We start from the raw sequence: 121,896 nt of genomic DNA on the forward strand, positions 1-121,896 counted from the left end.
TTATAAAAATGATTACATTTCCAAATTAGTCTAGGATATTATTGAGGATTAATATATGATTATCTGTCTATCTGTCTGTCTGTCCATTCATCTTTATATCCATCCATCCATCTTGAATGAGCTCCCATGTATGCTGGACACTTTTTGCTGTTTATTCATTTTCTGGTCCAACTCTTCACTAAAAAAATAAACAAATAGCCTAAATATATTGAAATGTTCGCTTTTTAAAGGAATTCATAAATAGGCACACATATTTACATATGTGTATACACACAGGTTTGTAAGAATATAAGAAACATAAATCCAGTCAACTGCGTCCCAACTGGAATATTATATTATATTATACATATTATATTATATTGATTATATTAAAACAATAAAAAATCACATTTGACAGAAAACAATTAAATTGTATGCGAATCCTAACTGTGTTCAGGCATGTCAGAGGCATAAAGTTTTCCCCACGAAAACTTGTGCTCTTCATCTTCCACGGATCCCAGTGCCAGAATTCCGCCTACTCGTCTACCATTGATTACTCAAGTAACAGTTGATCCAGTATGACGTCAAGTAGGCCGGGCGACCGGTGTTTTCATAAACTCTGCTCTTGCTACAGGTCCGCTCAATTCGGTTTGGATTTGTATGCACGCATGAAGAAGCGCGGTCTCGGTCGGAGACTTCAGAAGAGATTGTACGAAGCTCTCGGACATTCGTATTCTTGTCTTTTCGCACATATCCCTACTGTTGCCAAAAACATGACGGGGTCTGAGATCTCCCAAATCCTGAAAGAAGGCGAGCTGGAGAAAAGGAGCGAAAATCTTCTCCAGTTCTGGAAGAGAAAGACCTGCGTTCTCACCACAGACAGCTTGAACATCTACGCCGACACCCAGAAGAAAACCAAGAGCAAAGAGTTCAAGCTGCAGTCTATTAAGAAGGTCGATTGTGTCGAACGCACCGGCAAGTTCGTCTACTTCACCATTGTAACGACAGACAATAAGGAGATTGACTTTCGCTGCTCGGGCGAGGAGAACTGCTGGAATGCCGTGATCACAATGGCTCTGATTGACTTTCAGAACAGAAAAGCCATTCAGGACTTTAAAACGCGACAAGAAACAGAGAACACGTCTCTGGGACAGCAAGAAAGATGCCAGGCCAGAGCACCATAAGATGTTGATCCAAGCCATATATGGTAAGAAATTCCTTAAAACGTGCAAACATGTGAATTATGTCGGTTATATAGGCTACATCTATACTAAATGAAACATAACCTATATGTGATATGGTGATTAACATATGTTATGTATGACATAATTAACCAACATCTTGTTAGACATGATCACCTACTGTTTGACAAATATTTGATTTAAAAACACACTATCAATGGCATAGAGGCTACATACAGATGAATAATGTTATATTATGGTGGTATACTGTAGGAAAACCCAAATCACTTATTCAGTTTTTTTGTTTGACTTGCTTAGAGATATACAGGAGTGAATCCTGATGCTTGGACCAAAGTGAAGACAATGTCGGCATGTCTGAAAGGAGCCCATGTGCTCGGGTAAAGGAGGATCCTTGAGCTGGTCCATGAAGGTCTTTGGAAACCTGAAATGATTTCAACTGGCCAAACCCAACAAGACTGAATTCTTGAACTTTCTTAACTGCCTCGATGTTGTTCGATGAGGTGTTGGATATGTACTACGTGTAAATGTATCTATTTATTTTTTCCAAAGGAATGCTGCAAATACCAATGTTGTATTAAGTTATTTCATTATGTATTTATTTAAATAAATTTTCACAAAGCTCAGTTTTTATCTGACTGGATGTCTTCATTTGAAATATTTGACAATGTCTTCATAAAAAAGTACTTCGTAAGTAGTTTGAGAAGCAGCACTAGTGCAATATTGCTTTTGCAGTGGTCATACAATCATAATAGCTATACATTTCGGATATACTCTGTAGTCTGAAGGAAAGCCAGACATTACTTCAGGGAGTGGAAAGTCCCCTCTTGTGGAAGTGACTCCTTCATTCAAATATGTGGTGGCATTGTTTGTTAGATAAATAGCTCAATAGACCTGTTATATGGGATTGCAATACACTTGTATTATGAGAATGCCACACCCACTTCCTGAAACATGTTTAAAGAAGTTCATTATACTGCAACATTTCAATCTACACTCACTGAGCATTTTATTAGGTACATCTGTACATCTACTTATTCATGCAATTATCTAATCAGCCAGTCGTGTGACAGCAGTGCAATGCATAAAATCATGCAAATATGGGTCAGGAGCTTCAGTTAATGTTCACATCAACCATCAGAATGGGGAAAAATGTGATTTCAGTGATTTTTACCGTGGCATGATTGTTGGTGCCAGAGGGGCTGGTTTGAGTATTTCTGGAACTGCTATCTCCTTGGATTTTCACACACAATAGTGTCAAACAAAAAACATCCAGTGAGCGGCAGTTCTGCGGACAGAAATGCCTTGTTGATGAGAGAGGTCAACGGAGAATGGCCAGACTGGTACGAGTTGACAGAAAGGCTACGGTAACTCAGATAACCACTCTGTACAATTGTAGTGAGCAGAATAGCATCTCAGAATGAACATGTCGAACCTTGAGGTGGATTGGCTACAACAGTAGAAGACCATGAAGACCACACCATAGTGTTCCTAATAAAGTGCTCAGTGAGTGTATAATGTATTAAATGATAAAACGAGAACAGATTTTATTTTCCTTCGGGTCCTTTTGATTGGTTTTATTGAGACTGTAATCTACAGTTTTGCCCTTGTGAACAGGCGTAGGCGAAAAGGAGATAATTAAATTTGTGATTCATCCTAAGTACAATAAACGCCGCCACCTTATCACCTGATGACAGATGATTACAGGAAGGCAATCATCATTGCATACAATCAAGCTTTTGTCATCTGTTACAACATCATTCAAATTCAGAGTTTATCACCACTGAACAGTTTCAAAATGTGATCAAATTGCCAATAGCTGAAATTATTTTACATTGTTTTGTGCTAAAAAAAGAAAAGAAAAAGTGAAACATTGTCTTAAATGACTCAAATTAGAACTATAGGGGCTTAAGATATGTTGTTTGGAGTACATATGTGGTCAGTTGCCTTGTAAGTCAAAGCAAAGTGCATAATGTTGATTTAGTAGAAGCTAGAAAACTAAACCTCTCTCTGGTAATGCACAGCTTTACAAATGACCTTTGAAGTAGTATCTAGCTACAATGCAGATCAAAGCGACACACTGATCTAAGGAGCAGTACCAATACCCTTCCAGTCAAGACATATGTCTCACTAATTTACCCCCTCAGCTATGGGATCATGACAGACTTGGTGGCTCGGTTTCAGTTTGTATTCTCTAAAGGGCCCTGGAGATCTGGATGTATCTGGATTTGAGGATGTCTCCATAAATGTAGTGAAATTTATAACCAGCACATTTCATAGCTATTTACAGTGCCCTATCCTCTTTTTGAGGTTTATTGTTTTGAGTTATTTATGGAAAATAATGGTGAAAACAGGATTACTGATGTAACATGGACAATGAAGATCTATTCTTACAAATTATATATCTACAGTACCGGATGTGATTGAATTTATGTTTCTCACAATCTTAAAAAGCTTTTGATATAAAGGCCTAATTATTGCCCCTAGATTCTCCTTGTGCTCCCCAGAAACTTCTGACACCCCCTACCTGAATAAAGAGATAACCACTTGCCCACCCTAAAGATCATAATGCTCCCCCAAAGATCACATCTTGGTACTGACTCTGCTTTGAAATAGCTAAAATAGTTTTAATTTCTTCTTTTAATTTTTGGACCCTTCATAATATTTTCCATACTTCTGTTTGTGTTATATCACAGTTTTGATGATTTTACTATTATAAATTCAAAAGAGTGAGAAGTTTTGTTCAAACCTTTAATTAGTAGCCTAAAGTCAATACAGTAGCCCAGGGGCAGACTGGAACTAAAAAATGGCACTGGACTTTCTGGCCCAGAACGGCACACCAAACCCGGCCCACAACACACCACACCGGCTCATTGATTTCACCAGTGCAAAAATTGTCATAACTTTAAAACATATAAAACCACTAAATGTGATGAATGGATTTTTTTAGAGAAACCACTAAAAATAAGCACTTTATAATTCAGACAAAGAATTTTTTTTTATCCAACATACAGATTAAACTGTACGTGAAAGTACAAGGGAAAGTGTGTATTTTAGGTGCTGTGACAAGTTCTTCCAAAATTTGTAAAGATCTTAATCAACTTTTTACCAGAAGTGCAAATAAACTATTGTCTTAGTTAATATGAGGTTGTGGAAACAAGTATAATAACACAATATTATATATGTATATATACTGTAGCTATACAAGATAGATGAAGAAAGTGTCACAATGCAGGACACTGATGACAATGCTTAACATTTCATGTCCCACATAACTATATGTAAATGTTTATTTACAAAAAAATCAATGAAAACAAAGTTGGCCAGAATATGTACATATATAAATATAAACAAATATAGATATTTTTCAGATTAATTGCTCATATGTTCACTCTAAATGAGTTTGTTGCATCTTTATATCTGCAGTGTTTTAATTCTTTCCCCAGATTATTCCTGAGAAAAAGTGAAAAGCCCTATACTTTGACAAGCGCATTTTCTGCTATCCTTTAAACAAAGTAAGCCTCAAAGACTCAAATAGCCACAAAGTAAAATTTTTCATAACTTATTTTCTGCATTTATCAGGCATGAACATTATTCAGCAAGCTGCACTTCAGCTCCCAGTAATGCTTTGAATAAAGCCCAGTATGAATAAATTATACAAATGACTATGTACTCCTCATAGCTTTAGTGTTTGCCAATTTTATTTATTCTGCTATTATTGTATTTGTTATAACTTGCAGTTATTTGTCATTTTGTGATTACTCAGAGCTCATCTTATACTTAATATGTTGTTTTTGATTGTCACCATTATTGTGATTTGTATGTCAAATAATTAAGTCCATGTGAGTTACAGAGTAAACAGGTGCATACAGAGACTGCACCACTGTGTAAGCGATTTCAAAATATAAGCCATTACATGATTTAAAAAAAAAAGCCATTGTGTTGTTTTGACCTTACTATGCTTATTGAATTCTTGCTTTGTTATGGCTTCCTGCATGGCCAATATTGCCTGTAGGACAGGCCGGTACTTACGCAGCAGCAGGCCAGCCCAAATTACCCAGCAGCCCACCGGGAAAATGCCCTGTGCTCCCGATGACCGGTCCGCCCCTGCAGTAGCCCCATATACAATCTCTCTCTCAAAAAAGTAAATACATATTTTTTAAGGCATATGCATTTTATTTCATAACAAATTTCCATCATATTAAATTTAATTATCTTTAATAAAATAAAATAATGAAATATTTTAAGTTTTATTTATTTAATTTCGTTAAACAGTACACAATTCAATTTGATGGAATTTTATTGATTGCTTTTCTTTTAAATTTTATGAAACTGAAATGCGCAAATCTTGAGTGTATACTGTACAGTTTATACAGCATCTGAAAAAATAGAGTTTTGACATAGTAGCAACAATTTCAAGATGATTAAAAATAATTTTTGTCTATGCAAATTAATTTGTCAACTAAGGGCCCTATTTTAAGAGTGTTAGTGTTAAGCGCAGCGCTATGCCATAAATCATAAGTGCAAAGTCAATGAGGATGGCCATGAAGTTTTTAGCATTTTCTGCAAGCATGCGCTAAGTCTAGGTGCAAGTGGGTTTGGTGAAATTGCACGTGCAAGGGGCTAATGGTCTGGGTCAAGTGCAATTTAATTAGGTAGTTCTTCTCCAATTATTTCAGCGTCTACGTCCTATTATATAGTCCATTCCCTCAAGCACCAGCGATCTAAACAAAGGGAGCATATTCATAAAAAGTTGGTAGTGTAAATGGACTGTATGCAATAAATTAGAGGAATAGAAACATGGACTTACATTATTTTGTGCATTAACTGTGTCCTTGTTAAATGGGACACGCTCCTATATACGGATGGAAAATGTGGTTCAGGATACGGCTGTAGGCTCCTTTAAATTATTGAGAATGTAAGTATTATCAATAATTTTCATATACAGACAAACAAATCATGGCTAGTGTTAACAGTGATTGAATTGGCGCACACTTCACTTCGTTTCAGAATATTTAAATTCATTTATTGAAACGTGAAAAACTTAAACCAAGAATATTTCTAAATTCAAATTACACTTCAAATGAAACAAAATTATATTCAAAATAATGAAGTGGTCAAAAAAAATCATGCCAAACTTGCGCTTGCACTTTGCCCACTTCCGCTTTGCCCTGGCATGAAAATTTCACTTAGAAATAGCTCTTTCACAAAACTTGGATAAGATACTGTGCATAGCTCTGTGCTTTGCCCGCTTATGAAAATAGATCCCTAAATCTTGCCAACATCATCAGCATGGATATCACCTGATTTGAAATATACTGTACATTGTATGCTTCTTTTATAAAAATATGTATTCATTGATAACAGATGAGGCTAGTGAACTTCTATAAAAAATGTAAGCACACTATTAAACTTTATGTAATTTCTTAATCTTCATCAATTATTTGTGTTTTTGTAAAGGATGGAACGCAAATTTCAGAATGCCATTACACTAACATGTGAACCTTAGACAATAAAAACAGAGACACAATGGAATCGAGTGTTTACTTTCTGTTCCTGACTTTTACAAATTTAGTATGAGAACTTAAAGCTTCATAGGCATTTATGTAGGTGTAACTGGAGGGTGTATATACTTAGGGTTGGGTTCAGAGCGGAAATGTCTCTTATCTGAAAGATAAACCTCACCCACTAGGTAACTTGTTTGATCCTGGGAGTCACAATTTTACATGCCCTAATTAATCATCTTTGCCTTGTGATAGTTCAATGTCAAAGAAATATAATTGTGTAATCCAAAGCATTTAAAATGACAGTCTTTCTATCCCTAACAAAATCCTGTCCCACAACATCCTCAGAATATCAGTCATCAAAGCATATACAACCCCTTAACGGAATCTAAGCTTAAGTATATCTCACGTTTCATTTAAAAAAAACGTTTCTTAATTTAGCTAAGCAGAACTAATCAAGTGGATCTGGTTTTCTTGAAATGTTCAAATGCTCATTTACCACCTGTGTGACATCAGTAATCACAAGTCAAATACTCTTCACTTTTTCTGGTTATGAAACAACTAGCAACTGACTAAGCCAATACAGTCTTACACTGAACTCGTAAAAATGTGAAATAATAAAAAACAAATTCTCCAGTTTTTCTCTATTGGGGTAAACGCATACTTTTTTGTACCAGCCCACTCGTATTCAAATTATTCAAACTCAGATTAGTACAACGTAGATGTGCGTTGATGTACACAAACAAACGTTTGGATCACTGTATCATGATTGTCATTTTCCTGTAGCGATGATTTATGCTGATGCTATGCAAAGCGGTTTATGCTTCCTTTCATCAATGCTTATTGTGTCTTTTATACATTTACGGTTAAAGTGTAAGTTTGGAATCTGCCCACACAGTCAGGTTAGCCCACACCTGAGTCATACCTCACATTCTTGTCTTGTGACCACACAAAGTAAAAAAAGAGCCAATCAGAGACCTGGTGAAAGAATGTGACTTTTGATGTGACATTCAAATGTGATGGTCGAACAAATGGAAAATGGAGTCTGTCATCTATTGATGACATGATGAAAAGTTTGTGTGTACATAGTTATTGAAAGTCTTTTAGTTCTAATGCTTTTCCATTTTTGAAACACCTCTCTGGTTATTTATGGGTCTACATGCCTGCGTGTATGAATATAAATAACCTGAATGTTTGGCTATAGGCATCTGAAGGCATTCTGAGAATTAAATTTGGTTTGTCAAAGACTTGACAAGTTCCTTCCTGTGTGATCACATTTAAAAAAAAAAAAAGAAAATGGGTATAGCCACACGTTTTGTGCTATTGATTATTTTATGTTTCTAAGTTCAGTTTTACCACTCAGGCATTTAACAACTTTGAATATTTTATTTATTTATTTATTGGTCATAAAAGACATTCTGCAGATATCACGGATCACAGATTATTCAGACTACATCTTTTGTACACAGCACATATTGTTCACACTGCATACAATTCCAATTTGTTTTTCAAATCCGATCTTTAGGATGATTGTTCACACTTGAGTTTTGCGATGAAATCTGATCCATTTGTTCAACAAGTGTAGTCAGTGTTCACTTCATCTACATTGTAGGTTTCAACACAATGCCAAAAGACTTTCTTATGGTCTACAAAAACTAAGTGTAGATGTAATTGTGGAAAGAGAGGACGCAAAACTAGATTTTGCCTCTGCTCATGTTGATTATGGGGCTGAACTTAGAGGCGGCGCATGATTAGACAACATACTGTAAACGAGTCATAACTGTATTTTACATATTCAGATATGTATTTTACTGTGTCCAAAATAACTATTGATTTACTTATTCACTATTTACTATATTCACTATATGTAGAAACAACACAGCTATAGACAGTATTGCTATGTACATTGTGTATAACGTCACCTACTGTACATTTCGTGTCTTGAATGACAAAAAAAAAAAAATGTCTCGATTTCCGATCTGGCCATTGAGACTGAAACGCACTTCCAAAATTCTGAATGTGAATGTATAATTTTGACTCGTCCCTCAATTAAAAAAAAAAAAAAAGCAAAATATTGAGGTCACAGTGAGGCACTTACAATGGAAGTGAATGGGGCCAATTTTTGGAGGGTTTAAAGGCAGAAATGTGAAGCTTATAATTTAATAACTGCACTGACATTAATTATTTTGTTAAAACTTTCGTAGGCCTGTTATTTGAGCTGTAAAGTTGTTTAAATCGTTTACTGGGATTACAGGGTTTATGATGTTATGACGTCATAGCAACCAACCAGTTGTAAAATTGGATATTACTTTAAACAGAAAAGGTTAGTAAGCGATTTTATTACATTAAAATCCTGTAAATACGCATATTGTTTGTCTTGTGGCTACAAGTCGAAGTTAATTTTTGTAGTAATCAACATTATGCCACAAATGCTGTCAATTAAAGCTTGTATTACTTGTATTAAACCTGGAATATTTGGGTAAGATAGGTCAAAAAATAATTTTTGTTACCTGTCTGAACAAAGCCATTGTGTGCACAACACACACTATTTGATAGCAATATTTGACCCTGTATAATCTACATAAAATAGCCCAGAAAATATCTGGATGCTTGCAGGAACAAAGAAAAAGCTGGCACCCAATGTCCATAGAAACAATCTTCCAGGATATTTATTAAGAGGCCAAAAAAGTGCAGGAACAAAACGTTTTCGATTTACATCGTAATCTTTGTCCACATAAAAGCAGCACATAATTCCATGTATAGATCAGAGTAAAGCATTTACTATAACTCTTCTAGATGATATACTAAAGTAAACATGTTAAAAAAAAATTGTCATAGACATGTTGTACTTTTATATATTATATACTGGCATACACACATATCAAGAGAATACATATTTGCATATAGTATGCATACATATCAAGAGATGTATCGTAATTAATTAAAGAGAGGATTCACAATTAATTAAACTCAAAAAGCACAAAAAGCAGATTTCCCATTAAATATATTATATCAAAATACCAATGCATCTATATGAAATAATTATAGTCCATCAAAACATTATAGTATGCATATAAACCGGCCAAGAATACATTATACACTCACTGAGCACTTTATTAGGAACACTATGGTCTTAATAATTTTCCGGACGTGGTCTTTTGCTGTTGTAGACTGTCCGCCTCAAGGTTTGACGTTTTGCACATTCTGAGATGCTATTCTGCTCACTACAATTGTACAGAGTGGTTATCTGAGTTACCATAGCCAGTGGTGCTTTAAGGTACCTCTGGGCCCATGAGCTCGCTTCTTCCTCTGAAAGTGTTTAAACACGCTCCTCCCGCTGGGCCCCATGGGAGTTGTAGGCTCCTGGGCTTCAGCCCATATAAGCCCCTGTGTTAATGCACCCCTGACCATAGCCTTTCTGTCAGCTTGAACCAGTCTGGACAATCTCTGTTGACCTCCCTCATTAACAATGCGTTTCCATCTGCAGAACTTCTGCTCAATCATGCCATGGTCCAAATCACTGAGATCACATTTTGTCCCCATTCTGATGGTTGATGTGAACATTAACTGAAGCTCCTGACCCGTACCTGCATGATTGTATGCATTGCACTGCTGCCACACGATTGGCTGAGTAGATAAGTAGGTGTACAGGTGTTCCTAATAAAGTGCTCAATGAGTGTATTTAATTTACACATAGCTGGCTCTTAAAAACATATTATGTAGTCAAGGGAAAACATACATTTATACATAGTTCTGTTTGTAAAAATACCATGAGTAGAGAAACCAGTAAACTCAAAAAAAGAATAATAATCATCACAGTAAAAGAAAATGTAAAGCAGATATAGAATGACCAGCTTCCAAAACATTTTTGTTTTGAGCCTAAGCACCAAAGCAACGTGGATATATATAAGCTTTTCCATGTTTGGGGTGGACATTTCAACTGTTTGTTTTTTTTTGGACATTTGCAGTAAGCACACTCTATGCAATACATACTGAAACAAAAAATCAAAGCAAATGGCATTTATTTTAAAGAAAAATGGCACTAGCACACGTTTAGAGCAAAACATTTCACAAAAATAAGTTTTAGATATACTTTTCAACATTAAGACACAAAGTATTTGGACACTTTCTGTTTGTCAAACGTTAGTGGAACATAGATAATGATGAACTACACCTGTGGATAGTCTGCTAGAACGCCTGTGTGAACTTGAGGGGAACTGACTTCATACATCCACTAAAAATCACAATAGGATCTGCTAGTTAAAGCAAGTGAAAAATGGCTCAGAAAAAAGAAGTTTGTTCTGAGAAAAGTTCTAGTTATTAACTGCAAAGACATTCATACATTTTAAGTGTGCCTTAAGTGTCCAAATATTTCTTGGGGCCACTATATACTCTGTCTGAAAATGTGGGAATTATTCCATCTGTTAGAAACTACAGCATAAATGTATCATATTCTGCAGCTGTCTATAAAAGCCACAGAGAGAGAATGAGAGCAAGAGAAAGTAAAACAAATCTTTAGGGGCCCGAGGGCCAACTCTCTATGGTAAGATTACATACTTTAGCACTTTCATAGCCTGGCTCAAGTTTTGTGAGAAACACATTAGAGCTGCAGGTGGAAAGTCCCTGGCACAAAGTTTTTTCAATATGTTTGACCTCTTATTACTTACTCATATATTCAGCAGTGGTTAAGTGTTGGAATCCCACTTTCTGTGAATTAAGTTAATACCCAGGAGATGGTTGGGGATGTCTGTGGAAGTTACCTGACCCAATCATGGAAAACCCCTTACTAATTGCTTGTAACTCTAGCCAAGTTCATATAACCTGACTGACTGCACTGTGAATTCGGCAACAATAGGTCGAAAGTTCCTTAGCTGAAATCGGTCTGTGTTCAGATTGATCTCACAGTGAATTCGGAAACAGTAGATTGATTTTTTTTTTAGCTAAACACTGTGCTTACCGAAATTTGAAGCACTGCCCCCAGTGGCTGACGCGGGAAGTGTTTTTGAACATCAGGGCACCTGTGAGCTCCAGTTTCCAGGTGAAATGTCAACGGAGTGGCGCAAAAAGGAAGTATTTTTAGTTCTTTATGATGAAATACAGTCAACAGGAATGCAGATTTTATTAACTCTATCCTCTAACCTAAACCCCAACCCTAAACCTAACCATCAGTGGAGTAAAAATATAAGTTTAGAGTGAAAATGCAACCTCCAAATTGCGCTCACGATTGTTTATGTGAATGCTATTACTTCCTGGTTTGAATGGGACCAGAACCCATTTCTCTAATGCTGCTCATGCATTGTGCTATCAGTAGTGCTAGAGGGAAAGGAGATCACACTTGAACTGGTGCAAAAATGGCTGTTGGAGGATGGCACTTGTCACTAATTTGGCAGAATGGACCAATTTCAGGTAACAAGAACATTCAGAAACAACATGTCGATTTCCAGTGTGATCATGCTGGGGAAGCACAACGAAAGAAAATAAAAGCAAGTCACTATGAAGCTAGCGTATTGTGGGCAGTTGCCAATACATTGTTAAGGAGTTCTGTGTGGTTTTTAGCATGTCGATATGTGGTTGCTTGTGAGTTAATGGCTGAAAAGATTATCTCAAGTATCTATCATATTTTGGTCTCTAAATGTGACACAGCTCCCTCCTTCAAAGCAAGTATATGGGATTTTTTGTTCCTTTATTGTTGGCCATGCGAAAATCATAAGTGTGATACTTAGGGGTCAAATCACTGTTCAGATGATTGTTCAGTCATAGTAATGCTTGACTGTTAATGAATTTCTCTGGGCTCTAATCATCTATTTTGCACACATACAGGTGTGGACGTACCCACACAATCGGATTGAAAGCCGCTACATCATTTCCTCTTCTGACACTTTGTCCTGTTGTGTGGATGGGAATTCCGTGCACCTGTGCTAGGAGCAGCTGTTCCTTTTCTTATGAATCCATGATTTATGTTGCCACTGTTTAACATGGGCTCGGCTGGGCTATTAAAGTGAAAGCGTATGAGGAATTAGCACTTCAGGGCTCCAGCCGCAGAGGAAGTGCTCTTTTGTATCCTTGATACAATGGCCTGTCTATATATCTCTATTCTTTGGCTCGATGAATCCAATATGAATGGAGGTCTGGGACTGTTGTTGAACTGAAATGGAAAAAGTGATCCTGGATTGTTTCTCTGACTGTAAATGGATAGGTATGATCTAAGTATCTATAAATCACAGTTCATATGGAAGTATAAGGTCATACAAGTATAGATATCACTTTTCCATATGACTGACTGTCTTTAAAACTCCCTAAAGTGCCTGTAACGGGATGTTTGGCGCTGTTCTATTGTTAAAATCTTTAAAATGTTAAAAAGTGTTATGCACACAATACACTTCCTCCTTTGGGAGAGTTTTCAAGAGCAGACTGTTATTTGGTATAAGTGTTTCATGGGAAATAGAAAAGGTATCCTCCCTAGACACAATAGAAAAATTGTAAAGCTTGGAAAATCTTCCATTTTAAAGTTCATATACCCCCTGATTAAATCGAATTCAGCACATAATCCAACTCAATAAAACACACATTTGGAAGGTGCAATGAAAGGAATGAAAGCTCATGGAAAAGCACTTGAGGATGGACTCAACAGGATTATGTTTAAAAGTCCGAAAATTATATTGCCACATTTAAAAAGTCTCTTGGGGTTGCTTTTGACACATTTACTATAATATTAGGAAGAACGGGATCAGGACATAACCAACATGAGCACATGTGTGGTTCCCACTTGGGTACAAGTCACCAAATGGTGGGATGGGGCCGTGTGGTGTCCCCTTGGGTAACGATCGCCCACCAGGCCCGGTCTGGAAACTTCTTGCCTGGACCTTCCTTTAAGCACTAAGCTACATCACTCCACAGTCAACAAGGAACATTTAGATCTTGAAAGATTCTTTGAGGTTTAGGTATTGTGTAAGAATAATATCAAGGCACACTGCCATCTTCACTTTTGTTGACAACCAATGTAAGTTGATGCATCTACTCCATCTGGAGCATATGTTAATTATTTCACCACATGGCATGCATGATTCTTGGGTGGACATCTACTTGGTAGCACGTTAACTCAAGCTGATCAAGTCAAATCCACAACCTCATTTAATAGACAGTGTTAATGAGCCAGAAGAAGCTCGAAGAGGCTCCAGGAGGTTGTTTGGGATCAGCTTCAACAGGCCAGGCAATGTCAGGGTCAGTCTTGGCTTTCTAACACCTCTCTGTTGCCGTCCGCTCATGTCTCAAGTCTTGGAAAAAGTGGAAGATTATGTTACATACACATACAAACTCAGTCCCCAATCCCCACCCCCGGCACATACATGTTTGAACATACTACACCCCCCACAGCTGTGCTTGATGCAGCTGGGTCTTGTTTACGGTGCCCAGTGCAGCTGTCCATCACGACAACTGCAAGCTGAGGACAAAACAGAAGAAATGAAAAGGAAGAGGAAATGTGATTGTAGCAAGATGAAAGAGGGAAAGTAGGGTTGGAAAATAGAAGTTTTAATACTTCGTTCTCACTGATGGAGGAAAACAGTCATTCTTTTTCTCGACAGCATTCCCAAAATTTAGATCACAACAATTGCTAAAAGGAAGTTCTGAGTTGGTGGACAAAGGACAGAGGTGTGAACCTATTGCAGGGCCAGATAGAGTGCTTTACAAATTTCGATGTAGCAATGCTATAGCACTAGTTAAAATAATAGCATTAGTTATAACCATAATCTTTTGTAACCTTCAATGAAAACCACTTTTGGCTAGTGTTTTTCTTGTGGTAGATTCTAGAAATATGAACATTATTAAATTACCTGCAGACGCTTCGATATCCCCCTAGGGTTCTTTCAACGTCACTTGTTTGAAGACTCTATGGCATGTCCTTGCACTGATCTTTGTAGAATGCCAACGAGAGTAGCAACAGTATTGAATTTCATCCATTTGCAAATCATACTTACTGTCGACTTATGAAGCATCAAGTGTTAAGAAACCCTTTCAAGTCTTCCACACCTTCTTCTGAGGTCCTCTTGACATCTCTTTTATATTATGCACCTGAATAAACATCTGTTGTGAAAAGCAGGAAATTAAATTGCACGATGTTTAAATATGACCTGAACTGATTGGAACACCTGACTGACATTATTGCATTTTCAAAAGTCAGAACTTAGATGTTCAACTTAGGTGTGTCTTGATTCCCTTCCTTTATTCAGAAGAACATTTCTAAGGCTGTACCATTGTCAAAATCATTCCACTGAACTGAAAGGTTTGCTCCCTATAAATCCCCTGCATACACCATAAAAACTAGTGAGCATCAGCTGCTCAATATATTCACTTATGAGAACTGTTTTCATCTCTTCTTAGGTTTTTCGAGTCAATAAAAAATAGAGGACGAGCATATACTGTATGTCATAATGGCGTTGTAGTTTTTAATTGCTACAACGAAGATGCACTGCATGTGTGTTCACCATTTATACAGTAGATCCCAATTCCCACTTCCCATTTTACTGGGAACTAGGAAATGGAATGAGACACAACCATATTTATCCATCTGTGGAAATCATTGAACCACATTCATTTTCACAATAAACTTAGTTCAAAGCAGCTTTATAGAAAATCATATTGTATTCTTAATTATCTAAAAATAACCTTTACGGAAATCGAGAGTTCATGGCAAATTTGTCTCAAACTTGCTGCAAACTCGGCAATGATAATTTTCACATGCAAATGAGCTTTGCGCCAACTTGCGTCAAATTGTCCACTGTTTGCCGGAGGTTCACCACTGCCTCCGAAGAGCTGCAAACTTCTGGCAAACATTTGTGGCAGATCAAAAGCTCATTTGTATGTGCAAATAAAGAGTTGCAAATTTGCGGCAAGTTTACGGCTAGTTTAGATTTTTTAGTCCTCAGTTTTCAGTTTGAAAGACATGAAAATTTAAAATCCTGCCTTAATGTTTTTGTCTTTGAACCTTTAAAGCATTGTAAAATATTGTGTTGTTTGTTAAACAGTAGTGTTGTTCGGTTGTGTTTACAAAAGAACTTGCATTGTTTTTTAGCGCTAAACAATGCAAGTTCTCACGTGAACATGCAAGCTACTGTGAACAATCAAGATTTTCACTGAAAGATTACTTACATTTCAGTTTGTTTCTCACCAAATCCTATTGTATGCTTTCAGAAGGCTTGGAGTATGACGCAAGAGTCACATGGACTAATTTTATGATACATTTTGGTCCTTAAAGTGATCCTTAAATACTTTGATCTTTAAATTTAGGCCCTTACTTTAGTATATGCAAAAATTTATATAATTATAGAGGCCTCACAAACATTTTCACAAAACTTCATATAATGAATTTGTCAAAATGTAATTCATGTGTACATTTTATCTGTTTCAAGTACTTGGTCACAGCAATGATGCATTGTACTGTCCTGGGTGTGCTAGCATGACTGCGTATATTAGCACAAGTGTGTATTTTTCCTTGCAGGCATTGCAACAAGAGTGTTCGAGGGTGTGTGTTCTACAACAAGACCCAACAAGCACAATTCAGCCACAGTCATGACCCACTCTTCTAAAGAAGACTCAATATTTCCTCAGAGACAGATCACAGTTCATTGTCGGAAGCAGACAGACCGGGCGTCATGGCCGAGGAGCACAAATGGCTCAGTTTATCATGACTGCTGTATCTCATCTTGTGCTCCTTTGAAATATGGGCAGCTGACAGATTGGAATCCAACTCATTGCAGGGAGTTTGTGTTTAGAAGAAATGGGTCCTGTTTTGAGACGTTTGTGCTAGCATGTGTGCTATGCTAGGCCACCTAGATCCTTGTTAAAAAAAATATTACCAAACTGCCTGAAATACACATGCTATAAATACAAGAGCACTGCCACACCTGCAAACAGAGGAGTTCAAACTCTCAGCTGCTAATGATTCATTTCCTTTCTGTCTCACGGGTAATTTTATGTGATTAATACAGCACTGCTTCATAAGAAGCGTTTTTAACCATAAATCATTTATCAAAGTTACTAGAGAATATCCAGAAATAAAAATGTCAATCACACAGATTAAAGTGCAACCTTTTTTGGTAAATGACTCTCAAGTCAAGATTTTGGGAGAGAGCAGCGAGGCATCTCAGCTGTAAAACCGTATAAACTAGATAAATGCTGGCCTGTGTAAAAGTCACTGCCATTATGCTAAAGTGTTGTGGGTGTTTGCCAGGGCGTTGCTATGTGTTTGCTTAGTTGTTCTGATTTGTTTTAGTATGTTGTTATGCAGTTGCTATGGTGTTTTGGCTAGTTGCTAGGGTGTTCTGTGTGGTTGCTTACTAGCCCAAGTCAAAATAGATATATCTAGATATGCTCAGGTTCCTTCTTTAATATAAGTCTATAAGATTTTTCCGCCCATTTGTTGTCTTCCATGCAAAAACTGCAAGTCCAGTCACTTAGAAAAGTAATAGCGCACCTATCCTTAAAAGGATAGTTCACCCAAAAATGAAAATTCTCTCATCATTTACTCACCCTCATGCCATCCCAGGTGTGTATGACTTTCTTTCTTCATCAGAAAAATAGAAAAATATCTTAGCTCAGTAGGTTCTTAAAAGGCAAGTGGATTGTGATCAAACCTTTGAAGCTCCAAAAAGAAAATACAGTCAGCATAAATGTTATAAAAATTAAAAAGTACTTAAATATTGATCTTTTTGACACCAAAAGCAATCTTTTCGCTTTAGAAGACTTTAACCAATGAAGTCATTTCGATGACGTTTATGCTGACTGTCTATTCTTTTTGGAGGTCTAATCACCATCCACTTGCATTTTAAGCACCTACTGAGCTAAGACATTTTTATATATTTCTCTGCTGAAGAAAGAAAGTCACACACAACTGGGATGGCATGAGGGTAAGTAAATGTTTGGGTGAACTATCCCTTTAACAAGCACATGATTTGAGGTATCATTCATGTCTGTTGCACTTAAAAGGTCGAGTTTGCACCAAAGTTGAGTTCGCACCAAAGTTTAATATTTAGTGTTTTGTTCACTTTACTAAATCTAAGTATGAGCCATTGTTATAGTGATGCTTGCTTGACGCACCATTAATCATATTGTACAAAAATATTGCTGGTTGAGCCCTGTGGTTAAAATTGCACAATAAATGTGTACACACTCGAAATGCATTCTGCTTTCTACTGCTTGAGTAGACATACTGAAAAGATAATGAATGTGTCTGAAATTGTGATTCATAATGGAGCTGAGTATGCAGCTGTGAGTGCATGTATGCACTCATTCCTTGCTCTGACCTAGTGAACATGTCAGGACATGCCTTTTTCATGCCTTCCTGTGCTCTGCAATCTGAGAAGGCTCAAGGGAAGCTCTGGAGTGGTAATTACTAAGAAAACATCCGCAAGAATAACCCAAAGTAGTCAACACCTCATCTGCCCTACACACCTTGTCTACCATTAGTGGCCTGCCCCCTTTCACCTTCCTCTCAGTTCTCTTAAATGTCAGTTGATTTGTTTTTCCCTTTTGCAAGGGTAATGCAACATAAATAACATATCTACACTTTAAAGGGGTGTTCACTTTGACACTTTGACTTTGTTATTTTCAACAATAACGAGACCTGAAGTCATTAATTTTTAATTAATCGCATAATTTTTTGTAGTTAATCGCAATTAATCGCAGATTTTGAAAGTGCTGAAATTTGACACTATATATACTTATTTTCTTATCAAAATGCATTTATTTCCATCTTAGGAAAGAAAACAAAATAATATGTAACAATATAATGCTTTATTAACATTTTTTCAAACAAAGCCTTCCACAAGAAATGAACTAAAATAGTACCAATTCGAGTAACATTAAACGTTTCCCAAATCTAAGTGGGAGGTTGACTAATGGAAAGAACTGGTTTCCCCATAGGTTGCATATTCATTGCAATGGGCATTAAATCTCTTAAACTCTCATCCTCCACAATATCAATCTGCCAGTAAACTGTGGCTATCCGCTTTGCTACAGCAATCGTGAAGCTGCGTTCATGATTCGCGTCAGGCCATCAGCGCTGCTTTGAACTCACCATGAAAATCTCTTCCAGACAAAAACGTCTCATTCTGCATTTTGGTGATAGTTAAGACTTGACTTGCTTCTGTGGTAATTAAAATGCACCTTGCAAGTCCCATCTGGGCTTGTTTTGTATATTAAATAGTGCTATGAGCTCCTTTCTCCATCATTTTATCACTGACAGAGAAGCGCTGTCAGAGATTCTTTTATTTACTGAAATAACACCTCTATCATAGGAGAGTATTACGACAGTACAGCCCATAGAACGTCAATGGGACCGCCGTGTTTTGCTATTTTATGCTAAGCTTGTAGGCCCATCATAGTAGAAGGGCTCTGGTGCTGTGTCTGTCTGTGAAGTGTGCGTCAGTCAGTGTAATGACTTTGGGTGGACACATTACAAAGGTTCCGCCTTTCACACAATTGTTTATGCCATATTAACAGTAAATGCGTTAATCGTGATTAAGAAAAATTAACACGTTAAACTTTTTTAATTGAGCGCATGCGTTAACGCGTTAATTCTGACAGCACAAATTTTTAGTAAGTATTGGTGACTTCCGGTGACATGAGCGACAGCAACCATTGTCGATATGAAAAAGTAGAGCTTTATTCGAATGAGCTAAGACTTTTCTTAGTGGGTTTTGCAATTCAGTTTCTCAGCCAGTGTACAGCATTATAAGCAAGTAAGGATTCATTTATTAGAAAAAAAATTTTTAATCCACTTTTTCTTAAAACGATGCAATGGCAAGAAGAGGAGAGAATTGAATGGACCCTTTGCACAGCATTTGATGATGCATTGTTGCTTAATTAGCAGCATAAATCTAGCATACATTTTTATTATTTAGTGTAATTTTATAACATTATTTTTTGTGTCATATTACCCTGGCATTAATTCTGCATCTTTTTGACTGCTGTAATCCACCACAATCCTGTAAATATAGCACATATGATCTTCAACAGAATGTAGCATAACCGCTAGGCCACAACTCCGACATTACAGCTTCAGCCCTACTGGAATAACCTGGGCTTAGGTGTCTTGCTGAAGGGCACCATTATGAGAGCTTATGGTCCTTTGCGGGACTAGAATCAGCAACCTTTTGGTTACCAGACTTGAGGGTTAGCCACTATGCCACACCATCCTTTCCTGGTGAATCTAGAACTCTATGAAACTCGTGAGATTTGCATTTGCTGCTACAAGGGTTAGGGGTTGGGATAGGGTCGTCATATAAACACAACATATGTTGTCCGAAGACGTTTCTCAGAACAAGCTTCACCATCTAGACAAGATCCCCTTTCCCCTTTGCCATTATATAAGCTTTCACCACAATTATACAGCACTACACTACACTTCTCTTACTGACTGTCCTGAGAAGATCCATTCACTAACATTGAATGGGACACTGTATACATAAAGTCTGCATGCATAGCAATTAGAAGGAGACAACACAGACCACCTTATGGAGAGTCATTCCAAAGATTTCCAAACATACTGTAGTGCACTGGTGATTGAATTGAACAAAAGCTCTTTGCAGGACTCGACACTGGAGCCATTCCAGGATCATCCAGAAACTGCTAAGAAAGAAAGGTGTAACAGTAAAAACCCCAAGAGAACCTGAACCACTATTCCTCAGAGTGTCTTGACTTACAAAGGGAAGCCTTTTACCGTCTTCTGTCAGTAATGTACGAGTTTGCTTCCACATAAAAGAAGGAGCCCACTAAGCTTCTTCATCAGACAGAAACATTATCCTCTGACAGAAACAATTATGTTCACATATACTTGTCCCAATAAGCACATTACACAGCTGTAGGAGGAAGGAATTCTTTTGTGCAGTGTCCAGCATACATGTGACCTAATTAGGCCCTGCGTTTTCGTGGCATTTCCGTCAGCCCCCGCATATATCCAAGCACAAAGATCCACTGTGTGTGCCCACTATCGGATATGGAGCCTGTAGGCCTGGGTGCTGTTGTGACTAGCGTACTCCCCTCTGAATTTGTCAACCAGTGTCAACACATGGCTTCATGTACCCAAACAGAGGGCATTATGCAAGCCGTCACTTGAACTGAGGTAATTCAGGATCTCCATGAATACAATAAACGATAAACAGTGACCAAGTAAGTCACCATCAGCTGGGCTAAAAGCTAGAAAATACTGGAAAAACATTGGAACAGACTGATCACATTGCAAATTCAACAACAGCAGGTCGAATGTTTTGCTGCGGAAATTGTGTTTAATTACCACTCCTGTCTGTGCTTACTGTAATTCGAATCACTGCACCCAGTGGCCGAAGCTGGAAGTGTTGTTAAACGTATGGGCATGTGTGAGCTCCAGTTTCAGGGAGAAATGTCCACAGACCAAAAGCAAGGTGTGTTTTTAGCTGTAAATGATGTAATACAGTCAACAGGAATGCATATTTTATTAACCCTACTCCCTAACCGAAACCCAAACCTAAACCTAACCGTCAATGAAGTGTAACCTCCAAATCGTGATTTTTTTTGTTTATGTGACTGTGATTATTTTCTGGTATTCTCACAAGACAAGAACCTGCATCTCGGAAGTTACTCAGTCATCCTTTTGAATTTATACAAAAATGTCTGATTGGGGGATGGAATTTGTCAGTAATTTGGCATAATGGGTTGTTTTCAGGGTACATGAATTTTCGGAAGCAACATGTTGATTTCCTGTGTTATCATGTTGGCACCAATGAGCTACCGATCATACGTTTCAGTGAATTATATCTTCGGCCTGTTCCTCATAATGTTTTGTATGGCTTTAGAATACTTTAAATATATTGTGCACAAGTCGCATTGACAAATTTTGTAGTACTTTTATGCTGACTGTCTGCCTTGGTCCCAATGCCAACTCGTGAGTGGTCAACACATGGCTCAAAGAACTGAACAGAGAGCATTATGCAAGCCATTAATTGAATTCAAGGAATTCATGATCACCATAAAAACAATAAACAAACAGTCACCAAGCAAATCAAGTGGGCTAAATGCTAGAAAATAATGCCTCATTTGTATGTATTTCTGAATTGGCGAACATAGGGACCGCATCCATTACATTCCACTTGAAAACATGATGTTGTTACCTAACATCCCGAAACCAAGGCAGCATGAGATGTTGAACTAAAATAGAATGTCTATCCTAACCTCAGTCTTTGACGTTGCTTGCCTTGAAGTAGATCGCTGAGTCATACGTTTGCAAAAACCACACCCAACCTCTGCCTGGGGTCTTTTTATGCACTTGTAGTTTCTATGAAAATATTATTTATATCCCCACAGGTGGGCTGAGGCATGTTGTCTCTTATTCCCTTTTCCTTTGACCAGATCACACGGCAGACCACAAATATTGAACTACATTTACTAACAAAGTGGAGGAAGAAAGGAGATTTTCAGTAAGTACACACTTTGTACCATGTCCCAACAAGCCCTGAGACTACCTGCTGTGGCAAAAAAAGAAAACTCCAACTGTGAGGGCCCTTTGAAGTGTAAAAATGAACTTGAAGTGAACTTTTTGCACACCTTTTATTCTGTGTTAAAACTATATAGTGGCCTAATCATCAACGTATTCACAATTCCTAACATACGGCTTACTGCATACTGCACAGTATACACTGAATATAGCATACTATTTTGTAAAAAATAGTATGTGAAACAGTAAGCACATTATTGTGTTAAACATATTTCTAAAATAATATAATTTTTGCACTGTACAATATATTTAAAATATGAATTTATCTGTACATCTGTTTGCAATTCTGTGACAGCTCATGGGTGTGACAATGAACAAGGAGGAAATATATATATATATATATATATATATATATATATATATATATATATATATATATATATATATTATTCATTGAGTGGAAAACCAAACGTTTGTGAAAAGTGATTTTGAAGGTAGCTTAGAAGTAAAATAATTAGTAATGTGATTACTTTTTTAATTAATTATTTAGTGAAGTAATTTGATTAAAATTTTATAGGAGTAATTAGTAATTTGTAGTGGATTACTTTTTTTGAATAATTTACCCAAAAATGGTTGTCACACCTCATTATGTGCATGTTTAATACCACATGTTGTATCCAGTTATAAATACAATTATTTCCAGATGTAAATACAGTTATTTCACTTTTTAAGTCAGTAGTTTTGAAATATGCTTTTCAAAACAGCCACAGTCTTTGTAAAACTGAGATAATATGTTACTTATGTTATACTGCAGTGTTTCAATGATGACAGAGCAACAAGTCGAAATGTAGAACTTTACTGTGGTGCTGTAGTTTGCAACAATCATTCACAAACAGTGAGCCATTGACATCTCATTAGTTTCAGTTGTCAGTCAAGAGAACATTGTACTGAGTGCGCTGTAAAAAAAGGAAAAAAGGAAATGAAAAATGAAACATACCAGTTTCTTGGTTTTAACTATGGCTCAAGAGCGCAAGCATCGTTCAAGCACAAATTTCCTATATGAATCCTGAATTGGAATTATTGTACTCTGCACTTTTAGTTGTGCCCTTGTTAGGGGTCACTCAAAATACCATAAAGCACAAACCTTAGGAAGGAAAAGCTATTTGATGCTCGCCCGTACTTGCTCCCAGAAAACCTGAATGAACAAAGTATTATTAAAAACAGTATGGTTATATACAGTATATATATATAAAACTGAAATAATCAAATAAATACATTCTCAATTTCATATTAAACACGTTTCAAACAAATATAAACACTTCGATTCCTTCATTATTGAACGTATCACACTTTTTCCTACAGAGCGACTTCAATAATGTGGAACTTTCCAGAAGGTCCCACATGTTCCTATGAAGACTGACCTATCCAGTGCCTATCAAACACTACTAAATATGAATATCTCTTATGGCTGATTGTTCATTCTGTTATCATAGTACTAAGGACAGTGGATGTTTAGTTAAAGGAGTAGTTCACCCAAAAATAAACATATTTTTCCAGACCTATACAACTGACTTTCTTCTGTGGAACACAAACTGAGAAATTTAGCAGAATGTCCTGGCTTCTCTTTTCCATACAAAGAAAGGTAATGGGGACTGGTCCTGTCAATCTCCAAAAATGACAAAAAACACCAAAAAAGGACCATAATAGTAGTCCATATGACTTGTACGCAATTTTCCAAGTCTTCTGAAGCCATAAAATAGTTTTGTGTGAGGAACAGACCAAAATTTAGGAATAGACCGAAATTTGCCCAACACAGTGGTTTTTGTAAGTGTCATAACTAATGACGATGTACAAAGTTTTAATGTATACGAAACGCAAACAGTATTTAAGAGTTATGACGGAGGGTTTTTTTAGTGAAAAAAACTTTGTGTTCCTCACAAAAACTATCTGATGGATTCAGAAGACTTGGAATATAGTGCAGGAGTTGTTTGGATGACCTTTATGGTGCTTTTATGCCATTTTTGAAGCTCAACAGCCTAAGTCCCAATACCAAAAAAGATGGAAAGTATGGAAAAGAACAACATTTACGTTCTGCTAAACTTCTAATTTTGTGTTCCACAGAAGTAAGAAAGTCCTACAGGTTTGGAACAACAGAATTTTCATTTTTGAAATATTCCTTTACTGTCATCTAAATCTACACAACTCATTTTATGTCAAAGTATTTTTTTCCTTTGTAATGTACAATCAAGTTTGTAAACATTTACTCTTCTTTGTATTGTACTATGCAGAAACACTGTTTTGGTAAAGTAATAATGAATATATGTTTTATGTGGACAAATGCATACGTTAAAAGCATAAAGAATTGCACTGGCAGACGTTCACTGACTTCTCTGTTCTGTTTTCCCCTTTTGGCATCAGTATTAAGGCCCGGTGTCTTAATGGAAGAGGTTTCTTAATGGTTTGAGGGTAACACGCACACATACACACAAAAATCCATTCAAATGTTGCCCATAGGGCCTAAATATGCCTGAAATAGATGACCAATATTGCAGAGGAAGGAAGGTATTTTGGAAAGAGGGTACACATCAATTCACAAGAGTGGCAATGCAGCATTTTACAACCACTTTGAAATGATAATCTGTTTTCATATTAATTAAAACAAAGAGTCTCTTTCTCTCTAATTGAAGTGCTTAGTGCTTGATGGTGCAGCTACGGTTGGTAGCAACATCACGGTGGGCATTCAAGGGACTTTGTGATGGTGATGGTTTGGCTGTGGTTATTGCTAGGCGATGGTTGCTGGGTAACAGCATCTCAAGTGAAAACGTAGTTGATGAGTAGCTGGAAGAGCAACAGCATGCAGAGGATGAGACAGTGGCGACTGCCCAACGAGTTGCTTTCCACTGCCGTCTTGTGTCGCGCAATCTGACGTCCCAATGCACTAAGGTTTCTAAAAAGACATAAACATACAAAGATCAGATGATAAATCAAGTTTACATTTAACAAAAACAGTTTACTTCATCCAAAATTGATGGTGACTAGTAGCATAAATACTTACCTCTGTATGTCTTGCTGTGTTTTCTGTATAGCTGCTACTGAGGCCTCTATGAGGACGATATCCTTCACTTCTTTAGTGCATCTGGTACATTGGTTCATATAGCCTGATAAATTCAAAATAAGACAAAGTAATCTAAAGTGTTGTTTACCTATAGACATAAAACTCACACTAAATACATTTACTGTATATTGCTATTAACATGCAGTTTTGGGTAAGTTACTCCAAAAGGTAATTCACTACACATTACTAATTACTTCTCTAAAATTGTTTTCTCATTACTTCACGGGAAGAGAAATCAAATTATGAATTATTTTACTTTTAAGTTATTTTCTAAAACACTTTTTGTTTTCACTCAACAATTGTAAAATAATGTCTATATTTACTCCTTGTTCATTGTCACACGCAAGGCATACTCTCAGAACCTCACTTATTAGGAGGCACACATCCTTCAGCTTTTACAGAATTGCAAACAGACATATATATGAAAATAAATCATGTTTTTAATGTATTCTACATAAATATTATTTTAGAAATGTAATGACTAAAAGTCAGTTACTGTAATGTGATTACAAGAAACGTAATGTAAAATGTAAACAATGTAATGTATTACACTACTTTTTGACTAAAAATTAATTAGATTACTAGTTAGAAACAAATTACTTTGTAATCAGTTTACACCCAACACTGTTGATATGAGGTAAAATAGGATGAGTCTAATTTTCACAACCCAAGTTTTCTCAAGTTTTTTGTCACTGAAAATATGTGAAAGAACATATTATTGATGTTTCCTTGGCTGAATGACTGACACACACCGACATATTTAACCGGACTGTACTTCTATCCTTTTCAGCCTCGTTTTCCTTAAGAAAACTGTCGCCCACTCTCATTAATGAATATGGATTACAAAATCCAAAAATGGTGTGTAATTTGTGTGCGTTTAATGGGTTAATGGCTTGCCTTCGTTGTCAGATGACTCATGATTGGGTTCTGGTGTGGTACTGCTGCTCTCTGTGTTCTGACTGCAGCTGGACGGCTGGCTACTCGACTTCCTGTGTTTCCCATTCACCCGCACCTGAGAAACACCTGCTCATTAGTCCATCAACTAAACACAAGCCCTAAAGGGCCATCTTGTCACCTTAATAAGCTTTAGAAGAATCCTTCATTAGAAACAACGATAATTGTTGCTCAAAAGAAAATTCTGTACACAATCTGACTCACTTTCTGCTGTACAGCCCAGTTTTGGCTGTAGGAGAAACTATTGAGTTGGCTTTGTGACTTCTCTTTTGTCTGGATGACGCCATCCTTCTCGAACTGGACCAGACAGCGGTCCGTATCCCAGGGCTTGGTGCTGAGAAAGTAAATGGGGTGATTTGAAATCATTAGTGATAGTGGAGAGTAATTTTCATAAACTAAAACAAGGCTGCGAGGGATGCAAGTACACAAAAGTAATTTTTTTTTTTTAAGAATCATTACTCGCAAATGCAGACTAGGCGCGCGTTTCATTGGAGGTCAAAATTATCCCTGAAAGGTTTAGAACAACATGAGGCAGTGTAAACAATTACATAATTGTAAATGTTTTTGTAAGCTATTACTTAGACAGCACAACATATTGAACAGACTGTTCTTGTGTCCCAAACAGTCTAATTTTTTTTCTTTTGTGTTTAATTAAATATGGCCTCTACCCTGAGTAAAGTCTATTGAAACAAAATTGGTAACCCACAATTTTGGTCACATACACCCATACAGTTCAAAATAAGTTATTTTTGCTTTAAGCCAAAATAATCTTTTATTTTTTCTCTTCCTGAGCTGCTTTTATTTAGACTAATGTAGCTTGTGGTAAATAATATTTCAGCTAGTGTCTCATTAAAGATATTGTGCACATACTCTGCATATTTGTAGTGCCACTCATTGGTGTCAGTGTCTAGAGTGAAAAGGCGAGGGTTCCAGGGTCGGTCACCCCTCTCTCTGGCTTCCTGCCTCTGAGCCTCTTCCAACACAAATTTCTCCTGGGTGGCACTGTTCTGGTCTTTATCATTAATCGCTCTGGTCACATGGCGCCATAGCCTGTAGGAAAACCACAACACTTTTTACAAACTCTTTGATGTGCTATAATATAAACCACAAAGTTGAGACCATTTTAAACGATGCTTTGAAATTAAAAAGTTTAATTTAGAGGTTTAAGATTAAAAAAAATAAGAAGAAAAATATGTAGTTTGCATGCTTGATTTTATATTTTAACTTGACCAAACACGATGTTATAAACAATAGTACACTCTCTCAAATATGAAATATGTTAGTCTAAAGTCATAACCCACAAATTTAAATAAATACAATTTTAAAATGAAAAATTAAATAAATTACAAATTAAATATATAAATTAAATACAATGACATAAAACATATTTAGAAATAAAAAAAAATATAAAATTACTAATATATAAGCATAAAAATTACAAAATGCCTTATACAAGGTAGATCACAAATAAAAATAAATAAATAAAAATAATAGTAAATAAATAAATAAATAAAAAGTAAATACTAAAAATATTTAGAAATAAAAATGAGAAATAAATAAAACAATAATTAAATAAATCAATAAGAAAAAACAGATTAAAAAATAAATGCAAAATTGTTCAAGGTAAATCACAAATCACAACCTCAGCCATGGGGGCAGCAGTATATTATCTATTCATTAGAGCATATGAAACATGATGCAGGATTGGGTACAACACTGATATATTCATTGTGGTCTTTAGTCTTATTGGTTATGAAGTCATGTCTTTGAACCTCTCAGACTCGAACGCCTCCTGCTGGTCCATCTGTACCACCTGTCTCTTCAGTCTCTGTCTCCGCACATCTGCACTGGGGTTCCACAGCACCTCCTGGTGGCCCGTCTTCTTCTCAATCAGGTGCACTTTCCTATCCTGAAGTAAGTTTTGGATTTTAAACACATCTGGGACAGAATTTATTGTCAACCACTGTGATCAGAAATCAGCCAGAGCTTGTAGGCTGTGTGCTTAAATTTTGCCTCAGCTTCCCCTTAAGGGATCAATCAAGTTCTTCTGTCTAATCTTCCGTTATCTTTAACAGACACTAAAACTGGCCATATCATTCTGTATGCTACTGATGCAACAAGCAGAAAATGTATGTAAAACAACTTCAGGAAGTTTGTCTTCTTATGTAAGATTAGCATAGGCTCTCACCCAGTGCCCATCTACTGTAGCCAGAACATCTTCTCCCATCTGAATCTTTCCAGAAATCTGGTTAACATTGCAAGAGCTGCCAAGAAAAGGCTGTGACAGAGATGGAGAGAAAAAATAACAGTTGTAAGATTTAAAAAAACAACCTAAAAAAAAAATAAAAAAATGAGACAAATTAAGTCACGTAATAGCTGAAGTGTGTAATTTCCGTTTCACTAATGTAAAAAAGGGAATTGCAAAAATAATGACACTATAAAAAAGACTCCTCCATCTGTCATTGGTCAACCAAACAAATAGCCTTGCCTCAAACTAATGCCATTGGTTGAGTCAATGTTGCTGTGTCTGAATATTCAAATAAACAGAGCAAAGTTTTTTTTATATAGAAAATCAACCAACTAATGTCTTACTTATAGATGTCTCTGCATAATGTATTAAGCTGGATAGGAGAAAAACTTATTTTAAAGGTGCACTGTTGTCTTTGTAACTTTTGTCTTTGTGTCATCTTGGACTTACACTGACAACTAGCGGCTTTGACGCAGCATCATTTAAAATCAATAGTTTTCAGTTTCAGATGCCATTGTTGAAATTAAGTATTCACAGTCAGCCATGATTACTTTAATCAATGAGTGAAAGTGTCAAATAACAGGACGGTTACTGAGATTAAGTGAGTAGTATTCGGCTAGTCATGTGATTCTAAAATGGCAGCCCCCATGAGGAGACCCTCTCCATGTAGAATAAAACAGCTTTTATAAGGTTACTGATATGACTTGAGTTTTTATTTTAATGTGAGTGGTCATGATTTCCCACACATATTGCAAATTATAAATTTACATGTCTTTTTTTGAATTATGTTGAAGCGGCTAACATTGGCTTACACTGACACCTAGTGGCCTGGATGCTGTATCATTAAAAAACACAGTCGTTTTTAGTTACCAATGACATTGTAGAAATTTACTGTGCACAGCAAACCAGGATTCATTTAATCCGTGAGTGAAAGTGTCCAATAACTTGGCAGTTACTGAGATTAAGCGAGTAGTATTCAGCTGGTCATGTGATGCTAATGTAATGGGAGCCAGCTGGTAGGTAGCTGTGCAGTATGTAAACCTCACTCCCCTGGCCTCAAGAGTCACACTAGCGACTGACGCTAGAGGCTATAGCCTTTAGTCTCCTTTTAAGCGCACCCACCTCCCACGCTGGAGACGCTGGTTCGAGTCCCGGTCGATTAGGACCGGTTACACTAACATGGCTGCTCCCATGTGGTGCCCCTGCCCCATGTACAATAAAAGAGCTTTTATAATGTTACTGATATGACTGAACTCTTAATCTCACACGAGAGGTCATAATTTTACACATATGTTTCAAAATTACTATTCATTTCTTTAGAAGTTAAACTTACTGAGTTAACCTTTAACATCTAAAAAGATTACACACTTCAGCTTTAAGTATGGAACCCTGAAAGTACCTTCAGTTTAAATTCAAGTTCTGTAAAACATTGTGTTTTTTCACACTCAATTGTGATTTTCCCACCAAGCTCCAATGTCATTGTACCATACAGAATTCCTGTTGGAGAGACAGTTTATTTATTATTGTTTCACTACAACATTAAGACACAATTATCATATAACACATTTAAGCAGATACTTTAATTGCTAAATTTAGTTTTGGAGTTAAGTTTTTCACCTTTACAGTGAGCGTACGGCATTGTAATAACGTATTCTTCATCTCGACTTAGAAACAAAAGTCTGGCCTTTCCATCCAGTATGGCAGACAGTGAGTTCCCTGTAGGAGGTTACACTTCAATTATTATCAAAACCATACAGATATCATACCAAAATTGCTTAGTAACTGTATGTCTACTGTACATGCTAAAACGGTGATTTACCATAAAATTTTGATTTGGCCAGAATGCTTCCACTAATGCAGAATCCATCCTTCTTATTGCTAATATAAAAGGCTGAAACAGGTGGGTGATGAGAAACCTGAAAGTACAAAGTTAACTGCTAATTAACACAGAGCAGTTTTTCCATACGTTACTGAAAAAAGCAATGGTCATATTTGAAATGCATGAACAGTAAATGCCTTGCCATGTTAAGTGTACTGGTATGAGAAGATAAATCAAAATAGTAGTAAGACCAGATTAGAACAGGTTTATGCAATTACATCAGAGATAAACGAGTGTGGTACTAGAGGCTCACCTGTTCTGCTATGTAAAATGTGCAACTGTCTGTTTGTGGATGTAGCCAGCAGCATCGGAATATCTCTCCAAGAATGGGGTTATATGGTTTCTTAAGACCCTAAAACAAACACACAACACACAATTAGTGTCGTTATAAGCCCTATGTCAAAGTTTCTTTAATGTATAATTATTTTGTGGTTTACCAGTTTGATCACCTGTATTTCTTGTAAATAATTAACTTTTAAGATAAGACCCTGTCTTATCCAAGAATGATCTTAAATTCTGCATATTTAAATAAACAACTGAGGGAATGTTATTTAGCTGGCTAACATACAGTAGATTAGGTTTTGTCAAAATCACAAAAATGATTTGTGATATTCTTCAGGGGTCCCACTCTTTTTGGATGATTATTTCCATGACTTTTTTCATGACCTTTCCAGTCTTTTGTGTTAAACCTTATGTAGTGTTGGGATCAAAAGTGACCCCTTTTAAACTTTGCATCTTTAAAAAACATGGTTTCCTTCAACTCAGTGGCATGAAGTTTGGTGAGTTTTCCTACATTTGCTATCTAATAAACAAAACAATTGGGCTGGATTCTGATGGTGTGACAAAACTCACACTCATAGTGTTCGGGGTAAAATTGGACCCCATATAGGAAATGAATGGGTGAGATGATAAAACCGACATCACAACATTACAGTTTTTAAATGAGTGAAGTTAGTGTTATTACATTTGTTTAAAAAAATTACGATTATGGTACAAAATTACACGGTTTTGTTTGGGGTCAAATTTGACCCCACACATTATGAGGGTTAACTGAATAAGGATTTTTTAAAATTATTTTGATTCAGACTGATCCACTAATAAATTATTTGTCTCATGAGCAAGTTTCACTCTATACAAGAGCGATATATAGCAGATTAATTATTTTAGAGCAGAGCTAACCACAAAAATGTATATTTACTATAGAAATTTCCATTACTTTCTTCAGGTCTGGAAAACACAATTTTTCTGATATTTTCATGACCGTGGGAACCCTGATTTGAGGAAGCATCAGTTAGAATTTGTTGATAATTAATAACAAATCACTGTCACAGCCACTGTTTTCCAGCAAAAGTGCACTTATGAATTAATAGCTGTCACTGAGTTACATTAGCAGTATAATTTTGGCATCATTTATAAATATTCTGCATAATTTCAAACTTTTATTCAGTTATTTAATAATACACACACACACACACACACACACACACATATATATATATATATATATGTGTGTGTGTGTGTGTGTGTGTGTGTGTGTGTGTGTGAGTGTATGTATGTATGTATTATTAAATAACTGTATAAAAGTTTGAAATTATGCAGAATATTTATAAATGATGCCAAAATTAAATTTGAAACTGAAATACCGTAGTTCTGATATAATAACCACAATATCGCTTATCACTGCTATGCTGATGACTCCCTGTTTTACCTTCCAGTTAGACCAGACACTAACTGCCCGTTTGAGAATCTGCTGAAGTGCCCTTTAAGACCTTTAAAAGTTAGATGGCTAATAATTTTTTGCAGTTAAATGAAGGTAAAACTGAAGTGCTGATTTTAGGCTGTCCCATGTCTTCCTCTACTGCCTTGGAAGCCCAGTTAGGTCCACTTTCTTCCAATGTACAAAAGAAAGTTAAGAATCCTGGAATCATTTTTGACCACTTCTTTTTTATAAAAAGATTAGTGCTGTTATTAAGGGAAGCTTCTTTCATCTCAGATCTATTGCAAAGCTAAAACATTTCCTTTCTAGTGAAGATCTGGAAATTGTGATCCATGTTCTTATTACATCGCGGTTGGACTATTGTAATTCAGTGTACATTGGCCTTTCTCAATCTGCTTTATCTCGCTTACAAATTGTTCAAAATGTGGGAGCCAGGTTTTTAACAGGGTCAAAAAAGAGGGATCATATTTCCCCCATATTGGCATCTCTTCACTGACTTCCTGTTAAGTTCAGGGTTGATTTTAAAATTGTACTGTTTGTTTATAAAGCATTCTTTGGTCTTGCACCAAACTACATTTGTGGCCTTCTCCACCCTTACTCTCCAACCAGAGCGCTCAGATCTTCCAATCAATTATTTTTGTCTATCCAAATTGTCAATGTAAATCCAATGGTGATCGGGCCTTTTCTGTGACCGAGCCCAAACTTTGGAATAGTCTCCCCTATCACGTGAGGTCTGCTTCATCGTTAGCTATTTTTAAATCTTCCCTTAAATCATATTTTTATTCTTTAGCTTTTGAAAAATGTTTAAATGATGGATGTTTATTGATTGTGATTTTTATGTATATGCTGTTTTATTGTTTTTTTCTTGATATTTTTCCTCTTTAATATTGTGTTTAATTTTCTCTATTGTACACCACTTTGGAACAACGTATGTTGTGTTTAAACATGCTTTATAAATAAATGTTGATTAATTGATTGATTGATTGATTGATGGATTGATGGTGTTACTACAGTAACATGTTGTTAATAGTGGTTAATAGTAACCATGTTTAATTTTGTGGTTACTATGCCATGGTGATACTATGGTTACTGTAGTAAAACCATGGTTAATTTTTGTAAGGTAGAGTTAGGGGTAGGGGTTAGTGTAGGGTGTCTGTGGGACTCCAAATAAACACAATAAAAATGCTGCAGTTATGCCACTATACTCTATGTTAGTATTTAAATAGGTGTGTGAGAGTATCTGCCACTATTTGCACTAGAGTGAAAATAGCATCTAACGCTATTTACACTTAGTGCAAATAGCCTCTGCCATATATACACTGGCGGCCAAAAGTTTGGAATAATGTAAAGATTTTGCTGTTTCAGAAGGAAATTGGTACTTTAATTCACCAAAGTGGCATTCAACTGATCACAAAGTATAGTCAGGACATTACTGATGTAAAAAACAGCACCATCACTATTTGAAAAAAGTCATTTTTGATCAAATCTAGAGAGGCCCCATTTCCAGCAGCCATCACTCCAACACCTTATCCTTGAGTAATCATGATAAATTGCTAATTTGGTACTAGAAAATCACTTGCCATTATATCAAACACAGTTGAAAGATATTTGGTTGGTTAAATGAAGCTTAACATTGTCTTTGTGTTTGTTTTTGAGTTGCCACAGTATGCAATAGACTGGCATGTCTTAAGGTCAATATTAGGTCAAAAATGGCAAAAAAGAAACAGCTTTCTCTAGAAACTCATCAGTCAATCATTGTTTTGAGGAATCAAGGCTGTACAATGTTTGAAATTGTTGGCTCTAACAAGGACAGAAAGAGATGCTGAAGGCCAGATGTACAACTAAACAAGAGGATAAGTACATCAGAGTCTCTAGTTTGAGAAATAGACGCCTCACATGTCCTCAGCTGACAGCTTCATTGAATTCTACCCGCTCAACACCAGTTTCATGTACAACAGTAAAGAGAAGACTCAGGGGTGCAGGCCTTATGGGAAGAATTGCAAAGAAAGAGCCACTTTTGAAACAGAAAAACAAAAAGAAAAGGTTAGAATGGGCAAAGAAACACAGACATTGGACACCAGACAATAGGAAAAGAGTGTTATGGATCTTAACCCCATTGAGCTTTTGTGGGATCAGCTAGACTGTAAGGTGCGTGAGAAGTGCCCGACAAGACAGCCACATCTATGGCAAGTGCTACAGGAAGTGTGGGGTGAAATGTCACCAGAGTATCTGGACAAACTGACAGCTAGAATGCCAAGGATCTGCAAAGCTGTCATTGCTGCACATAGAAGATTTTTTGATGAGAACTCTTTGAAGTAGTTTAAGAAGTTCTGAACATTTTTTTCAAATTATAATAGTAATTTTCACATTATTAATGTCCTGACTATACATTGTGATCAGTTGAATGCCACTTTGGTAAATAAAAGTACCAATTTATTTCCATAAGAGCAAAATCTGTTCATTAATCCAAACTTTTGGCCGCCAGTGTATATATGAAACAATTAATATTGTTTTCCACAGTTTGTAGTATTTATGTGGTATGTCAAAAAGGAATGCTAATTTGTGATCAGCTTCCTGTCAGGCAAGAAAATGAGACACAATTGGTCCACAGACATCAACACTGAACTGCTATGATTCTCTTTAAATTCAATCCAAATACTTCATAAAGCTTGCCTTTGGTTTCTTGTAGAAGCCTGACAGATACCAGCGCAAGACCTGCTTCATCCTACAGTATGGGTTCTCTTCTGTCACAGCCCTGAAATCGAACAATTATAATTAAGTGTACTTCAATAAACCCAATGAAACCTAAACATGCTGATCTTGGTGGCTGTTTCCAGTAGTGATGCAAATGAGGCACTTACTGTGATAGCAGGTCAGCATGGTAGTAGTAATCTGACAGCTTGTCCAGAAAGGAACGTGGCTCCAGGATAAAAGTTGGAAGGACCACTTTGGACAGGTCCATCCCAGGCCTCAGCTGCTTCAGTAGAGTCCAGATTAACCCTTTGTTCTCTTCTGAAACGGTCTCAACCTGGGACACCTCACCAGCCTGGGATAACAGCAATAAAACAGAACCATTGTTATTCTTAAAGACTTTATGCATTCTTTTACATAGAAATTTGTTGTGGTGTGTTCAAATTAAAGGTAAACTACATGTACGTCTATGTCTAATATTTTTGTTTATGTTGGGCTGTTCACTGCCACAGTGGTCTTGGACTCTATACTGATACCTATTGCTGTGGATGCTGCATAACACATGCATCATTAAATCAAATACTATTTAAATAACCCTATTTACTTTCTTAGTACTGTACTAAGTACTGTAAAAGTGTTATGGCTCTATTGTGGTATAAAGCTGTGCGCAAAAGTTTGCATACCCTTGGAGAATTGGTAATATATGTACCATTTTTAAAGAAAACATGAGTGAGCAGGCAAAACACATTTCTTTTATTTCTTATGGGATTCATATTCAGGTTATAACAGAATGGCACAATCATAAAACAAAACATGGCAACAAAGAAAAAAAAATGAAATGACCCCTGTTCAAAAGTCTTCATACCCTTAGTTCTTAATACTGTGTATTGCCCCCTTTAGCATCAATGACAGCATGCAGTCTTTTGTAATAGTTGTCTATGAGGCCCCAAATTCTTGTAGGTGGTATAGCTGCCCATTCGTCTTGGCAAAATGCCTCCAGGTCATGCAAAGTCTTTGGTCGTCTTGCATGAACCGCACGTTTGAGATCTCCCCAAAGTGGCTCGATGATATTAAGGTCAGGAGACTGTGATGGCCACTCCAGAACCTTCACCTTTTTCTGCTGTAACCACTGAAGGGTCAACTTGGCCTTGTGCTTAGGGTCACTGTCGTGCTGGAAAGTCCAAGGGTGTTCCATGTGCAGCTTTCGTGCAGAAGAATGCAAATTGTCTGCCAGTATTTTCTGATAACATGCTGCATTCATCTTGCCATCAATTTTCACAAGATTTCCCGTGCCTTTAGAGCTCACACACCCCCAAAACATCAGTGAGCCACCACCATGCTTCACAGTGGGGATGGTATTCTTTTCACTATAGGCCATGTTGACCCCTCTCCAAACATAGCACTTGTGGTTGTGACCATAAAGCTCTATTTTGGTCTCATCACTCCAAATTACAGTGTGCCAGAAGCTGTGAGGCATGTCAAGGTGTTGTCGGGCATATTGTAACCGGGCTTTTTTGTGGCATTGGTGCAGTAAAGGCTTCTTCCTGGCAATTCGACCATGCAGCTCATTTTTGTTCAAGTATCGTCGTATTGTGCTCCTTGAAACAACCACACCATCTTTTTCCAGAGCAGCTTGTATTTCTGCTGAGGTTACCTGTGGGTTTTTCTTTGTATCCCGAACAATTCTTCTGGCAGTTGTGGCTGAAATCTTTCTTGGTCTACCTGACCTTGGCTTGGTATCAAGAGATCCCTGAATTTTCCACTTCTTAATAAGTGATTGAACAGTACTGATTGGTATTTTCAAGGCTTTGGATATATTTTTATATCCTTTTCCATCTTTATAAAGTACCATTACCTTGTTACGCAGGTCTTTTCTGCTCCCCATGGCTCAGTATCTAGCCTGCTCAGTGCATCCACGTGAGAGCAAACAAACTCATTGACCATTTATTCACAGACACTAATTGCAATTTAAAAAGCCACAGGCGTGGGAAATTAACCTTTAATTGCCATTTAAACCTGTGTGTGTCACCTTGTGTGTCTATAACAAGGCCAAACATTCAAGGGTATGTAAACTTTTGATCAGGGCCATTTGGGTGATTTCTGTTATCAGTATGATTTTAAAAAGGAGCCAAACAACTATGTGATAATAAATGGCTTCATATGATCACTATCCTTAAATAAAAGACAGTTGTTTTTTTTGCATGATCAGTCATATTTTCAAAATCAATGCCAAATTGTCACAATTCCTGCCAGGGTATGCAAACTTTTGAGCACAACTGTAACTCTCACTTTCTATAATCCATTTAATTCCCATTGGATAAAATCCCTCACTGGATATCTTGTTTCACTCAGAAATAAGTCTGAATATGGAAGTTATTTCATGTTGACTTATTTGGTAAAGTAATATTAATTTCTTTAAGTGGAACATTTACTTAGGAATTGGCTTGTTAAAGGATGGCTTTATAAACAATTAGTTTTGCCTTTGTTTTAAAAACCTGTCATCACTGTCATACAGTAGACTGTGTGCAATGTGTCATACAGCACTGCAAAAGTGAAATAAAATATTTAGGAAAAAGATTTATTAACTGTGTTCAAATAAGACAATGCAGTTCATTCAGACCTTCAGAGACTGTGATAAAGTGCTATTAAATCTATCACCTCTCCCATCTCCTCATGGGCTTCTTCAACAAACGCTGTTGCCTGAAGGCACACATCATCTGATTGGTCCATATCACTCTCCTCTGTCAGTCTGCTTCCGTTCTCATTGGCCGCATTGTCTGAATCTTCATGCGCCTCCCGCTCTGATTTGTTGGAATTTGCATCATTCTCCATATGGTTGTTTTCCAACATGGAGTTATTCAATCTTTGATAACACAAAGAAAACATTAACCATATAGTTGAGTTTTTTTTTTTTTGAGAGCTCAAAAATCTTACAAAATCAAATTTGTGTATTAATTTTTACAACAAAAATGTATTTTCTTAAAGGAATAGTTCCCCCCAAAAATGAAAATTCTGTCATAATTGAATCACCATATTCTTTCTTATGCAGAACACAAAAGTACTCCATGCGTCTTTTATGTAAGATTCCAATTCATACGGGTTTGGAACGACATGAGGGTAAGTTTTAATAGATTGTTTTTTCTTTTTGAGGGAATCTATTCCTTTCAGAAAATTACTTTTTATAGTAAAAAATAACATAAATATTGATCTGTTTCTCACCCACACTTATCATATTGCTTCAGAAGACATGGATTAAACCACTGGAGTTGTATGAATTATTTTTATGCTGCCCTTTATGTGCTTTTTGGAGCATAACATTTCTGGACCCTGTTGGCTTACACTGTATTGACCTACAGAGCTGAGATGTTCTTCTAAAAATATTTGTTTGTGTTCAGCTGAGGAAAGAAAGTCACACATCTGGGATGGCATGAGAGAGTAAATGATTTTAATTTTTGGGTGAACTATCCCTTTAAGGATTTTTAGATATTTTTATCGGAAAACAAAACAAAATACTGACTTAGAAACTGATTTTCTGTTTATTTGTGTATTGTATAAGTTCTTTTAATTCCCCTCACTTTTGAAATATTTATTTCACACAAACCTTGTTTCTCTGCCTCAAAGAGATTTGTTATTATGTTCACATTCAAACCCTGCTGAGATCAGTTGCCAAAGCAACTAAACGCATGGTTTACTCATCTTCTCGAGTAATTTGAATGACATGGCCATCACCATGGACACAAGGCAGTCATTATTTTTAATAATTTCCTGCTATGTCTGTAAATAGTCGCATATTTGATGCTTTAGGCAATGAATTTCTAAAGAAAAATATTAAACATCTGACGACATAAAGGCAGTCTCACACTGATAATCTGACCTTTAGCAATAATCATAAAGCATAATCAGTTCTTTGTGTCCTTGGCCACAGGAAACAGCAGGATCAGAGATTTATATCCTGAAATGTCTGCTTCATACCACACACAGATATCACAGCAAATCATGATGCTCTCAGTAAAATATGTCCTTTGACACTGGATGTCAACTAAAATACTCAAGCAACCCCAGCAAAATGTATCCTTACCTTGCCAGGAAATTATATTCCTGAAACTCCAATGATTGGCAAAGTCAATAACAAAACAATGAAAACAAGATGTTTGTATACTGTTGAAACACAGCTTGTGCTCTTCCCTTATGGTTCCAGGCTGGATTGTTCTTTTTTTTTTTTTTTTACAGGAAAGCTCTGAGGTAACCTGTTTTTCAAAGCTGTTTTTCCTGTTCAGCAGCCTTTCAAACGGTGCATACGCATTTACGAGTCTGTTTGTGTGCTGATGGTGGTGTTGGGTTCACATTCTCATCTCTTCCTGCTCCTCCGCCTGTCACGTAAACCATTTGGGCAGAGCTGATTGGCTGGGAGCGTCAGAGTGGCTGAATTATTCAAGGTCATTTGTGAAGGGGTGGTAAAGGGGCATGACTTCAGCAAGAAATTATTGCCAACTGAAGGAGACCACTGGCAAATAATCTCTCAAATACATAAACATGTCATCTTTTACTGTATGAATCTGATTTGATTCTACTGTGGAGAAGGTAAACAAATTAATTATTAATGTATGATGATTCATCAAAATATCATGTCATGGTTATATATGTGTTTGGGATATTGATTTTGAGTGATGGCATTGTAGGTCACAATATTAACAATACATTATTTCTAATTTACTGAATGGAATCTCTAAACTATTAATTAAATCACAAGTTTAAATGGTAAAGTATATATAAAATAGTAGAGGTAGACTGATATATCAGTTTTATCGGTGCCGACAGTTGCATTTTGGGACTATCAGTTATGGCAAAAATCTATGTTGATATATAAAAAAACAAATAAAATATTATTCCTCCGTGTTCCTCTGTGGCCGGCGCTGGTTGATTCTACAGTTGAAAAGGCTTGGTATAACAGTATAACAGCAACATCTAAAGGTGAAATAAAAACAACCATCATTGACAATATTCATCCATATTTTCGACCTATAATATACACTGATATATACGTAGAACTGGATTGTTGACACAACAGTAAACTGCCTGTAGGAGGTGAAGCCACTGGAAGTGTTAGTATGCCCAAACTGTTATAGAGCATCAATGTTTGACTGGCGAAAACACCCCCGTTTCACCATCTCCGACCTCCGGATATGATAGTTGCATTTTACACTCTAGTGACAATCATGTTTAATATTTAATTTTGTTTGTTCTGCATAATATTCGTTAAGAGGGAGAAGATATACGTGGATCATGATGTCAGAGCATTCACCTGTTCAGTATATCAGTGCAGCACAACGATCAACAAAAGAAGCGGCAAAACTGTCCATAAGTTGAAATGGAAGCATGAAAAGCTGCAATATCTGCTTGTTTAGGGTGACAATAAATCTTTACACCCGAAAGGGACTTTAAAATAGTCAGACTGGGATTTCTAAATCACCTTAAATGCCCGGGATTTGCCCGTTTTTATAGTGATGTGCTCTCTGACAATCATGTTTAAAAACCACGTTGATCGGGAGGCCATGGATGCGGAAGACTTGATTAATGACCACTACCGCTGTCTCCCTCACTGAGGGTAATTTGGGGAGGGGAATGAAATGAGTCACCTTCGAGAACTGGTCCACTACAGTCAAAACGACTGTGTTGCCATGGGAGGGGGGAGACCAGTTACAAAGTCCATGGCTATTTGTGACCAGGGTCTCGAAGGGACTGACAGCGTTTGGAGGAGCCCTGCCAGGGGGTTACAGGGGGTCTTATTAGTCGCACAAACTGGACAAGTGGCAACGAACTGGCGAATGTCCCGTGCAAGCGATGGCCACCAGAAACGCTGTCTAATGAGCGTCTGGGTACGAGTAGCCTCCGGGTGGCAGACGACGGTAGATGAGTGACCCCACTGAAGGATGTGCGTTAGAACTGATCGTGGAACAAACAGCTTGCACACTGTACATGTGGCGGGGGGCGCGGTGTTACGTAGCGCAGTGTAGATTTTAGCCTCCACCTCCCAGGATACCATGCCCACCACTCAAGGGGTGGAGAGGATGGAATCCACTGGGGTGGTGGAGGTCTCGATTTCGAAACATCGAGATAAGGAATCTGGCTTGATGTTTTTGGAGCCCAGGTATTATGACAGCATGAAATCAGAACATGTGAAATACAACGCCCAACGAGCCTGCTTAGAGTTAAGATGTTTAGCGCTACGGATGTACTCTAGGTTCTTGTGATCAGTCCAAACCATGAAAGGTATCCCCGAACCCTCTAACCAATGTCCATACACACTCCCTTGGAGGAAACAATGAGTCCCAAGAACGGAACGATTGTGCATGAAAAGCACACTTCTCCGCCTTGACAAACAGCCGATTCTCCAACAGCCACTGAAGCACCTGCCTGACCTGCCACACATAGTCCTGCATATTCTGGGAGAAGATCAGAATATTGTCAAGATAAACAAAAACAAAATGATCGACCATGTCTTTTACACGTCATTCACGAGCCCCTGAAAGACAGCAGGGGCATTGACCAATCCGAAAGGCATGACCAAATATTCAAAGTGCCCCCTATGAGTGTTAAATGCCATCTTCCACTAATCCCCCTTCCTGATACGGACCAGGTGATAAGCGTGCGTAGGTCCAACTTCGTTAAGACAGACACCCCCTGCAAGAGTTCGAAGGCTGAGGACATCAACGGCAAAGGATAACGGTTCTTCACTGTGATGTCAATCAGCCCCCGATAATCTATGCAGGGTCTAAGCGAGCCATCCTTCTTCTCCACGAAGAGTAACCCCACCCCTGCGGGCAAAGAGGAAGGGCAGATGAGAATGGCTGCTAAAGAATCATTTATATATCTGTTCATGGCCTCCCTCTCGGGAGCCGAGGATGAGGAGGGAGGGTGACGACGCGGGACTGGCTGAACACCGCCCCAAGTCATGGTATGCCAACAGTACTCCGGACAAATCCACCGGCTCATCCTGCAATGAAACACAAGACTGGACAGGGGAGACAGCAATGTGAAGAACAAAAAGAGCTCCAAGCAAGGACTGTGTTGGTTGCCCAGTCTATGTGTGGGTTGTGCATTACCAACCAGGGATGTCCCAGCACAACTGGGGTCAATGGGGATCGGATGAGATAGAAGGACAACTGTTCAGTGTGGTTACCGGACACAAAGGTGATTGGTTTCATGGAATGGGTGACGACTGTGTCTGTGTCAATGAAATTCCCTTCGGCACCGGAATCCACCAAAGCCGAAATTGTATGACTGTCCGTTCCAGTCTGCAGCCGGGCCGGGAGAGGTGTGCGATGTCCGGTGGCTTTGTCCAAGGGTGTCGTGCTCGCCAGTAACCCCCATACTACTGATGAGCATTGTCTTTTAACAGTCATGTTGCAGAGACGTGGCCCGATTGGCCACAAGAAAAACATAACCCCTTAAGAAGCCACAGCGGCCTTTCCTGATGTGACACCGGAAGTCTACCACCTACAGGGGCTCAGAGTCGAGACAAGAGTCAGGTGATCTGGTAGGAGTAGCGGGTCGTGGGTGAAGATTAGCTGCCCGAGAGGGTGAAGAGCGGCGTCGACAATGATCACAACGCTGAGTCAGCTGTTGATCGACTTGGATGGCCAGGTCCACCAAATCGCCGAATCGAGGGGGAGGATCCAAAGGATAAATCTCGTCCTGGATAGCATCAGAAAGTCCTCGCAAGTACAGGTCACACATAGCGTGATCGTTCCAATCGCTGAAGGCGGCTAGGGTGGGACAGTCCTGATAAAATCCTCCCAGTCTCCTGAACTTGAGCTGCATGGTCAAACACTCGGTGAAGTTCACAGGATAAAGCTTCATAGGTGGAGCAGCACAGATGTCGGTTATCCCACATTGCCATTCTCTATTCTCTAGCCCTTCCGGAGAGGAGCATGATTACACACGCAATTTTCATCATGTCTGAGGAAAACATGGAGGGCTGCAAGGAGAAGAACAGTGAGCATCGCAAGAGAAAAGCTCTAACAGATCCCTCACCTGAGAACGGAGGTGGAGGAAGGATGCATGCCTCTGGGCGCCATGGGCCGTGGGAAGCTGCCAAAGGAGATGGGGGTGTGTCCTATGCGGGACTGGGATCGAGAGGAGGGCGGAGCTGCTGGACCACCACGGTGAGTTCCGCAAGCTGCGAAACCATCATATCCAGAGCGCAGTTAGAAGCAGAGATTTGATCTTGGTGTCATCCAAGCAGAGCTCCTTGTTGTGAAAGGGCGTAGTGAAGAGTAGTCTCCTTCGCTGGGTCCATGGTGGCCAATTTATTCTGTCAGAGGGTGAGGGGAGACAAAGGGACCCAAAAATGAGTTTATTAACAGTGTTTGTAATCAAGGGCAGGTGCACCCGGCACCGGCTGCAGTGATGAGCAGAGTCAAAAGCTATAGCTGCTCAGAAGTCTAAGGAATGAGTGTGTTAGTATGATGAGTGCATGCGCTGTGGAAGTCAAGAGCAATCTGAAGAGAGTCCGTTGAAGCTGGCATGGTGCGAAGCAAAGCCCAGGCGAGTTTCTCCCTCGACACGTGGGCAGAGACTGAGGAATCCTCCTCCAAGGGAACTGTGCGACAATACAGGCAACCAACAGACACACGAGCAATCTCCAACTAAACAAGAAAGCACAGTTAATACTTGACAGTGAAAAATAAACTGGCAAAGAAAGAGGGAATACACAAGGAATAAGTAGGGAATCAGTGAGAAGCAGGTAGCACAGGCGAGTAAATCATTGCCATGATCAGCGCCTCCCCGGGAACGATCAGCGTTCCCATGGAAACACTGATCACGCGTGTCAGCTCCAGCTGTGAGACACGAGGGAGAGAGAAAAAAAAAACAACAGTATGAACAGGCACAAATGCCGGAACCGTGACAAAAGGAGGACTGCATATGTTTTATACAAACCATTTCTGGATGTAAATTTCACAACAATTTGGTGAATGACAAGTAACCCAATAACCAAGGATACAAAAATGGTTAAAATGCTGTTTATGTATAGAAGCTTTAGAGCATTTAACAGACTGTGGGGGCTGTTGTTTTATATGTAGGCATTGGATTGAAGTGTGGATTGAAGTGGAACCTCGTGCGAGCCAGCGTCCACATGCTTGGATGTTGTTTCCTTTGCTATATGCAACGCATAATTTAAATGAATTTTTTCTGACTGAACACTGTTCACAACACTCTAGAATGTAATTTAAACGTTAAAATTCTGAGGCACTGAGTCATGTGACACAACAACATGACGTTAATTTCTGTGAAGCGCTTCTACGGGTGCAGAGCAAACAAAAGTGCCTCTGGTAAGAAATCTCTTAAAGTTTTTTCATTGAAACCTGTTTGGGTTTAAAGAGTAGCGTCTCTAGTTTCGTTTGATATGCCACTTTAAAAAATTCCTTAATTGTTTGCGCGTCAATGCGCTGATAAACATGATGTCCACATATGTGGATTTTAGGACATTATTCCCTCAAAAGTTGAAAAAACATGTTAGGTTTTTTTTATTAACCTTCAACATTAACACATCTGTGGGTCACTTAGCTTCATTTTAAAATACATTTTGTTATATTTTATTTTGTTATCACTGTACAATACAGTTCTATTCATTAACATTAGTAAATGCATTCCTATATTTACTGTGCATTTTCACATTGAGAATCGATGGGTTCATCCAAAAGTTCTCTATGCAAGTGCATTCACTCCTAAAATTTGACCAAATGTTCAGTTTCAGGCTGCAGATGATATTTGGACCTCTCAATATGTTTGGCAGACATGGGACAATGGTAATCAGTACATAGATTCAGAATTTATAATGTATGATTTTATTTTAACATGGTTGGCAGTGATTGGATGATGCTGGCCATTACTTTGAATCAGAATTATGCTAATTTCTCATGTAATGTTTGTAACGTCTCAAAAACAGGAATAACCAACACTCCTGGAAACATAATAAACAATTTGATGAAAAAAATTCTATAGCTTGGTAATATTTAAAAATTTCACAACTTAGTCCCGCTATCCACATATGTGGACATCATTTTTTAGGAAAATGATTTGCTCTAGAAAAAAAAGTCTTCTTTATTAGGTGCTACTAGTAACAAATCATAAAGGGAAATGAAAAATGCAAGCCCTTAACTATACGGGTGTCAGGTGTATTTTGTTGATTCATGTCTTTTATTTTGAAATTCTAGTTCCTGTTTCATGTCATGTTTTCCTGTTTCCCTTGTCATGTGACTTCTGTTTTCCCTCCATGTTCATGTGTCATGTTTTCATTGGTTTATTGTTTAATTAACTTGTTATGAGTTCTGTTTGTTCATTGGTTTATGTTCTCCCATGTCTTGTATTTAAGCCCTCATGTTTTCATTGTCTAGTTGTCAAGTATTGGATGTGAATGTTGTTTTGTTGTCAAGTCAAGTCAAGCCAAGCCATAGTCAAGTCTAGTTTATGTCAAGTTCATGTTTTTGTTAAATCACGTTTATAGTTAGGGTTTTGGATTCACTTTTGTAAATAAACTGCACTTGGGTTCTCATCTTCATCATCGTCTTCGTCTTCATCATTGCCGCAGCCAACAATGTTACAGAATACTTGACCACCCATGAACCCAGCAGTTTTACTTCTGCGCCTTCGTCAGGGCAATCGTCCCCTGGAGGACTATGTCGAGGACTTCTGCGGTCTAGCCTGCCAGGTGGACTTTAATGAGGTTGCCCTCAAAGACTGTTTCAGATTTGGATTGAATGAGTCCATTTCTTTTTTGATGCCTGGCAGTCGCAGTTCCCTCAGCCTGGTTCAATATATCGACCTCGCCCTACGGATCATTGGTTCCATGTTTACTGTGGGGGAGGTGGATGCTGAGCCAGAGTTCCACGACATGGCCACCGCCGAGCCAGAGTTCCACGACATGGCCGCCGCCGAGCCAGAGGTCCACGTCATGGCCGCCGCCGAGCCAGAGTTCCACGTCATGGCCACCGCCGAGCCAGAGCTCCACGTCATGGCCACCGCCGCGCCAGAGTTCCACGTCATGGCCGCCGCCGAGCCAGAGTTCCACGTCACGGCCGCCACCGAGCCAGAGTTCCACGTCACGGCCGCCGCCAAGCCAGAGTTCCACGTCACAGCAACGCCTCAGCCTGCTCCATGCCACGTCACAGCAACGCCTCAGCCTGCTCCATGCCATGTCACCGCAACACCTCAGCCTGCTCCATGCTATGTCACCGCAACGCCTCAGCCTGCTCCATGCCACGTCACAGCCACACCTGAGCAGTGGGACCTGGAGATGGTTCCCACCCTTATACCCACCCTTAGTTCTCCTGAGCAGGCAAGGGGAACTGTCGGCCCTCCGATCCCACCTGGACCCTTTGAGCCCTGGACTTCGCCTTGGCCTGTCTGTCCCTTGACATTGCCTCAGCTCGGCGTTCCCTCGGCTCCACTACGGTCCTTCAGCCTGTCGGCTGTGCCGGGGTCCCTCGTCCCTCCGGCTCCTCCTTGGTCTGTCGGTCACCTGGCTCCGCTTTGGCTCTCCGATCCTCTGGCTGCGCCTCGTCCCTCCGATCTGTCAGCTTCACCGGGGACCTCCTTCCCTACGGATCCCTACTTCACCTTGGTCCTCAGTCCCACCGGCTCCACCTCAGTCTTCCGATCCCTCAGCTCTGCCTTGCTCCTCCGAGCCTCCAGCACCACCCTGGCCCTTCGAGTCTTTGGCTACTCTCCGGGCACCATGTTCCATGGCTCCGCCCCTCGAGCCTCTCACGGCTCCGCCTTCCATGGCTCCGCCCCTTGAGCCTCTCATGGCTCCACCCCCCACGGACTTTGCCTTGGTCCCATGCCCCTCGCCCTTTCTCGCCATGCCACGCCCCACACCTCAAGACACCCCCCCCCAGCTCCCTACAGAACTTTGAATTTATGTCATGTTTTACGTGTTTTGTTTATGTGTTGGGGTGTCAGGAGCCACCCCTTAGTGGAGGGGATATGTCAGGTGTATTTTGTTGATTCATGTCTTTTATTTTGAAATTCTAGTTCCTGTTTCATGTCATGTGTTCCTGTTTCCCTTGTCATGTGATTTCTGTTTTCCCTCCATGTTCATGTGTCATGTTTTCATTGGTTTATTGTTTAATTAGCTTGTTTTGAGTTCTGTTTGTTCATTGGTTTATGTTCTCCCATGTCTTGTATTTAAGCCCTCATGTTTTCATTGTCTAGTTGTCAAGTATTGGATGTGAATGTTGTTTTGTTGTCAAGTCAAGTCAAGCCAAGCCATAGTCAAGTCTAGTTTATGTCAAGTTCATGTTTTTGTTAAATCATGTTTATAGTTAGGGTTTTGGATTCACTTTTGTAAATAAACTGCACTTGGGTTCTCATCTTCATCATCATCTTCATCATTGCCGAAGCCAACAACGTTACAATGGGCTTTTGGTAATTTTTTGATGGTGGCAGACTATACATTGGTTTGGAAATATACAATAGCCAAGCTGTTTTTGTGGGCTGGTTAAAAATATTAAAGACTACAGGGAGTCTTAGGGTCAATTCAAACTAAGTCCAGCACGAAAAGCATGTATGACAAAATCTTTAAACAATGAACTTCACAGACAAAATATCCCAAAAGTCTGAAAATTTCCAAATTTTTTGACCAATGAATTTTTCAAGACTTTTCCATGACCTTTCCAGACATTTCTGATTACTGGAAATTGATTTTTCCACAATCATTTAATTCAGACCTATTGGCTAATGAATCATTTAGACCGATTCGTGAACCATTTCAACTAATTAATTGAAAAAAAGTTCAGACTCAAAAGAAAAATTCACTCACAAATCGAACATTTCTACAGTATGTCTTGCGAGAAAGTTTTACTCTACAAAAGCTCTAAACTGGAGCAATATCTTACATCATTACATATTTTAGAGAAGAGTAAAACTAGAAAAAATTATATTCACTATAGAAATTTATTTTTTAAATACATTTTCATGACTTTTCCGGCCTGGAAAACAAAATCTAAAAATTATCTGATATTTCCAAATTTTCCATGACCGTGAGAACCAAGAAATATTTTGTGAAAATATTTTGTCTATTTTTACTAAAAAAATACAGCATTGGTGTGAATTGTTTTGGTTTAAAACACTGCTTGCAAATGTTTCATGTCATTAAAGGAACAGTTTACCCCAAAATTAAAATGTATTTATTATTTACTCACCCAATGTCACTCTAAACCCATATGAATTTGTTATGTGTAACATAAAAGGAAAAACTGGAAAAAGTTTATTTATGTATTTTTTTGCCATATAATGTAAGTGAATAGTGACTCCGGGCTGCAAAGCTCCAAAAAACACTGCACAAGTCGTATCGTCTACTTTCATTCTGGTTTTAAGGTTTTTTTTTTTTTTCGTCCTTTTTAGAGCTTGACAGCCAAAAGTCAATATTCACTTTCATTATATGGCAAAAAAACGTCATGGTTACTGGTGTAACCTCCGTTCCCTGATGGAGGGAACGAGATGTTGTGTCGATGTAGTGACACTAGGGGTCACTCTTGGGAGCCCGAGACACCTCTGGTCTTTGATAAAAGGCCAATGAAAATTGGTGAGTGGTATTTGCATGCTACTTCCCCAGACATACGGGTATAAAAGGAGCTGGTATGCAACCATTCATTCAGGTTTTATGCTGAGGAGCCGATATAAGGTCCGGCCATTTCAGCGGGTAGTTCAGCACTGTGGCAGGAGGGACACAACGTCTCCTTCGCTCCATCAGGGAATGGAGGTTATACCAGTAACCATGACGTTCCCTATCTGTCACTCATTCGACGTTGTGTCGATGTAGTGACACTAGGGGTCGCTATACGAAACGCCACAACTGGCTGAACTGTGTTACGTGAACTGGCGGTGTGTGGTGGGCAGACTACTGTGTGCCTCATAGCCAGCACACCAGGTCAAAACATAACCTCCCCCAACATAGTTATGAGTGTCGAACGGCCTTTTTTTGGGGACAAGTTGACTACCCAAAGATAGAGACAGGCTTAACCCAGTCGTGGCCTCTTTTCCCCTTCTCTTTTTCCACTCCCTAAAAAGAAGGGGGATTATCTGACTGGGCCGCCAGGTCTAGTCGGGGGGTGTACCTCCCAAGGGGAAGACACCGCGGAGACCACACCTCACCCAAAGAGAGGGGGGGATATTTAATTGGAAGAATACGTCACATGGTCTTTCCAACCATGTGGAGAGCCTTCAAGGTAGATCCTGCCCAATGGGGGAGGAGTTACTACAAACATGGAGACTGGGGCAGAGGGGCTCTGCCCAAGGAAGATGCAGTTTGCCAGCAGGGAAATGAACTAGCGGAAGATATATATCGCATGGGGTTAGCCTTACAGGGAACCACCATATGCGGAGCACCTACCCCAGAACAGGGCTCTTAGTTAGCGCGTGTACTGGGCCGGCAGCGAGTCTCTCCGAAAACTCGACTGTCACAGGGCTCGGAGGAAGTCAACCAGGGAACAAAGTTTGTGAACACTACTGGGAATTAATGGCGCACGTCTTCAGCTCCAAGGGAGGTGGAAGGCGCTATGTGCAAGCGATACACCAGGCCGGCTATCCCGGGCTTATCCGCTTGTGTTGCATGCCACTACCTGGGACGAAACCGGTTCCACCCGGAGGTTGTAGAACCTTGCAAAGGTGTTGGGTGTTGCCCAGCCCGCTGCTCTGCAAATGTCTGTTAGAGAGGCACCTCTGGCCAGGGCCCAGGAAGCCGCTACATCTTGGGCAGAATGGGCTCGTAGCCCTACCGGGGGCGGCATGTTCTGGGCGAGATATGCCATAGTTATGGCATCAATGAGCCAGTGGGCGATCCTCTGCTTGGAGACAGCGCTTCCTTTCCGCTGTGCACCAAAGCAGACAAAGAGCTGCTCAGAGATTCTAAAGCTCTGCGTGCAATCCAAATAGATGCGTAAAGCGTGCACCGGACACAGCAATGACAGAGCTGGGTCTGCCTCCTCCTGGGGCAGTGCTTGCTGGTTCATCACCTGGTCCCTAAAAGGGGTGGTGGGAACCTTGGGCACATAGCCCGGTCGGGGTCTCAGGATCACGTGAGAGTAACCCGGACCGAACTCCAGGCACGTTTCGCTGACAGAGAACGTTTGCAGGTCACCTACCCTCTTGATGGAAGTGAGCGCAGTCAGGAGGGCAGTCTTCAAGGAGAGTGCCTTTAGCTCGGCTGACTGCAAAGGCACAAAGGGGGCTCTCTGTAGACCCTGAAGAACTACGGAGAGATCCCATGAGGGAACGAGGTGCGGTCTGGAGGGATTCAGCCTCCTGGCACCTCTTAGGAACCTGATGATCAGGTCGTGCTTCCCTAAGGACTTACCGTCGACTGCGTCGTGGTGTGTTGCTATGGCGGCAACGTACACCTTCAAGGTGGAAGGGGACAGCCACCCTTCCAACCTCTCCTGCAGGAAGGAAAGCACTGATCCGACTGCGCATCTCTAGGGGTCTTCACGTCGGGAAGAACACCACTTAGCGAATAGACGCCACTTAAAGGCATACAGGTGCCTCGTAGAGGGGGCCCTAGCCTGAGTGATCATGTCTACCACCACGGGTGGTAGACTGCTTAGGTCTTCCGCGTCCTGTCCAGGGACCAGACATGGAGATTCCAGAGGTCTGGGCGTGGGTGCCAGAGGGTGCCCCGTCCCTGAGAAAGAAGGTCCTTCCTCAGGGGAATTCGCCAGGGGGGAGCTGTCGCGAGGAGCATGAGGTCTGAGAACCACGTCTGGGTGGGCCAATAGGGTGCTACCAGGACGACCTGCTCCTCGTCCTCCCTGACCTTGCACAGGGTCTGTGCAAGCAGGCTCACTGGGGGAAACGCATATTTGCGTAGGCCAGGGGGCCAGCTGTGTGCCAGCGCATCTATGCCGAGGGGAGCCTCGGTGAGGGCGTACCAGAGCGGGCAGTGGGAGGATTCTTGGGAGACGAACAGGTCTACCTGTGCCCGTCCGAATCGACTCCAAATCAGCTGGACCACCTGAGGGTGGAGTCTCCACTCTCCCCTGAGGGAAACTTCCCATGGTGCCATGCCCATCTCGGGACTCGAGTCTGGAGCCAGTGCTGAAGCAGCCTCATATGCATCAACCCGAGCGGGGTGGCCACCGCCGAGGATGCCATATGCCCCAGGAGCCTCTGAAAAAGTTTCAGTGGAACCGCTGTTCCCTGTTTGAACGCCTTCAAATAGGCCAGCACCAACTGGGTGCGCTCGTTCGTAAGGCGCGCCGTCAAGGAGACTGAGTCCAACTCCAAACCGAGAAAAGAGATGCTCTGAACCGGGAGGAGCTTCCTCTTTTCCCAGTTTACCCGAAGCCCTAGTCGGCTGAGGTGTGAGAGCACCAGGTCCCTGTGTGCACACAACACGTCTTGAGAGTGAGCTAGGATTAGCCAGTCATCGAGATAGTTGAGAATGCGAATGCCCACCTCCCTTAGCGGGGCAAGGGCAGCCTCTGCGATCTTCGTAAAGATGCGAGGAGACAGGGACAGGCCGAAAGGGAGGACTTTGTACTGATACGCCTGACCCTCGAACGCAAACCACAGGAAGGGTCTGTGTCGAGGAAGGATTGAGAAGTGGAAGTACGCATCCTTCAGGTCTATCGCCGCGAACCAATCTTGATGCGAGACACTCGCCAGAATGCGTCTTTGCGTCAGCATCTTGAATGGGAGTCTGTGTAAAGCCCGGTTCAGTACTCGCAGGTCCAAGATTGGCTGCAACCCAACGGCTTTTTTCGGTACGATGAAGTAGGGGCTGTAAAACCCTTTCTTCATCTCGGCTGGAGGGACAGGTTCTATCGCGTCCTTCCGTAGGAGGGTAGCGATCTCTGCGCGCAGGGTGGTGGCGTTTTCGCCCTTGACCAAGGTGAAGTGAATACCGCTGAACCTGGGCGGGTGCATGGCGAACTGAATCGCGTAGCCGAGTCGGACGGTCCAGATCAGCCACCGCGACAGATTGGAAAGCGCGAGCCACGCGTCCAAATTCCGCGCAAGGGGGACCAAGGGGACAACGTTGTCGGACGTACCGGCAGGTGGGGCCTCGTGGAGGGGTGGAGCGCGAGGTGCCACAGCACGTTGTGGCCGTGCTGAGTCTAGGGACATCGAAGCACTTACCTGGCTCCTTGTGACCACCCCCGGAACAGCCTGGGATGGGGGAGGAAGAGGCCTGCCCTCGTAACCCGTGGAGGCTGCCACATCGGGGGCGGCTGTGTGCCACAGCTGGGCGCTCAGGGGCGGAAAGGGCACCGCTGGAGCGCCAATCCTGCAAGAAAAAGCCCGTGGATGGTAGTCGTGGTGACAACCGTACGCACCGGGTACGTGACCCAGGGAGGAAGGAAGCCGCTCTTTTGCTGAACTGTTGGGTACCGCAGCCACTTGGGCATGCGGCGAAATCAAACAAAAATGCAACAAAAGATTTTCCACCCGGCCCTCCACTGGGGGATGGAGTGGTCTACCAGCTCCAAATGAGTGGGTTCCCTCGTCCCTGGGTTGCCCATCTCAGGGGCACTTCGAGGACCTCCGTGGGTTCTTCGGCGCCGGCTATGAGACGGGTGGCGTCGGCTTCCTGCGGTGGGCTCCATGCCGGGGCCGGACCATAGGGGTGGGCTGTGGTGAAGCCGGTGCAGTCACCACAGGGGGACGCCCTTGGCGACGAGCAGAAAGGGTGCGGGATCTCACCGTTGAGAACTGCTGGGCAAAGTCCTCGACGGTGTCGCCGAATAGGCCCGCCTGGGAAATGGGGCAGCAAGGAACCGTGTCTTGTCAGCCTCGCCCATCTTGACCAGGTTGAGCCAAAGGTGGCGCTCCTGGACCACTAGTGTGGCCATTGTCTGCCCGAGAGACCGCGCTGTGACCTTCGTCGCCCAGAGGGCGAGGTCGGTTGCCAAGCGCAGTTCCTGCATCAAATCTAGGGCAGAACTACCCTCGTGCAGTTCTTTCAGCGCCTTGACTTGGTGGACCTGCAGGAGAGCCATGGCGTGCAGGGCAGAGGTGGCTTGTCCAGCAGCACTGTAGGCTTTAGCCGTCAGGGACAATGTGAGCTTACAGGGCTTGGATGGGAGCTTAGGGCGTCCACGCCAGGTGGCGGCCCTCTGCAGGCATAGGTGCACCGCGAGCGCCTTATCCACCGGGGGAATCGCCATATAGCCTTGGCCGTCCCGCCATCGAGGGTAGTGAGAGCGGGGGAACTGCGGAGTCGGGGCCGGGCAGTGAAAGGTGCCTCCCACGACTTCGTCAGCTCCTCATGCACTTCTGGGAAGAATGGCACTGGAGCAGGGCGCGGCTGCTTTGAGCGGCACCGCGAGCCCAGAAACCAATCATCAAGCCGTGAGGGTTCAGGGGAGAGCGGAGGGTTCCACTCTAACCCGGCGCTCGCGGCCACCCGAGAAAGCATGTCCGTCATTTCGGCATCGGCCTGTGACTGGGCGAACGTCCCCGAAGGGGGAAGCCCAGCTGAGGCTTCTGCGTCCGACTGGACAAATGCCCGCTCTCCGATGCTGCGCTCGAGAGCTCATCATATTCTCGAGCTCCGAACAAGAAGCCAGACTTGCCGTGAGATGAGCCGGCGAACACATCCGGAAGCCCGATTGGGGCAGACGAGCGTGCTGGGGAATGGGAGGTCCGCGGGGGGATACCCGGCGGAGACGATCCCATTGGGGTCCCCAAATCGCCCCCAGTGCTAGCAGCGCTTGCCTCATACCCGTAGGTAGAAGGACCGAGGCGGGGAGCTGCTGGGATGGCTTGCTTTCTTACGAAAGCAAGCTGCGACCGCAACATTGCCATGGTCATGTTCTCGCAGTGAGAACATGAACCATTCACAAACGCTGCTTCCATGTGGGTCGCGCCCAGACACGAAAGACAGCGATCATGACCATCCGAAGTTGAGAGATAACGACCGCAACCAGGAATAACACACAATCGGAAAGGCATCTCTGAAAAGACACGTCTTTAAAAAGACGTTCAGTGTGTGCGCTCTTTTAGAGAAATATATACTCTTTTAGAGGGGAAAAATGCTCTTTCAGGAAATATACTCTCTAGTTTTTCTGCCGAAGCGCCCAGGGGCGTTCTCTGCAGTGCACCAGTGCAGAGGAGGGAGAAGCCGCTGAAATGCACCATCAGATCCAGCAGAGGTGAATGAACAGTGATATTCAGCTCAATGAGCATGACCGTTCGGCTCCGAAGAGAAAATCTGAATGAGTGGTTGCATACCAGCTCCTTTTATACCCGTATGTCCGGGGGAGTGGCATGCAAATACCACTCGCCCATTTTCATTGGCCTTTTATCAAAGACCAGAGGTGTCTCGGGCTCCCAAGAGTGACCCCTGGTGTCACTACATCGACACAACGTCGAGTGAGTGACAGATAGGGAACATGTCATTTTTTTTAAAATGTTTCCTTTTGTGTTCCATGGAAGCAAAAAAAAGTCATATGGTTTCGGAGTGACATTAGGTTATATCCAATATTACAACATTTTTGTCATGACAACAAAACCCTGTAATCCCAGTACTGAATATAATTTTACATAGATAAGGTTAGTCAGTGATTGTATCACACTTAACTCATGTTAACATGTTAACATATATATAATAATATAATGTCTTGTGGCTATACTTTAAAATTATTTTAGCATTAATAGACTGTAGAGAGATCAGAGAGATGTATATTATAAATACTCACTGTAACAGGTCCGGATCCATGAGAGCAGCAGACTGCAGTAGCTGCAGTATGTGTGAGGACTCTGAAGAGCTGCTCAGATCTCCATCCCTGCAGCTCTTTGCCGTCACCTTGGACAGACTGGAGCAGCTGAGGGCCAGTTCCAGAGCATCCATCCAACAGCGGCCTGGAGCAGCCGGAAAGATATTTCACAATCAGCTACATTAGGTTGCAGTCAGGTTCATACAAAATCTCAATTTAAATGCAAAATTCTTCTTTTGACTGAGGAACACTGTCAACAAAATATTTCTGCATGCATTAAATCTGATATTTTTCCTACTATATGACCAATGTAATTCACAAATGCTTAGAAAAAAACAACAGACAGAAAAATAAATGGACGAGCACACTTGCTCACCATCAGATTCAGATGCTGCCCTGAAGATCAGGTAATTACTAGGCAAAGGTTGTGTAATGGAGCCCACCGTTTCTCCTTTAGGACCCTGAAAATATAAAGCAAAAGTACCAATCAATCTACTCATATAAGTGCAACCAAAGAGCACAAAGTGTTTATGAGACACTGAAGTCTAACCTTCATGCCCCATATAGACTTGTCCAGTGGATGGTAGACTTTGAAGCAGAAACCATCTTTCTTCGAGGGTCTTTCAATGAGTTTGCAGGTGCTGAGAAGTATCGTCCCCACCCAGTGCTCTGAATCAGGGGTCTTATATATCACAAGAATGCCAGGCCTCAGGACGCACCACAATTTCGTCCAACTCTTCAGTGTCCCTCGAATCTGATAAAAAAAAGTCCCAGAAACCCATCTTAATGGTTGCCAGCTATTGGGAAATGACTGATTATGGTTACAGTGAAAACCAATGAGGTTTGCCAATGGTGTTTATGATACCTTAAGCCAGTTGGACATTATAACCACACTTGGATCCTTAAGGGCACTGAAGAGCTCTTTCGCAACCCTCTTCTTTTCCTGTCGATAATTCATTTTCTGAACCTGGGATATACATCAAGCATTATTGCATTACTATATGTGTATTTTTAAAGGGATAGTTCACCCAAAAATGGTACCATACCCTGATGCCATCCCAGATGTATATGACTTTTTTTTTTCTGCAGATTACAAACAGAGATTTTTAGAAGAATATCTCAGCTCTGTCCATCAATACAATGCAAGTCAACAGGGTCCAAAACTTTGAACCTCAAAAAAGCACAAAAAGGTAGCATAACAGCAATCCATATGACTCCAGTGGTAAAATTAATGTCTTCAGAAGCGATATGATAAGTGTGGGTGCGAAACAGATCAATATTTAAGTCTTTATTGCAATAAATTCTCCTCCCTGCCCAATAAGTGGTGATATGCACGTAGAATGCATAAATGATGAGAATTTTCATTTTTGGTTGAACTATCCCTTTAAAACATTAGCTAGGGGGCATATAGTGGGGCACTGAAATATTGTAATATTGAATCTGAAATATTTATTGTCCATAAATTTGTCAAAATCTTATTACTTTTATTATCAGGTTAAGCTCTGAAACTTCTGCATCCCACTGTAGATTTGCAAGACTTGCAAAATGTCAAAATAAATGCCTTGCTAACCAGCAGAGGGCACTATACACAATATCAAAGAGCCACAAAACAACAACAATTTTTTTAAGTGCCCATATACACATGTTCTGTGCCATCCACCTGCTGGCTTGACATTGTTGTCCACAACCAAGAATAAGCATCTGTTTTGCAAAACTGGGTCAGGAACTCTGCCTGTAGTGGGAAGTACATCATACCTTAAGCGATTCTTTTCTTGCCAGCTTCTCCGTGGGCGAGGAAGACTCTTTCTCCACACCAGTAAACATCCTGGATTCCGACTGAAGGAGAAAAATGTAAACGATGATAAAAGTTTGTTTTAAAAAACAAGATATCTTATCCTTGCTTAACCTTGTTTAAGTAGACTTCATGCAAAATCAACATGACCTTGTTTACTTTTTAAATACACATTCCTGATGTTATTGAGAATGATTCAATGATGCAACCATTTGTCTTTTTAATCTTTTGCCAAAATATAATAACTTGCTTTTCCTCTGAAACGACTATTCTTTTCGTATGTAGTCCCCAAGCCCTCTTATTTTTCAACCCTCTCATCCAACCACATTAAATTTTTCACGATCCAATCAATTCCTGATGGAATTGGACAAATTCAAGTCCCGCTCTGCATTTTTTTCTCAGATTTCCTGTTTTATCCAGATATGTGTTGCGTTACAGAAGTAAAATGGGTTGCAAAGGCCGTTTCATTTTGACTTTCAAAAGTCCCAGCATAATAAAAACACTACACTGCAAATAGAGCTCTGTCCAACAACACCTCTTTCACACTAACTGCAAAAGGCACCAGACTAAATGTAGTAGGTATGTTTGGTCAGCTGTGGGTGTCAGTTGAAGATGAGACCAGAGAATGGAGAAGACAGACATCCTCTCAGACCCAAATTAGCCTCCAACATACAAAAAAAAAAAAAAGAGAGACCAGAAAAATGCTACTGTTATGCTAAAACCTTTATTGTGGAATTGACGACATTCATAAATATTGCTTTAGATCCAGGGATAGTATAGTTTCATATCTCCTATGTGCGAATGAATAATAGGCTTAAAGACCATTTCAAGGACTGTTCGTTGGTGACGTCAAGTGATGTCATTGTTCCATGAACATTTGCTTGAGACTATTTAGAAGAGATGGACCACTTTTATTAAAATGTATGGGAGAAATTGGAATGCCCAACGGCAGCCTACGTTCAACCTGCCTTACAGGTAAAATAGCCAATCACCTTTTAGATACAGAAATCGCCTGTCAATCAACTCGAGAACACGCATGCGCATTAGCTACACAAGACAGTATATTTGCGTTTTTAGCATAATCTGAGGTAAAGAAACACAATTTATTATACTAGTTGTGACGGAACGACACGCCCTTCCCGTGGATCATTGTCACCCCGACTCGTGTTATGGGGCTCACGTGATCCCAGTGAAGTGCCTCATCTCCGCTACCTTTAAACACCGAATGCACCAGTTTTCTTTACCTGCTGGCATCTTTACAGGCCAGGAACGGAGCAGGGAGGGTCCGGTGCGTTAGATGTGTCATGGGACCCACACCCCCAGCGCAAGTTGGAGCACACGTCGCGGTTGATGGGCCAGGATGCCAGGCCACTATTCCGCTCAAGTGCTGAGGCCCAGGGAAGCCAGACCGCTTGAGTGAAGCCGCACAGTGTTGTTAGATTTTACTGCTTGTTTGAAATTTGAACTTTTATCGTAATCTTGACCAACCATTTTGGAGATTTCAATCTTTCCCCATTCAAGTAGATAGGAGCTGTAATTTCATGATGCTTGTTTACATAGAAAAATAGCTGCCAAAACTGCCCAAGAATGTTCCAAAGACGGCCACCGAGTTGACTGACTTACCTTGAAAAAGAGACTTTGTCGAAAAGATCCGCAAATACATCTGGACCGTTCTAATTACTTTGTGTTTGTTTACATTCTTGAAATGGTCTATATACTCGCTCATTACAAACACATGATATGGGCAGTAGGGCTGTGCAAAATAACATATTTTCAAAAATAACTAGTTGATTGTTTGCCGAAAAGACTAGTCGTCTAATCTGTCTTAAAGAAGCCTTGTTACAGCTGATTTCACTTTGCTATGCAGTTGCTAAGGTATTCTGAGTGGTTGTTAGCATATTGCTATTCAGTTGTAACCATTAAAGACACCCGTCTGTATATGTACTGTACATAGGGCAACAGTTAAAAAAAGCAGACTGGATCCAAAAACACAGCTGATACCTAATTAGATCCCTGTATATTTTAGTTTTATGTCTCATATGAGCGAATGAATGACAGGCTTTTACTGTATATTCGCTTATTAAAAACACATAATATGAGCAGCTGCATTTAAAAGGGCCTGAGACATGAAGTCTTATTTACTAAAAGCTTTCAGTGCATCAAAGACTGTTTTGACAGCAAAACGGATAAGAGAGACTGTGATTGGATGAACCTTGACATGTGTTAATTGCATTTCATTTCACTTCCTCTACATTTGCAAAGGTCTAGTAATAGGTTCTTTAATCTTTGATTTAGCAGCTTAGTATTCAGAAAAAAAAATCCTAGTGAAAGGGTAACTAGGCTGAAACAACAGATGTGTAATTAAAATGTAATTCAACAAGCAAGTACAGGGTATTTTCCTTTCCATCTACATTATTATGCATCATCTTTCATGCAAGCAGTCAACCAGCAGATTAACGCACCACGCTGCTGGGAGACCGGGCCGGGCTGACCTCGTCTCTCAGTAAGGGCAAACCGTTCCGCTCTGTTTCATTACCTGCAGAACACACACACGAACATGCATGCGCACACACACCCACACGAGAACACAAATGACTCATTAATATCAAGGAGAATACACTTAATGATTTTAACTACAAAAGGGAAAATGGATACATTTAACGCTATATAAAACAACACTTTTGCTGATTGTGAAAAATGTCATTAGTACATCAGAAAACATCAATACATAGTCAAAGACAACACAAAATCAAAACTGACCCTATTTACTTTCTGAAGAAAAATATGTGGTTCTTGCCTGTGTGTTGTGGGTGGTTGCCAGGGTGTTGCTATGCGGCTGCTAAGGTGTTCTGAGTAATTATTAGCATGTTGCTAAGCGAATGTGAATTGAGTGGTTGTTAGTACATTGCTATGCTATGCTATCTATGTTGCTCAGCTGTTCCAAGTGGTTGTTAGCATGTTGCTCTGTGGCTGCTAAGGTGTTCCAAGTGGTTGTTCTGCCGAGTTCCAGATGAAGTCGGAGATAGGAATACCAGAGTTGAAAATTCCCACTTCCAACCTCAATCCATCTAGTCAATCACGTCATGTCACATGTACACATGTATAATGCACAGTCCTACAGATGCTAGCAAGCTATTAGCTATTTAACAAGAATAACAGTTGAAAACAATTTTTCTTCTGCATGTTCATACATTTCATGCAGTGAAAATACTCTGGCTACAAAACCTGGCTTCAAATTGAGGTCATTGGTTGCCACCATCTTGGAAATTACATCAAATCATGTTTCTTGCTGCAGGTCAGGGTTGATCGATCTACTCGATTGCTTGGACCGAACCAGAGTTTGTTTCCTCCCCCTCCTGCTGCCCGCGCTGGTCTATGTTCACATCATTTTATATGGGCCCATGAGTACAAGCGGCAGCTGTTTACCACTCTAATTAGGTGGCAACTGAAGAAGACGTCACTGTGTTAAATGAAGCATTTAAGTTTGTCTCTTTGGACTTACCATGAAAACTTGCCATGCACAGAACAACAGTTATGTTTGTCTCCCACAGATGCATTGAATGTGCAATGATGTGATGAATATTAGCATTTGTCTGCCGCGAGCCCTTGGGTGTATTGCAAGAGATGTGAAGAATGTAAGTTGCTCTCTGAAGGCGGTGTATTTGGACACAAGCAGGTAGGAGAAATGCATTATATCATAATAATTGTGATCATGAGCCTGCAAAGATGCGAATTATACGTCATCACAAGCAGTTCACTTCTGCAATTTGGTACAATTGCGTTCATATCAGCAGCGAACCGTACCAGAGTTCACATGAGCCGTATCTCAGACCACCTTTTCAAGTGGACTCAAATATGGTTCCCGACTGCGCACTCGAGTTAGAACAACAGCGTTCACATTATCCAAACGAACCAAACTTTGACGTCATTTGACCCTGGGTGTGCACCAAAAGTGCTAGTGTGAAAGCACCCTTATCTGACTTCACAAGTCAGATGTCCAACTTCGAGCGCTGTTCCAGTCATTATTTTCAAGAAGGAGGTGGGAAAAACCAGATTTGTCTGGAAAGCCCCACTAACATGTTGCTATGCAACTGCTAAGTTGTACTGAGTGATTGTTAGCATGTTGGTAAGCGGCTGCTAAGGAGTATTGAATGGCTGTTAACATGCTGGTATGAGGTTGCTAACCCTTACAAAAACCGAGAGTTCTGTGTTGCAAGCTTGCCACAAACTTGCTGCAAATTTGCCACTTATTATTTTCACATGCAAATGACCTTTGCGGCAAACTTTTCATTGACACCAAAGGTTTACTGCAGGTTCATTACTACCAGTAAAGAGCTGCAAACTTCTGACAAACATTTGCGGCAAATCGCAAGCTCATTTTCATGTGAAAAATAATGAATGGGAAATTTGTGGCAAGTTTTTCATAACTCTAGATTTTCGGTGTTCTGATTGATTGTTAGCATGTTACTATGCAGTTGTTAATGTGTACTGATTGGTTGTTAGCATATAGCTATGTGACTGCTAAGGAGGGATGCACCGATACCACTTTTTCTCTTCGTATTTCCCAGCCTGCTAGTGTGTTTTTGGATTTATTGCCTGTTTACTGGATTACCCCTCTGCCTCTCGGATTTACTTGGTTTGCCTTTCTGGACTGTCTGCCTGTGTACTGAACCCTTGCCTGCCTTTTGTTTTCCCTTTATTTTGGTTCTATGTTTTACTATTTATACTGTTATTAAACTGCACATGGATCTTAACACAACTGCCCCGTCGTCTTTGCTACAGAAGACTTCACCCAACATAGATCCAGCAGCTCTCAAACAGTTACACGAGCTTGTTTCAGCGCAAGCAGCAATGCTTACCAGTCACCATCAGCAGCTGTGTAAGCTCACCTCAATCACGGAAGAACTCTTTAAATCCGTGCAGCCAAACCCGCAGGTATCTCCGAAGGGGGTTTCCACAAACAACTCAGCCTGCAGCACAACGCACTCTACAGCCGTTGTTAATCCTCGACTCTCACTTCCAGAGAAGTTTGACAGATCACCCAGTAAGTGTCGAGGATTTCTTTTACAATGTGAGCTTTTTCTGTTTCAACTACCTCTAATGTATCCCAATGATGAAGCTCGTGTTTCCTTCATTGTATCACTGCTGTCAGGAAAAGCACTAGACTGGGCTACAGCAGTTTGGAGTCGTGAGAACATTTTAAAGTGTTCCTTGTCTCACTTCCTAGCTTGTTTACAGGAAGTTTTTGAGCATTCTGAGGGTGGTAAGGACACGGGAGAACTTCTATTGATTTTAAAACAGGGGAAGAAGTCTGCTGCTGAGTTCGCCTTATCCTTCCGCACGCTAGCAGTGCAAACTGTATGGGTGGAGGACATATTAAAGCTGTTGTTCTGTCAGGGGTTAAATCCTGAACTTCCAACTGAACTAGTGTGTCGTGATGAGGGGAGATCTCTTGATGAATGCATCAAACTCGCCATTTGCTGGACAACCTGATCAAAGTCCATGGTCCATTCAATTCTCTACAGTCACTTCACTTTGACATCATTGCAACCAGTCATCACTGGAGTCCATGCAAGTGGGTCATTCCTCTCTCTCCTCCAAGGAACGATGACGCCGTCTCCGAGAGAGATTATGTATCTACTGCGGACAGTCAGGACATTTACTGGCTGCCTGCCCAACTCATCCCCCTAGGAAGGGGGACGCGGCAGTGAGTTTAGAACTTTCAAACTTAATTCGTATTGAACAGTTTGAACTTTCTGTCACATTGCATGTTCTAAATAGTGAACATCAATTGTCTGCCATTGTAGATTCAGGGGCTGCAGGTAACTTTATTGACCTGGCTCTCGCCACGAATCTAAAACTGACTTTTGTCCCTTGTGTCCCTCCTTTACACGTCTCAGTGCTAGACGGACGACCCCTGGACTCTGGCAAGATTCAACAGATCACTCAAACCATTCGTCTTCAAGTTGGACTCTTTCATCATGAAGAAATTCAGTTCCTAGTCACTCACTCTCCTAAGAACCCGATTGTTCTTGGCCTGCCATGGCTGAGACTTCACAACCCTGAGATCTCCTGGAGAGATGGACAAATCACTCGTTGGAGTACTTCCAGTTTCCAGTCTTGCCTCAACCTTCCTGAACCCATCTCTCTCCCTCCTGTAAGCACCACAACGATCCTCCCTAAAAAGGAGATTTCGATCCTACCACAATGTTATTCAGATCTCCAGGAGGCATTCAGCAAATCAAAGGCTACACAACTTCCTCCTCACTGTTCCTGTGACTGTGCCATTGACTTTCTGCCAGGCTCCTCTCCTCCACACGGAGGGATATACCCCTTATCTGAGCCTGAGACTAAAGTTATGGAGGAGTACATTTCGGAATCCATGGAAAAAGGATTCATTCGACCATCCACTTCTCCTGCTTTCTTCTTCGTAGGAAATAAGGACGGGGGTCTTCTTCCATGCATTGACTACCAAGGCCTGAACTCATTCACCATCAAGTATTGCTATTCCCTCCCTCTGGTACCAGCAGTGTTAGAGCAGTTACGATGCGCCAAGATCTACACCAAACTGGATCTCCGTAACGCCTACAATTTAATCCGAATCCAGGAGGGGGATGAATGGAAGACAGCCTTTTCTACACACACTGGCCACTATGAATACCAGGTAATGCCTTTTGGACTTTCCAACAGTCCATCTGTCTTCCAAGCCTTTGTGAATGACATATTTTGCAATATCATTGGCAAATGGGTTATAATCTATATTGATGACATTCTGATATACTCTTCTTCCCTTGATGAGCACGTTCAACACGTCAGAGAACTGCTCAACCACCTCATCCAACATCAACTGTATGCCAAGATGGAGAAATGTGAGTTTCAACAGTCTACCATCTCTTTCCTGGGGTATGTCATCTCCCCCGAGGGGGTCACCATGGACTCTTCCAAGGTACAAGCCGTGCTGCAGTGGCCACTACTTGTGTCAGTCAAAGAACTACAGCGCTTGCTTGGTTTTGCCTACTTCTACAGACGATTCATCCGAGGTTTCAGCTCGGTGGCTGACCCGCTCACCTCATTGCTCCGTGGTAAAGCCCAGAAACTAAACTGGACACCTCCTGCTCGTCAAGCCTTCGATGACCTTAAACGACGCTTCACTACAGCCCCCATTCTCCATCATCCGGACCCCACTCGACCCTTCGTGCTGGAAGTAGATGCCTCAGATTCAGGAGTTGGTGCGGTACTCTCCCAACGACAAGGATCTCCTGCTAAACTCCTTCTACTCACGCAAGTTATCTGCTGCTGAGAGAAACTACGATGTTGGCAACCGAGAACTCTTAGCCATGAATGTGGCTTTCGAGGAGTGGAGACATTGGCTAGAGGGAGCTCGTCATCCTTTTCTGATAATCATGGATCATCGCAACCTGGAATACATTCAGTCTGCTAAACGCTTAAATCCTCGTCAGGCTTGATGGTCCCTCTTCTTCTCCAGGTTCGATTTCACCATCATCTTTCGACCTGGCTCCAAGAACACCAAAGCTGACGCCCTGTCCTGCATTTATGGGTCCACTACTGGCAACAACTCTGTGACTTCCATTATCCCACCTACTCTCATTGTCACTCCCGTACAATGGGACATAATGGCAGACATCACCTAAGCTCAGAACCAAGAACCCATTCCCGCTGACTGCCCTCCAGATAAGGTCTTTGTTCCTAGCTCCTTACGCAACAGAGTTCTTCAGTGGGTTCATGACTCGGCCTGCTTGGGACATCCAGGCGCTCAAGCTATTTGCAGGTTAGTGCAAAACTGGTTTTGGTGGGAGAACCTAGTGACTGAGGTCGCTGATTATGTAAAGAACTGCAATGTGTGCGCCACCTTTAAATCTATTCGACAGCTCACGTCTGGTCTCCTTCAGCCTCTACCTGCCCCTCAACATCCTTGGTATCATATCGCAGTGGATTTCATCATGGATATACCAACTCTCAGGGTTTCACTACCATCTTAACTGTGGTGGACCACTTCTCTAAGGCCTGTAGATTCATCCCTCTGCCCAAGCTCCCTTCAGCTATGGAATGTGCTGAGAACCTGTTCCAGTACTTCTTCCACTTTTATGGACTACCTGAAGGCATTGTCTCTGACCGTGGCCCCCAATTCACCTCCCGAGTCTGGTCTGCATTCTTCAAACTGCTCAACGTCAATGCGAGTCTAACCTCTGGTTACCACCCTCAATCCAATGGTCAAGCTGAACATCTAAATCAGGACCTTGGTAAATTCCTCTGGGCCTGCTGTCAAGTCAACCAGCACAACTGGAGCCATTTCATTCCCTGAGCAGAATATGCTCAAAACTCACTGTTCAATCCAGCCACTGGAACCACACCTTTCAAGTGCATCCTAGGTTTTCAACCCCCACTCTTTCCCTGGTCCGGGGAGCCATCCGATGTACCTGCAGTCGACGACTGGATGCAGCGCAGCGAGGCTATCTGGGATCAAGCTCACCTCCACTTACAGCATACCATTCACCGACAGAGAGAACAGGCCAGTCTCCAACAGCGCCCTGGCCCCAACTATGCTCCAGGACAATGGGTTTGGCTATCTACCCAAGATCTTTGTCTGCGACTCCTGTGCAAGAAACTAAGTCCCAGGTATGTTGGCCCTTTCAAGATTCTTTGTCAAATCAAATCCTGTATCTTTCAAACTTCAGCTCCCTGCTAATTACCGTGTTTCCCTCACCTTTCATGTTTCCCTGCTCAAACCCACGGCGCCTCCGAGAGAGGAGGGCCCTCAAAATTCCCAGAGACCCCTTCAATTCCTCATTGATGGAGAGGAAGCCTTTCGGGTACACAAGCTCCTGGACTCTCGATGCCGGGGTCGGACGCTTCAATACTTGGTTGACTGGGAGGGCTACGGCCCTGAGGAGTGTTCCTGGATGAACTCTGAGGACATTCTAGACCCTGTTCTCATTGCTGAATTCCACCACAATAAACATTATTATTATTGACTTTTAAAATTTTAAATACAACAGTTATATATTTCAATTGTGCACCTTTAACTTTAAAACCCTCTGGCTTTTATTTTGACATTCTAAACTCTCCAGGAAGTCCTGTATGTGTCTGTTTGTTAGCAAGTTCACAGTAGTTTAATTTACTTCTTATTCAAATTCTGGTAAAATGCACCTCCGGCGCCGTTCTAAATGCATATTATAAGTGAACCGAACTATTGAGCATCTACATCTGAGATGTTGTTTGTGAGTAGCGCTCAAATGTTGCGCAACGCATGAAGGCTAAAAATAGCTGCGAGTGTGTGTGTGTAAACAGAGCAGCGCCATTCAATAACGCGCTGGCGCTGCATGTGCATATTATATATTTACTTATTAAACACAGCCTTTTGTGATTCACAGAGCTATCGCATGTCTTCAAGTGGCTTTGAATAAAATGCATGAGTCATAAGAACTACTTCAGTGGTGTTTTTATGGTTCTTTTATGTCATTTTTGGAGTTGACAGGAACGAACATGACTAACACACAGTATCGGATTTGGATCGGGCTCGTCGGACCGATTCCCGATCCATCTAAAAATGTCAGTATCGGAGCCAATACTGATCCTACTGCTAAGCTGTTCCAAATGGCTGTTAGCATGTTGCTATGTGGTTGCTAAAGTGTACTGAGTTGTTGTAAGCAAGTTGCTGTGTGGTTGCTAAAGTGTTCTGATTGGTTGTTAGCATGTTGCAATGTGGTAGCTAAGGTGTATTGAGTGGTTGTTAGCTAGTTGCTGTATGGATGCTACGGCGTTCCGTCCTTTATGAAAATTGAGAGTTCATGTCAAATTTGCCGCAAATTCGCCACTGATAATTTTCTAATGCAAATGAGCTTTGCGACAAATTGTCCATTGTTGCTAAAGGTTTGCTGGAGGTTCACCACCACTGGCAAAGAGCTGCAAACTTCTGGCAAACATATGCAACGAATCAAAAGCTCATTTGCATGTGAAAATAACAAGCGGCAAATTTGCTGAAAATTTGCTGCAAGTTTGCAGCTAGTTTAGATTTATTGTAAGCAAGGGTGTTCTAGATGGCTGCCGGAGCATTTCTATTCGGTTTCTAAGAAGTTCTGAGTGGTTGTTAGCATGTAGCTATGTGGCTGCCAAGGTGTATTGAGTCATTGTTAGCACATTGCTTTGTGGTTGCTAAGGTGTTCTGATTGGTTGTTTGCATGTTGCAATGTGGTAGCTAAGGTGTATTGAGTGGTTTTTAACATGTTGTTATGTGGTTGCTAAGGTGTTCTGATTGGTTGTTTGCATGTTGCAATACGGTAGCTAAGGTGTACTGAGTGGTTGTTAGCAAGTTGCTGTGTGGATGCTATGGCGTTCCACACTTACGAATTTGCCACAAACTTGCCATAAATTCACCACTGATAATTTTCACATACAAATGAGCTTTGCGGCAAATTGTCCATTGTTGCCAAAGGTGGCGAATCAAAAGCTCATTTGCATGTAAAAAATAACGAGCGGCAAATTTGCGGCTAGTTTGGATTTTTTTCAAGGGATGGCATTACTACCATGTTCTAGGTAGCTGCCGGAGCATTGCTATTTGGTTTCTAAGGAGTTCTAAGTGGTTGTTAGCGTGTTGCTATGTGGTTGCTAAGGTGTCCTAAATAGTTTCTTGGTGTTGGTAGGGTGTTGTGGTTGGCTACTAGGTGGTTGCTGTGACTTTTTTGCCTATTTTGTATGCCTTAAACACCTCTAATGATCCCATTGTCTAACATGTTTCACAAGAATAAATCATAATGGATAAAATGAACTTTTAAATAAATAATTTCCTTTTGAATAATCTGTTTCATTAAAAAATACTTCTGACTGATTATTTTTACCTGGCGGACAATACAATGGCAAAAAAACTCTTAGACTTACATAGACCTTTGACTTGGCAAGCAAACACCTAGCAACCAATCCATAACACCATAAAAATCACAGAGAACAACCTAACAATTTAATAGCAGCAAGCTAAAAACATTAAGAACACCTTAGTAACCGCATATTGATGCCCTGACATTGTGTTGACGAGTTTTGCATTGGCAAGCGTAACTTATGAATTTTCTGCTGTAATGATCTAGTGGGTTTGGCAGATCTCAGAATAGAATGGATACCTGGGCTAAGTGGGTACAGTTCATTGTCTCCTCCATAGGACAGGTTGCGGGTCAACACACGTGGGTCGATCTTTGGAGGAGAGGTGGCTGTGGGACAGAGAGAGAACCGCCTGCGGTACAAGTTCTCTTCTTTCATTGCGTCAGCCAGTCTATAACCCTGGAAGAGAAAAGAGGAATTTTAATATGGTAGCCTATGTAGCAGCATAAAAGCAAACACTTTTGCATTTTTTGAATAATAATTTAAGAAAAACATTATATGCTGTATTTATTAATCATTTTTCAGTTAAGGACATGGGATATGTTCTAAAAAGGGAGGTTTTGACAGCTTTAGCTCACTTTTGGGGATAATTTTGTTTTCAAATGGGCAAGTACACATACATACACACACACACACATGAATGGAAAACCCATTAATGCAGCAGTGTTATGCAGCTCTTGTCCTTAACAGAGGTAACATATAACCAGCAAGGGAAAGTGTATCCATGCCCACTTTGATGCAAACTGTTCCAGATTGCTTATGCAACATAAAAATTGATGCACTGGAAAAAGCAGCTGACAGAACAATCAAAGCAATAGGAGTGCAACAGGAGAACTGCATGCATTCTTTAATGAACTATTTGCATTCTTTATGCTAAAGTTTTAAATGTACAGTTTTAAAATTAAAGGTAACACTAATCAAATCAGGAAATCTAAGCAACATGGGTTTTAATGTGCAGAGCAAATGAATCAAGTTTCCAGCATCATTCCCTCTTATGAAACAGAGCTAAAAATAGTCTTTCTGCTGCAGTGAAGGGTTGATGGGGGTGTGGGAGTCACTGTCAATAAGGTGCACTGTTACAAAAAACCACTCTGCCTCCCCTTCTCTCACTAGAGTGCTGCAGGATACAGAAATCCCACCCTGCATGGACCAATCAGAGCCAGAGGCACGGCTGGAAGGCAGGAAATGAGGGATTCAATTGGCCAAGCATCTGCCTGCTGCTTGGTTTGCTCTGTTTACATGCACAGTCTTCCACCGATTATTGTTAATAAGCCAACATTTAAAAAAAAATATATTGAAGGTCATAAATGGTTTCAGAAAAAAAATGATCGGCACACAGATTTTTGACCATTACCCCGATTTCACATCGCTTGTAAACAACTATACTGGTGCTCTTACAAGCTTATACAATGTGTGCAAGTGTTGTGTGAATGACTGTTTACGTTTTGATATCAAATGCAGAGAATAACCCAATGATTTTAAATCTCATGTAAACACAATTTTGTTTACATGAGTTGTCGAATTTTCTGAATATGCTCAGTTTTGGTAGTTATCAACATAGTGGTGTGTATGGAAACACATTCAATGAGTGTTTGGGAAATAGTCATTATTTTTGCATTGACGTTTGGTGACTCTAATGGCACAGAAAATACACACTTCTCAATTGTTTCTCCTAGATAGCAATGAAATTTGTCGTAAAGCAAATGGAGACTTTTGTTTGAGTCTCTTGCTTTTAAGATTTTTTTCTTGTCATGTTCCTCAAATCATTCCCGAACAATGTGTGCAGTGAGGGAGGGCGCATTATCCCACTGAAAGAGGCCACTGCCATCATGGAATACCATTGCCATGAAGGGGAGTACCTGGCCTGCAATGATGTTTAGGTAGGTGGCATATGTCAAATTGACATCCACATGAATAACTGGACCCAGGGTTTCCAGCAGAACATTGCCCAGAGCATCACACTCCCTCCACTGGCTTGTCATCTTCCCACAGTGCATCCTGGTGCCATCACTTCCTCAGGTAAACGACACATGCGTACATGGCCGTCCACATTATGTAAAAGAATAAGGGACTCATAGGACCAGGTGACCTTCTTCCACTGCTCCAAGGTCCAATTCTGATGCTTGCGTGCCCACTGTAGGCACTTACGACAGTAGACAGGGTCATCATGGGCACTCTGAGCAGTCTGTGGCTATGCAGCCCCATACACAGCAGATGTAGGTGTATACACAGTGTGTTGTGACACATTCCTCCCGTAACCATCATTAAAATTTTCTTTTAAAGTGTTTCTGTGTTGTTATGATGGTAGCATCTTAATCCGGAAAAGCTGGTCACTACGGGACTCAAAGTGATAATTAAACGGAAAAAGGCTGCTATTTAATTAAATGAATATGTAGTCTGTATTTGTCTTGGGCTACAAATTGAATTAGCGCTTTGCTCACTTCCATCTGCTACAAACAATGTGTGCAAATCTCATGATGGTGTTTTCCGTGCAAGAGTCAAGGATCTCTAAAAGGTATGAGCACCGGCTTCACATATTCAGAAACACTCACATTTGAATACAAACTATATATTTATCTCATTAAATCACAGCTTTTGCGGTTAAATAATCTCACTAGGACAAAACGTGATTTTAATTTGTGCGCTAAATTTTTGTGAAATGACATTCGTACATCAGATGGTATTGGTTTTTGGTATCTGAGAATTTTTACAAGCACGAGTACAAGTACAAGAGTGTGGTATTGGAGCAGATTCTGATACCAGTATTGGTATCGGGACATACCTAGTTTGTAATTGTACTTTTTTCGTCATTTTTGGAGCTAAAACACCCCATCCCCATTCACTTTCAGGGAATAGAAAAGAACATTCAGGACATTAATTATAAAATATCTTAATTTCTGTTTCACAGAATTTTCTAGTAAACTATTCATTTAAATGAAAAATAACACTAAAGTCACCTGAGCTATGAAACATTAACCTTTGTGCAATTACATCTTCCTCTGCATAGCTCTAACATTAAGTAAAATCTTTCCCTGTGAACCTCTTTGTGTGTGGGATAAAGGCCTGACTGATGGACCATGGAGTGTTTCATGATCTCATAAAGCATTTCAAAATTTCATTTATTGGCACGACACTTTCTATATACCAAAATAGGCACGTCCAATAATGAGTATAATTTTAAATTTAACGAAATGCCACACTCAATTTTAGATTGAGATGTGCAGCCCATTAGTTGGAGCTAGAGTTCGAGAGATTCAGTAGTTTGATTTCTAATGAAAGTGCCAGGAAAATAATATACTGCTATAATTCATATAATAGCCTGCTCTTTCTCAGACAAGCAGTTCATTTCTTGTAATACTCTTGTAACCCTTGGTTCTAGCCAGACCAAGACTGAAGAGGCTAGTTTTATGTATACCTGATGCATGCAAACAGCATACAACAATTGTTTAGATGTTTCCAATCATAACTGGCAGCCATCGTGATGTTGATGAGAGTTTTTTGACCCTGCATGCCTCCTGCACTATGACCCACTCCAGTAATCTTTAAACAGAGTTGAGTAAATGAATAGTAGAAACACTAAACAGAAGAGCTGTAAGAGCGATGCCAAGCCACCACTGGGCAGAACTCCCTGGTGTCCTCCAGTAACCCGGCAAACTCTGATTTAAGCTCTGGCACCACACAGCAGTTTCAAAACACTCCCCACTGATCCCTACTATTTTACAAGAAAATAGCTCTTTATCCTGGCAGCTGACATCTTTAAATGCTTCTTAACAAAGCAAGCACAGAGACTAAATACCGAGAGGGGTTGACGCAGTTAGAACGGCTATGACAGCTGAATGGATCTCGGTTGAAAAGTACCAGGATGAAGTTATAGGGAGATCCTGAGAGTCATCTCACTACTGTAATTTTTAGTTTTGTTCTTTTTGGCATCATAAGTTTGTAGGTATATTGTTATTGGGACATATTAAATGGTTTATGAAAATCTTTCATGATTTTACAATAGTAGCACTAACTGTACAGTTGGAAACCGAAACTGAACTGTGGATGTGGCCTTTGACATCTGTTAACCAAGTGGGCATGGTTATGGGCAGGCCAAAGCCAATAATCAAAAGATGATCAAATATTGTATGATTAATCGGGCAAAAATATTGGTCTATCACAAGTTATAACTATATCCATGTATTTTTATGCGAATTTTGGGACTGCTACTGTAGCTGCCTCTTTTGTAGCCTTAAAGGTGCTATATGTAAGATTGACAACAAGAGTTTGAAATGGGTACTGCAGTCCAAATTCAAAATATTGGAGAGTTGTCTGCCCCGCCCCAGACTCGAAGCTCATGCGGGTTGCCAGAATGTTGACACGCAAATTAGCCAACTCAGCATCCGTTTTAAAGGATTTCTGGGCTTTAAGCTGTCTCCATCTTCCAAAGGCATCTCCAATATTTATCTTTGTTTTACTATGCCTCTGGTCAGATGGATTTTTAGATGGATGGCGAGGCTTTTTAGGTCGGGTGGAATCTGTTATCTCTGATCCAGTTCGTTTGCTGGCTTCCATGGCTGCAGCACGCAGTGTTGTTTGCCTGCAAACTTGTTCAAATCTGGCAACCCGGCAGTGTCGAAATACTATTGGTGAGTGGGCAGTGGGCGGGATCACACAGGCCAAAACATAAACAGAAATTCCGGCCCGGAATGGAAACTTCAAAGTAGAATACACTGGCTGTAGCATTGTTATCAGAGAAGCCAGTATTTCAACTTAGCATGTTTCCTAATTCTCTAATGACATATGGCAATTTTATGATTTAGTACAGTAAAAAATATTACATATAGCACCTTTAGCAAACTAATTTTAACCCCATATTGACACCAATCCAATATCCATTTGCTATGTGACATGATGCTCTTTGACAACCACCCAGTGTTTGGACGAACCTCACACCCACTGGCTCCAGCTAATCTCCACCCTTACTGGGGTTTTAATCCAACTTCTAGTACTAGATTTAAGGCCTGGCCAGATGACCTATTTACTAATGTTGGCACTACAGCAGCAGACAGAGGCATGGCCAATCTCACGAGACAAGGTCTTTTACATGCATCGCATGGTGACCTCATTTTCATCAGTCATACAAGGCTTTAGCTGCATGAGGTGCAACCAAAGCTTCCACTCAAGCAGAAAGAAACACACAGGACTGTGTAGATTTAGAGCGAAACATAAATAAAGGATGAAGACTTTGAGATGAACAAACAGGTTTAGTGGTTAGTTAAATGGTGACCAAGCCCCTGCTTCAACATTAAAGTCAACATGAAATCAAAATTAAAGGAATAGTTAATCCAAAAATGACAAATATTTTACTATTTATCACCAATGTAATTGTAAAACTGAATGGTGTTCCTTTGTCTGTGGAACAGAATGACAGAATTTTAATTTTTAGGTGAACTATTCCATTAATGTATGTTCCTGGACTTATTTGGCATGACTCATTGGTGCATATTATTCCAAGTAAAAAAAAATGCATGTCTTCATAATATGTTATCAAAATAATATCTTGGTCTGCCTCTGAAAATAATCTTTCGGCTACAAAACCTTACTTTTTCAACCCCTCGCCTCCAACGACCTGGCTCCATTCTGGAATTTAGCGCTCAGGTTTCCTGATCCAATCAATTCCAGATTGATAATATCAAGGCCTACCTTACATTTTTTTTTTTTCTTGCTGAATATCCTGTTTCACTCAAATACCGGAAGTAAAACAGTTTGCAAATGGCGTTTAAAGTTGACTTTAGCTTTAGCAAAAATAACACTGGCTTTTCTGTTGGATAAGCATGGGCGGAAACTACTGAAAACAACAGTCCAAGTTGTTGGGTAAAGATTCTAACCCATCATGATTTTTTAAATGGTTAAACTGGTTTCGGACATAACACCTGACACTGCTCCAGTAAAACCTTCATATTAGTTGTGCAAGCAAGGGATTGCAACAAATTAAAAGGAATAAATCACCCAATAATGACAATTATTTACTTTCCCTAATGTCAATCCAAACCCCTACTTTCTTCAATATAATAATAATTATAAAAAAACAATTTAAAGTTTAATTTTCACAGTTAAAAAAAAAAAAAAAAAGACTTTGCTTCAGAAGACTTTGCATCTATAACTATTACTGAGGTTTAATCATATTTTTGTCCTTTTTCTTTTTTGTCCTTAAAGTGACTAAATAATGAATTTTCATTTTTGGGCAAACTGTACCTTTAAGTTTGAGTAGCTGAGTCAAGGTTCTAAAGCCTTTTTAATGTCACCTAATGGAGACCAGGTTGGTATTTTCAGAGTCTCACATGGGAAAAGTCTAAAAACACTTGCTTCCCACTGAACAGTGTCTTTAAATAGATTGACAGCATGGCCCCTGTGCTTTCAGCTCCACTAACGATGTGTTCTGACTTGTGGGCGTCCATAACCAACAACAAGGTCAGTCAGGGTTAGCTTATACCCTCATCTACAAGCTGACAGTGCTCAGTCCTACTTTCTTGTTGGAGAAGCAGCAATTACGGTTCCTCGAGAGCCTTGATTGGGTGTTATTCAGGGACACAAGCACTAAAGGGACCAAGCAAATGTTGTTCTTGGAGGCCAGTGTAACCCTAATCGGCTGTGGCCACCCTGCCAAAGGGTGTAAAAAAATATATACCTTTAAGAAGCCTGGAAACAAAATCAGGTTTAAAAACTAATAATATACTGTATATTAAACCAAACCAAAAAGCACAAGCTCAAGGTGGGCAGTAACAAAGAAGTCCTGCCGAAATACCTGCTCATACATCTACCGTAATAAAATATTATAGCATAACATCTATTGGTTAACACATTTCTACATTATACTGTAGAGTGCAACATAAAAGGCAATGCGCAACACAAAAGGCAATATAACACCCAGCCCTACTCTGAAACCAAGATTTGTGAAACCAGGCAGCATTTTGAAACTAGGACTATTGTGGCCATAGGTGAGGCAGGGTGTAACGATGCTGGCTGCTGTTGGCAATGGCGAAGAGAACCCAAGTGCAGTTTATTTTCAAAGTGATAATCCAAAAAACCCTAACTACAAACGTGAAAGAAAACATGGACTTGACTATGGCTTGACTACAAAGTTACATTCAACATTTGACAATGGCAAACATGAGAGCTTAAATACTAGACATGGGAAACATCAACCAATGAATAAACAGAACTCTAACAAGATAATTAAACAATTAACCAATGAAAAGACAAGACTAATAACAAAGTAATCAAACACTGAACCAATGAAAACATGACACATGAACATGGAGGGAAAACATGAAATCACATGACAAGGGAACAGGAACTAAACATTTCAAAATAAAAGACATAAATCAACAAAATACACATGACACAGGGCTTTTAGCTTATGTGTTTTATTTGTTCATTGGTGTGTGCTGCATAAGGTCCCAGCTAATGGTGGTGTGCCTGTATCTCGCTGCTATTTTGAGCAGATTACTATGGTTGTGTCTTTCCAACATAAACCTACATCACATCACACACTCCATTTTACACAGACTTTAATGTGCCTTATGTAGGTCAAGACAAACAAATGGGAATTTAAGGACTTCCGTAAAAGGTCCCCCACCCTAGCCTAATTTCTGAAGGGCTAAAATTTTCTTATGTGCTTTGTTTTTCTCTCCGAAATTATAGCTGATTTCGTATCCTTCCTGTTAGCATTCCTGTCAGCGTTCACTGCAATCAAGGGCAACACTAAACATCCCCAATGTCTGGGTACAAATGTCTAGGTAATAAAGCCAAATACCATTAAATTTACAGTAATGCCTGGACATTGTTGTATATGAATTTCCCATTCAACTATGTCAACTTCGCCAACTTTTACTGTGGCTATCAAGATGCTGATCCTTCCACACAATGCAATCAGTGCATTCCAACATTTTACTGATAATACACAAAATAACAAAAGAAACTGATATACAATTTCTACTAAAACTTGTGGTGATTTTTTTAGACCTTCGTTGACTTAAAGAAAAATTTTACATTTCAGTATTTCTGTTATTTTTCTATTAGGCTCTATGGTACATTATTGGAGAATATAGGCCACAATGTGTTAAACATTTTTTTAAATAGCCTGAAGATTAAAGACAGTGTGAACCAAGGTGCATCATCCGCTAAGGATGGGCAATATATTGAATATTTACAATGTAATCTCTATTATTTTGTTGGTAATACAAAATGAATATCACATTTCATTGCACTTTTTCTTTGGCCATTAAGTTTCCTAATGACCAAGCCAATAGGCCAGTTATGTGAGTATGAGAGTGCTAAAACAGAACAATTTTGTTTGCAACTCAACTTATTTTAAACCTCAATAGTAAAAATACTGATATTGGGAAGTTAGATACATTTTCAACAATCAGTTCTTACAAAAAGCTGTCTTTTTCAATTAATCAGTTCAATTATTAGTCTGTGACATCAAAGAGAAAAATATATAGGTAATTTTTATTTTATATAAATTTTTTGCTATGTATTGTTATATAGGTTCTGCATATTAATAAAAACAATTAAATATCATTCTTCTGTTCTTTTAGAGAAAAACATGTGGGTTGCCTTGATTATTTTTAACTAGATTTCTACTGTATTTTACTTATTGCATTAAGCTTTTGAATCTACTTTGCAATAATAGTTGTTGGATCGAAATTATAAAAATGTTCCTCAGATTTAAAAAAAAAAAAAAAGAGTCAGTCTTTAAAGCCATTTTACAGCAAAATACATAAATACTGTATACTGTATATTGGGTATCGTTGAAAGGTTGAACAATCTTGAGATAGAATTGTTATGAAATGCCCAGCCCTACCTTTTGCTGATAACAATGCAAAACAGTTATTTCCAGACCTTTTCCAGGCACGATGTTCATATAATGTATGGCATTCCAGATGAAAGTTTCCTAACGGCATCTGTTTCAGAAATGTTTGGTGACACTAATAGGCCCACTAAGGCACATGAATGTACAAAACAGACAAATAAAATGTTCTGTTCTTTTAATGGTGCCAGATATTCCTTGAGAAAAAAAGAACAATCTTTGGGAGTTTTTGCAGCATCTGCAAGTGCTGATAAAATAATCCTGCAAATACCAGCCAGACTGCAGAGAGGTTGGATTACCCAAAATGTGATGGTTTATAATCTGGCTTTAAAGAGCACAAATGTTAATGTAGGTGATTACTGATTATTATCAGCTGGGAGAGGGATAAGGTGGAGCCGGAGCTGCAGATCGAGAGAGAGAGAGAGAGACACACAAAGCCTGTCTGTGCGTGTGTCTTTATGTTTATACATAGCTGGCTGAAAAGCAGTGTGTGCTTTTGTTTTGTTATACACTGAAATGTGTTTATTAAATGTCTGACGTGTATTGTTCACCCGGTCCCCACTTCCTCCTTTCCACATTGAGAAACTGATTTGCCACATTGGTGCTGAAACCCAGGACTGGTGGAAGACGTGCCGTCAAGGAGTCCTTGCCGCTGACTGAGGATCGCGACGCCAAGGGAGTGCTCGATCCGGTGGCGCTGGAGCACTGCATCAACCGGCAACCGAAAGGGACGGCTGAGGGGTCCAGTGCCATTGCCCGATGTCGCAAATGGAAGCAGTACAGTGGGCTGAGGACCGTCTGGCAGCGTGTACGGGGACCGGCAAGTTTTTTTCCCCCTTCTCTCTCTTTCCTCTCTCTCTCGTTCTCTCTCTCCCCTCTCATCCCCCTCATCCTGTTCCTATTCCCAGGAGGTGGGGAAAACCATCCGTCAGCGGGACAGGCCGGTGCGGGGGGGGGGAGCGATGAGGGACAGTTGGGGGAGAATGATCATAATCAGCCGGGAGAGGGATAAGGTGGAGCCGGAGCTGCAGTTCAAGGGAGAGACACATGAAGCCTGTCTGTGTGTGTTTGTTTGTGTGTGTGTGTGTGTGTGTGTGTGTCTTTATGTTTATACGTAGCTGGCTGAAAAGCAGTGTGTGTTTTTGTTTTGTTATACACTGAAATGTGTATGTGTGTATGTATGTGTGTCTGTACGTATGTGTGTAATTATATTGTATTTTTTATTTTTTATTATTATCTATGTCTTGCTGCTGTTGTAAGCATACTTGGCAATAAAGCTCATTCTGATTCTGATTCTGATTCTGAAGTGTTTATTAAATGTCTGATGTGGATTGTTCACCCAGTCCCTGCTTCCTCCTTTCCACATTGAGAACCTGATTTGCCACAACTTCATTAAAATAGAAGTGGACGCAGAACTATGAGCTTTAAACATCTCCCACCTTTGTGAATGGCAAAAACCATTACCATTTGAAACTGTTTGAACCCAGTCTTCCAATGGAAGTCCATATGAAGTGATCACTACAAATAACGATAGCTGTTGTTAAAAGGAGTTCAACCAGGGGTGCGTTTCCCAAAAGCATCGTCGCAAGTTACATCATTACCAATATATTTCAACAATTTGGTGTTTCCTGAAACCGTAGTTCCAACGAACATTCACAAACAGCATCGCAAAATTGTGTGGTTGGAACTACAGCACTTTACCTGTGATTAGAAGCATAGTTAATTGTTAGTTTGCAGTGTTGACGTCATTTGACTTAGCTGAGGCTTCTATATCTTTTATTCCATATATATCTTTCGTAAAGACTTTGACCCTGTATGCATGCACTTCAGAAAACTGCTTATTCCGGGGTTTTACAGAAAGCAGCTTTCAAACGTCATGTAGATGGGAATGCAGCCGTTTAAGGGATTAAATGCTGTTTAGAGAAAGCACTTTAACACACTTGACTTCTGTCGGAGAACACGGCTTATGTGTCCATGTTAACGCATGATTGAAGTTCTAATACGTTTTTGAAGAGTGAGCATGTGCATACTGTATGTGCTCAAGTGCATCGGGGGAACCCCAGAGTCTGATGTAAAGGGAAACCCCACTATTGCAGCCAATGTATCTGTCACATTTACATAGTGCACGCAGCTTTCATGTCTTCAGCAGCTTTTAACAGCTTTCTGGAGTACGTGTAAATGAGCTATTCTAATGTTATATCTGCAGATATTATTACTCCACCCCCTATGTAACATCACTAACAACAGCTTTATATTGTTGAACCAACAAGGTTCGAACAATGGATGTGCGACATAGCTACTATGGTCGTGACTAGCTAGTTAATTTCTCAATCGATGCAGTGTCCTGTGGTGGTTAAGCAGTGAGTTACATTATACGAGAAATGCACCCCTGCGCATCTTAAGAGCAACAATGCTGATATTGACAATGCTTTCCCCATTTCCTATTATAAATAACATCATCAAGTCACTATCATTAAAGCGTTACAAAGTTATAGTTTGCCCAAATAACAGCTTTATATAGCTCACCAGAGTGCTATCATTAACCCAGCCAGCCGCCCCTATAGAGAGAATAAAGCCTTTTTCTGAACAGCTTATAGTTGATATCATTTTAAATTCAACAATGATATAGCAATATTGGTTTGGAAATCTAGGCCATAAAGACAGGTTTAAATAATAAAACTTCTGATCATGCAGTCTATCACACAGTCTGTCAATGTCAGGTCCATTCAACCTTGACCGGATACTATAAAATGTTGTAAACATTACACAATTCACGTTTTCTTGGTCAATGATTAGATGCCCCATTTGCACACCTAAAACAAACCAAAACACATGGTTAACAGTAAAACCTGAAAAGGTTGGACATCCATGGAAACTAGACTCAGAATTTTTTTTTTTTTTAAATCAATTAAACTTTCTCTCACACTTAAATTAAGCATTTTCAATAAGGAATTATTTGTCTGAAAGTTATCTTATTGTACAACTTTATATGAGGTGTCTTCAACTACTCTCTACTAATATTAAAATGCATACAATACAATGTATTTATTATGTAACTACATGTTGTTCTGAAAACAAAAAAACAAAAAAACATTATGACCTAATATGCTGTTGCCCTACCTAAACATAGTTGCAGACCAGGTACACCCCTTCATGGCAATGGTATTCACTGATGGCAGTGGCCTCTTTCAGCAGGATAATGCACCCTGCCACACATTGTTCAGGAATGGTTTGAGGAACATGATGAAGAGTTCAAAGTGTTGCCCTGGTCTCTAAATTCCCCAGATCTCAATCCGATCAGTGGGACGTAATGGACCAAAAATCCGATCCACGGCAGCTCCACCTCACAACTTATAGGGCTTTTGAAGGATTTTTGGTGCCAGATACAACAGGACACCTTCAGGGGTCTTGTAGAATCCATGCATCCCACAAGCCTTGCCATTTTAGAGATGCATTGACCCAGTCGTCTGGCCATAACAATTTGTCCCTTGTCAAAGTCACTCAGGTCTTTACTCCTGCCCATTTCACCTGCATTCAACACATAGATTACGAGAACTGATTGTTCACTTACCATCTAATCTACCCAGATTTTGACATGTGGCCTTGTTAGGAGATGATCGACGTTATTCGCTTCACCTGTGAGTTGGGCTGAGCGATATGGCAAAAAAATAAAATCTTTATCAAAATTTTTTGAAAAAAACTTCTGGACGATTCACAATTCAAATTTTTTCAACTTGTACTCAACTTGTAATTATGTACTCAACATGATTCAAATTGTATGTTCTTTATTAGAATGCAAGGCAACCTGGTTAGAGAAATCCAAGTTCTTTTCATTATAGGAAAAAAGGTATGCAAGAAAAATGCACAAACAAAATGCACCACAGGGGTAAGTTGTCAACATAGTGTAAATGTAAAATAAATTAAAATCGAATAAACCCAGCTATTCAGAAATAATAGAATAAAAAAAAATAAAAAAAATGCAAAATACTTCTTAGCCTGTGTAGGTACTCAATTTATCTAAAACAAATCTATCTAAAAAGTTATCTAGACATCAATATCTATAAATTAACAAGTTTAACTAGAAACTACTCACTGTATATCAAACAATTGTGTGTATATTCATAAACCCCTGCAAATAGAGACGCGCCCTCAAGTGGTTCACGTTGAGCAGCACAGCAATATGAAATAATTTACCATTGCAATTCAACTAGCAAAGTTTGTCAAAATTATCGCTATGGATTAAGTACATTTCCTATTTACTGTAGAAACCTAAATTGATTAATTTTTTTATGTAATGAAATATTCACAATTAATTGTGTTCCAATTAACTCAACTGTATGAGCAACAAAAATCTATTTGCTTTCTAGTGCAGTTTGCAAGCATTTAAACTGTATTCAAAGTATGCAATTCATGCTGGAATTCAGCTTACATATTGTTCCTACCATTGTTTCCCTTCAGAATTCTTGAAGAAATGTATTCATAAAGCAAACAAAAGCATTTTTTAAACACACCTAGATAAAATAAGCTGCAGAGAAAGTCAGAAACATTTCTCCATTTTAAGACCAATATGCAAAAAATGTATTATTCCTCTGATAGGCTGAGTGGAGCTGCTGATATTTTCTCATTCAGTGAGCTCAACAGCAGAACTGTGCTCATGTTTCTCCACAACAGCTCCCTACTGCACAAATGCAAGCATAAAACTCGAGTGCATCTGACTTGAATAATAGAATTAAAAGTTATTCTCTTGGGGGAGGGGGTTGTTCTTCGCTGCTCTCTGTTTTAAACTGGTTGAGAGTTTGCATTAATGCCATTATGACTACTGGTTATTTCACCATTTACTCTTAAAATAAAGGTTCCAGTTAGATGTATAGAGGAAGAGCAAACAACCTAAAAAAATCTGTCTTCCAAATGTAAAACACACACATAAAATAGATGTCTGGGTGATGTACGAGTGCTATTACGGTGCTAAACAATGTTGTATAAAGTAAGGTATTGTTTTCAGTACAAAATCAGTTATAGTACAGCTATAACTGATGGAAGGGAAACTAGCCTGAAATAAAGGTTTGTGGGAAAGTACATCTCTCTTCATCAACTCCCTGTGGGACGTTACGATACTCTACCCCACCTGCCCACACACACAGTCCGCCAACGCCGCAGAGGTGTGCTCCTGGAGTGTTTGTTTACAATCTTTGCTTGTTGCCAAGGCAAACATGAGCAATGAGGGCTGGTAAGCAGCAGTGCCACTAGCATAGGGAGTGTGTGAAATCAGTCTTGCACCCATTTCATAAGTTCAATGATAAATGAGATAAGTTTATGGAGTACTGTTATATCAATGAGAAGCCTTTGATTTTAGGCAATTTTTCAAAGCTTAAATGAACAGTTCACCCACTGTATGTCATATACTTACCCATATGACATTTTTTCTATGAACATTAAGAACATTGAGTAGATAGACCTACAGTAATAGTCCTATTTTATCAAAAGCTTGGCAGAATGTAGTTTCTTGCAGATAGCCTGAATTAATGTTGAAAATACAGAAAATACCAAAATATTGAAAATCTCAAATAATTAAGCTACAAGGTTCCTGGAAATGTTTTTTAATTATTATTATTTTTTGGCAAATGTGCAAGCACAGCTTTTTTTTTTTTTTTATGTCTTTATATTGTCAACGCTGTCATTTGATTAGGAAGAGCCCAAATGTATCTAATGTAAAAGCAAACAAACCAATGTGTTTGAATATAGCAAAAAATACAGAAGGCAATCAAATATGTCTTTATTAAAGGAAAGTGTGTTAAAGAGGTGGGTCAAATGACTGAAGAAGAACCCACAGTATCACTTTTTAGTTAGCATGTAATTGTAGCTTTATTAACATAAATGTATTAAACTCCAAAAACTGTGTTGATATGTTTCTTAAATGGTTTGTGAAGTACTTTTGATCTAACCATTTGACCATGAGACAAACAACAGCGTTTTGGTATAAAAAGTCTTGTTCGCAACTCTAGCTAGCTGCATCACTGTCTGGTTTCCTCATCAGCTACCTTCTAAGGCAGCATGCTATGCTAACCTAAATAGTAGCTCATAAATGACTGGTTTGGAATGCAACTTCAGTTACGTGCACAGCACAAATAGCACTACCAGTATTTCCCAGAGGATTTTGTGAGACTGTGGTAGGTGGACCTCGGCCCCTCTAGGGGGGTCCAGGGGCATGCTCCCCAGTAAGAAAATGTTGTACATTTTAAAGTCAAATGTGTCAATCTGGTGCACTTTGAGAGCAAAATTAAGAGGCTAGATCTATGAAGAACTTTGCGCTCTTGTAAACAATTTTGTGCTCTAGTAGTATTTAATCATAAATGGTGATGACATGGCAAAAAAGTCACATCCACAAAGCATGGTCAGTGTTTCCCATGAATTACCTAGACTGTGGTGACCCGCCACAGTTTCATAATGAACCGAAAATATTTTTACACTTCTCATTATATATAATAACAATGTTGTGTTTTGCGCCGTTGTGGCAAAGCATCGGTCAGCCCCCCCCCCCACACAACCAAATATCTAACGTTAACGTTATTACCAGCGGCTCTGACAATGAACTATTTTCAGCATCTGTGGAGCAAGATCAATACAGGTAACCACTTTTGCTTCATTTCTTTGATGGCAAATGTATGCTCTAGTTGATTTTGTGTTTTGACCATTTGTGAATTGTGTTAAACTCACCATTTATGATTAAATACTACTAGAGCACAAAATTGTTTACAAGAGCACAAAGTTCTTCATAGATCTAGCCTCTTAATTTTGCTTTCAAAGTGCACCAGATTGATGCGTTTAACTTTAAAATGTACAACATTTTATTATGGAGGAGCATGCCCCTGGACCCCTCTAGAGGGTCCGAGGTCCACTCACCACAGCCTCACAAAGTCCTGTGGGAAACACTGATGGTAAACGAGATGGAGTTTAACGCAGTTCACAAATGGTCAAAACACAAAATCGACTAGAGCATACATTTGAGCCAGGGATTGACGTTAAGCATTGTCATGTGCTTGTCCTCTGGACAAGTGAATTGGTCATTCACTTGTCCGAGTAAAAAGGTTAATTGTCCGGAGAGAAAAAAGGACATTTAAGTTACATGCTCAAGTAACATGTCAAAGTTTATGTTGTATATTTTTCAAAAATTATGACTGATGCCCAACCTAATACCAATGCAATCAACTCAATTATCTGCAACAGAAATGAAAACCGCACTGGATTGGGGAGGAGGCTATTGTCATATGGTATTTATTTTATGTTACGTATGGTAGTCAAATAAAGGAAAGCCTCCATCACCATCATTTACAGCAGGGATGCTCATAGTTCTATGGAATGAGATCTACATTTTCATCATGTTATTGCAGCAAGATCTACCATGTACAATATAGGCTATACATTATCACAATACCAAATTTTCAGTAGAAGGTAGTGAAATTTGACGATTTTCAATACCACCTTCAAAATCAAAACCACAACAAATAATACTACTAACTAATATGTTAATTATGGAAGAATGGTTTCAAGTTCTTAAGTAATTATTCGAGACTAGTAAACAGTCCGTAATAAAATAACAATAAAAACAGTAAAATAATAGAACAAAAAATACAAATTAAGAAAATTCTGTGTTTTTTAACAGCTTTAAAAGTTTTTAACAACAGTTTCAAGTATTTAAGTAAACATTCAGAATGAAATGCAACATAAAACTACTACTGGTCTTCACTGTACGATTATAATACATTAATACTTTTTAAAGCTACTAAAGTTACCCAGTCAAGAGCAGTGAGTGTTTTCTTGTTCTGGTTGTTTGATTATTATAATGACACACTAGACGGAAGCAGGTCTATTAGCTTACATTTATACTTACAAGTCCGACATATTAATAAAAATTGGCTTTTTTTTCCCGCTGTTTACATTCACTTTAGCCATCACTCTCTGTGTTTACATGAATACCTCACCAAGAATTTTGGCGGAATTTTGAACCGTTCATGCGTGCATCAAACAGGGCACAGCTGTTACTAGATTGCTTGCGAATTATAAAATTACACGCTCTGGATTACTTTCAACAGTAGAAAAAGAATAAGAACTTTCTAATAAGTGACACAGGCGAAGGTATCACAAATATAGCCAGTTATTTTTTTGTTATTGACGTTTTAATCAAGTCTGCTTGTCCGGTCAGGCAAGTAATATTCTCTTTCACTTGCCTCTTCAAAAATCCACTTGTCCCGGACAAGCATTAACGTCCAGCCCTGTGAGCAATCAAAGAAATTAAGCAAAAGTGGTTACCTGTGTTGAACATGCTCCTCAGATGCTGAAAATAGTTACTTTGCGTGTGTGTGAACATGTGCGCGTTCAGCAGGGGGGAGCGGGGAGGGGGCTGACTGACTGGGATTGATGCTTTCCGAAGCAACGGAATGGGCCGCCACAGTCTAGGTAATTAATGGGAAACACTGGCTACTCACGTGAAGCGGACAAGAGACTTGTCTCGATTTCAATAGAGTTTTGACGTTAGCATGTCGCTAAGCTAACAACAAGATACCAAGGCAAGTCTCAATGCAAATCAGTCCACTCGAAGGCCATCTTTGGAACACTCCCGAGCAGCTATTTTCTATTAATACAAGTGGCATAAAAGTACAGCTCCTATCTACTTGAATGAGGAAAGATTGAAATCTCCAAAACGGCTGGTCAAGTTTACAATCAAAGAACATATTTCAAATCAGCAGTAAAATCTAACAGCAATGGCCCTGTCCCAAATGGCACCTTCCGCCCTTGCAGTCTTCCTCTGAGTGCAGACTTTGGCGTTGTAAGCGAGTGCAGACCGCTAGTCAGCAAGTCCATGAGGGGGCAAAAGTGTGCATTTGGGACAGACTTCAAGACCAATCATATGATGCATTTTTTATACTATGTTTATATACATGCAGTTTTACAAATTATTATTTGAAAAAGTTATGGCATTGATAGATAGGGTAAAGGAACACACTTTAAACTCACTATTGAATATTTGTTTTAATTAAATAATTTCAAGCAAAACTGATAATAAAGCATTAGATAATTTAATCAACAACCTCTAAAAAACAATGTACACATGTAAATACAGCAACAAAACGTTTACATTTTTTATTTTTATTTTTAGAGAGCAAATAAACATGATCCAGACACATGGATGGTTACAGGCAGGTGCTTAGAACACTGTAAAATGTATAGAAAGAACATACCATCATATATTTGCAAAAAAAGTTCTAAAATACACACAGCCACAATAATAATAATAATAATAATAATAATAATAATAAGTTCTGCAGGTATACATATCACTGTTAGACTGAATGTTGCTATATCAGTAAATATAAGCAATCTTACAAGCTACAGCCATGTGCATTAAAATATTCTCTCATGTCTTCATATTTTAGAGACTCGTAATAATTCTAAAATCCTCTGTGAAACAAAAATAGCAAAGGTTTAATGTTAGGTTACTTACTTTTATGAACGTAAAACTTCCCCAAGAAAAACTATTCAATAAACTGAACAGGAGTAATTCCATATCTCTGGAAAATTAAACAAAACAAAGTTCTGAACCAGTTCAACACATCAGACTTAAAAGTGATACTATATACACATGATATGCAAGAGATCCGCCACTAGCAATCAGTAAAAACAATTAATAAATACATTTTTAATCCGTGATTGATATCACCTCGTCCGCTATGTTTTTTCCTCCGGCACAGAAACTCCAGTTCGCTGTGATTGGTCAAGAGGATCAGTAGCGGTGACTGTTGGGTAATAGTCCGCTGTGGAATTCGCACTGATGCGGGCTCAGCCGAAGGGTGCATTGAGGGTACAAAGGGGGAACTCGCGAGCACCCCTCGGAGTGCTAAAATGTCAAATGGGAAACTCTACGGTCTTGTGGACTTCGCGGGAATCAAATGAAGGCCACGAGACCGCAGGTCCACATCAAGTGTGCCATTTGGGACAGGGCCAATGGTATCATAAATTGTGCTTCTTTAGCTCAGATCATGCAAAGAAATTCTAGTTTTCAGGCTGGTCCCGCTAATGCGCATGTGCGTTCTCAAGTTGACTGACAGGGGATGTCTGTATCTAAAAAGGTGATAGCCTCTTTTACTGGTAAGGGACTTCCTGTTCTACATCTCCCATTTTAGGTGTTCCAATTTCTCCCATTAATTATAAAGGTGAATTTTTTCCTCATTAAAAAAGTTTAACTCCTAAAAACGTGAATTGTAATTTTGCAATATACAGTATATAGGAAATCATGACCACTCACATTAAAATTAATACTCCAGTCATATCAGTAACCTTATAAAAGCTGTTTTATTCTACATGGAGAGGGTCCGCACATGGGGGCTGCCATGTTAGAATCACATGACCAGCTGAATACTACTCGCTTAATCTCAGTAACCATCACACTTTCACTCTGACTGTGAATACTACAATTCTACAATGGCATCTGAAACTGAAAACTATTGATTTTAAATGATGCTGCATCTCAGCCGCTTGTTGTCAGTGTAAGTCCAAGATGGCACAAAGACAAAAGTTACTGAGTGCACTTTTAATATAAGTGGTCCATCTTGGGCTAAACTAACTAACTCTCACAAGCACAATAACAGCACACACAAATATTGGGTGGCATAGTCCATTTTTAATTAGATGGAACTGTTTTTTTGAGTACTGAATGAAATATACAGTGAATTTCTTCTCATAGCACAGTGTCCTCAACACACATGACGCAATAAAGTAACACGTTAATCCGAGTTTTCATCCTAACTGACTGGACATTCGCAGATTGCTCAGTTTTTATTTTTTCTACATCACGCCGGTTAGCCCCGCCCCCTGAAAATTCACTACGTCACTGGAATCTTACGTCACGTATGGTTAGGACATGGTGTAACAATCCACCTCTGGTACATAAAGTCTTTCCTATCAAGTCCTTATGACTGTTTACTTAAGAGATGCAGAGACAGCCATATTATATACAGTATTTATTTTTCCCTTAGCTTTCACAAGCATACATGAGGAGGGAAGTGCAGACTTGTTTACACTTCATGAAACAAAAGCGTACAGACTTGATTGTAGTGTTTATGAACCTCAGAATATCTAGTGGGGCCAATTACAGCTCAGGACAACCTATTCTCTGAGGAAGCTTTCTCCTCCATTGCAGTTTCCAGATGGCACAACATGAAGGGAACAGTGTGATCCTTTTGTTTCTCAGAATCTGTGACTGATTTTGGATTGTGCTTAAGTGCTCAATTTCACTTGCTCAATTACACCATGAAAATCATTATGACTTGGTTGAACAGGCAGATGCAGAGTCTAAAAAGAACCAGCTAGTCTGAAACGCACATAAAAACACCTCCTTTCACAACCCTTCCATTAATATGAACTGTTGAGCTCAATACAGGTTTACCTGCATCATCACTTAAATATATGTGTTTATATCAACCTGGACTCATAGAATCACATTACAATACCTACATTTTTGCAAAATTATTTTTACGTAGCTCATTTTACGTATCGGCAGGAAACGACACTAATACAACAACAACAAAAAAATCACTTTCACACATATCACCAGTAAAAGGGCAGATTATCAGTTCATAAACGCGTACTTTTTACCATGTTCCTAACACAATGCTATCTTATGACATAAAAACACTTTTACTACAGCACATGACTTGTAAGGCAATACATTTTCACATCTGCATTACATAACCAACTACATTTACAAGCTTGTTCGATCACTATCAAATTGTGCGGTAGCTCAACTGATAAGAGCATTGCATTTGTGATGCAAAGGACCAAGGTACAAGTCCTGAAGAGCACATTAGTCAACACATGAGCCGAAAGTTTCACTGAAGCAACACAAAATAACGTGGTTGGTTTGGCAATTGCGTTTTTCATCTCATATTTGCTTTTTATGACACTATCGTTTAGGTATAGGTTTAAGGTTTAGGGTAGGGAAGTAGGTGTTGTTGATTTAAAACTCAATAGAGCATTAACTTTCAAAACCTTCAACTTTTCAAAGTGAGGCAGAGTGAAAAGAACCAGAATTACATGTTTACAAAGTTAGGACAAATAATAATAATAATAATAATAATAATAATAATAAAAACATTATTCTGGTTATCATAAGATTATAAACACATACAATATTATTTATGAATAATTTGAGTTTTTTTTATTAATTTTTTATTTGGGCGGTTCTCTGAAAAATTAGACAACTTTTTTGCAATTAGTCCACAGTATGTGTGAATGGTAAGGTTTTAAATTTGAGTGTGAAAAATCGTTTTTTGAAAAACCAAAAATGCACCAGAGTTTAAGGGGTTAAGGAGAAAATTTAATTATCTTTGTAGCGCCACTAAGTGGACATATCACCTCAGAACTGCCGCAATACATGTCAAGAGCCACTTAATATTATTTTGCAAAAAAGTCGACAGTCGACATAATTTTCATGACACTAAGCTTGTTTATATCTAGACACAGGAATCATAAGGTATTTAACGATTCTGGTTCTGATTTCTGTTTAACATTATGATTCTGGTTTGGTAACAATTCCATTAATGATTTTTTTTTTTTTGTACTTTTTTCATTTGTCCTACAAATACACTAAAAAAATGAGAAAAACAGTATTGTTTTTGTTAAGTACCATTATGACAACATAACTGTTTCAAATGTGTCTCTGTAATTGTGAGAATTACAGTTTCACAAGCCTTAATGTACACATAAAGTTAAAGGTCTCAGTTTCTTTAGAATTGGACATAACAAAAGTAATGATTTGCTGGCCAGTTAGTAGGTCAAAAACAACTCTGATCAATTCAATGAGTCACTAGACAGATTCAAACCATTAACTACATTCTAGTTTTGATCGATTTATTTTAAAAGAACTGGCAAGTGTCATTCGTTTGTTGACAACACTGGTCATGCTGTATGCTTGTTGTTGTGTGCAACCAGTGAAGACAACACAATACAAAGATGTGTTATTTATTGTCGTTGTATTATTTCGCCATACAAAATCTCTCTCATCGTATCCAATTTATACTACTTTCTTTGCCGTTAGAATTTTCGTACAGTGTTCAATCTGCATTGTCCGAAGAATGTAGACATTCGAGAACCGTTAACGAAACTGAACGGCATGAAAATAATTTGGTCCCAGTTTTTTTTTTTTTTATTATTTAACTGTGTCTGAATAAGAAGTTATACGTGTCTACACTACGCACATCATAAAATATCTATATATCGATTTTTGATCAGGAAGTTATTTTATCAATATTTCCCCATCTGTCACTCACTCGAAACTGTGTCGATGTAGTGACACTAGTGGTCACTCTTGGGAGCCCGAGACACCTCTGGTCTTTGATAAAAGGCCAATGAAAATTGGCGAGTGGTATTTGCATACCACTCCCCCGGACATACGGGTATAAAAGGAACTGGTATGCAACCACTCATTCAGATTTTCTCTTCGAAGCCGAACGGTCGATGTTTACTGAGCTGACTGTTCATTCACCTCTGCTGGATCTGACGGCACATTTCAGCGGCTTCTCCCTCCTCTGCACTGGTGCACTGCAGAGAATGCCCCTGGGCACTATGTGCCCAAGGATCCCACGACCCCTTTTAGGGACCAGGTGGTGAACCTGCAAGCGTTGCCCTAGGAGGAGGCAGACTCAGCCCTGACGTTGCTGTGTCCGGTGCGCGCTTTACGCATCTATTTGGATCGCACGCAGAGCTTTAGAGTCTCTGAGCAGCTCTTTGTCTGCTTTGGTGGACAGCGGAAAGGAAGCGCTGTCTCCAAGCAGAGGATCGCCCACTGGCTCATTGACGCCATTACAATGGCATATCAAGCCCAGGACGTGCCGCCCCCGGCAGGGCTACGAGCCCATTCTACCAGGGGTGTAGCGGCCTCCTGGGCCTTGACCAGTGGTGCCTCTCTAACAGACATTTGCAGAGCAGCGGGCTGGGCAACACCCAATACCTTTGCGAGGTTCTACAATCTCCGGGTGGAACCGATTTCGTCCCGTGTAGTGGCAGGCATAAGCAGGTAAGTCCGGGACAGCTGGCCGGGTGTATCGCTTGTGCATAGTGCCTTTCACCTCCACTGAGCTGAAGACGTGCGCTGTTAATTCCCAGTAGTGTTCACAAACTGTGTTCCCTGGATGATTTCCTCCGAGCCCTGTGGCAGACGAGTTTGCGGAGAAACACGCTGCTGGCTCAGTACACCTGCTAACTAAGCCCTGTACTGGGGTAGGTGCTCCGCATGTGGTGGTTCCCCGTAGGTAACCCCATGCAATGTATATCTTCTGCTAATTCGTTTCCCTATTGGTAAACTGCGTCTTCCTTGGGCAGAGGCCCCTCTTCCCCAGTCACCATGTTTGTAGAAATTCCTCCCCCATAGGGTAGGACCTACCATGGGACTTCTCCACATGACATACTTCCGACAAAGCTCGGCAAGACCATGTGACGTATTTCCATCCAAGTGGATGTGACACCCCCCCCCCCCCCCCCCCCCCGACTAGACCTGGTGGCCCCAGTCGGTTAATTCCTTTTTTTGGGGGGAGAGGAAAAAAAAGAGGATAAGAGGCCACGACTGGGCTAGCCTGTCTCTATCTTTTGAGCAGTCGACTTGTCCCCAAAGGGCCGTTCGACACTCATAACAGCGTTGGGGGAGGTTACGTGTCGGCCTGGTGTGCTGGCTAGGAGGCACACAGTGGTCTGCCCATCACACACCGCCAGTTCACGTAACACAGTTCAGCCAGTTGCGGCATTTTGTATAGGACCCCTAGTGTCACTACATCGACACAACTTCGAGTAAGTGACAGATAGGGAACGTCCTGGTTACTTGCGTAAACTCTGTTCCCTGATGGAGGGAACGAGACGTTGTGTCCCTCCTGCCACAACGCTGAACTACCCGCTGAAATGGCCGGGACCTTGTCTCGGCTCCTCAGCACAAAACCTGAATGAGTGGTTGCATACCAGCTCCTTTTATACCCATATGTCCGGGGGAGTGGTATGCAAATACCACTCGCCAATTTTCATTGGCCTTTTATCAAAGACCAGAGGCGTCTCGGGCTCCCAAGAGTGACCCCTAGTGTCACTACATCGACACAACGTCTCGTTCCCTCCATCAGGGAATGGAGGTTATGCAAGTAACCAGGACGATTTTTGAGGCATCGATATATTAACATTAGCCGACATTTGAAATAGAAGCTCACTTTGTGTGCTTTCTAATTCACTCAGCTGGTCTTCTGTTTACTGGTGTAATATGGTTTGGAGAACACAAGGGGTGATATAACATTTACTGAAGCAGGTTGCAAGGTACAGGTATAACAACACAGGACGGGTATTTTAGAGCTCATTATTATTCAGTTTCACTGTATGTATCTTTGAAGAGGTTTCATTCAAGGTGTCAAACCACAAAAAGACATGCTTGTAACTGAAAATACATTGAGTAGGCTATATGCAAAATGCATAATATATCACATAATATATACACAATATATCATCCACTGATGGCTAGAGTAAATAAACTTTGTCCTATGATAATTATTTGGGTCAAATTTAATGGAAATGGAGTTATGCTCCGTGCTCCACTGAAAACATTTGAGCAGTCCTGAGAGAGTGTATGCACCTTCATAGAATTTTTTTTTCTAATTTTAGAATGCACCATGACCTCTGCCAGAATCGTCCGGTGTGCGGCCCCCTTTAATTTACCCTGCCGCTCACAATTTACCAAAGTTGTGATGAGAAATATGTTTGAAAACACAAACACTATGGTGCAACGGTTAGCCCTGTTTATATCTGAAAAAATAAATAAATAAATAAATACTGATACAGTATATATTGATAATCATCGAGAAAATATTCTGATTATTGATGCATGAAAAAGGCAACGATCCCAAACCTCTACATCGTGGTCTAGTGGTTAGAGCACAGCTGTGGCGCACATTTAGTCAACACAAAACTGAATCCAGTTTGTGTCCTTTCCCAAACTTTTACCCATCTTTTCCTGTCCTCTTTCCATCTATCTGTAAATCCGTCCTATAAATGTCCCCCTCTTTCTCTATACTATGCTCTGTCACTCTGTACCAAGAGTCCCCTGTGAGTGTGTGCAGAACAGCACACACTCTGTTAACATCCCATAGTCACACTGCAGAGGAATGAAAGTAGGGCAGGACATCTTCCACTGCTTAAAACGTGGTGCATCAAGTATAGGAGGGCTTGAACAGCAGTCTGGAGTGACTGATGACATACAGACTTCAGGAGTAACCTAGAATCTTCCATGTAAATAATAGACTGCAGCAATCATGGCTTTTTAAATACAGTCAAATGAAAAAAAGGTATAAATAATCAAGAGATTAGGAAATTATATATAGGCAAGTAAAAAAAACCACACAAAAAAACAACCTTGCCAAACCATGAACTGGAACATTTATTGGCAACATCTAGCTATACTATTACATAAAAATTAAAAAGAATGTGGTGGTACCCAGATGATAATACCATAATACTTTGATATACAGTGGAGATCAAAAGCCTGAGTTCAATAATGAAGATTTTTCTATTCTTAATGAATTAATACAACATTGTTTTTTATTACAAATTATATCATCATAACAATATGATTGAAAAGCTGAATCATTTTGTTGTTTTGATAATCCATGTTATTCAGAAAGATTTTAAAATGATTCTAAAAAAACAAAAAGATGTACATCACCCAGAAGTCTATTTAATCTGAAAGACCTGCTCATCTGCAATGCGTCTATAAGACGTAAGTCAATAATTATGTCTTGGATGTCAATAAGACATTCATCAGATGTCTCTGAGATGTTTATGATTTAGAATGTTTGTAAATCTTATCTTTTTAAGATGTTTATCAGATGTAAATTAGACTGTGATGCTGTCCAGATGAAAAGACCAAAAACAGACATCTCGGTGATGTACATGTGCTGTCTTGGAAGCTGCTCCAAGGTACTATGAAGAATACCATGGTACATGTATATAAAACAAGGTATTTACAAGGTATATGCCAAATATGATGGCATTGCCATGGTACCATGTCCAAGAAAAAAAAAAGCATGGTTGTACCATGGTACTTTTTAGTACTTTTTGATAGTGTAGAAACTAATAAAAGCAACAAATCTACAAATAAAATAAAACATAACAAAAATGAGATAGCATGTACAGTTGAAGTCAGAAGTTTACATACACTTAGGTTGAAGTCATTAAAACGAATTTTTTAACCACTCCACAGATTTCATATTAGCAAACTATAGTTTTGGCAAATCATTTAGGACATCTACTTTGTGCATGACACGAGTAATTTTTCCAACAGTTGTATACAGACAGATTGTTTCACTTTTAATTGACTATATCACAATTCCAGTGGGTCAGAAGTTTACATACACTAAGTTAACTTTGCCTTTAAGCAGCTTGGAAAATTCCAGAAAATGCCTTTAGGCAATTAGCCAATCAGCTTCTTATATACTAATTGTTAATTGGAGTCAATTGGAGGTATACCTGTGGATGTATTTAAGGTCTACCTTCAAACTCAGTGCATCTTTACTTGACATCATGGGAAAATCAAAGAAATCAGCCAATTTTGGACAAAAAAAATTGTGGACCTCCATAAGTCTGGTTCATCCTTGGGAGCAATTTCCAAATGCCTGAAGGTACCACGTTCATCTGTACAAACAATAGTACGCAAGTATAAACACCATGGGAACACGCAGCCATCATACCACTCAGGAAGGAGACGCATTCTGTCTCCTAGAGATGAATGTAGTTTGGTGCAAAGAGTGCAAATCAATCCCAGAACAACAGCAAAGAACCTTGTGAAGATGCTGGAGGAAACAGGTAGACAAGTATCTATATCTACAGTAAAACAAGTCCTATATCGACATAACCTGAAAGGCTGCTCAGCAAGGAAGAAGCCACAGCTCCAAAACCACCATAAAAAAGCCAGACTACATTTTGCAAGTGCACATGGGAACAAAGATCTTACTTTTTGGAGAAAAAAATTTAACTGTTTGGCCATAATGACCATCGTTATGCTTGGAGGAAAAAGGGTGAAGCTTGCAAGCCGAAGAACACCATCCCAACAGTGAAGCATGACGGTGGCAGCATCATGTTGTGGGGGTGCTTTGCTGCACTTCATAAAATAGATGGCATCATGAGGAAGGAAAATTATGTGGATATATTAAAGCAATATCTCAAGACATCAGCCAGGAAGTTAAAGCTCAGTCACAAATGGGTCTTCCAAATGGACAATGACCGCAAGCATACCTCCAAATTTGTGGTAAAATAACTTGAGGACAACAAAGTCAAGGTATTGGAGTGGCCATCACGAAGCCCTGACCTCAATCCGATTAAAAAAAATGTGTGGGCAGAACTGAAAAAGCGTGTGCGAGCAAGGAGACCTAAACAACTGATTCAGTTACACCAGTTCTGTCTGCAGGAATGGGCCAAAATTCCAGCAACTTATTGTGAGAGGCTTGTGGAAGTCTACCTAAAATGTTTGATCCAAGTTAAACAATTTAAAGGCAATGCTACCAATTACTAACAAAGTGTATGTAAACTTCTGACCCACTGGGAATAAAAGCTGAAATAAATCATTCTCTCTGCTATTATTCTGACATTTCACATTCTTAAAATAAAGTAGTGATCCTAACTGACTAGTGTTGTCACGGTACCAAAATTTCAGTAGTCGGTACCGATACCAGTGAAATTTCACGGTTCTCAATAACAATTTTTGATAACACAGCAAAAATATGCTAATATGATCATGTGCTATTGAACACACCAATTTAGTTCTTTTCAATTATTTAATAATTAGTTTAATAATTATTATAACATGTTTTAGTTTAATTTAATTTAATCATCAAAATGGTGTCTAATCAATTCATTCTTAAAGCTTTTAATAAGTGAGAACATTTTAACGTCATTGCATTTTTTATTTTTTATTTTTTTGCCAAACTTTTATTCAACAGCTGTCTTGCTTGTGATAAGTTGATTAATTATTATTATTATGGAGAATATTACATTTTAATATAGAGTTGTAATATATTTTTATTTTATTTCTTCAATTTCAAGCATCTATCTTTTATTTTGAATCGTGCTTTTATTTTGACATGGGTTCTTTGCTAGAAGCTTCACTTTTCCAGATAAACAGTTTGTGTCACGTCCCAGTGTGATCATTGCTTTTATGACACAATTTGTTAGTTTTAGGTGTCCGGTTTAGGTTAGTAATGTTTAGGGTAGGTACGTCGATCTTGTTCATTTCAAAATGTAAAATTAATAAAAAATTTAAAATTCATGTCTGAAATCTCCTCTCTTTACACTGGCCTTTGAGTCTGACAAATGAAATGTAGGACACCGTTTTGGAGTGTCTGTATTTTAGATTACTGGTGTTTGTGTATGTGGTAATTCTGAAATGTTATGTTTTAAATTTTATTACTGTGAAGCACTTTGGTCAACTCTGTTGTTTTAAATGCGATATAAATAAAGTTGAGTTGAGATTAAAGTGCAAATGTTGTGATTTAATTATATAAATATATAGTTTACATGTTCTGCGTGGTTCACAGTGGATTAGTGCTCTGCTTTGTCATCTCAAACAACGTGAATGATTCTCAGTGTCTGTGGAGTTTCCAGTGTAGGAGCGGTCGGATTTATACATTCATTTAAAGTATGCAGCTCATCCACACTAAGATTGTAGCCTTCAGCGGTTTAATAAATGTCACTAGGATTAATTGTTCATTTCAGTGTAAAAGGAGTAACAGAGCACGCGTTCAAAATAAGCCTGTGAGCATTTTAAAGCGGTCGTGTGTCAGTTATACTGCGTGCTGGTACCGGACAGAGTCGGTGCTCAGTACTACCGGTACTGTGGAAAAAAATTATTTTAGTACCAACTTGGTATCGAAGTACCGGTACTTTTGACAACACTATAACTGACCTAAGACAGGGAATGTTTTCTACGATTAAATGTCAGGAATTGTGAAAAACTGAGTTTAAATGTATTTGGCTAAGGTGTATGTAAACTTCTGACTTCAGCTGTATATAATAAAGGATGGCAGAAAGAGAAAAATGGAAAATTGGTTGTGCGCACATACATTTGACTGTACACACACACACTCACATACACCATGAGCTATCTTTTTCAATTCAAAACAAATACAGCGTGACTGATAAAACTCCTAAAGCCAGAGATTAGTACACTTTGTAAGCTCATATCTTACATCTGTTTATTCTGTTACTTTGCTCTTCTGTGCAAAATGAATTCCAAAAAGCATACATATAATACATAAAAATACAAAACTCAGCCTACTGCACAGAGACAGATACAAACTAAACTTGAACTTCAATATATCACGCTGGTATAATGAGCTTTTCTACAGAGAAAACTGAAACAGTGCCATCTCTACAGTTAAATTTGTTTTCCACAGTAAGAGATGAATGAAAAATGAGAAAAGCAGAAAACGATTTGTCTTTGAAGATTGAATTCTAAAGGTGGGAGGGAAACTGACATCTGCCAACCTAAGTAGCACTGCAGGGTGCCTTTAAGGCATCTTTACAACTTCAACACAATCTAGAGTTACACAATATAGCCGGTTCTATTTAAAAAAATAATATTTAAAAAAAACACCAAAATCAGAAGATTTTCATAACTTTCAGTTGTGTTAACGGTTCTCGAACATGTATTCTTCTGCCAATGCAGACAGGAATGTGCTAAAGTACTCTGAGAGTGTTTGCAGCGCTACCATTCAGCGGCAATGCAACACTGCTACTAATCAGTAGGGTGAAACATACAGCGCAACCAGTGAAGCCCAATTCACGAATGAATGACTCTTATGAGCAGGTTCTTTTGAATCTACATCGCAAACTATACAGCTGACTAGTCGCCAACTGAAAACATCAATGGAGACAGGCTTGAGTTGTGTAATGTGGACTAAGATTTATTTAAATGAAAACATTTTCCATCCTCCATTTCCATGCATTAAATATCCTGAATTTGTAAGATCTTGACATATTGGATAAGCTGCAAAGGCACCTAAGAAGACCAGGATGTCTTAAATGTGGTATGGCTGGCAGCTCCACAACAAACATCTTGGCACCTCAGTAGTTCAGACACTAATCTGATATTGTCAAACACCAGCACAGAAAACATAACGCATTTTGTTATGCCCCAAACCAAAACATCTGCCAAAAACAGGATCTGGTGAAAAATAACCTAAATTTAATTGTTTTGTTTTTTTTGGTGAAAATATTGAGGTTTGTTGTATGTTCATGCGCGCTATGAGAGAAGCAATGCTCTGATTAGCGCTAAACCGAAATATTACTTATATTTCGGGTTGTTTGTTTCTCACCTAAACCTAACGTATGCCTTCAGAAGACGTGATGCACAGGTCTCTTGGACTACTTTTATGATACTCTTGGGTCCTTTTTTAAACTTTAATGTGAGTCACTATGAACTGCCATTGTAATGTAAAGATGGACATTCATTAACACATCTCCTTTTGTGTTCCGCATAAGAAAGAAAGTCGTACAGGTTTGGAACGACATGGAGCGATGAGCGGTGAGGCCAGGTTTCAAAAGAAATAAAGTTATCCATCATTCATATTGTACATTACAATGTTCTGATGCATAAATTTAACTATACCATGTAAAACATAATGTAAATATTTATTTGTTTATTTATTTATTTATTTATTTATTTATTAAAGACAGCATTTTTTTTATATTGTTCAACGTAATGGTTGTCAGCCATAACAGAAATAATTATTTTGTTATTGATATCAGCCAGAATTTTTGCAAAGATTTTAAACATACTGAACAATGTCCCTTTAATTAAATGAAAAAATAACAATAGAAAAAGCAAGCCCACTCTCATATTAATCTACTGCTATAGAAACAACCTAGCCATATTTCAGGCTTTCAAGCATGAGCCAAGCATGAGTAATCAGCAGTTCCTTTTGGAGCATGGTACTTGTGGATGAGAGGCTAAAAATGAAGTGCTTGGCATTTTGACTGCTGGAATGTAGCAAATCCAAGCAAATTAACATAAAGCTGAGAGCTCTGCTAAAAGCCTTGCTATAATGCTACCTTACCAAGATATAACATGGAAGTTTCACTGGGGAAATCAGGTTAATTCAACAGCACAAAAAAATTAAACTTGTACATATTACATACTAGATTACATTCAAAATTAGTAAAACAACAACTCAGACTCAAGCAAGATCTATCACAATTTTCCTTTTGTATTGCTGGGTATTGGAAACCAAAAGAGCTATCAGCAAGAAAACCAAGACAGTGGGAACAGAAGAGTTTGAAAAAATTAAAAGAACAAACACTGGGCTGTTTGAGCAGCTTGATTCTTGGTTTAATCTTCATAAAATGTCACTTGGCTCTTCTATTCAAGCAATATGGTACAGATCTAAACGTGAACATATTAGGGCTGTCAGTTCAATAAATTTGTCAATTGATTAAAATGTAATAAAATTTTTTTGATATTCTGATTAATCGAATTAGTCGCAATTAATCGCATATCAATATTTACCGAAATAGGCCCCAAAATAAAGATAATTGAATATATAATTAATCTAAATAATTAAAAACATTATTTATATTAAAAATAAAAATTCAGATAATTCAAAGACGAGTAAAGCATTTATTAGAGAACTTAATTTATTGACTTGATTTATTTTCATATCATCGAACATAAGTGTATTGAAACTTTAAAAAACCAGCTTGATCTCATAAAAATTACATGACTGTGGCAAAGAATTTTTGCAAAATGATATTACGTGGTTCATTATATGAATTGCTGCAGTTTTAAGGTGAAATGTCCACTGAGGGGCACTATAAGCGAGTTTAATTTTCTCCCAAAAAGATGAGGTTTTTACGGTTAAGACTCTCTGGAGTTTTAAATGAATAAAACCTACTTCCCTATTCTAGACCTTTAACATAAACTTGACCAATAGTGTAATAAAAAGCAAATGTAAGATAATTAATTTTACATTTTGAAATGAACAAAATCGACATCCCTACCCTAAACATCACTAACCTAAACCCGACACCTAAAACTAACAAATTGTGTCATAAAAGCAAATGTGAGATGAAAAATGCAATAGCTGAAACAGCCATGTCATTTCGAGTCGCTTCTATGACACTTTGGGCTCACTTGTGGACTTAGGTTTGCTCATCTTGAACCTCACTGTTCCGGGATTGAAAGTTGACCATGCAAGTTAGTTACACTTGAGTGACCTTGTATATGTAGTTGTTTATGTAATGCAAGCGTTAAAATATATCGTCTTTCAAATCATGCTGTGGGTATGGGGGAGATGCTGTGGGTATGGGGGCGTGGTCATGTATATGTCTGCGGGAGAGGGAGAGTGGTAAGGCTTGTCACCTGGGCTGTCATTATTACTAGCACCTGTGTCTTGTTATAGTGATGGCGGAGGGAGACCTGAAAAGGCGGAGAGACGCATCAGTTGGCAGAAAGAGACAGCAGAGAGAGTTGGCAGCGTATGTCCGCTACAATCAAAGTGAACTCTCATTGACTTGTTTATGTGTACATTTGGCCACTAAGAGCCCTTTTGTTTATGTTTTATCCGACACTGAAGATGTAATAAAAATACTCACATTGAATGTTCCACTGCCTCCTGACTCCTCCATTTGCCAAGATACTAACATTGTTACACATGCGTTATAGTAAAAGTGTTTTGATATAATAAGATAGTACTGTGTGGGGAACAAAGCAAAAAATAAGTGTTTATGAACTGTTAATCTGCTGTTTTACTAGTGATTTGTCTGAAAGTGAATAAAACTCATTGCTGTTGTACCACCTCTAGTGTTTATCCAGAAAACTGCAGCAATATGTAAAATGAGGCACACAAAAGTGATTTTGCAAAAATGTAGTTATAGTCAGTGACAGCGAAGCTATTAGCTTAACTAAATTTCTCAGGTGGTAGCTTCGCTAGTTTTTAAATCAAGTATCTTTTCAGTAGTAAAGCAATCGTTATTTTTGACAAAAGCTACACTGCTACATCACACATCACAACGGTGTTTACTATCACCAGTGTTAAATCAGAACTAAAGATGTCCGGCTCACAACTGAATTGCTCATCTGAGTCGGTTCTTTCCAATTAATTGGTCACATGCTATAGCAAAGTGGTGAATCATTTGGTATACGCTCTCACTTGCCAACATGCTCACTGAATATTTAAAATAAGGAAACGTCATGGTTACTTGCGTAACCTCCATTCCCTGATGGAGGGAACGAGACGTTGTGTCGATGTAGTGACACTAGGGGTCACTCTTGGGAGCCCGAGACACCTCTGGTCTTTGATAAAAGGCCAATGAAAATTGGTGAGTGGTATTTGCATACTACTCTCCCGGACATACGGGTATAAAAGGAGCTGGCGTGCAACCACTCATTCGGGTTTTATGCTGAGGAGCCGAGACAAGGTCCGGCCATTTCAGCGGGTAGTTCAGCGTTGTGGCAGGAGGGACACAAAATCTTGTTCCCTCCATCAGGGAGCGGAGGTTACGCAAGTAAGCATGATGTTCCCTATCTGTCACTCACTTGACGTTGTGTCGATGTAGTGACACTCGGGGTCCCTATACAAAACACTGCAACTGGCTGAACTGTGTTACGTGAACTGGCGGTGTGTGATGGGCAGACAACTGTGTGCCTCTTAGCCAGCGCACCAGGCCGACACATAACCTCCCCCAACATAGTTATGAGTGTCGAACGGTCCTTTGGGGACAAGTCGACTACCCAAAAGATAGAGACAGGCTAGCCCAGTCGTGGCCTCTTTTCCCCTTCTTTTTTTTCCACTCCCTAAAAAAAGGGCCGACCAGGTCTAGTCGGGGGGTGTCCCTCCCAAGGGGAGGACACCGTGAAGACCACACCTCACCCAGAGAGAGGGGGGGATATTTAAGTGGAAAATATGTCACAGGTCTTGCCAACCATGTGGAGAAGTCTCATGGTAGATCCTACCCAACAGGGGAGGAGTTACTACAAACATGGAGACTGTGGCAGAGGGGGCTCTGTCCAAGGAAGACGCAGTTTGCCAACAGGGAAACGAATTAGCGGAAGATATACATCGCATGGGGTTACCTTACAGGGAACCACCACATGCGGAGCACCTACCCCAGAACAGGGCTCTTAGTTAGCACATGTACTGGGCCGGCAGCGAGTCTCTCCGAAAACTCGACTGCCACAGGGCTCAGAGGAAGTCAGTTTGTGAACACTTCTGGGAATTAATGGCACACATCTTCAGCTCAGAGGAGGTGAAAGGCGCTATGTGCAAGTGATACACCCGGCCGGCTATCCCGGGCTTATCCGCTTGCATTGAGTGCCACTACCCGGGACGAAAGTCAGGAGGGCAGTCTTCAAGGAGAGTGCCTTAAGCTCAGCTGACTGCAAAGGCTCAAAGGGGGCTCTCTGTAGACCCTGAAGAACTACACAGAGGTCCCATGCGGGAATGTGGCGTGGTCTGGAGGGGTCCAGCCTACTTGCTTCCCTAAGGACTTACCGTCCACTGTGTCGTGGTGTGCTGCTATAGCAGCAACATACACCTTCAAGGTGGAAGGGGACAGCCACCCTTCCAACCTCTCCTGCAGGAAGGAACACACCGATCCGACTGCACATCTCTGGGGGTCTTCCTGTCGGGAAGAATACCTCTTAGCGAACAGACGCCACTTAAAGGCATACAGGTGCCTCGTAGAGGGGGCCCTAGCCTGAGTGATCGTGTCTACCACTGCGGGTGGTAGACCACTTAGGTCTTCCGCATCCCGTCAAGGGGCCAGACATGGAGATTCCAGAGATCTGGTCACGGGTGCCAGATGGTGCCCCATCCCTGAGAAAGAAGGTCCTTCCTCAGGGGAATTCGCCGGGGGGGGCTGTCGTGAGGAGCGTGAGGTCCGAGAACCACGTCTGGGTGGGCCAGTAGGATGCTACCAGGACGACCTGCTCCTCCCTGACCTTGCACAGAGTCTGTGCAAGTAGGCTCACTGGGGGAACCGCATATTTGCACAGTCTATGCCAAGAGGTGCCTTGGTCAGGGCGTACCAGAGTCAGCTCAGTAGACATCGACCGTTCGGCTCCGAAGAGAAAATCTGAATGAGTGGTTGCACGTCAGCTCTTTTTATACCCGTATGTCCGGGGGAGTGGCATGCAAATACCACTCGCCAATTTTCATTGGCCTTTTATCAAAGACCAGAGGTGTCTCGGGCTCCCAAGAGTGACCCCTAGTGTCACTATATCGACAAAACTTCGAGTGAGTGACAGATAGGGAAATAAAGATAACAATGGTTGCAGTGGATCTACAGTCAATGGAAACCAAACCTGCAAATGTGTCCTATCGTTTGCCAGTGATGAAGAAAGTCATTATTAACATGTGTACAGCTTGAATGGTGCTGCAGGTAAAGATTTTACCACAAAAAGAGTATCAAAAGACTTAGTAGCCTACACAAAAACGCATCAGAAAGTAGCATGGCATTACCATGTTTTTTAGACAATTACCATTACCTGGGAGCGCCATGTTAATACAATGGTATACAAATAAGGTAGTCATATAAAGAAGTGCCATAGTTGTACCATGGTATTCTTTGAATTACCTTGAAGCACCATGTGCATTCAATTGAATATGAATGTGGTAATCATATATCAAATTACCATGGTAGTACCATGGTATTCTTTGAAATACTTTAAAGCACCATATAAATACAGAATAGTACATATATACGGTAATTGTATCTCAAAGTACCATGGTATTACCATCAGATATCACATTGTTACTGCCCAGATGTGCACACACACACACACACACTAGTGGTCGACCGACATGGGTTTTTTAATGGCCGATGCCGATATCCAGAAAGCAGGGTGGCCGATAGGCCGATTCAATGCCAAAATACGTATTGAATACAGTAAATAACAAAAACATAAAATTGCACAAAATATATATATATATATATATATATATATATATATATATATATATATATAAACTCTTATTTAGCACTTTATTTACTTAATTTCACACAAAACTTTAACTTTGTAAAAATAAAAAAATAATATTGTATTTTAAATAGTAGATAGCAGCTTTTACTTTGAAGTTGCACTCACGCACTCATGCGGATCCAGCACGAGCAGCAATCTCCTGACAGTTTAAACGGACTGGATCGCTTGCTTAAATTGTCACGGACTGACTGTCATGATTCGTGAATCAGAGAAAGTTTTGATCCTGATCCTGAAGTTTTGATTCTGGCTGATATAATACGTGCTTCAGAGGAAGATATTAGATGAGTGCTAGATGAGGAAAAAACACTGGATTTTCGTGAGGTTCATGAATTACATCTGTTTAAACGAGATATCTGCATATTTGCAAACGGTAAATAATATAAGTTTTATTGGTATTTGCCTTTTATCATTAGAAAAGAAAGTTAAAAGTTACAGGGAACTGCTGAGGAGAGGCTGATAGAATACATGCTTAAGAGGTAAATAAATGAGTGCTCCACAGGATGCTGGATCTGCTCACGTTTTGTGAGGTTTGTTTATTACATCTGTATAAATGAGATTTTATCATAAGATAAGACAGTTAAAAGTTACAGGGAACTGTTGAGAAGAGAGAAGGAGAATGAAACAGCCAAGCACTTTGACATTATGAGCTCAAACACGTCTGCGGCTCTGATATGTGGACCGTTTAAATGAGACTGTGTTGCACACCGGTCTATTATTGTAGTAACACAATGGCACAAAATAACAAAACGAACTGTGACTATTCGTTTACATGTCTCAGTCGCTTCACATGCAAGCAGCCGATTTTCGGCGCCCTCAAGAAACAAATATGCCAAACGGGAAAAATGTATCGGCCTCGGCGATATATCAGTCAACCACTAACACACACACAATATAATTGCTTATAATACATACTGAAATACAACAGTAAGACACTGGAATGTGCAAAAGAAATTATGTTCAAATGGATATATGTTTGTAGAGGTAGTAGAATAAATATGAAAAATAAAATGTAAAAATAGTGATTTCTAATTTTAAACACATGGGTTTGTATAGGTAGCATGCATAAATATGAATTTACATGTTTTTTTTATATGCATATTTTATTGCACCATACTGCATACTTGTATACTGTATTGTACTATACTGTACCATGGCTTTGATAAACATTATGCAAATAAGTTTTTTTAGAAGCTTTGTCTATGACAGTTTTCTTTGTGCATCTGGTTGAAAAAAATATGAAGTAGCTTAAATGTAGCAAGCTACTTTTGGTGTGTAGCTTGTAGTGTAACTTTCTACTTCTGAAGTGTAACTTTTAGCTTAGCTTAACTATTTTTTCCTGTTCAGTAGTTGGTAGCTTAGCTTGCTACATTTCTGAGTAGCTTGCCCAACACTGGTTATAGTAAAAAATTTACTATGAGACCAGGTTGTAAAAAACTAGACCCTTGCACTGTGCTCATTCCAAACACAGCTGTTGGTTTGCTGCCCATACAGCTGGAGTTGCACTGACTGCCCCCTGCAGACTGTGAGTCGCAAAAACTTAAAGGTTATACTTCAAGCTTAAATTGCTCCATTGGAAGTAAATTTCCTTTGGTCAGTGGGCATGATTAGCTGTGTTCATTTTTTAACATGTTATTTTTAAATAACTAATCACACTGAATTAACATGTTAAATTCACAGCCTTAGAACTGAAATAAATGTATTGCAATTTATTGCCCTGTAATTTATTAATTTTATAATGTTATGGATTTAATGCAATAATATGATACATTTTTATAAATGTATAATTTATTAATTCACTGATATAAAAAAAATACCTGTGTTGATGGGTTTAGGTTGAATAAAAGAATTGTATCTCTAAGAGCAAACAGATTTGCCTTAATGGTGTCGTATCATACTTTTTTGTTCCCTTAGGTTCAAACTTGTAATGTTTTTGCAAAACAAATTTTATTTTATTTTTTTATGACCACTTTCTAACCTCTCTCTGACCCTTAGAATTCAATGGACCATTATTATTCGAATGGATAAGCAAAGCAGCAGGCGCTACACCATCACTTTCACTATATAGAAAATAAGATGCAATGAAAGTGAATGCCTTACATCTCTTTATATGGTACATGAAAAAGAGAAAGTCATATGGGTTTGAAACAACATTAGGCTGTGTAAATGATGACACAATTTTCAGTTTTAGGTGAACTATCCCAAACTTTAACTATTAGTAGCCAAACATGTGGAATTTACTACATCCTATCATCTCTCTCATTATTGCGTTTAGTATAACAAAAAGTGACCCACAGGACAAACTCATGGTATGCTAACACACTGTACACACCCTACAGCTGCTGGGAATAATATAATTATTATTATTATATTCATAAAAAATAATTATTCTATTAATCATACGATTATAATACAATAATTATCATTACAAAATAATAGTAATTATATTTTATATTGAGTTTTTATATTCAATATTTTATTTTATTATGTTTTATTTCCTATTATAATATAATATAATATAATATAATATAATATAATAATATTGAATGTCTGACAGTGACAGCTGCATTTCTTTTGGCTAATAGCATTGCATATGACATGATCTGGATGAGAGAAGAGAAAGACAGTAGAGGACACAATATGAAATGTAATGCATATGTGTAAGCCAGTTCACATCAGCTGCGAAAATGAAACATAAAGCAAAATAATGCAGTACTGTAAACACGACAGATGACGTTAAATGTATTCATAATGGCTAAGGATGCCGGAGAGGAAACTGAATGATCACACACCCAAACGCAATTTGATCAATGATGCTCGTTACGTTGCCGATATTACACAAATAAGAAGAGTTTCCTTTTATATGGGTCACAATGTCGCATAATATTCCATATTTCACTCACCTCTATGTTGCAGTAGCAACTTCGCCCCTCGAAGACAGACAGAAACGTGGCAGCGATCTAGATATATCCGAACGACTTCATCTCAATTCACGCTGATGATGCGACGTTGAAAAGACTGATCTTTTTGAGTTCGATTTTATTCGGATCACCTTAGCAACCGTCAATCGTTTAGAAAAAACAAACAAACAAACAAACAAACAAACAAACAAAAAAAACAATGGTATGGAACTCTGTGACCCTCGCGTTCGTCCTGAAACAAAGTAACGTTCGCTTCTTATGACGTCTCAATATCTCCCATACTGATATTAGTAAAGACCGCTCGAAACACTGTTTTCCAAACGCAATAGAGCAAGAAGTTTAAAGTTATCCGTGCACGCTTGCATTTTTAGGAAATGGAAGATGATGGAGCAGGAGAGCTAAAATAGCGGTCCAAAGCGTGCCATAACCGCTGCCGTACATCTGTTTATTATGGGAGTCTGGACGGCAGGAAATGCCTTTGGAGCTGATAGGAGGCGCTTAACCAGTATGGAAACGCTGGTGCTGGATTTAACCCTCATGTTGCAATCATAGATCTTGACGTCATAATGAACAAACGAACTTTTAATCTTCTGTTTGGTCTTATTACTTATTACTACAGAAAATTCAAGTAACTGTTAATTGGTGCAACTGTCCTATAGAGTGTTAAACATACACCGATCAGCCACAACATTAAAACCACCTGCCTAATATTGTGTAGATCCCACTCGTGCCGCCAAAACAGCGCCAACCTGCATCTCAGAATAGCATTCTGAGATGATATTCTTCTCACCATAATTGTACAGAGCGGTTATCTGAGTTACTGTAGAGTTTGTCCGTTCAAACCAGTCTGGCAATTCTCTGTTGACCTCTCTCATAAACAAGGCATTTCCGTCCACAGAACTGCCACTCACTGGATGTTTTTTTGTTTCTGGCACCATTCTGAGTAAATTCTAGAGATTATTGTGTGTGAAAATCCTAGGAGATCAGCAGTTACAGAAATACTCAAACCAGCCCGTCTGGCACCAACAATCATGCCACGGTCCAAATCACTGAGATCACATTTTCACCATTCTGATGGTTGATATGAACATTAACTGAAGCTCCTGACCTGTATCTGCATGATTTTATGCACTGCACTGCTGCCACACGATTGGCTGATTAGATAATCGCATGGATGATTGTTGGTTCCAGATGGGCTGGTTTGAGTATTTCTGTAACTGCTGATCTCCTGGGATTTTCACACACAGGTCTCTAGAATTTACTCAGAATGGTGCCAAAAACAAAAAACATCCAGTGAGTGGCAGTTCTGTGGACGGAAATGCCTTGTTGATGAGAGAGGTCAACAGAGAATGGCCAGACTGGTTCGATCTGACAAAGTCTACGGTAACTCAGATAACCGCTCTGTACAATGGTGGTGAGAAGAACATCATCTCAGAATGCTATTCTGAGATGCAGGTTGGCGCTGTTTTGGCAGCTCAAGGTTGGACTTACACAATATAAGCAGGTGGTTTTAATGTTGTGGCTGATCAGTGTATGTTTAACACTCTATAGGACAGTTGCACCAATTAACAGTTACTTGAATTTTTTTGGTTTTAATGTTGTGGCTGAGTACTGCTCTCAGTGCTGCTCTTACTTAAAATGTATACAAACATAAACTATCATGACATTAACAAAACTCAGTAAGGGTAAAAAAATTTAAATAAATAGGGGTATGAAAATTACATTAAATATTATTTAATTTTGTTGTACAAAACTAAACAATAAGGATGGGATTTATTACTCAGTGAGAGTTCAATTCATGTTATCCAACATTAAAAACAAATTCTTCTAGTTTTAAAGAAAAAGTAATTTTCTCCATTACAAAATTTAGTTTCATGAATAAATTAAAATTTTAAAAATAATTAATATATTATTACAACCATTTCCTTCAATATGCATCCAAAATCATTCTGAAAATTTATATATATATATATATATATATATATATATATATATATATATATATATATATATATATATATTTAAAATCCCTTTTTAATAGCTCAAACAACATTCTTAATAATGAAGAATCAGGTTGATTGTATATGACTTTTCCTAATTTAATGATCATAAACTGATATAACTATAAACAATATGAATGATAAAAATATGAATGTTACATTCCTTCTCAGAGGGTCTAAGAGATGGCAGATATAAAGCATCAATTTTCACATACTAATATATTATAAGAACCCAGAGTCATCATTACATTACCACAAAAACAACCTGGAAATGCATAGTTCATATTTACATTTTATTGCATTTTATTGCATTTTATTGCATTTTATTTTTTTATTTTTTTGGATATGTACTGTCATCATCTGACAAAAAAACACTCAAGGGGAATGGAGACATGCCCTTTATATAACTATCTGTCTGTCTCTCAGTCAGTCAGTCAGTCTGTCCGTCTATATATATTATAAGTATTACATGTATTACAAAAATATGTACAGGCCAGTTGTTACCATTGAGCTTGGAGTGCCCTCTAGTGGCAAGGTGATAAAAAAGAAAAATGTTCACTTTTTTTCTGTCCTACATTTTTATAAAATATATACATGAAAAGCACATTGTTCAAGGTCCAACTAATCCATTTCATATTATGGATCATCATAACCAGAAAAATAAAAGGATTTCTCTTAGTGGGCTTTTGACTCAAAACTTATTGTTACTGGATACAGTACCTTTGACAACTTGCCCCAATTTTCTATATTTACATGTCCCTGTGAGTCCCACTGTTTTGCTCAGGCATGCAGAAACAAATTTAAGGCCTTATGGGGTTTTCCCCTATGCAAGTAGCAGACACAAGATTAGTATTTTTGTGTCTTAAGGAACTTGTCTATATGTATTTACAGTCATGATACATATTTACTCTAATAGATAGGTATTCAGCATACATCAGTCTTTACAAACAGTGAATACAATGTATGTTGATAAAAAAGAGGCGTGTAAAGGCTTTCTAAGTGTAAATAGCTGGCCTACTATAAAGAGGTCTATTGTCCATAAACGTAATAATGTTCAAACAAATAACACATGCTGTGTCACAAATCTCATTTGGGTGGCTGTAACTAAAATACTACTACTACTACTATTATTACTACTATTACTACTAATAATACAAATAAAAAAAAAAAATCAAGAAGGACTTGAATATTTCATCATCATAAGAATTTTATCCTATCTTATGGCACAATTAAAAATTTAAATGTAGAAGAGTGTAACGATGGCTGCTGGTGCTGGAAATGATAAAGATGATGACGATGAAGTGAAGAACCCAAGTGCAATTTAATCCAAACGTGAAATCCAAAACAGTAAATCCAAACGTAAATAAAACATAAACATGAACTTGACTTGACTATGACATAAACTTGACTTGACTTAACATGGCACGACTAGACTATAAACCAACATTACATCAACAAAATACACATGACAAGGAGTTTAATATGTAATGTGAATAAAAAATAAAAGGGTCAGGGTTCAGTAAAATTTGGAATTTAAATATTAAGGTTACAATTACTTATACATACTTTATTAATATGAAAATGTTACTAATCAAAAGTTGTTGAGTATTGTAAAAAAAATAATTACATGCTTATGTGAGAAAAATTTTGTCTGTAAGATGTGTATTTTATTATTTGAAATGAGAAATATGAAATAAGTTCTAATCTTAAATTTCTTTTAATGCCTTAAGGTGCACATCTTATCACGTGGCTTGTTGAGCTGCAGAGACATAGCGCATGTGAAGGCTTCGCTCTATTCTCTGTGGCATCCACGCACAACTCACCACACACACCACAGAGAGTAAGAACCACATTATAGCAACCACGAGGAGGTTACCCCATGTTACTCTACCCTCCCTAGCAACCGGGTCAATTTGGTTGCTTAGGAGACCTGGCTGGAGTCACTCAGCATGCCCTGGATTTGAACTCGCAACTCCAGGGGTGGTAGTCGGCATCTTTACTCGCTGAGCTATCTAGGCCCCTAGTCAAGCTACTCTTTTAAAAAAGTAGTTTCAAAAATAGCTACATTGAAAAAAGTCCTGGTTACTTTAGTAACCTCTGTTCCCTGATGGAGGGAACGAGATGTTGTGTCGATGTAGTGACACTAGGGGTCACACTTGGGAGCCCCAAACACCTCTGCTTTTTGAAAAACGCCTATGGGAATTGGCGAGTGGAATTTGCATGCCACTCCCCCAGATATACGGGTATAAAAGGAGCTGGTATGCAACCACTCATTCAGGTTTTGTGCTGAGGAACCGAGACAAGGTCCCAGCCATTTCAGCGGGTAGTTCAGTGTTGTGGCAAGAGGGACACAATGTCTCGTTCCCTGCATCAGGGAACAGAGGTTACGAAAGTAACCTGGACATTCCCTATCTGTCACTCACTCGACGTCGTGTCAATGTAGTGACACTAGGGGTCCCTATACAAAACGCCACAACTAGCTGAACTGTGTTACGTTGACTGGTGGTGCGAGATGGGCAGACCACTGTGTGCCTCGTAGCCAGCGCACCAGGCCATCACGTAACCTCCCCCAACGCTCTTATGAGCGTCGAACGGTCCTTCGGGAACAAGTCGACTGCTCAACAAATAGGGACAGGCTAGACCAGCTGTGGTCTCTTTTCCTCTTTTTTCTTCCCAAAAAGAGTGAAATTTGTTAACAGACTGGGGGCCATAAATGTCTACGTAGGGGGGGTGTCACTCCCAAGGGGACGACACTGCAGAGACAACACCCCGCCCAGAGAAGTGGGGGGTATTTTGAGTGGAAATACATCACATGGTCTTACCGAGTCTTGTCGGAAGTATGTCATATGGAGAAGTAGCATGGTAGGTCCTACCTGAGGGGGGAGGAGTTTCTACAAACATGATGACTGGGGGCAGAGGGGCCTCTGCTGCCCAAGGCAGTTTACCGACAGGGAAATGATTTAGCGGAAGATATCACATGGGGTCACCTACGGGGAACCAGCACATGTGGAGCACCTACACCAGTACAGGGCCTAATCAGCACGTTTCTCCGCAAACTCGTCTGCAAAAGGGCTAAGGAGGAAAGTCATCCAGGGATCACAGCTTGTGAACATGACTGGGAGTCAGAAGCGCACGTCTTCACTTCAAGGGAGGGGAAAGGTGCTATGCGCAAGTGGTACACCCGGTCAGCTGTCCCGGAACTTACCTGCTCGTACCTGACAATGCACGGGACAAAAGCACCTCAACCCGGAGATTGTAGAACCTCGCAAAAATGTTGGGTGTTGCCCAGCCCACTGCTCTGCAGATGTCTGCCAAAGAGGTCAGGGCCCAGTAGGACGCTACACTCCTAGTAGAGTGGGTTCGCAACCCCATGGGGCACGGCACATCCTGAGCATGATATACCATCACGATGGCATCAACGACCCAGTGGGCAATCCTCTGTTTGGAGACAGCACTTCCTTTCCACTGTCCACCAAAGCAGACAAAGAGCTGCTCGGAGCTTCTAAAGCTCTGCGTGTGATCCAAATAGATGCGTAAAGCACGCACCGGACACAGCAAAGCCAAGGCTGGGTCTGCCTCCTCCTGGGGCAGCGCTTGCAGGTTCACCACCTGATCCCTAAAAGGGGTCGTTGGAACCTTGGGCACATAGCCCGGTCGGGGTTTAAGGATCACGTGAGAGTAACCCGGACCAAATTCCAGGCACGATTCACTGACAGAGAACGCCTGCAGGTCCCTTACCCTCTTGATGGAAGTGAGCGCAGTCAGGAGGGCAGTCTTCAAAGAGAGTGCCTTAAGCTCAACTTGACTTCAGGGGCTCAAAGGTAGCTCCCCGTAGACCCCAAAGGACTACAGAGAGGTCCCACGAGGGGATGAGCATGGTCTGGAGGGATTCAACATCCTAGCGCCTCTCAGGAACCAGATGATCAAGTCGTGCTTCCCCAAATACTTACCATCCACTGCATCATGATGTGCCGAACCTTGACCTTGCACAGGGTCTGTGCAAGTATGCTCACTGGGAGAAATGCATATTTGCGTAATCCCGGGGGCCAGCTGTGTGCCAGTGCGTCTCTACCAAGGGGTGCCTCGGTCAGGGCGTACCAAAGCGGGCAGTGGGAGGATTCCCGGGAAGCAAACAGGTCTACTTGTGCTCGACCAAATCGACTCCAAATCAGCTGGACCACCTGGGGGTGGAGTCTCCACTCTCCCCTGAGCGTAGCCTGTCATGATCCGCCACGGTGTTGAGGTCGCCCGGGATGTGAGTGGCTCGCAGCGACTGCTCTAGGGGAACCCCTGCCCGTAGAAATGCAAGGTCAGTCCAAGGGCTGAAGAGGCGGTGACAGATCGGCGTGACGACCACGCAATGTGTCCCATGGCGCCATGCCCATCTCGGGACTCAAGTCTGAAGCCATTGCTGAAGCGGTCTCATATGCATCAACCCGAGCGGTGTGGCCACCACTGAGGATGCCATATACCCCAGGAGCCTCTGAAAAAGTTTCAGTGGAACCGCTGTCTTCTGTCTGAACGCCTTCAGACAGTTCAGCACCGACTGTGCGTGCTCGTTCGTGAGGCGCGCCGTCATCGAGACTGAGTCCAACTCCAAGCCGAGAAAGGGGATGCTCTGAACCAGGGAGAGCTTGCTCTTTTCCCAGTTGACCCGAAGACCCAGTCGGCTGAGATGCGTGAGCACCAGGTCCCTGTGTGGAAACAACACATTAAGAATGCGGACACCCACTTCCCTGGCAAGGGCTGCCTCTGCGACCTTCGTGAAGACGCAAGGGGACAAGGACAGGCCGAAGGGGAGGACCTTGTACTGGTACACCCGGACCTCGAAAGCAAACCACAGGAAGGGTCTGTGTCGAGGTAAGACCAAGACGTGGAAGTACGCATCCTTCAAGTCTACCGCCGCGAACCAATCTTGATGCTGAAAGCTCGCTAAAATGCGTTTTTGCGTCAGCATTTTGAACGGGAGTCTGTGCAAGGCCCGGTTCCGTACTCGCAGGTCCAAGATTGGCCGCAACCCACCGCCTTTCTTCGGGACGATGAAGTAGGGGCTGTAAAACCCCTTCTTCATTTCGGCCAGAGGGACAGGCTCTATCTCACCCTTCCGTAGAAGAGTAGCGATCTCCGCACGCAAGGTAGCGGCATTCTTGCCCTTCACCGAGGTGAAGTGGACGCAGCTGAACCTGGGCGGGTGACTGGTGAACTGAATCGCGTAACCGAGTCGGACATTCTGGGTCAGCCATCGCGACGGGTTGGAAAGCGCGAGCCACGTGTCCAAACTCTGGGTGAGGGGGACCAAGGGGACAATCACGTCAGACGTACCGGTGGGTGGAGCCCCATGGCGGGGTGGAGCCTGAGGCACCACGTTCAGGGGGCTCAAACCCTGCCATTCTAATGGCCCGACAAGTTCTATGCCAACTTTGTCAAAGGGAACCTTGATCAACGAAAGAGGGCGCAATGGCACTTTTGGAGTGGCTGGCGGATTCATCAGCTGACATTCGCAGCATGTCGCACACCACCGGCTAACATCCCCGCAAATGCCTGGCCAATAGAAACGGACCATGAGATGGTTTAGTGTTTTCCCCTGTCCCAAATGACCCACCATCGGACTATGATGAGCCACCTGGAACAACATTTCCCGACGGCTCCTTGGTACTAACAACTGGGTTGTATCCTCTTTTGTCTGAGCATCCTGCGTCACTCGATACAACTGATCATTTATAATTGAGAAATATGAATATGTAAGCGGCTGAGGGCACTGACCATCAATTACTTTCACTTGGCCAAACACGTGCTTAAGAGTCTCGTCTGTGTCTGCTCCAGAGGGAAATCCCAAGCGGGAATTCCCCTAAGGGCTGGGGAAGCTGAGGCTTCCCCCTCCCTTAAATCATCCTGATGTGGAGCTGACGTAGATGGCCCCGGCTCCACCTCCTCCATCGGAGCATTGCACACCCCACACTGTCCCACTGTATTATAGGACCCATCCACACACAACCCTTTTAACAATTCGGGAAAAACCGGCCAATTAATACCCAAAATTAGAGGATGGGTGAGGCAGGAACTAACCACGGCCTCAATGTTATGCTTTTGACCCCAAAATAGAATAGCGATGGTCACTGCAGGATAATCATAAATATCCCCGTGCATACACCTCACCTTCACCCAATTATTTGAATCCAATGCCCCATTTTGAACCATGCATTGATGAATAGAGGTCTGGTTACAACCTGAATCCACCAAGGCTTGGTATGTACCCCATTAATACTCACGTTTATTTGGTACGTCCCGGATCCCTGCAACTCCAACAGGCCGGCCCAAACCTCATGCCCACACCAGTGGTGGCAGCTTCTCCCATCTCAGAGGAAGAATGGGTAGAGCCGGGGGAGAGAGAGATAGGAGTGTTAGCACATCGTTTCCGGGGGAGGGGAGGGGGAGGGACAACAGGGAGAGAGAGAGGCTCGCCAGCCCACGGGTATGCTGCTAAATGGTCTTCTGCCAACTGCACTGCTTCATCCAGTGATGCCGGTGGGTGGCACTGGATCCACTCCTCAGTTCTTTTTGGTAGATTGGCGATGAATTATTCCAGTGCCATGAGATTGATGACTCAGAGAGAAATCAGGGGAATGCAGAAGCATTCCCACCCACCACCGGCAGGCTTCACGGAGCTGTTGAACGAAGGCAAACAGGCAGCCGACTTTGCTCAGAGTCAGGGTTCGGAACCGCCAGCAATGCTCTTTGGGACTGCGGTCGACCCACTGCAGGATGGCTTTCTTAAGCTCAGGGTACTGCAGGAGGTTGTCGACTGGGAGTTATTGGGCTGCGAGTTGGGCCAGCAGTTGTAGGAAGTGGACTGCCCATTGTGCCCACGGCCATTCCACGGCAGTTTTAACAGTTCGTGAGATGGATAGCCTGAGGGTAAAAACTGTTTCTGTGCCTGACGGTTCTGGTGCTCAGTGCTCTGTAGTGCCGACCAGAAGGCAACAGTTCAAAAAGGTAGTGGGCTGGGTGAGTGGGGTCCAGAGTGATTTTTCCAGCCTTTTTCCTCAATCTGGAAGTGTACAGTTCTTGAAGGGAGGGCAGGGGGCAACCAATAATCCTCTCAGCAGTCCGAACTGTTCTTTGTAGTCCACTGATATCCAATTTCATAGCTGTGCCAAACCAGACAGTTACTGAAGTGCAGAGGACAGACTCAGTGACTGCTGAGTAGAACTGTATCAGCAGCGCCTGTGGCAGGTTGAACTTCCTCAACTGGCAAAGGAAGTACAACCTCTGCTGGGCCTTTTTTACAATGGAGTCAGTGTGGGTCTCCTACTTCAGGTCCTGTGAGATGGTAGTGCCCAGGAACCTGAATGACTCCACTGCTGCCACAGTGTGGTTTAGAATGGTGAGGGGAGTCAATGTTGGGGTGTTCCTCCTAAAGTCCACAATCATCTCCACCATTTTGAGCATGTTCAGCTCCAGGTTGTTTTGACTACACCAGTGAGCCAGCCGTTCAACCTCCCTTCTGTATACAGACTCATCGTCATCTTGGATGAGGATGAGTGGGGAGAGCACACATCCCTGTGGGGCACCAGTGCTGATTGTACAAGTGATTGAAGTGAATTTCCCCTGTCTCACTAGCTGCTGCCTGTCCGTGAGAAAGCTGGTGATCCACTGACAGATAGGTGTGGGAACAGAGAGTTGGTGTAATTCAGTCTGGAGAATAGTTGGGATGATGGTGTTGAAAGCCAAACTGAAGTCCACAAAAAGGATCCTTGCATATGTCCCTGGTCTGTCCAGATGTTGCAGGATATGATGCATGTTGACTGCATCATCCACAGACCCGTTTGCTCATCGTTAGCTGAAAACTAGTTTTTCAGCTTATCAGAATAGCTTCTTTTAGCCACTCTGATTTCCTTATTCAGTGTGTTCCTTGCCTGATTGTGCAAGACTATATCCCCACCCCTGTAAGCATCCTCTTTCTGCAGTAAACCACGGTTTGTCATTGTACACTACCATTCAAAAGTTTAGGGTCACTTACTCATTCTTTATTTTATTTTTTCACATTTTAGAAAAATAGTAAAGTCATCACAACTAAGGAATACTAGAAATGGAAATATGGGAATTATATTGTGATCATGATCATGATTGATAAATCAAAACTATGTTATATTTTAGCATCTTCAAAGTGGCCACACTTTGCCTAGATTTTGCAGAAATGTACTCTTGGCATTTTCTCAACCAACTTCTTGAGGTATCACCCTGGGATGCTTTTTAAACAGTACTGAAGGAGTTCCCATCTATATGCTGGGCACTTAGTGGCTGCTTTTCTTAATTATTCAGTCCAAGTCAAAACTTTTTTTTTTAAATAAAATTTTAGTTTTGTAATTAAATAAATTAATATGTTGACACAATTATACTTTTGTCTACAAAACTAATTTCAAACATTTAAGCATTCAGATCAAAAGATTTTTAAGATCATGAGAAACATTTCAGGCAAGTGACCCCAAACTTTTGAATGGTAGTGTATGTTAAATAAGTCCTAGTAGGAATGTACATATCCTAATGGAAACTGATATATGATGTCAAGGTATCTGTGAGCTCATCCAGATTGGTGTCTGCAGCCTCAAAAACACTCCAATCAGTGCAGTCAAAACAGGCTTGTAGTTCCAGCTCTGCTTCATTGGTCCATCTCTTTACAGTCCTTACTACAGGTTTAGCTGATTTTAGTTTCTGCCTGTAGGTTGGAAGAAGATGAACCAGACAGTGATCAGAGAGTCCCAAAGCTACTCTAGGGACAGAACGATATGCATCTTTTATTGTTGTGTAGCAATGATCTAGTATATTTCTGTCTCTGGTTGGGCATATAATGTGCTGTTTGTACACTACCATTCAAAAGTTTGGGGTCACTTGCCTGAAATGTTTCTAATGATCTTAAAAATCCTTTGATCTGAAGGCGTATGCTGAAATTTTTGAAATTAGTTTTGTAGACAAAAATATAATTGTGCCAACATGTTAATTTTTTTAATTACAAAACTAAAATTTTATTTAAAAAAAAAAGTTTTTGAAATGGATGACTTGGACTGAATAATTAAGAAATGCAGCCACTAAGTGCCCAGCATATAGATGGGAACTCCTTCAATACTGTTTAAAAAGCATCCCAGTGTGATACCTCAAGAAGTTTGTTGAGAAAATGCCAAGAGTACATTTCTGCAAAATCTAGGTAAAGTGTGGCCACTTTGAAGATGCTAAAATATAACATAGTTTTGATTTATTTTGGATTTTTTTAGTCACAACATAATTCCTATATTTCCATTTCTATTATTCCATAGTTGTGATGTCTTTACTATTATTCTAAAATGTGAAAAAATAAATTAAATAAAGAATGAGTAAGTGACCCTAAACTTTTGAACGGCAGTGTATTTGGGCAGCTCACGTGTGAGGTTTGCTTTGTTAAAATCCCCAAGAATAACGACTGGGTCTGGGTATTGTTGTTCCATGTCTGTGATTTGATCAGCCAGCTGTTGCAGCGCTACGTTCATGCACGCATGTGGCAGGATATAAACATTCACCAGAATAAACGAGGAAAACTCCCGCGGCAAGTAGAAAGGCTTACAGTTAATAAAGAGCGCTTCCATATTAGGGCAGCACATCTTCTTTAATGTTGTTACATTTGTACACCAACTTTCACTGATGTAAAAGCATGTTCCACCACCTCTCGTTTTCCCCATTAAATCCACGATGCGATCTGCTCTGAACAGCTGAAAGCCCAACAGATATAATGCGCTGTCCAGAATGGCTTCACTCAGCCAGGTTTCTGTGAAGCACAAGGCAGCAGAGGTTGAAAAATCCTTGTTTGTACAGGTGAGGAGATGTTGTTCGTCCGTTTTGTTAGGAAGAGAGCGGAGATTAGCTAGATGAATACTCGGCAGCACTGTTCAAAAGCCGCACTGACGAAGCCTGACCAGCGCACCAGCTCATCTGCATCTCTTAAACAACACAGCTGCGCCTCCGACTAAAATGTCCAGCAAAGTGTCCAAATAGTCAAAAACCAGGAAAAGATTGTTTGGTATGTGCTGCAGAATGTTTAGCAGTTCGTCCCTGGTAAAACTGATTGGAAAAAGACTGCTAAGCACAGGACAAACAAACAAAAACAACAAAAGAATTGGAGCACTCCACACCATGGCTGCCATCCACGGCGCCATCTTAGAATATCAGTTGTTGACTCTACATTTGGAGGAGTCATTGATGACAAGGCTGTTGAACTATCAGGTATCCTGACATGAACAGGAGGCAATGAGCTGTCTCTCTCCTGAAGTAGTGGGGGTGGCCTCACAAGCTTAGGTACAGAAGGGTCACTAAAGACACAAGGCCAAGAGCCTGAGAGTACTGAGAGAGGTGGGTATCCACTTGTAGACGTAGGGGGCATTTGAACTCTTTGTGAAGCAAATTCTGATGGCACAGTGAGCGATAGGATTTTAGGTGGTGATAGTGAATCAATTTAGGCCTATCCCTGGGATCAAGCTGATCTTTAATTTCATAGATCACACCAATGTCACATGTTGGTGATCCCGACCTCCTCACAACTTTGTATGGACCAGCCCATTTTGGAGAATGTTTGTGTCTCGACAATGCTGGAAGATTAACTCATACAAGCTCATTAGGTTGATAAGCTGTGTGTCTCATGTGGCCATATAATACTGCTTTTGCTGTACCCCAGCTGCTTTGATATTGTCTTCAGCAAAGGTAAAAGCAGAATTAAACATCTGAGCATAGGATGTGTATACTTATTAGGGGTTCCAGGCATAGCCTTGGAAAGTGCTGGAGTCTCACTGAGGAGAAAATCTGCAGGTAGGAGGGCTTCTCTACCATGGGATAAGAAGAAAAGTAAATGTTTAGTTGAAGAGTAAACACTCATATTGTATGCAAATGTAATTTTCCTTAGGTGATCACCCCAACTTTGGTATACACAAACTTTGCAAGTTGGTATTTGATTGATCTGTTGGCACATTTTTATCATGCCATCAGACATGACATGATATGGCAAAGTTCGTGTTTTGTAAATCCCAAGCAGGGAGCACATTCCCTTTACTAAATCAGAGTCAAATGGATGACCTTGGTCTGTGTTCAGACTTTTAGGCACATCATGATGGCTTATGCAGTCCTCATGCAAACATTTTGCCACTGTTGTTGCTCAAGGTCAGTGCATACAGATTCAGATACTTTGTTAAATAGTCCATTACAACAAGAATTAATCGATTACTAGCACATCTTTTGAGAAAGTAGCTGCTGATCTAACTGAGTTGCCTATAACTAAGTATGCATTGGGGCCTGTTGGTGTGGTGTTTGTGGCCTCCTTGACTCACAAGCCTGACACTGCAGACACCACTGTGTATATGGGGACATGTGGGGCCAGTAACATCTCACTAAGGGACACTGTAATGTCTTTTCTGCACTGAAATGTCCAGTCGGGGTATGTCCATGTGAAGTCTCAAACACTTTAAGCTGAGGAGCAGTTGGGACTACAACTTGAAGAATGAGATCACCTGGTGGAGGTCTAATTCTATGACAAAGGACAAACTCAACAAAGATATACCTAGGGAACTCTTTCCAGAAATGCCTAAGCAAACTTGATTTTCCTTTGAGCCTAGCATATAGGCGTCTACTCTTTGCTAACACCCATTCAATCACAGTGATCAATAAAGGGTCGACTCTTTGTGCTTGGACAATATCTCCATAATCCATACTCAGGTCGTAAACATTGAAGAAAACAGAGGTAAGTGTGTTTGACTCCTCATTCACAATGGAATTTGCAGTAGATTAAACTGGTAGTGTTGCAGTGCAACTGTCAGCAGGTGGTTGTGCTGAAGTAGGACGTGGTTCAACTACATCAGTCTGTGCAAGCTGAAACAAAATGACAAGACATTGATGTGTTTGTGATCATGTCTGTATTCATTTGTCCAGTTATACATGTTAATCTCCAGAGCCCACCTTGCTCTGAAACCTGTTGGATCTCCATCCAAAGTTATTAGTCTTAGATTAATCAGGGGCTTATGATCTGTGATGATTCAGAAAGAGTGGCCTTTGAGATACTGATGGAAGTGGAGAATGGACCACAACTCCCTATCATAGATTGGCCATCCTTTCTCAGTAGGTGTCAGAATATGACTGCCATAAGCAATAACATTTTCTTTGTCATCATCAGTGTAAAGGAGGAGGCGAGAAGCAGCTTTCCTTGTTTAGGTAAGGGTTTATTTTTCCTCTTCGCAGCACAATTTACAGTCTCTCTTTAAACACTAAGTTAAACCAGTATCTCACACCGCTTCACAAAATAAACTCTCATTAAAAATCTTTGCTCTGGTTCGGCTCTGTCTTGACCAGTCTCTTTCTCTCTCTCTCCCTCTTCTACTTGCGGTGTGTCTATTTATGCCACTCTCCCCGTGCTCACTGAAATTAGAGACAGGTGTTAGACATAATTTCGCTCCGGAGAGATGCTTGACCACGCCCCTGCTGCCACAATCAGTCATTTGTGACAAAAAACATCTGATAGTGGTTTTTGATGCATCAGTAAAGAGCAAAAACTCCTTAGAAAGATATGGATATGAAAGGATTGGAGCATTGTTAAGTGTATGACAAAGAGACTCAAAAGCGTTCTGCTCTACATCAGTCCAAACTAACAACTTTCCTTTTTGAGTTAGAGCATGCAGTGGCTGTGATATCTGTGGAAACTGGCAGATGAAGTGTCTGTAATATGAACACAAACCTAAGAAGGATCAGTGGGATTTTCAGGAGTAGGCCAATCTTTAACCTTGTGAATGTTTTTCCTGTCAGGCTGTAGACCAGCTGAGGATACTATGTGTCCCAAAAATGTCACCTGTTGTTGGTGAAAAGAACATTTAGAAGATTTTAACATCAAATTTGTCATGAAAAGCACATTTTCTAAAGCAACCACATAATTTCAGTTTGCTTCTATCATACCTTCGAGTCACGTGTCAGCTTGCGTACTAGACTGGACATGAACCACAGCTGTGTCTGAAACCATGTACTGTTACAGTATGTACTGTATTTGATGAAGGACGCGTTATCTGCCGGTAAAACTGTACGTTCAGTGTGAACGGCCCCTAACTAGTCTATTCGCACATAAGTGAGTAAGTGAGAACGTGTGCACGAAACAAGTTCGGTAAGCCTATTTATTTTTTCATTCATACAAACCTGACCTGAACCTGAGGTCCAACTTGAAAAACTGACCCGAACCTGGCCCAAAATGCATCGGGTTCTCAGGTCCCATCGGGCCCGGGTCGGGTTGCAGACCTCTACAGTCAACACAAGTCATGCCAGCTTCTAGCAAGATTAAAATGAATAAAAGCAAATTCAGAGCTGAAAACTGTACCTGTTTACTTGCGAAGAAATTCGAAAAAATTAACCTATATAAACATGATGTACAGCTTTGTTCAGCAGTCTCACATATAGTCTATAAACAAATCATAATTTGCAGCACAAACACGGGAATTTTTGCTGTTGCATCTGAAGTTTGATGGGCTGAACCAGTAGCGGATTTAGGCATGGGCGACGTCTTGCGGGAGGCGGCACGAGGCACCCACACAGACCCCTCCCCCGGTCAACAACTTTGGGGGTGTGGTGAAGCGGTTTTCGCCCAAGGCACCATACAACCACCCACCCCCTCAACAACTTTGGGGGTGAGTTGAAGCGGGTTTCGCCCAGGGCACCATACAAGCTGGAACCGCCACTGGGCTGAACGATAAATCTTTTCCTAAAAATGAATGCTCTTTCAATGATACCAAACATGGCACAAACCAGAAGCGAGCACAAATGATGGAGACAGGTGAGAGTGATTGACATGGGGTTTAGCTTGTATGATTTCATGGCTCCCAAAAGCTATCTTGTTAAATACAAAGAAAAGAAAACATTTACACATTTGGC

The 121,896-nt window shown here is 40.3% G+C and overlaps 2 protein-coding genes across 3 annotated transcripts; one reads left to right on the forward strand and one right to left on the reverse strand.

Moving 5' to 3' along the window:
* Positions 1–606: 606 nt before the first annotated feature.
* Positions 607–1,804, forward strand: LOC127436200 (pleckstrin homology-like domain family A member 2). The gene is made up of 2 exons (XM_051690216.1): positions 607–1,186; positions 1,479–1,804. The coding sequence occupies exon 1, from the start codon at positions 648–650 to the stop codon at positions 1,161–1,163; it is 516 nt and encodes a 171-aa protein (XP_051546176.1). The 5' UTR covers positions 607–647; the 3' UTR covers positions 1,164–1,186; positions 1,479–1,804.
* Positions 1,805–22,988: 21,184 nt separating this feature from the next.
* On the reverse strand, positions 22,989–106,422 carry LOC127436187 (oxysterol-binding protein-related protein 5-like). 2 transcript variants are annotated; one of them, XR_007896347.1, is made up of 23 exons: positions 105,959–106,422; positions 67,395–67,551; positions 58,725–58,798; positions 56,226–56,306; positions 55,336–55,437; positions 55,021–55,224; positions 54,847–54,931; positions 54,453–54,615; positions 37,411–37,615; positions 34,923–35,107; positions 34,735–34,816; positions 30,598–30,696; positions 30,285–30,381; positions 30,083–30,181; positions 29,865–29,962; positions 28,406–28,495; positions 27,990–28,126; positions 27,088–27,267; positions 26,422–26,551; positions 26,161–26,275; positions 25,204–25,306; positions 23,293–25,095; positions 22,989–23,104 (listed from the first exon to the last, which is right to left on the reverse strand). XR_007896347.1 is itself a non-coding variant. In XM_051690188.1 (22 exons), the coding sequence occupies exons 2-22, from the start codon at positions 67,528–67,530 to the stop codon at positions 24,960–24,962; spliced, it is 2,601 nt and encodes an 866-aa protein (XP_051546148.1). In that variant the 5' UTR covers positions 67,531–67,551; positions 105,959–106,422; the 3' UTR covers positions 22,989–24,959. The 2 variants fall into 2 exon arrangements, 1 of the variants encoding a protein (XP_051546148.1); XM_051690188.1 differs by having other exon boundaries at positions 22,989–25,095.
* Positions 106,423–121,896: the final 15,474 nt, after the last annotated feature.

This window comes from Myxocyprinus asiaticus, chromosome 46 (assembly GCF_019703515.2).
Source record: "Myxocyprinus asiaticus isolate MX2 ecotype Aquarium Trade chromosome 46, UBuf_Myxa_2, whole genome shotgun sequence".
Classification (NCBI taxonomy): domain Eukaryota; kingdom Metazoa; phylum Chordata; class Actinopteri; order Cypriniformes; family Catostomidae; genus Myxocyprinus; species Myxocyprinus asiaticus.

What these genes read in the sequence shown, in the direction of transcription:
- LOC127436200 (XM_051690216.1), top strand. Translation starts at nt 648, where the DNA reads ATGAAGAAGCGCGGTCTCGGTCGGAGACTTCAGAAGAGATTGTACGAA.
- LOC127436187 (XM_051690188.1), bottom strand. Translation starts at nt 67,530, where the DNA reads ATGAAAGAAGAGAACTTGTACCGCAGGCGGTTCTCTCTCTGTCCCACA. An exon ending in GCCGTACGCTCACTGTAAAG is followed by an intron (nt 29,963 to 30,082) that starts GTGAAAAACTTA and finishes TCTCTCCAACAG; the next exon opens with GAATTCTGTATGGTACAATG. An exon ending in TGAGTCATCTGACAACGAAG is followed by an intron (nt 25,307 to 26,160) that starts GCAAGCCATTAA and finishes TGAATTTATCAG; the next exon opens with GCTATATGAACCAATGTACC.